The sequence below is a fragment of the Oncorhynchus kisutch genome, linkage group LG3 (assembly GCF_002021735.2).
Source record: "Oncorhynchus kisutch isolate 150728-3 linkage group LG3, Okis_V2, whole genome shotgun sequence".
Lineage (NCBI taxonomy): Eukaryota > Metazoa > Chordata > Actinopteri > Salmoniformes > Salmonidae > Oncorhynchus > Oncorhynchus kisutch.
This window is the reverse complement of record NC_034176.2, coordinates 47,713,472-47,822,086: the sequence shown is the minus strand read 5'-3', so window position 1 is coordinate 47,822,086 and position 108,615 is coordinate 47,713,472. Positions and strand designations below refer to the sequence as shown.

The window sequence follows — 108,615 nt, the reverse complement described above, 5'->3', positions numbered from 1 at the left end:
AAAGTACGATTCTTGTCTTTCATAATTTGGTCCGATATACTTGGATATGTAGTGTCAGCGTTTGTTGCTGGCATGTCATCCCTAAGTTTGCTTATCTTGCCAATGAAAAAGTAATGAATAAATCTTCTTAGGGCTAGGCCCCTTTTTTCTCAATTTCCACCTGAATGATGTGCCCAAAGTAAACTGCCTGTTGCTCAGGCCCTGAAGCCAGGATATGCATATAATTGGTACCATTGGAAAGAAAACACTTTGAAGTTTGTAGAAATGTTAAGATAATGTAGGAGAATATAACATAATAGATATGGTGGGATAAATTTGTTTTGAGAGACCATCCTCTTAAAATGGCAAGTAAAAAGTCATATTGAAAATTAGCTCCCTGGATGCAATTCCCATGGCTTCCACAGGCTGTCAGCAGTCTATGTTCAAGGTTTCAGGTTTGTAACTTCGAATAAAACGAACAATAAATATCAGTTTTAGTACAGGGACACAGTCTTGGAAATGTGTGTTTGCGCAAGCCATGACAAAACGACCATGACGCTATACACACACGAGTGTTGACATGCAACTACACATAGACAATAACCCACAAAACCAAAATGGAAAATGGCAACCTAAATAGGATCCCCATACCTAGACATACTAAAACCCCATAGATATACAAAAACTCTAGACAGGACAAAAACACCTAAACACTAAACCAACCACCCTTGTCACACCCTGACCTAACCAAAATAATAAAGAAAACAAAGATAACTAAGGTCAGGGCATGACATGGATGGTGATAGAGCATTGAAAACAGGTGTGCCAATCATTTTTACCTCTATCTATTTAGATCTGTTTTTATTACTTCTTAAACAAAATTTCTCTGAGCAATTGTTTAGTATAAAATAATATAATATCCCCCCCAAAAAATAGCATACTGTCACGCCCTGGCCTTAGTATTCTGTGTTTTCTTTATTATTATGGTTAGGCCTGGGTGTGACATGGGTGATTATGTGTTTGTCTTGTCTAGGGGTTTTGTAGATTGATGGGGTTGTGTTCAGTGTAGTATTCTAGGTAAGTCTATGGTTGCCTAGAGTGGTTCTCAATCAGAGGCAGGTGTTTATCGTTGTCTCTGATTGGGAACCATATTTAGGCAGCCATATTCTTGACGTATCTTGTGGGTGATTGTTCCTGTCTCTGTGTTTGTTTGCACCAGATAGGCTCAGTCACTTTGGTTTTTCTTTTTTCATTGTTTTGGAAGAGAAGAGAATGAGCGCCATTCTCCTTGCGGAGATGGTGCTAAATCCATCAACACGGTCGGTCCCTGGGATTGGGCTGGCCAACACGATTCGGTTTGCTTGGAAGGAAAAGGAGTTGGAGCCTTTAGGACGGGAAACTTTTGGAAGGATAATATTGATGGGGATTCTAAAGCTGACGGTGAAGGACGTGTTTTGTTTCCAAGGCAACTCGTTGGAGGGAGCATATGACGTGGCACTATATACAGAGGAGAAACACGATGATATCCTGAGAAGGGCAAGAGCAGTGGGAGGTGAGAGGCCGATGAGCCACTATGAAATAACAAGCCTGGCGAAGAACAACTTTAGGGTTGTAACGTCAACATTTACAACCCATACGTTAAGGACGAAGAGGTGAGGGCCTTTCTGGGGAGATACATGGATAACGTCTCCTCAGCAAGGCACCTCAAAGACTCCCTTGGGTTTTGGAATGGGAGGAGAGGCTTCCAGGCCCTCCTCAGGGAGGACCCAAAGGGACATGGTGGCTACCTCCATCCTCATGCTATGTTCTCCCTAGGGGCTGACAGGGGGACGTTGTTTTATGCACGTCAGCCCCCATTTTGCAGGCGCTGTATGGCCTATGGCCACATTTTCGCCTCGTGAAGCACAAGAAAATGCAGATTTTGTGGATCTGAGGAACACGAGGCGAGGGATTGTGACAAGCCTAAGGCGTGCCATGGGTGTGGATCGTCAGCACACCTGTGGCGGGGGTGCCCGGCTCGTCAGAGGTCATATGCGTCTGCGGCTGGGGGGGGGAGCAGGAGCGGGAGATGGCGGAAGAAGAGGGGAAGGAAGCACGCCTCATGACCAGAGTACAGGTCCAGAGGGGAAGGCCGCAAGGAAGGAGGAGGAGCAAGAAGAGGCGGATGGAAGAGAGAAGGAAACGGAAGGCACGGGAGTGGGAGAACCAGGAAAAGCGGCGGAAGAAGGCAACCGAGTGGAGGAGCATGAGAGAGAAGAAAGCGAGGGAGGAGTGTTGGAGAAGGAGACGGTGGAAGAGCAAGTGGACTGGGGGGAAAGTGCCCTGGTGGAAGAGATGAGGGGTATGGTGGAGGAGCTGGCGGGGGGGGAGGGTGGTATATCTCCACTGCCGCCATCACCAAAGAAGAGAATGAAGAGGAGGGTGCGATTGGCCGACAGTGAGAGGGAGGGGATGGCCAAGAGAGTGATGGGGGTGGGACTGGTTTCCCCAGGCCCTCAACTTCTGTTGGGTGGGGACACACCTAACAAGACTCAGGACTGGGTACAGGAGGAGGTGGGGAGTTTTTTGTTTGGGGACTCAGCCTCCCCGATTTTTTTCCAAACCAGCTGCACCACTGGGGAGGGGGAGGAGTGTGGGGGTAGACCCAGGGTGCTGGGCACCCCGGAGCCAAACACTATTCCTGCATCCTGGGTTGGTGAGATGGAGGAAGAGGGGGGGAATTCGGGAGTACGGATGGTGTTCTCACCGGTAGATATGGAGCAGGGGAGCATCGGGTGAGTCTCCTGTTTTTTTTTTTTCTGTCTGGGTTTAGATTTTGAGTGTATTACATGTTTTTATTTTATTATTTAATGGGGTCTAATTTTACTTTTGTTAGTTTAAATGTAAGGGGTTTAAGGGATTTTGTTAAGAGGAGGGCGGTTTTTAGTTATTTGGAGGGTGTGGGGTTTGATTTTTGTTTTTTACAGGAGGTTCACCTGAGGGATGGAGGGGATATTAGTAGGTTTAAGAGGGAGTGGGACAAGGGGGAGTCGGTTTGGGGTATTGGGGGGTGCACTCATCGGGGGTAGGGATTTTGTGTGGGCACAGGGAGGTAAAAGTGGAGGATTCTTTTGTGGTAATGCAGGGGAGGGTTATAGGGGTGGATGTCACAATAAGGGATTGTAAATTTAGATTAGTGGTGGTGTATGGGCCACAGGTGGTGGCAGACAGGAGGGAGATGGTGGACTGTCTGACGCCCCTGTGTGTCACAAATAGGAAATTAGTGATAGGGGGGGATTTTAATACAGATTTAGGAATAGGGGGGGATAGCAGTGCAGGCGCCATTACCAGGCTAATGGCTTGCCATGGTCTGGTTGATGGTGGTCTGCACACTACTCCGAAAATGGCCGGTCCTACAGGCCGGTCCTACAACTCCAGGGGGGTTGAGCGGAGGCTCGACTATATTTTTGTACCCAGGTCTTTGGGTAAGTTGTCTGGGCGGCTGTTGCCTGTTTTCTTTTCGGATCACAACGGGGTGCTCCTGCAGGTGGGGTCGCCAGTCTGCCTCTTTGGTAGGGGGTACAGGAAGTTAGATCGGGATGTGCTGGAGGAGCAGGCTTTTGTTGACGGGTTTTATGGTTTCTTTTGGAGGCTTGAAGGCCTCCGGTCCATGTGCGAGGGGGTGTTAGAGTGGTGGGAATTAGTTAAGGTGAGGATTAGGGCTTTTATAATAGGGTATTGCAAGAGGAAAAAAAGGGAGGAGAGGAGGGAGGTGGATCGTATCCAAAGGTTAATTGAACTCGAGTACGAGGCAGGCAACCTCGGCGGATCGTTTGACTGGGAGAGATCCGCTACCCTAAAGGCGCAGCTCAGGGAGTTGCAGGAGCGTAAGGCTCGAGCTTTCCTGGAGCGTGGCTTTCTAGAACACAATGAGACTTGTTCCGCTATGTTCTTTAAGTCGGTTAGGGCCAGACAGAGTAGGAAGGTAATGCATGGCGTTAGGGAAGAAAATGGTAGTATAGTTAGAGAACCAGAGGATATGGTCAGGGTGACAACTGATCATTTCCAAGGTTTATTTAAGGAAAGGGAAATAGATGTAGAGCAGGGAAATTTGTTTTTAGAACACTTGTCCAAGCGGTTGCCGGAGGACATTAGAGAAGTGATGGAGGCCCAGATTTCACTAGAAGAGGTTGAGAGTGCTCTTAGGAGGATGGGAAAAGGGAAGGTGCCTGGGATGGATGGGCTGCCGGCTGAGTTTTATCTCAAGTTTTGGGGTATACTTGGACCAGTGGTCCTCGAAGTCTTGAAGGCCATCCTTGAGACGGGGGTCCCGGGGGGATCAATGGCTGTTGGTGTGCTGTCACTTTTATATAAGAAGGGGGAAGTAACAGACCTTGGCAACTGGCAGCCGTTGACCATGCTGTGCGTAGATTACAAGCTACTTGCAAAGGTTTTAGCAGACCGGTTGCGCACAGCCCTTCCCTACGTCGTTCATGAGGATCAGACGTGCGGGGTAGAGGGCCGCTCTATTAGATGGAATCTACAGTTAATCAGGGACTCCATCGCTTGGGTTGAAGATAGAGGACTGCCTTTAATGGGAGCAGCGCTAGACCAGGCGAAAGCCTTTGATCGCGTGAATAGATCCTTTTTATTCAGAGTGTTAGGTCGATTAGGATTTGGGGAGAAGTTCATAGGATGGATTCGTACATTATATGTCGGAGCGGGGTGCCGAGTTAGTGTAAATAGTCACTTGGGTGACGTTTTTGACCTCTCGTCTGGGGTCAGGCAGGGGTGCCCACTCTCGGCTCTCCTCTTCGGTCTGTACATGGAGCCTCTGGGGGCTGCCATTAGTGCAGACACAGGGGTGGAAGGCTTGTTGATCCCTGGAAGTGGTGGGCTGCGTGTTAAGATGACGCAGTACGCCGACGACACTTCCTTGCTGCTGTGCAAGGACTCGTGCCTGACAAGGTCCCTTGCCATCTTTGGGGATTTCACCCGAGCGTCGGGAGCGGTTCTGAACCATGCAAAGTCTTCCGTCAAGTTTTTCGGTAGATGGCACGGTAGAACGGATGTGCCCGGGGGGTTATCTCTCTGTGAGGGGGCCCTGAGGATTCTCGGGGTCCATTTTGAGACCTCCGGCTCAGCGACGCTAAACTGGAACATGCGTATCGCAGTGGTACAGAGGAAGCTAGCAATGTGGAAGGCTAGGTATTTGTCTTTTATGGGCAAAGTCCTGGTCCTAAAGGTGGATGTGTTGCCGTCTCTTTTGTATTTGGCGTACATCTACCCATTGCCGGCTTGTCTGAGGAGACCTCAGTGAGGCTTGTGTTTCAGTTCATGTGGAGTGGCAGGTGCGAGTGGGTCGCCAGGGCACGCATGATCTGTCCCATCGGGGAGGGAGGTAGGGGGGTACCACATTTCCCCCTCAAGCTGGACACAATTTTTGTTTCTTTCTTGTTAACGGAGCTTGCTCATCCAGTGATACACCCGTCCGGTTACCTCCTGCGGGTGTTCTTCTCGTATCAGGCGAGAAGCGTAATGGTGTGGTCTAACACGGGTCCTCGGGCGGAACAGCTGCCGTGGCACTTTGGTCATGCGGCCAAGTGGCTGCGTGCGCACCCTGAGGTTGAAGTTGCCCGAGTAGGTTTAGATCACAGGCACCTGTACGAGGAGGTCAGAGAGGCAGGGAGTCCGGCGCCTGTAGTGGGCATCTCGGAAGTGGTCTGGGAGGGAGTTCCGGCGCGGTGTCTGGACAACAGGCTCAAGGACCTGAATTGGTTGAGCCTCCATAAGTGCTTGCCGGTACATTCCATCATGTACCGGTATAGTTTGGTGCAATCCCCCACCTGTCCAAGATCCTCTTGTGGCAGGGAGGAGACTGTGCGCCATGTCTTTTGGGACTGTGCCGGAGTAGTATGGGCTAGGGCACGGGTGTTGTTAGGTTTGGTAAGGGGGGATTTTGTATTGACGTGGGCCAGGTTAGAGAGAGGTGTAGGGATAGGGACAGGTTTCTGCTCTGGCTTCTCATGAGTCTCTTTAAACGGGGGCTGTGGGAAGCCAGGCAGAACATGGTGAAGACAGGGAGAGATTGGGGGGTGGAAGGGATAGTGAGGAGGGTGGGAGGAGATTTGAGGGGGAGGATGAAGAGGGAGGAGAGGAAGTGGGGGCAGCATGCTGCTCGGGAGAGGTGAAAGGGGGGTTTAGGGCTGGGTGTCATTTAGATTTGTAAGGGGATAGATTAGGGACGGGGAGATAGGGAAAGGTAGTTTGTAGGGTGACGGGGAGGGAAGATGCTCCCCTGAGGTTTTGTTTGGGGTTTTTGTTTAGTTTAATTAGTTAAATTAAAATACCATTATTTGAGTATGTATGAAAATTATGAGTTGTAAAGAATGAATGGTATTGAAGATAATAAATTATTTTTTATTTAAAAAAAAGGACTATTTCGGTTTTTCCACGTTTTCTTATTTTGTATAGTGTTCATGGTTTCAGCTTTCATTAAAGATGTTTATAAATAACCACGCTGCATTTTGGTCCTCTCCTTCCCAGGAAGAAAATTGTTACACACATAATATAGCTCAGTATTTGTATTTATTTTATAGTCTTTTTTAAACATCTATATCAATGGTGTGTTGGGGAATAATCAGAATTGGTTGGTAACATAGGTAAGATGTTTTATATTCATCATATGTTTGTGTCCCAAACGCTCACTGGACCCATATTTACTTTCTATCTCTTTTGACTTTTAATTTCTTTATACCTTCCGGAAACCTGCCTCACCCAATGTGATACGGAATCGCTATTATTTTTTATTTAATTTTAGAACACACTCAAGAACCTCCAGAAGCTAACCAGCTAACTAGCTACAAGCTATTTAGTCATTGTTCGTTTTTTTTAACCTGGATAACACTCGCCAGTCCAGCTTCCCTGCCCCATCCACCGCTGCCCCCTGGACACTGATCTCTTGGCTACATAGCTGATGCACGCTGGACTGTCCATTAATCACGGTACTCCATTCTGCTTGTTTGTTTTATCTGTTGGCCCCGTTGCCTAGTCTACGCCATAATGGGTGACCTCACCCATTACTACCAGCATGTCCAGAGATACAACCTCTCTCATCATCACCCAGTGCCTGGGCTTACCTCCGCTGTACCCGCACCCCACCATACCCCTGTCTGCGCATTATGCCCTGAATATATTCTACCATGCCCAGAAACCTGCTCCTCTTATTCTCTGTCCCCAACGCTCTAGGCGACCAGTTTTGATAGCCTTTAGCCGCACCCTCATACTACTCCTTCTCTGTTCCGCGGGTGATGTGGAGGTAAACCCAGGCCCTGCATGTCCCCAGGCACCCTCATTTGTTGACTTCTGTGATCGAAAAAGCCTTGGTTTCATGCATGTAAACATCAGAAGCCTCCTCCCTAAGTTTGTTTTACTCACTGCTTTAGCACACTCTGCTAACCCTGATGTCCTTTCTGTGTCTGAATCCTGGCTCAGGAAGGCCACCAAAAATTCAGAGATTTCCATACCCAACTATAACATCTTCCGTCAAGATAGAACTGCCAAAGGGGGAGGAGTTGCAGTTTACTGCAGAGATAGCCTGCAAAGTAATGTCATACTTTCCAGGTCCATACCCAAACAGTTCGAACTACTAATTTTGAAAATTACTCTCTCCAGAAATAAGTCTCTCACGGTTGCCGCCTGCTACCGACCCCCCTCAGCTCCCAGCTGTGCCCTGGACACCATTTGTGAATTGATCGCCCCCCATCTAGCTTCAGAGTTTGTTCTGTTAGGTGACCTAAACTGGGATATGCTTAACACCCCGCCAGTCCTACAATCTAAGCTAGATGCCCTCAATCTCACACAAATCATTAAGGAACCCACCAGGTACAACCCTAACTCTGTAAACAAGGGCACCCTCATAGACGTCATCCTGACCAACTGGCCCTCCAAATACACCTCCGCTGTCTTCAACCAGGATCTCAGCGATCACTGCCTCATTGCCTGTATCCGCTACGGAGCCGCAGTCAAACGACCACCCCTCATCACTGTCAAATGCTCCCTAAAACACTTCTGTGAGCAGGCCTTTGTAATCGACCTGGCCCGGGTATCCTGGAAGGACATTGACCTCATCCCGTCAGTTGAGGATGCCTGGTCATTCTTTAAAAGTAACTTCCTCACCATTTTAGATAAGACTGCTCCGTTCAAAAAATGCAGAACTAAGAACAGATACAGCCCTTGGTTCACCCCAGACCTGACTGCCCTCGACCAGCACAAAAACATCCTGTGGCGGACTGCAATAGCATCGAATAGTCCCCGTGATATGCAACTGTTCAGGGAAGTCCGGAACCAATACACGCAGTCAGTCAGGAAAGCTAAGGCCAGCTTCTTCAGGCAGAAGTTTGCATCCTGTAGCTCCAACTCCAAAAAGTTCTGGGACACCGTGAAGTCCATGGAGAACAAGAGCACCTCCTCCCAGCTGCCCACTGCACTGAGGCTAGGTAACACGGTCACCACTGATAAATCCATGATTATCGAAAACTTCAATAAGCATTTCTCAACGGCTGGCCATGCCTTCCGCCTGACTACTTCAACCTCGGCCAACAGCTCCGCCCCCCCCGCAGCTCCTCGCCCAAGCCTCTCCAGGTTCTCCTTTAACCAAATCCAGATAGCAGATGTTCTGAAAGAGCTGCAAAACCTGGACCCGTACAAATCAGCTGGGCTTGACAATCTGGACCCTCTATTTCTGAAACTATCTGCCACCATTGTCGCAACCCCTATTACCAGCCTGTTCAACCTCTCTTTCATATCGTCTGAGATCCCCAAGGATTGGAAAGCTGCCGCAGTCATCCCCCTCTTCAAAGGGGGAGACACCCTGGACCCAAACTGTTACAGACCTATATCCATCCTGCCCTGCCTATCTAAGGTCTTCGAAAGCCAAGTCAACAAACAGGTCACTGACCATCTCGAATCCCACCGCACCTTCTCCGCTGTGCAATCTGGTTTCCGAGCCGGTCATGGGTGCACCTCAGCCACACTCAAGGTACTCAACGATATCATAACCGCCATCGATAAAAGACAGTACTGTGCAGCCGTCTTCATCGACCTTGCCAAGGCTTTCGACTCTGTCAATCACCATATTCTTATCGGCAGACTCAGGAGCCTCGGTTTTTCGGATGACTGCCTTGCCTGGTTCACCAATTACTTTGCAGACAGAGTTCAGTGCGTCAAATCGGAGGGCATGCTGTCTGGTCCTCTGGCAGTCTCTATGGGGGTGCCACAGGGTTCAATTCTCGGGCCGACTCTTTTCTCTGTGTATATCAATGATGTTGCTCTTGCTGCGGGCGATTCCCTGATCCACCTCTACGCAGACGACACCATTCTATATACTTTCGGCCCGTCTTTGGACACTGTGCTATCTAACCTCCAAACAAGCTTCAATGCCATACAACACTCCTTCCGTGGCCTCCAACGGCTCTTAAACGCTAGTAAAACCAAATGCATGCTTTTCAACCGGTCGCTGCCTGCACCCGCATGCCCGACTAGCATCACCACCCTGGATGGTTCCGACCTAGAATATGTGGACGTCTATAAGTACCTAGGTGTCTGGCTAGACTGCAAACTCTCCTTCCAGACTCATATCAAACATCTCCAATCGAAAATCAAATCAAAAGTCGGCTTTCTATTCCGCAACAAAGCCTCCTTCACTCACGCCGCCAAGCTTACCCTAGTAAAACTGACTATCCTACCGATCCTCGACTTCGGCGATGTCATCTACAAAATGGCTTCCAACACTCTACTCAGCAAACTGGATGCAGTCTATCACAGTGCCATCCGTTTTGTCACTAAAGCACCTTATACCACCCACCACTGCGACTTGTATGCTCTAGTCGGCTGGCCCTCGCTACATATTCGTCGCCAGACCCACTGGCTCTAGGTCATCTACAAGTCCATGCTAGGTAAAGCTCCGCCTTATCTCAGCTCACTGGTCACGATGGCAACACCCATCCGTAGCACGCGCTCCAGCAGGTGTATCTCACTGATCATCCCTAAAGCCAACACCTCATTTGGCCGCCTTTCGTTCCAGTACTCTGCTGCCTGTGACTGGAACGAATTGCAAAAATCGCTGAAGTTGGAGACTTTTATCTCCCTCACCAACTTCAAACATCAGCTATCTGAGCAGCTAACCGATCGCTGCAGCTGTACATAGTCTATTGGTAAATAGCCCACCCTTTTTCATCCCCATACTGTTTTTATTTATTTACTTTTCTGCTCTTTTGCACACCAATATCTCTACCTGTACATGACCATCTGATCATTCATCACTCCAGTGTTAATCTGCAAAATTGTAATTATTTGCCTACCTCCTCATGCCTTTTGCACACATTGTATATAGACTCCCCCTTTGGTTTCTACTGTGTTATTGACTTGTTAATTGTTTACTCCATGTGTAACTCTTTGTTGTCTGCTCACACTGCTATGCTTTATCTTGGCCAGGTCGCAGTTGCAAATGAGAACTTGTTCTCAACTAGCCTACCTGGTTAAATAAAGGTGAAATAAAATAAATTTAAAAAAAGTAAGTTACTTCTCATCAGAATGTTATTTTTGTATAATACTGTGGCGGGGTTGCAGTATCTGTTCTATGTCAAGACTAAGTTGCTTGGGCCGGAGAGAGGGGAGAGATCAAGCGTATCTCTTGGCTCCACAATGTCTGTGTGCCAGTCAGTGTGTCTCTGTGATATTGTCAAGATAGGATGGATTTGATATATGCCTGTTGATATGGAGGATTGGTTCTTAGTTTGAGAAAATAACAGTTTAGGAGACAAAGCTGAACTATAAATTATGCCTATGCTGTCTGGCTATGTGTGTCTTTTGCTATTAAAGGATCTCAGCTGCAATGTGTAAGGGACTCTCAGATAATTAATTGATAGACACTGAATTGATCTGAGAGTCACAGGGTTGTGATAGAGCTCATATAATTAAAGATGGACTTTGATAACTGACTTGTGTGTGGTTTGCTCTCATGATTTGGTAAATGGAGGAAATTTCCACGACAGGTGCCAATAATTGATTCAGAAAGTGTTGAGACCCCTTCCCTTTTTCCACATTTAGTTATGTTACAGCCTTATTCTAATATGATAAAATGTTTTATTTAATTCAATCTACACACACTACCCCATGATGACAAAGCAAAAACAGGTTTTTAAAAACGTTTAAAAATGTATTAAAAATAAAAACTGATACCTTATCTAGAGGTGTCAAGTACCGAACAAAAAATACTTGAAAGTACTACTTAAGAAGTTTTTCTGTACTTTACTTTAATATTTATATTTTTGATTACTTTTACTTCACTACATTCCTAAAAAAAATAATGTACTTTTTACTCCATACATTATCCCTGACACCCAAAAGTACATTTTGAATGCTTAGCAGGACAGGAAAATGTTCTAATTCACACACACATCAAGAGAACATCCCTGGTCATCCCTAGGGCCTCTGATCTGGTGGACTCACAAAACACTTGCCTCATTTGTAAATTATGTCTGAGTGTTGGAGCGTCCCCTAGCTATCCATAATTTAAAAAACAAGAAAAATGGTGCCTTACAGTTTGATTAATATAAGGAATTTTACTTTTGATACTCAAGTATATTTTAGCATTTACATTTATTTTTGGTACTTAAGTAAATTTAAAACCAAATACTTTTGGACTTTAACCCAAGTAGGGTTGTACTGGGCGACTTTTACTTGAGTCATTTTCTATTAAGGTATCTTTACTTTTACTCAAGTATGACAAATGGGTACTTTTTCCACCACTGCTTAGTTATTTACAAAATTATTCAGACCCTTTATGAGACTCCAAATTGAGCTCAGGTGTATCATCCATTGACCATCCTTTAGATTTTTCTAAAACTTGATTGCAGTCCAGCTGTGGTAAATTCAATTGATTGGACATGATTTGGAAAGGAACATATATAAGGTCTCACAGTTGACAGTGCATGTCAGAGCAAAAACCAAGCCATGAGGTCGAAGGAGTTGTCTGGAGAGCTGTAAAGGCAGGATTGTGTCGAGGCACAGAGCTGTGGAAGGGTACAAAAACATTTCTCCAGCATTGAAGGTCCCCAAGAACCCAGTGGCCTCCATCATTCTTAACTGGAAGAAGTTTGAAACTATCAAGATACTTCCTAGAGCTGGCCGTCCTGCCAAACTAAGAAATCAGGGGAGAAGGGCATTGGTCAGGAAGGAAACTAAGAACCTGATGGTCAAACTGACAGAGTTCCAGAGTTCCTCGGTGGAGATGGGAGAACATTCCAGAAGGACAACCATCTCTGCAGCACTCCACCAATCAGGCCTTTATGGTAGTGTGGCTAAGCAGAAGTCACTCCTCAGTAAAACTCACATGAGAGCCCACTTGGCGTTTGCCAAAAGGCACCTAAAGGACTCTCAGACCATGAGAAACAAGATTCTCTGGTCTGATGAAGCCAAGATTAAACTATTTGGCCTGAATGCCAAGCATTACGTCTGGAGGAAACCTGGCACCATCCATATGGTGAAGCCTGGTGGTGGCATCATCATGCTGTGGAGATGTTTTTCACCGGCAGGGACTGGGAGACTGGTCGGGATCGAGGGAAAGATGAACGGAGCAAAGTACAGAGAGATACTTGATTGATAACCTGCTCCACAGCACTCATGACCTCAGACTGGGGTGAAGGTTCGCCTTCCAACAGGACAACAACCCTAAGCACACAGCCAAGACAACACTGGAGTGGATTCGGGTCTCTGAATGTCTCTGAATGTCCTTGAGTGGCCCAGCCAGAGCCATGACTTGTGCCCAATCGAACGTCTTGGGAGAGACCTGAAAATAGCTGTGCAGCGACACTCCCCTTCCAACCTGACAGAGCTTGAGAGGATCTGCAGAGAAGAATGGGAGAAACTCTCCAAATACAGGTGTAACTTGTAGCGTCATACCCAAGAAGACTCAAGACTGTAATCACTGGCAAAGGTGCTGAGTAAAGGGTCTGAATAAATGTAAATAATTTTTTTATTTGTAATACATTTGCAAAAATATCTAAACAGTTTTTGCTTGATTATTGTGTGTAGATTGATGATTTTTTTCAAATCCATTTTAGAATGAGGCTTTAACGTAACAAAATTTGGTGTAGCTCTTGAAAAACAAAACAGTTAAAATCATTTTTTGTAAAGGTCACACCCTGACCTTAGAGAGCCTGTTTATGTCTCTATTTGGTTTGGTCAGGGTGTGATTTGGGTGGGCATTCTGTTGTATTTCTTTGTGTTTGGCCGAGTGTGGTTCCCAATCAGAGGCAGCTGTCTATCGTTGTCTCTGATTGGGAATCATACTTAGGTAGCCTTTTTTCCCACCTAAGTTGTGGGATCTTGTCCTTGTATTGTTGCTGTTGAGCCCTACAAGGCTGTACGTTTCGTTGGTTCTCTTTTTCTTGTTTTGCGGGTTATCATTAAAGAATATGATTAACCTACCCCACGCTGCATCTTGGTCTAATTCCACCAACGACAATCGTTACAGTAAAGTCTAAGGTGGGTGGGATGTGGAGGGTTTAGTTATGTGTTATTCTAATAAAAGTTATAGCCATTAGAACAAAATACACTGTGTTCAAGTGAAAATGCTCAACAGTAAAATGCTCCTAGTAGAATGTTTGTTTAATGCTAATGCAATCTGAGAAAACAGCAAAAGACAGGTTAGAATTATTTTCATAATTACATTTTTTATGTTTATACTATTGCAATGAATTACGAATCAAAGATGGTTTAAATATAATCAAGCTTTTAGGAAGCAAATTCTATGAGATTTGCTTGTTATGCTTTTGTTGTCTTGTTCTTGAGAATAGTGCACAAATAAATATTCACAGGGCGGCCATATTCTTTAATGAGGGTTGAGTGGCAGGCTTCGATACTGACATTGTTGATCAATAGAATTAGACGAAGTAAAGTCATAGGCTGTGGTCCAAACACTTAAAAGACACACTTCCTCATCCACCTCACCTTATGCCCTTGGGGGAATCCCCGTCACCATCATGGAGGGCGGTCCAAATGATTAGCCAACCAAGGAAAGTTTGCAACGTAAGCCCCCTCAGCCCTCGTTTTTAGTCGGCTTTGCGAGTGTACAATTACAGTATGTTCACTACGGGGCCTGAAACTCCACATGATTCAATTTGGAACGATTGTATATCCACTAAGAAAAGTCTGCGAAAACTTAACATCAATGGAGAAGTCAACATACAGGTGCTAGTAAAAATGAATGCAAATCATTTAGAAATTGTGCTACTAATGCACATGACGGCACAAATACAGTTGAAGTCGGAAGTTTACACACACTTACATGCTGACCAGACCAGACACGTCGCATCGTCACGTCGTGTCGCCAAATAAATGTAGAAATCCATGCTATTCAATTATTGCACCAACAATGCTTGTGTGCGCCAACGAGCGTCTGCGATGCCAAGGGCTAAAAAAGAAGTCATTCCTATTTCTGACGCAGATCGCGTTGCAAGTCCTGCCTCTCCCATCTCCTCATTGGTTTATAGAAGCAGGTACCCACATGCCATCTCCTCATTGGTTCTACGCACGTGGGTGATTGAAAGACGAACTTTGTTTCCTGTTGTCGTGGTAATACTATGAACGTTTAGATGCGATCACCATATAAGTTCAAAGATGAAAAAGCCTGGAAGGAGGAGAGATGACTAGAAACAATTCGGTTGGCTGTTTCATGTGTGGATTAATTGTCGGAGTAGAGGTCCTTGTGCATTTCAGGTAAAATAACAACTCAATGTTTATATCCCAGGACAAATTAGCTAGCAACAGCAAGCTAGCTAAATAGGACAAATTAGCTAGCAAGTGCAAGCTAACTAGCTAAATTGCCATACATGTTTAATGCTTTTCGACCTATCCCCAAATTAATGTCATTGGTTCAGAGTTTGTTTTGATATTTTAACCTGCGTGTCGTGATCGCGTTTCGTGTACGGTGACAAAATGAATTTATGCACGATAGCGCACGATGGCGCACGCGCGCAGCCGGTTTGGGTTCCGTGTTAGGTTGGAGTCATTAAAACTCGTTTCACAACCGCTCCACACATTTCTTGTTAACAAACTAAAGTTTTGGCAAGTCAGTTAGGACATCTACTTTGTGCATGACACAAGTAAATTTTCCAACAATTGTTTACAGACAGATTATTTCACTTATAATTCACGGTATCACAATTCCAGTGGGTCAGAAGTTTACATACACTAAGTTGACTGTGCCTTTTAACAGCTTGGAAATTATGTCATGGCTTTAGAAGCTTCTGATAGGCTAATTCCCATCATTTGAGTCAATTGGAGGTGTACCTGTGGATGTATTTCAAGGCCTACCTCCAAACTCAGTGCCTCTTTGCGTGACATCATGGGAAAATCAAAAGAAATCAGCCAAGACCTCAGAAAAAAACATTGTAGGCCTCCATAAATCTGGTTCATCCTTGGGAGCCATTTCAAAACGCCTGAAGGTACCACATCCATCTGTGTAAACAATAGTATGCAAGAATAAACACCATGGGACCACGCAGCCGTCAAACCGCTCAGGAAGGAGACGCGTGCTGTCTCCTAGAGATGAACATACTCTGGTGCGAAAAGTGCAAATCAATCCCAGAAAAACAGCAAAGGACCTTGTGAAGATGCTGGAGGAAACAGGTATAAAGTATCTTTATCCACAGTAAAACGAGTCCTATATCGACATAACCTGAAAGGTCACTCAGCAAGGAAGAAGCCACTGCTCCAAAACCACCATAAAAAAAGCCAGACTATGGTTTGCAACTGCACATGGGGACAAAGAACATACTTTTTGGAGAAATGTCCTCTGGTTTGATGAAACAAAAATTGAACTGTTTGGCCATAATGACCATCATTGTGTTTGGAGGAAAAAGGGGGAGGCTTGCAAGCCGAAGAACTCCATCTCAACCGTGAAGAACGGGGGTGGCAGCATCAGGTTGTGAGTGTGATTTGTTGCAGGAGGGACTGGTGCACTTCACAAAATAGATAGCATCATGGGGATGGTAAATCTCAAGACATCAGTCAGGAAGTTAAAGCTTGGTCGCAAATGGGTCTTCCATATGGACAATGACCCCAAACATACTCCCAAAGTTGTGGCAAAATGGCTTAAGGACAACTAAGTCAAGATATTGAAGTGGCCTGCACGAAGCCCTGTCCCCAATCCTATAGAAAATGTGTGGGAAGAACTGAAAAACTGTGCGCGAGCAAGGAGGCCTACAAACCTGACTCAGTTACACCAGCTCTGTCAGGAGGAATGGGCCAAAATTCCCCCAACTTATTGTGGGAAGCTTGTGGAAGGCTACCCAAACATTTGACCCAAGTTAAACAATTTAACTTCTTATGGCTTGGGGGCAGTATTTGAACTTCTGGATGAGAAGAGTGCCCAAAGTAAACTGCCTGTTACTCGGGCCCAGAAGCTAGGATATGCATATAATTGGTAGATTTGGATAGAAAACACTCTAGAGTTACCAGAACTAATATGGCAGGCAAAAATCTGAGGAAAATCCATCCAGGAATTGGGATTTGTTTTAATGTGGGTAGTTTTCAATTGAATGCCTATAGAGAATCTAATGGGTTAGAACCCAGATTGCAGTTCCTATGGCTTCCACTAGATTTCAACAGTCTTTAGACATTGTTTCAGGCTTGTTTTTTCAGAAGAATGAGACCTTTCTGTCAGTGGACTGTAGAATCATGAATATGCTATTGTCCGGTTGAAATATTATCGATTATTTAGACAATTGACAACCTGAGGATTAATTATAAACATCGTTTGACATGTTTCAACGAACTTTACCGGTACTATTAGGATGTATTCGTCTGCATGTTTTTACCGCCTTTGAGCCAGTGGATTACTGAACAAAACGCGCCAACAAAACTGAGTTTTTGAGATATAAAGAGGGACTTTATCGAACAAAACAAACATTTATTCCGTAGCTGGGACTCTTGTGACTGCAACCATATGAAGATCTTCAAAGGTAAGTGATTCATTTTAGCACTATTTCTGACATTTGTAATTCCATTACTTGGTCGTAAAATGTTTGTATGCTTTTGTAAGCGGGGTGCTGTCCTCAGATAATCGCATGGAATGCTTTAACCGTAAAGCCTTTTTGAAATCTGACAAAGTGGCCTGATTAACAAGAAGTTAATCTTTAAGCCGATGTATAACACTTGTATTGTTTATGACTATTTCTGTATTTTGAATTTGGCGCTTTGCAATTTCACCGGATGTTGTCGAGGTGGGTCGCTAGTGGGATGCCTGCGCCAGGCAATGCTACCAAATAGTAATTGAGTGTATGTAAACTTCTGATCGACTGGGAATGTGATGAAAGAAATAAAAGCTGAAATAAATAATTCTCTCTACTATTATTCTGACATTTCACATTCTTAAAATAGTGACCCTAACTGACCTAAAACATGGAATTTTTACTAGGATTAAATGTCAGGACTTGTGAAAAACTGAGTTTAAATGTATTTGGCTAAGGTGTATGTAAACTTTCGACAACTGCACATCCCGTAAAAAGTTTTTGTTTGGTTATCTTTTAGAAATAAAACATTTTCCTTCTTCAGAAGTTCCAGCTAGGCAGGCTAATGTTAGTTAGCTAATGAATTTACTATCTATCATACAGTAGGCGTATATTAATAAATATATATTTAATGTAAGTAGACATGCACTCATAATTAACTGTAGAGCATATAAAGCACCCATAAGCTACAGGTGGCTGAAAACACAATCATCGATGGATGAACGAGTGATGAATTTCTGGCCAAGGGTGGTCAATTTAAAAATAATTCCTTCCTCCCTTGCCCCTTGCCCTGCAAGTGTAAACTCATCAGACATAATTTGACATCATCAGCAGTGTCCACCTAATTTGAGGGCTGAGGGGATTGGGTGTCTTTTAAGTGTTTGGACTGCAACCAGAGTGTTCGCCAATGCATTGATCATGTGACCTTTAAGCGGAAACCGCATCTGAGAATTTGTTTTCACCGGACGACGCCCTCATTCAGACTTTTGACCCCCCCCAAAATTGGGTAAAGTAGATCATACACAGATTATACATACTTTGTTATTAACCCTCATGGACATGTGAATCCATCATGTAATTTTGTTTTAACAGAAACACACATATATATATATATATATAGTTTATTTTCGATAAAAAAAACTGAAATAACGTCTGATAGGGGGCATCTATATGCTAAATTAATTTGGGGACAGGTTGAAACACATGAAACATTCATGGACATTTAGCTAGCTAACTTGCTGTTGCTAGCTCATTTGTCCTGGGACAAATGCACAAGGTCCTTTTTCTGGATCTTTGTAGAATTTTAACCAATTTTGAGTCACACAAAATAGTGTGTTCTCTACTCTGACAATTAATCCACAGATAAAAGGGGAAACCTAGATAGTTATCTCTCCTCCTTCAGTCTTCTTCTTTTGTGGACTTTATATGGCGATTGGCAACCAACTTTTAATAAGAACCAAGTTCTATTTTAGCGCCTGGCTATGCAGATGCTCGTGAGCAGTTTGGATGAAATGATTAAATAGCATGCATATATTTATTTTGCAATACTCACATATGCAACACGGGCGGTATGGTCAGCATGTATCATGCTGACTACACCGAGCACGCGCATGTGCACGTTGATTTTGTCCATCCACACCAGACACAATCAGGACACGCAGGATAAAATATCAAAACGAACTCTGAACTAACTATATTAATTTGGGGACAGGTCGAAACACGTGAAACATTTATGGACATTTAGTTAGCTTGCTTGCTGTTGTCCTGGGATATAAACACTGGGTTGTTATTTTACATTAAATGCACAAGGTGCATTTTTTCCTGGATTTTTGCTGAATTTTTACCCTTTCTGAGTCCCACAAAATTGTGTGTTCTCTACTCCGATAATTAATCCACGGATAAAAGGGTAAACTTAGTTAGTTTCCAGTAATCTCTTCTTCTTCTGTGGACTTCATATGGAGGTTAGCAACCAATATTAAGGTGCATTACTACAACCGACTGGATTGTGGACCTCAGTTCAGCTTTCAATCACCCACATGGGTATATGCTCTTAAAAACCAATGAGGAGATGAGAGAGGCTGGACTTGAAGCACATCATGCATCAAAAATAGAACCAAGTTCTACCCTAAATTACAACCAACTAATTGCAGCATTACCGCAAAAAATGGAAGAGGAAAGTGGAAGGGGGAAAAAGTAAGGAATTTGTCTATACTAGTTTCATTTAATTTAAGGACCCAAAAAATGTACAGCCGTGCCAAATAGATTGCAAAATAGTTGGGAAGAGATTTTTGATGTACCGATTCCATGGCACATGGTTTATGAACTGATACGGCAAAACGACACCCTATTCGAAATGTTGAATTTTTCAATTGAAATTATTATACAGAATTCTTGCAACCAACAGAATGTTATTTATATGGGGGATATAACCTTCCCAGCATTGCAGATTTTACTGCGAAGAGGCAGAATCATTAGATCATTTGTTTTGATACTGTCCATATGTAGCTTGTTTTTGGTCACAGGTCCAGGAACGGTTGAAGAATTGCAATATTTATCTGGAGCTAACCCTGCGGACAGCACTACTGGGCGATCTGAAAAGTCATAGTCAGTCGATTAGTAATATAATAATACTTTTAGCAAAAATATTTATTTTCAATTTACAATCTGTAGGAACAATGAGAATAGAAAGGTTCAGAACTTTTGTGAAACCTCACAGCACAGTTGAAAAATGCCGGATGGATATCATCCATATATGGGAGAGGTTGAGGGTAGAGGAAGGACAAGAGTTAAAAACAAACAAAATAAAACTATTGTAAAATAGTGTGTCCATAAAATGTATATAGTATGTATCAGATGGAAATACAGGTCTGTGTATGTATGTATATAAATATATATATTTGATAAATATAAAAATAAATATATAAAATATATTTTAAAAAGTTATATTTTAGCATGCACGTGAGCAGGTATGTGTAACAGGTGTGATTGAATAACAAGTATGTGTACATTTATTGTACAATGCTTGTACGCAAATCGCAGGCGACGTGGTCAGCATGTTATGCCTCGATTACACCGACAATGTTTTTGCACTTTTGCATTTTGGTACAACAGAAGTACATTAATTTCCAATGGAACATTCCACTTGCCTTGCAGCATTGCGTCGCAGAGGCAGTTAACGTGCATTCTATGTGTCTCTTATGTTGGATTTATCGAATATATTCTTCAAACTGTATGCGCAGGCCGCTTGACAGAAATGGTAGCAAGCAGAAGGTGATTTATGAACTTTTGTTGCACACATATCCAGACGATGCTGCGTAACCATCGTTGGTGTGATCTAAGCGTTAGTGGAAGGTAGCGAGATAGTGTATCCAACATCAGACCAGGGTGACCGCTGAAGCACATTTATTGCACCGAAAATGTACAACTACGGCATTGACTTTTTGTTTTAAAAAATCCCAAAACAACAACGAACAATTCACTCGGATAAAAACGGAATCACTCTGAACACTCCCAAGTCCCAACTTCGGCAGACACATTTCACAGTCTCGCTGAAGATTCCAGCCGCAATCACAATATTTTATCACAGATAACACAATCACAGATATTTTAACGGATGTATAAATCATCCGCTTTGAGAGAGGAAGCCCACTGGCCGGCAGTGGGGGAAGCAGGAACGAGATGGATTTTGGCTGACATTCTGCAAATTTTCTCATCGATGAAACATTTGATCTCAATACAGTTTCCTATTTCCTACAATATCTTATTTGTTTTAAATCGTGTTGTTTAGAATGAGTACAAAGGCGAATTGGGTTATTGCACACGCGCACTTCACAGAGGAGGCGTTCCCTAACGGAAATATGCAGATGTCTGCCAGAACGCGCCAATAGGATCTCGCTAGCTAGTGCCCACCTTGCTTGTTCTGCCCACTATGGCTCATTCGTTCCCATTGGAGATGACAGGCTGTGGTATATCTTGGTTTAGTTTAACAAATCTTTGACTGAACCGAATCCGTTTGTCTCCACTCGATATACGTCATCAATTTTGGCACCAGGCGTGTCCGTCCGTAGCCTCTCGCTTTCCATCTCCACATTGTCTTTACGATATGGCGACTCTGTGTGTTGACCGCTGCCCTTCGCTCCGAAAAACAGGTTTTTTATTGTTCAAAACGAGCATTATTTTTGTGTTTCTATTTAATCCGTCTCTAACCACTCGGTTGTATTCTGAGGAGGACCCCGTGGTTATACTGACAAGCGCGACTGTCAAGCAGACTTTGGTCAACTCTTCCACTGCTTGGCTGGTCCAGTTCTACTCATCATGGTGTGGTCACTGCATCCAGTACTCTCCTACCTGGAAGGCACTAGCTGGCGATGTAAAAGGTGAGTCTTATGGATATTTCGCTAGCTAGCACGATAAAAAAAAAATTTGCGAGCCTTTTCTAAATTCTCTCTCCCTGTTGTGTTTCTGCTATCTTCTTAGCGGATAGCTAACAACGTTAGCTGGCTAATATTATTAGCTGTTTGATAACTAGCTAGTTTGGTAGCTACCTTAATTGAGTTTGGATTAAAATGTGATACACTAGTTAGCTAACATTACAAATAACAATAACTGTAAGCATCATCATAATGTTAGCTATTGCGTGCATGTTTTCTTAGCTAACGGTAGCTATTTGGATCTCGATGTTTTTTTTCTCCCTCATCTGCTCTTCTAGTCCGTCAACATATGGTACGGTTTAACACCGTGGTTAAAGTTGGTTTGAGATTAGATATTTGCCGAATATTCGGACCTTAAATCTTCAATAGGTCGCGAACGATTTGATCTAACGTTACATACACCAGATTAGTCTCTTTCATGAAGTAAAAAAGCTATACAACATTGCAAGGGTCTTATTTTTAGATAGCCTTGCGCACTGACACTAGTTAAAGAACAGTCAACAAAGTGCATGATCACAATATTCAAATTCTCTTACACCACGTGACTTGGCAACCTCATTTGTTGTTTGAATAACAGTTTTAACATACTGTATACTGCACACTTAATGAGTGTATATAATACTATACACTATTAGTTAATTTTAGTATACTGTAAACGAACGGTATCCTTTCAGTTGAGTGTACTAGCTCTTCGCTTCTCTACTGGAAGTTGACGCTGTTGCTATGCAACCTCTTACTAGCTTGTTAGCATTACAAATGACTAGCTAGACATTTTATGACTACGGGTGTGTTTTCTAAATTCAATTTGTAGTTCCAGAGTGCTCTCTTGGCGTTTTGTAAATTCAGAGCATTCAAAGTTCACACTGGTCGAGGAGTAGGGTTGATCTGAGCGTTCTGACCTCACAACGGCAGTCAAGCACCCAAGCTAACTGGCTAATGTTGGCTAGCTTGTTAACTACTTCCTCACTCTAGAACTCCTCACTCTGACCATTTCACTCTCCCTAGCAGAGCTGATTAACCTGTTTTTTCATGTTGTCTATAGCGTTGGTGTCTGTAACTGCTGCTGGCACCAATTTAAGTACGCTTTTTGCAGATATTTACTGACACCGGCCATATTCAACGGGTGTTGAGCTTTCATAAATGCATCAGTTATTCTGCGTTCTGGCACACTTAGACGAGAGTGCTCTGAAATTTGTGTAGATATCCAGAGTGAATTTACGAAAACGTACCCTTCATTAACAATGTCCATTGAGAACGCACAACGACTGTACCACTTTAGCTAAGCAAAGCATGATGTGAATAATCAAGTCAATAAATGTTGGGTAGTTTAGTTGAATAGCATATAATTAATATACTGGCAAGTTTGATGTATTAGTAGGCAACTAACATTAGGTAGCTAGCTAACATACAGGCACATACCGCTGTAATGATATGCAGTTCGTAAGGATAGCGTAGCTAACAAATTGTCTGTGTAACTTATTTGAAAAGTCATTACTTTATTACATTGCTCATCATTTTTTTAACATGTCATAATTATTTAAAGCAATGCATTTGTTGGACTTCAGCTAAATATTTTCTGCCATTTACTTCAAATCTGATAACATTTTGAAGCCATTCCCATTTTCTGAAGAATTGCATTATGGGCTCTAAAAGCACAGAAATAGTGTCCACTGCTTATATACTTGATATTTTGGTGTATTTAGTACAAGATCTGGGAACTTTTTGCGTACCATACTATGACCAATAAGCATACTGCACCCTCAATTTATATCACAAATAATGTGGTTAGTATGAGTATGCAAACACAGCTTCAACTTTGTATTAAAGGCTTTATCATACTTCTGCGTTTTGGAATGCGGAAGCATCCTTTGTTGGGTATGAATAATTCCAGTCCCTTCCTTGGTTACTGAGTACAAACAACAATGGCGGAGGCTAAGTCAGTGTTTTTGTATCTTACTTCTCTGTACTAATAACGGGCAAAAGCATCCGTACATAAGTTTCCATGCTTTTCCAAGAAACTTGGAAGAGAGCAAAAAATTGGTTCATGCTTGTGAAAAGAGTTGAATGCCCTACGTTTAATACTCTGTGGTACCACCTTTGTATGTAGCCTACATTTCAACACAAACGGACTACACCATTGCGGCTGGTCGCAAACTGCTGAAGATCAGAGTTGTCCTGTCCCGGTTTCGTTGGAATAACTGGGGGGAAGATCTGCCACAACGGGAATCAGTGTATGAAAGGACGAGCTCATCTCGGAGATGATATTCATCCCTTCCCTTCTGTACATACACATTGCGTCCTATGTCTAACATTCAGCATTATAATATTAATGTAATTCTATGTCAATACACATCAGCTATGTAAAGAATGCTGCCATTTCTAGCAACATTCAAACATTATGAAAATAGGAGCTAGGTTAACGTTACACTAGTTCTATTAAAGGTAGACCAGTGATTAGCCTAACATGCTGACCACACAGGTCGCATCGCGTACCCGAGCGTTGCAAAATAAATGTACACGTACATGTTTTTCAATCATTGCACCCACACTGCTCGTGCGCGCCAACGAGCGTCTGCATTGCCAGGTGCTAAAATAGAAATTGATTATATTTGTGATGCAGAACACTCTGCAAGTCCTGCTTCTCCCATTTCCACATTGGTAATGCACATTATTAGTTAGTTGCCAATCGCCATGTAAAAGAAACCTGGAAGGAGGAGAGATGTCTTGAAACGATTCAGTTGACCGTTTTATGTGAGGATTACTTGTCGGAGTAGAGGACCTTGTGCATTTCAGGTGAAATAACAACTCATTGTTTATATCCGGACAAATTAGCTAGCAACAGCAAGCTAGCTAGCTATAAATAGCACAAATGAATGCTTTTCGACCTGTCCCCAAATTAATATAATTGGTTCAGAGTCTGTTTTGATATTTCAACCTGCTTGTCATGTTTGCGTTTGGTGTGGGGGGACAAAATCAAGTAGAGCACACGCGCGTCCGGTTTGGGCATTGTGTAACTCAAGTGAAGTCAGCTAACCCACATTTTCATTTTTTGGGGATAGAGTTTATCTACCTATTTTACAAGAATAGTGTCATTTTCATTAGTGTTTACCATCCTACTTATCCACAGTGCTTAGGCTTTAATGGGGTCACCTATTGACTTTACCACTGTCCCTGATGTAGACATTATGAACAATGTCCAACCATAAATAAAATATGATCTAAATCAGGGTAATCTAGTCAAGTCACTTTCAACAGGTGCACTGGATGCTGCAGCAGAAAGGATCAGAGAGCTCGAACATCAAGTCCAGAAACGGAGAATAAGCCACTCCCCTCAGTTACAAGTCAACAGATTCTGTGCTTCTGATGAAGATTTTCGATTCTATACCCATTTCCAGTTGGAGATTTTCACTGCATCGAAGCTAGTCCAATGGACAGAGAATGGGATTGCTAATTGGACAGGAAACAACCCCCAGTCCTAACCGCAAGTTGCAAATCAATGACAAGTTCATCCTGTATTGCTGCCATTTAGCTTTAGGATTGAAGGTGAAGGTCTTGTCTGAAATCTCTAGTAGAGGTCGACCGATTATGATTTTTCAACGCCGATACCGATTATTGGAGGACCTATAGTGGAGCACCTATAGGACCTAAAGCCTATAGTGATTAATCGGACAATTTAATTTTAAAAATATACATTAAAAAAAATGTGTAATATTGACGATAACAACAATACTGAATGAACACTTATTTTAACTTCATGTAATATATCAATAAAATCAATTTAGCCTCAAATAAATAATGAAACATGTTCAATTTGGTTTAAATAATGCAAAAACAAAGTGTTGGAGAAGAAAGTAAAAGTGCAATATGTGCCATGTAAGAAAGCTAACGTTTAAGTTCCTTGCTCAGAACATGAGAACATATGAAAGCAGGTGGTTCCTTTTTAACATAAGACTTCAATATTCCCAGGTAAGAAGTTTTAGGTTGTAGTTGTTATTATAGGACTATTTCCCTCTATACCATTTGTATTTCATTAACCTTTGACTATTGGATGTTCTTATTGGCACTTTAGTATTGCAAGTTTAACAGTATAGCTTCCGTCCCTCTCCTCGCTCCTCCCTGGGCTCGGACCAGAAACACAACGACAACAGCCACCCTCGAAGCAGCGTTACCCATGCAGAGCAAAGGAAACAACCACAGGCTCAGAGCGAGTGACATTTGAAACGCTATTAGTGTGCGCTAACTAGCCAGCCATTTCACTTCGGTTACACCAGCCTAATCCCGGGAGTTGATAGGCTTGAAGTCATGAACAGCGCAATGCTTGCGCACAACGAAGAGCTGCTGGCAAAACGCACAAAAGTGCTGTTTGAATGAATGTTTACGTGCCGGCTTCTGCCTACCACTGCTCAGTCAGATGCCTGTATGCTCAGTCAGATTATACGCAACGCAGGACACGCTAGATAATATCTAGTAATATCATCAACCATGTGTAGTTAACTAGTGATTATGATTGATTGTTTTCTATAAGATACGTTCTTAATGCTAGCTAGCAACTTACCTTGGCTTACTGCATTCGCGTAACAGGCAGTCTCCTTGTGGAGTGCAACAAGAGGCAGGTCGTTATTGTGTTGGACTAGTTAACCTTTAGGTTGCAAGATTATATCCCCTGAGCTGACAAGGTGAAAGTCTGTCGTTCTGCCCCTGAAGGAGGCAGTTAACCCACCGTTCGTAGGCCGTCATTGAAAATAAGAATGTGTTCTTAACTGACTTGCCTAGTTAAATAAAGATTAAATAAAGGTGTTTTAATTATTATGATTATGAAAACTTGAAATCGGCCCTAATTAAATCGGCCATTACGATTCATCCGGTCGACCTCTAATCTCTAGAATAAGTGTCCCTACTGTCATCCATGTAGTCATCACATGGGCCAACTACTAACTAAGCTAATCATTCCCCCGTTGAAGAGAACAGATATGAGGACACTGAAAGTATGCAGGCCATAGCTCATCTGAGGACTAGTATGAACCAATATTAGCCCTTCAAACCCACCTTCTACTGTCCTACATTCTTCCTGTTCAGCTCTGCCCAAATTCCTTAACTTGTTATGGCTGCAATCCCGATATCGGGATCAATATGACAACTACCAGTGAAAATTCAAACCACAGAAATCTCATAATTACAATTCCTAAAACAGACATGTCTAATATAATTTTAAAGCTATTCTCGTTGTTAATCCCACCCAAGTATCCAATTTCAAATAGGCTTTTCAGCGAAAGCACTACAAACGATTGTTAGGTCTCCACCAAACCACAATAAGCACAGCCATTTTCCAGCAAAATATAGCATTCACAAAAAGCATAAATAAAGATACAATTTATCACTAACCTTGAATTATCTTCATCAGATGACACTCATAGGACTTCATGTTACACAATACATGCATGTTTTGTTTGATAAAGTTCATATTTATATTTTAAAAAATCTGAGTTTACATTGGCTTACTAGATTCACTTGTTCCAAAAACATCAAGTGATTTTGCATAGCCACATCGTTTCAACAGAAATACTCATCATAAATATAGATGATAATACAAGTTATACACATGGAATTATAGACATACCTCTCCTTATTAATGCAAGCGCTGTGTCATATTTCAAAAAAAGTTTACGGAAAAAGCAACCCATGCAATAATCTGAGACGGCGCTCAGAACAGTAGCCAAATTATCCTCCATATTGGAGTCAACAGAAACCAGAAAATATATGATAAATGTTTCCTTACCTTTGATGAACTTCATCAGAATGCAGTCCTAGGAATCCCAGGTCCACAATAAATGCTTGATTTGTTTGAAAATGTCTGTTATTTATGTCCAATTAGCTACTTTGGTTAGCGAGTTTGGTAAACAATTCCAAAGTCACAAAGCGCGTCCACTATAACGTGACGAAATGTCCAAAAGTTCCGTAACAGTCAGTAGAAACATGTCTAACGATGTACTGAATCAACCTTTAGAATGTTGTTTACATATATCTTGAATAACGTTCCAACCAGAGAATTAGAAATACTTCAGATGAGCGGTGGAACGCAAGTCCTTCCCCTGTGAACGCGCCTGGTGAAAGCATGGTCCACTCATGGCTGTGGTGACTATTTCCTGTGTCAATCGACCCCCCCCCCCCCCCCCCCCCTTCACATTAGAGTCATCAGACAAAGTTCTATTGACTGCTGATATCTAGTGGAAGGTGTAGGAAGTGAAAACTCATCCATATCTCGCTGTAATTTCAGTGAGACCTTGGTTGAAAATATGCCACCTCCAGGGAAAAAAAACAGGAAGTGGAATTTCTCAGGTTTTTGCCTGCTATATGAGTTCTGTTATACTCCGACATAATTCAAACAGTTTTAGAATCTTCAGAGTGTTTTCTATCCAATACTAATAATAATATGCAAATATTAGCAACTGTGACTGAGGAGCAGGCCGTTTGATATGGGCACCTTTTCATCCAAGCTACTCAATACTGCACCTGAGCCATAAGAAGTTAAGATGAAATCAGTGACTGACTGTTGTGTAAATTCATTTTAGTAAATATGTTATTTCTTGTTGGCACACTTTTTTTTTTGACAGTCATTTTCAATCACCTTGTATGACCATTGTAAGTCAGTCATCTTATGGCATTCCCTGTGACAATCAGTTCTATTCTGGAATTTGTTTGGGGAGACTGCATTGTAGACCCCACCCGGTAAATAAAGCTGTTGACACTTCAAATCCCTTCAGTCCCTTCAAAATGTTTTGAACATTGCAATGTTTTTTTTACACCTGTAAATTTAGTTCAAAATATTTGGTAAAAATTGGACGCACACACAGTTCCAGCATTAAGTGTAAAGCTGTCTGTTCTTGTCTTTGTTGCTATGTGCTGGGTGGCTAAAGATAAGTCACACCATCTGGCCTTGAAGACAACAGCAGCATTATTTACATAATTTACAATTACATCCCCTCAGGCCATTTTCAGATACTCATCCATGTACAGTACCAGTCAAACGTTTGGACATATCTACTCATTCAAGGGGTTATCTTTATTTTTACTATTTTCTTACATTGTTGAATATTAGTGAAGACATCAACACTAAGAAATGACATATGGAATCATGCAGTACCCCAAAAAGTGTTTAAAAAAATCTAAACAGTCTTGAAAGAGTTCCTTCATATGCAGAGCACTTGCTGGCTGCTTTTCCTTCACTTTGTTGTCCAACTCATCCCAAACCATCTCAATTGGGTTGAGGTTGGATGATTGGAGGCCAGGTCATCTGATGCAGCATTGTCCATCAACTCTCCTTGGTCAAAAAACCCTTACACAGCCTGGAGGTGTGTTTTGGGTCATTGTCCTGTTGAAAAACAAATGATAGTCCCACTAAGCGCAAACCAGATGGCATGGCTTATCGCTGCAGAATGCTGTGGTAGCCATGCTGGTTAAGTGTGCCTTGAATTATAAATAAATCAAAGACCGTTTCACCAGCAAAGCATCCCAACACCATTACACCACCTCCTCCATGTTTCATGGCAGGAACCACACATGCGGAGATCATCCGTTCACCTATTCTGCATCTCGCAAAGACATGGTGGTTGGAACAAAACATCTCAAATTTGGACTCATCAGACCAAAGGACAGATTTCCACCAGTCTAAGGTCCATTGCTCGTGTTTCTTGGCCCAAGCAAGTCTCTTCTTATTATTGGTGTCCTTTAGTAGTGGTTTCTTTGCAGCAATTCGACCATGGAAGCCTGTTTCATGCAGTCTCCTCTGAATAGTTGATGTTGAGATGTGTCAGTTACTTGAACTCTGTGGCATTTATTTGTGATCAATTTTTGCGGCTGCTCACTCTCTAATGAACCTATCCGCTGCAGCAGAGGTAACTCTCATTCTTCCTTTCCTGTGGCGGTCCTCATAAGAGCCAGTTTCATCATAGCGCTTTATGGTTTTTGCGACCGCAGATAACTTTCAACGTTCTTGAAATGTTCCGTATTGACTGAACTTAATGTTTGAATAAAATATAATAAATAAAAAGTGAAAAGTGCCCTTCCCTTATCTACATTAAAATAATTTAATTTCAGTAGGTCTCCTTTTTCTATTTTTTTCTATTTCACATAGTACACCCTTGTGGTTGTATCTGTTGTAGGTAACTAGGCTCCAACAATGAATAATGTGGATCAAATAAATAGCATCAAAGGATACCATACAGCTTACAATAATTAACACCTTGTGAAACAGCTGCAAAAACCAACCCTGTTATATTTAAGATTTTAACACAAACGTTGAGAGTTTTGGGCCATTAATTTCTCACAGATTTGTTGTGCACTCACATGGCAATCATGGACTGAAATATTCTGCTGTGTGGAATATAGAGGAGGTGGTTGCTGTGTGGGTGTCACTTGTTCTCAACAGGCAGCCAGTCTCAGAAGGGGGACTTGAAGAGGGAAACTGCAAAGTCCAGGAATGCTGCTCTCTTTGTTCTGAGTGTGTGCAGTGCTAGTGTTTTTAGTTAATCTTTGTATCTCAAATATTATGTGCTCAGTATGATAGAGCAAGATAACTTTCTTAGCAGATCATGACAGTGGCTGTAGATGATGTAATGAAAAGTTGGAGGGTGGTTGGTAATGGAGGACATCAGGTGAATACGTGTCTGGGTGTTGGGCAGAACCCCTAGGTCCTGGAGAACAGGAGCAGAGTTAAAGGGAACAGGGTAGGAGACAGAGACTTAAACAAGCAAACACACAGGTTATACTTTACTGTGAAAAAAATTGATGGATTAGTGCAGCGTTAGAAATGGGAGATATGTACTTTTCAACACTTGGAAGGTATAGCCTAACTCAAGCTGGTCCCCCTCCAATTCAGAGCACAGAGAATCAGACTGATTTGGACTCACTGGTTCTGGTGGATGGGATACCTCCTGGGGGGCTCGGACAGTCGATGGTCCTAAAGTCATTTGAAGAGGTACATTTTTATAAGTTTAGAGAACTACCATTTCTTGCTATCTCAAATGTCAACCAAAGCTTAACATACTTTGTCTTTTGGGCTTTACTGAAGTGTAGGGCGTCAGTGCTTCCAGTGGTCGACCGTCCAACTTCTCCAACTGTAGAAGATTGTTCGCTTCCACCGAGGTAACCCTAGGAAGAGAAAAATATCAGTGTTAGGGAAACTTAATCTAGTGTCAGGTTATTTTGTGTGTAAATGCAAGTAGTTATTGAGATTTTTATATTCACTTTAACAGATGTTAACCCCAGCTAGTAGCAAAAGAGCAGCGAGGTGTCCCAGGTCTCGCCTTCCCTTTGTCCTTCTTCCAAACCAAGTAATTCTCCTGGATGTCGCAGCACTTGGTCCCCTTCTTGATTCTGCTCCGGTAGCTCTTCTTCTGTTTCTCCTGCACCTTGTCCATGTTCAGTCTCACCTTGATTGATGACAGGAATGTAATGCAATTATATTTCATATTACAAATACATTTCTTACATATCTCTTGGAGGGCAAGAAAATAAATTAACAGCTGACTATCATTTTTACCTGGTCAAAAATCTCCACATCCTTCTCAGTCCGTGCCTGAAGGTAGTCCTTGAAGGTGTTCTGATCTGGTTCGACAACTTCCACCACATCAGGTGGAGTTTCAGTGATCTAAAAGTACGTTATACAAAATAGCAATAGTCAAACAACACTAAGTCGATCACAAATTTATAAGACTACAGTATATGCAATAATTGTATATACAATTGTGTTTGCCTCATTCAACAGCTGCGGCTCCCGCCTGTACTCAGCCTAGATGCTGCTGTTGTGTGCAAAGAGAATTACCTTCAGGTTGTTCTCCCACCCTTCCTGGTACCAATCAAGGAACTTGCCCATGGCAAGAGGGTCTGGGTTGGTCCTTTCACCAAACCTGGAGGAGGGGGTAGGAAAGCGTTATCTATTGACAATGTAAGATATTAAAATGTCTGATTTATGTACAATGGAAAAACAAAAACAAATGGTAAAAAATAAATAAAATTAACCTTTGGTGACAGAATATAACCTGTAACATCTGTACCTTGTTAGGGAGATTTACTTTTTTCTTACATCTATTGTGTCATACAGAATGCAGATTTTCATATTTGTAAGGACACACATTCTTTGATATTGCGCTCTGCTGTGGTCAAATAAAGAAACCATTATAACATTTTAATAGGGACACTTACCGATCATGTGCCATGGTGAAACAACTGATGGGCTTCAACCACAGCCTTCAACCTCTCAAACTTCTGCATGGTAGACAGGGTACTGACCTTTTAAGCAAACAGTGACAAATTGAAACATTGTGCTCTCTGATAAGACATTCATTGAAATAATACTAATTTCAGATATAATAGAATGTACTTAACCCTTTCTTTATTAAGTACATTCTATTATTATTTCACTTGCCCAGCTGTCCACCTCCTTGACAATTCCCTGTCAGAATAAGTGTAGGTTGATTTTGGCAGTCATGTGTCTCACTCCGAAATGGCCAGCATGCATCTGTCAGCACGGCCTCTTCTTTAGTAAAAGTCACCCTCCTGTGTGGCTGGCCATCCTTCCCCCTGGTTAAGGGTATTTGGAATTACTGTAATTGCTTACACCTATCCATTTGATTGATCAGGTTTAACTTATAGCTAGACACCTCAATATGACAGAGATATAACTATCAGTGGAGGCTACTGAGGGGAGGACGGCTCATAATAATGGCTGGAATGGAGTCAATTGAATGTATCAACCACATGGGAACCACGTATTTGATACCATTCCATTTACTCAATTTCTGACATGAGCCATCCTCCCTTCAGCAGCCTCCACTGAACTACATGTATAGCTCGCAACTAGCTAACGTTAGATGGAAAATGTTTGTTGAAAAGGGTTGTACATAACTTCAATTAGAACTGGACTGTTTTAGCTAACTGCTTAACATTACCTTGAATTGTGAATTTCTCAATGCTGCGATCAGTCTTCATAATACTTCGCCTGGTTTGGAAAGACAAAAGAAAATCTCGAGGGATGCCTTTGAAGTGCAAGCTACATACAAACAGAAAGCTGCAATAACAGTTACAGTAGCTTACTTGCTAGCTAGCTAACGTTAGCTAAATAAAACCGTCTGGCTAGCTAGCCAGCTACTGTAGCTGGTTAGCTGACTAGGCAGGCTGAGGTATAAAATTATAAGTACATTAGCTAGCAACGTCAATCTTAAAACAGCTTAAATTATTTATTCCTATTTAACAATATGTACTTATATAACGACAAATACATGGTAAATAAAGTTTTCTCTTTCCAGTATTTTCGGTCCTCTGAAGCAGTAGGTAGTAGGCAGGTTGTCACAGTCAAAAACACCTACCTTGGAGAGCAATTCTGAGGTAATAATTTTGTGCGGACTGAGCGTGCGTTTATGTTGTGAAATAGAACTAGAACTGCCTGCGTCCTCCTTCCTTCACGACTGCTACGAGGTAAAATAGAGCCAAACAACCAGCATAGCAACGGACGCTTTGGTTAATTTAATCCGGTCAGAATGTTGCAAGTTGTAGCAACAGAAGCTTGAACTCATCGAATCCCATTGTGATGTAGATTGGGACACTATTTGGCATGACAGGTCCTCAGTTTCCCACGCCAGTGAGTTTGGGACAGACACCGTTGTAGGCCATTTGCGCAAGGCATAAGAAGCAGTGCTTGACTTGGGCAGGAGCTCACCGGAGCTGAGTACCGGCATCTCAAATGTTCTACTGCTTGAGCTCCTGGTCCTCCTATAGAATATTAGCTCAAAAGTATTATGGAGCTCCTACACCTAAATATAAACAGTACCAGCACCCAAAATTATTACCAGAACCTATTTCAGTCAAGCACTGATAAGAAGTAATCAGGTAGGCCTATTTCTTGACGTTTCCACTGGATCAGAGCATGACGTTTTTGCATTTCACGCTGATTCATTATCTTAAGGTAGAAAGATGGAAAGATTTTTCAAATACTTTGAACTCTATGGTCATTCTCAATGGTTGTAAAAACACACTTTTTTTGTTTGCCTGTTTTGAGGTGAAAACATTTCTTTGAGAAGCTCCACAGCTTGTTAGTGGTGGTGCGTTAAGCCAATCAGAAATACTATCAGATCCCCAAATGGGCACGTTTAATATGCCTACATTTGGGCCCAGGCCAGGTAGCCTAGAGGCCTACTTATGTGCTTGCTCATCCCTACTCAACATTCACATGAGCACTCTAAACAAAAGACAATGACTAAATTGACGAAACTCATAAGAAATAAACCAAAATTGGTTTCTCACAAGTGTAGCATAGTTGGTGCGCTCTGCAAACAATTTGTCCACTTTGACAATGAGAATGGTAAGACTGGAATAATAATATTTTATGCATTAACAGAAATGACTGAAACAATCATTGTAGATTAAGAGTTAATGGTAAATGTACAACTGGTGACGTCTACATTGCCCATGCAGCATTTATGGTGTACGGCCTCAGCAGAAGGCAGGGCATTCATACTACTTGCGCTTCGCTGAGCAGTGCAGAGCTGTCAAGGAAGTAAATTTGTTTATACAACATGTACCACCCCCACCTGCCGTCAACCAATTATGTCAATGCGGAGAAGCTATACAGAGCCCTCAGCATTGTTACAAAATTTGGGAGGCGCATGGAAATGCGGTACGGACCTTGTTTTGGTAAAACATGTAAGGTGTTTGGCAGTAAGTCCAACCGGCCTCAGAACTGCAGACAGGTGGGGTTATGGTATGGGCAGGCATGAGCTTCGGACAATGAAAGCAATTGCATTTTATCAATTGCAATTTGAATGCACGGAGATACTGTGACAAGATCTTGAGGTCCGTTATCGTACCATTCATCCTTTGCCATCACCTCATGTTTCAGCATGATAATCCATGGCCCCATGTTACAAGGAACTGTACACAATTCCTGGAAGCTCAATGTCCCAGTTTTGCATATTCACCGGACATGTCACACATTGAGCATGTTTGGGATGCTCTGGAGCAGTGTGTTCCAGTTCCCGCCAATGCCCTGCATCTTCGCACAGCCATTGAAGAGGAATGGGACAACATTCCACAGGCCACAATCAATAGCCTGATCAACTCTATGTGAAGGATATGTTGTACTGCATGAGGCATTCTTAAATGGAAGAAGTTTGGGACCACCAAGACTCTTCCTAGAGCTGGCTACTCGGTCATACAAGGTTCGTCACAAACATTATTTTACCACAGCCTCAAATGTCATAAACCCTGCCTGTTTGTACAATTTTGCCTTTTCAAATCTGATTTTAAACTTAACCCTAACCTTAACCACACGGTTAACATTATGCTTAACCCGCCTAAACATAAATTATGACCAAAAAGCACATTTTTCTTTTCATACAGTTTTACGATATAGACAATTTTGACGTTGTGGTAACTAGTGCAAATCCTTAATTTGGCTTCAATGCACTGATGAGTCTTTACATAGGACTGAATGGTATCACCTGATCGATGGCTTTTTCCATTCATTTATACAGTCATTGGTTTCAATGCTTACATTTTCTTGGAAATGCTTTATCCTAGTAGTAGATACAGGGCCAAGGTGGGCCTACCTTTTTTTTTTCTTTTTTTTTTCTTAATCTCGTTTGTCCTCTGTGACCACCTAGCCAATTCTTTCATTTTCCAGTAATTTATTTGTATTCTCTCTAACAAGCAGCAGTTTAGCTATAGTATTATGCTCATCACATCAGGAAGTATGAACCGGTGTAGCACATAGTACTTATTTTAATCAGACGCACGAAAAAGACTGTTTCGATCCAAGTTGGATCCTCGTCAGGTTTCGGCTCCCGAGTTGTATCTTCGCCAGGACGAAATGTTGTCGTCTTTGTGCGTCTGATTAAATCACCATACCAGAGTTGCAGATATTTACTTTTTTATTTAAAATGTTCATCTATCCTGCACCTGATAAGTTGGATGTGAATATTTTTCATTTTTCCCCCGTTATTCGCTCAGCACTAAGATGTATACAATAGACAAGATTGATCATGTTGGCCTAAATTCTCACTAAGAAGCATTCTGACGAATTGCATGTTTTTTAGGGAGGCAGACTGAGTTCTTGAGAAGATGAGGAAGGATCACATCAGAGAGAGCTGTTTAATTAATACATTATACCTCTTTGTTGGCACATGCTGTCGGCTGGCTGGCTCGTGAATGGGCGCCTACCAGCTGTTACTCTCTCAATGGGGGTCATTCAGGCTCATTGTTTCCTATTGACCCATGGGCTTGCATTTCTCCACATGAGCCCAGACACATTAAGGATCGTAGGAAGATGGAGAATAGGAACAGCCCATGGACACCACTGGCTCCACTCACAGCCTTTTCTTTTCATACAGTTGCGGGGGGTTAACCAACAGTTGTTTTGTATTGCCTTCAGGCACAATTTAAAAAATCTATCTGTTGCTTTCTCCACCAACAATCTATTTAGCCTGTCCTTTAACTTTTTTTACATTAGTGCCGGCCTGTCGGCTAATCAGCCGGTTACAGACTCAGTTTCAGCTGGCTACTTTTCAATTTGCTAGTCCGTCGAGCCCTCTCCCACTAGAATGAACAATGTGCATATTTTAGTGATCTATTGATAGTATAGGTGCCTGTCACTCACAAAGCAATTGATGACAGGGATTTTCAGTCTGCTGTCAGTCCCGCTTTCCGTTGTGCGCAGTGGTTGGTTGCTGTCAAATTTTGTTACACAGAGGAGGGAGAGAGCATGATGCTTGTGAATTTGCACGTCCCATGTAATATAAGTGGCAACAATGAGTCAAAATCCACTTAACAATAATTAGGCTTTCTGGAAGATTTATTTTCTTTCGCGTGTTTCACATAGCCAACCATAGCCAACCATAGGCTATTTACTGTGTTTTGATTGACAACTGAACAGCAAGTGTTGACTAGTTTATAAAAGGTGTTGAACTGATGGAATAAAGTTGATCTTCTACATCCTTTTGCCATTCTAAAATTATGCAACGTGGTTATATGTCCATGGTATTGCATTGGTACCAATGGTTTCCTTTCCTAGGATGTCGGGGCTTGGCAGACAGTGATGCTAAAGTGTGTGTCAGCCAGTGTAGCCTACCATTTCAGATGAAACGTGTTAGCAATCCTGATCAGCTAACCGGGTGTTTTTATTTGCTTAAATCACTGAACACAATAGGTTCTTATTAGAGACTGTCTTCTATCTCCCTGACCGCACATCACTGAGGTGAGAGCCTTTAATTTGCCTCACTAATTTGCATAGGCTACTGGTAGGCCTAGGCTTTTTGTCGATTTGCTGCAGATAAATTATGAAAACATTTTATGAAGATGGTGGAGAGCCTCATTCTGGTCTAAATATCAGAATCGGCGCCCTTACGGAATCCAGGCATTAAAATGGAATTCAACAATATAAAATGTTTTATTGATGTTAGTAGAGAATCAACTAACTGTATTGAAAATGTATTAATTTGCCCAAGTTTATCATAAGACATGAACAGAATATATTATTGATTCGTATTTCTTTAACTTTCTGAAGAGGCAACAACTATGCCCCTGTCTGTGTGGTGCGCGTCTAACACTTTGTATAGCCGTTAGTGATGCTAATGTAAACAGTTTCATTTCGTTTACAATAACGTCTTCATATCGCAATCAAGTGGTTAATCAAAATTCTATCAATGAAATAAAAAAGACACAAACCAAAAAAGTAACTTATGTTGCCATAGCCAACTACATTAAAAATAACCTACATAAAGCCAACAAATGAAAACATTGCAGTGTGAAGGTAGAAAATGTACCTGATTTTTAAATATCCTATAAATCACATTGGCTACCCATGGCCTGTCTGCAACGAACTTGAAACATTGTATCAACTATTAACTTGGATCCAGCCCAAAGCTTGTGCTGGCGAACTTGCAACATTGTATGAGATCTGCACCAGTGAAATCGGGACAGACACAACTATAGGCTATTTGCGGAAGGGATAAGAAGAGGCAGTGCTTGACTTGGGCAGGAGCTCGCCAGAGCTGAGTACCAGCACTTCAAATTTTCTTCTGTGCTCTAAACAAAAGACAATGATGAAGTTGACAACTCGTAAATGGAATGAAATTAACCAAAACTTGTTTCTCACAAGTGTAGCATAGGTTGTGCACTTTGCAAACAGTGTGTCCACTCCGACAATGAGAATGGGAATGCTGGAATAATATTGAATGCAATAAAATAAACTTTGGTTACAGTAATTTATTTCACATTTATTTAACCAGGTAGGCTAGTTGAGAACAAGTTCTTATTTACAACTGCGACCTGGCCAAGATAAAGCAAAGCGGTGTGACACAAACAACAACAGAGTTACACATGGAATAAACAAACATACTGTCTATAACACAATAGAAAAAGTATATATACAGTGTGTGCAAATAAGGCAATAATTTGGCCATAGTGGTGAGAGAATTACAATTTAGCAATTCAACACTGGAGTGATGGATGTGCAGAAGATGAATGTGCAAGTAGAGATACTGGGGTGCAAAGGAGCAAAAATAAATAACGGTATGTGAATGAGGTAGTTGGATGGGCTATTTACAGATGGGCTATGTACAGGTGCAATGATCTATGAGCTGCTCTGACAGCTGGTGCTTAGTTAGTGAGGGAGATATGAGTCTCCAGCTTCAGTGATTTTTGCAATTCGTTCCAGTCATTGGCAGCAGAGAACAGGAAGTAAAGGCGGCCAAAGGAGGAATTGGCTTTGGGGATGACCAGTGAAATATACCTGCTGAAGCGTGTGCTATGGGTGAGTGCTGCTATGGTGACAAGTGAGCTGAGATAAGGCGGGGCTTTACCTAGGAAAGACTTATAGATGACCTGGAGCCAGTGGGTTTGGGGACAGATATGTAAGTGAGGGCCAGCCAAAGAGAGCATACAGGTCACAGTGGTGGCGAGTATATTGGGGCTTTGGTGACAAAACGGATGGCACTGTGATAGACTACATCCAGTTTGCTGAGTAGAGTGTTGGTGGCTATTTTTTTAAATGACATCGCCGAAGTCTAGGATCAATAGGATAGTCAGTTTCATGAGGGTATGTTTGGCAGTAAGAGTGAAGTATGCTTTGTTGCAAAATAGGAAACCGATTCTAGATTACATTTTTGATTGGAGATGCTTAATGCGAGTCTGGAAGGAGAGTTTACAGTCTAATCAGACACCTAGGTATTTGTAGTTGTCCACACATTCTAAATCAGAACCATCCAGAGTAGTGATGCTGGACGGACGGTCAGGTGCGGGCAGCGATCAGTTGAAGAACATGCATTTAGTTTTACTTGCATTTAAGAGCAGTTGTAGGCTACGGAAGTCGAGTTGCATGGCATTGAAGCCCGTCTGGAGGTTAGTTAACACAGTGTCCAAAGAAGGGCCAGAAGTATACAGAATGGTGTCGTCTGCGTAGACGTGGTAACAAACATTGTAGATTAGGAATTAAGGGTTAATTTATGTAGTGGGGAATTGATATACACTAACAATCAAATGCAAACAAACACAATGACGTTATGAAACAATGAATGTGCACAAATTGGCGGGAGAGAAGTGCATTGTGCATCTGGATGCTTGGTCATTCTGACATCTGTATTGGCCATACAGCATTTACGGTGATATGGCCTCAGCAGAAGTCAGAGCATTCATTTGCCTAGTTAAATAAAGCGTTTGTGTTTCTCGGAGCAGTGCAGAGCTGTTGTCAAGAAGTGAGATTGTGTTCATACAGGATGTACCGCCCCCGCCTACCGTCAACCAATCATGTCAATGCGGAGCTATACAGAACCCTGCAGTACAGAGCTCAATTTTGCCTCTGCATGTCTCTGGAGGCTCTGCAATTGTGTCCCTCTAATATTAATAATATGCATGTCCATCTCTCCTGGCTCAAAGCTTTCTGTTTGAACTACTACCTCAAAGTGGAGGAGAGATTAACTTCATCAATACTTGTATTTCTGAGAGGCATTGACATGTTGAATACACCGAGCTGTCTGTTTGAACTATTGGCGCACAGCTCAGACACCCATGCATATCTCACAAGACATGCCACAAGAGGTCTCTTCAGTCCCCAAGTCCAGAACAGACTATGGGAGGAGGTGCACAGTACTACATAAATCCATGACTACATTGAACTCTATTCCACATCAATAACTCTTGAGGGCCCAGAATATTTCATAGAATGTTGCAAGTTTGCTAGTGAGTTTCAGGTTGACCCAGTTGACAGTTGATACAATGTTTCAAGTTTGACTATGCATGGCCTGTCTGCAACAATGTGTTTTATTTTTATCAGGATATTTTCTACCTGCAGACTGCAATGTTATTTGTTGGCTTTATGTAGGCAATTTTTACATAGTTGGCAATAAAAGTTACTTTCGATGTATATAATTTTCTTTGAGATAAAATCATTGTCTGTGTTTAGCGATACAAAAGACTATTATAAATAAATTAAATAAATCTGTTCCATGAAAATCTGCGAGTGACAAATCACAACTGGCACGCAGATCGGTAGAAATGGTAAGATAAATTGGCGCTCCAAATGGAAAAGTTTGCCGACAGCTGGTATAGCCTATTACCATTAACTTCGGGAGAATAATGGCAGATTCTGCGAAGGCCAGCAGCAGGAGGAGGAGGGTCAGGAACAGTTAAAAAAAAAAAATATATATATTCTGGTTAGGCTGTCACTCCTGCTTGAGTCATTTGTGTGTCTTATTTAATACTACAGTGTGCTTAAAACATCAGACAACTTCAGTACATACAGTGCATCCGGAAAGTATTCACATCCCTTCACTTTTTCCACATTTTGTTACGTTACAGCCTTATTCTAAAATTGATTCAATAGGTTTTTTTCCTCATCAATCTACACCCAATACCCCATAATGACAAAGCAAAATCAGGTTTTTAGAAGATTTTTTTTTTTGAATGTATCACATGTGCCCTTTACTCAGCACATTGTTGCTTACAGCATCAAGTCTTCTTGGTTATGACGCTACAAGCTTGGCCCACCTGTATTTGGGGAGTTTCTCCCCCATTCTTCTCTGCAGATCCTCTCAAGCTCTGTCAGGTTGGATGGGGAACGTCGCTGTACAGCTATTTTCAGGTCTCTCCCAAGATGTTCGATCGGGTTCAAGTCCGGGCTCTGGCTGGACTTGTCCTGAAGCCACTCCTGCGTCGTCTTGGCTGTGTGCTTAGGGTCATTGTCTTGTTGTAAGGTGACCCTTCGCCCCAGTCTGGGGTTCTCTGCGTTCTGGAGAAGGTTTTCATCAAGGATCTCTCTGTACTTTGCTCCGTTCATCTTTTCCTCGATCCTGACTAGTCCCTGCTGCTGAAAATCATCCCACAGCAAGATCTGCTGAAACCAGATGCTGCTACTTCATCTGGATTCCTCCAGATGTGACACTTGGCATTCAGGCCAAAGAGTTCAATCTTCGTTTCATCAGACCAGAGAATCTGGTTTCTCCTGATCTGGGAGTCTTTTGGCAAACTCCAAGCAGGCTGTCATGTGCCTTTTTAACTGAGCAGTGACATCCGTCTGGCCACTCTACCATAAAGGCCTCATTGGTGGATTGCTGCAGAGATGTTTGTCCTTCTGGAAGTTTATCCCATCTCCACAGAGGAATTCAGGAGCTCTGTCAGAGTGACCATATTGGGTTCTTGGTCACCTCCCTAACCAAGGCCCTTCTCCCCCTGATTGCTCACTTTGGCCGGGCGGCCTGTTCTAGGAAGTCTTGGTGGTGCCAAACTCATTCCATTTTTAAGAATGATGAAGGCGACTGTGTTCTTGGGGACCTTCAATGCTGCAGACATTTTTTGGTACCCTTCCCCAGATCGGTGCCTCAAAACAATCCTGTCTCAGAGCTCTGCAGACAGTTCCTTCGACCTCATGGCTTGGCTTTTGCTCTGACATGCACTGCCATTTGTGGGACCTTATATAGACAGGTGTGTGCGTTTCCAAATCATGTCCAATGAATTGAATTTACCACAGGTGGACTCCAAGTTGTAGAACAGGGGTGGGCAAACTGAAATTCAACGGAGGGCCGCATTATTTAAATCAATTTGCTGGGGCCTCCCGGGTCGCACAATGGTCTAAGGTACTGAGGCGTCACTACAGACCCGGGTTCAATCCCAGCCTGTGTCACAGCTGGCTGTAACTGGGAGACGCATGAGGTGGCGCACGTCCGGGTTAGGAAATGTTTTGGCAGGCTGAGATTTCCTTGTCCCATCGTGATCCAACGACTTCTGTGGTGGGCCGGGCGCATGCACGCTGACATGGTTGCCAGGTGTGCTGTGTTTTTTCCGGGGAGTCCAAATGGGAGTTGCAGCGATGGGACAAGACTGTAACTATCAATTTGGATTCCACGATATTGGGGAGAAAAAACATCTCAAGGATGGTCAATGGAAACAGGATGCACCTGAGCTCAATTTTGAGTCTCATAGCAAAGGGTCTGAATACTTATGTAAATAATGTTTTTGTAAATACATGTGCAAAAAAAATCTACAAACCTGTTTTCACTTTGTCATTATGGGGTATTGTTTGTAGATTGGAGTTAATCATTGGTTTTTGGAAATAGTGGGGTGCCTGGCTGGCTACTTTACTTTTTCTATGCAGCCCCGAAATCCTTATTTATTGGCGGTAAGACTGACCTGTGAACGTTGGTGTTTTCCGTATCAGAATGTACAGTCGTGGCCAAAAGTTTTGAGAATGACATTCATTTTCAAAGTCTGCTGCCTCAGTTTGTATGATGGTAATTTGCATATACTCCAGAATGTTTTGAAGAGGGATCAGATGAATTGCAATTAATTGCAAAGTCCCTCTTTGCCATGCAAATTAACTAAATCCCCCCCAAAAAATTCCACTGCATTTCAGCCCTGCCACAAAAGGACCAGCTGACATCATGTCAGTGATTCTCTTGTTAACACAGGTGTGAGTGTTGATGAGGACAAGGCTGGAGAGCACTCTGTCATGCTGATTGAGTTCGAATAACAGACTTGAAGCTTCGAAGGAGGGTGGTGCATGGAATCATTGTTCTTCCTCTGTCAACCATGGTTACCTGCAAGGGAACACGTGCCGTCATCATTACTTTGCACAAAAAGGGCTTCACAGGCAAGGATTTTGCTGCCAGTAAGATTGCACCTAAATCAACCATTTATTTGATCATCAAGAACTTCAAGCAGAGCGGTTTCCATTGTTGTGAAGAAGGCTTCAGGGCGCCCAAGAAAGTCCAGCAAGCGCCAGGACCATCTCCAAAAGTTGATTCAGCTGCGGGATCGGGGCACCACCAGTACAGAGCTTGCTCAGGAATGGCAGCAGGCAGGTGTGAGTGCATCTGCAGGCAGGTGTGAGTGCATCTGCAGGCAGGTGTGAGTGCATCTGCAGGCAGGTGTGAGTGCATCTGCAGGCAGGTGTGAGTGCATCTGCAGGCAGGTGTGAGTGCATCTGCAGGCAGGTGTGAGTGCATCTGCAGGCAGGTGTGAGTGCATCTGCAGGCAGGTGTGAGTGCATCTGCAGGCAGGTGTGAGTGCATCTGCAGGCAGGTGTGAGTGCATCTGCAGGCAGGTGTGAGTGCATCTGCAGGCAGGTGTGAGTGCATCTGCAGGCAGGTGTGAGTGCATCTGCAGGCAGGTGTGAGTGCATCTGCAGGCAGGTGTGAGTGCATCTGCAGGCAGGTGTGAGTGCATCTGCAGGCACAGTGAAGTGGTACAGGGATTGGACTGGGGTAAAATAATTTTATCTGAATCCCCTTTCCGATTGTTTGGGGCATCCGGAGAAAAGCTTGTCCGACGAAGACAAGGTGGGCACTACCCATCAGCCTGTGTCATGCCTGAGACCATTCATGTGTGGGGTGGCTTTTCAGCCAAGGGAGTGGGCTCACTCACAATTTTGCCTAAGAACACAGCCATGAATAAAGAATGGTACCAACACATCCTCCGAGAGCAACTTCTCCCAACCATCCAGGAACAGTTTGGTGATGAACAATGCCTTTTCCAGCATGATGGGGAGCACCTTGCCATAAGGCAAAAGTGATAACTAAGTGGCTCGGGGAACAAAACATCGATATTTTGGGTCCATGGCCAGGAAACTCCCCAGACCTTAATCCCATTGAGAACTTGTGGTCAATCCTCAAGAGCCGGGTGTACAAACAAAAACCCACATTCTGACAAACTCCAAGCATTGATTATGCAAGAATGGGCTGCCATCAGTCAGCATGTGGCCCAGAAGTTAATTGACAGCATGCCAGGGTGGATTGCAGAGGTCTTGAAAAAGAAGGGTGAACACTGCAAATATTGACACTGCATCAACTTCATGTAATTGTCAATAAAAGCCTTTGACACTTATGAAATGTTTGTTATTATACTTCAGTATTCCATAGTAATATCTGACAAAAATATCTAAAGACACTGAAGCAGCAGACTCTTTGGAAATTAATATTTGTATCATTCTCAAAACTTTTGGCCACGACTGTACTTTTTGCCTTTTTTAGTTTCACTAAATTCATTAACGGCTTAATTAGGATTTGTACCACTGCCTTATAAGGCATCCGCATGCTTCCCAAACAACAGTTCAGAAGAGTTTGTGCATATATTTGGATATTTTGTGAATTCTTTACTTTGGTGAGTTTTTCCGGCTGTTCGGGCAAACGTTTTTTTTCTAGAGCCAAACGAAGTCTATGCCCCTTCGTCAGTGATTGGTCAACTCTAGGGATTCTTCAATAAAGTCTTTGTTGTAAATCCAATGGATGACGACTCATTTTCATGCACATTTTTTCATTAACAAATACTGCACCAAACAGATTTTACATCTCAGATGTAAAATTGCACGACTGCAAAAATGTTTTTAAAAAATGACATTACTTGAGTTACTTTAGATTAATTCTGACTATTTTTGAGGAAGTGTATACTGGCCATGGCATCTCAAAATGGACATACAGTATTGCCGCTTTCTTCTCGTTTTTCAAGCGAAGGTCTTTTAAGGGAGTATGCGTGCACACTCGTTAGGCTAAGCCACAGCCGAACTGAAGCATGCTGATGACTTTACTTTGCCTTTGTCCCTGTAACAACAACTGACATCCATTTTCTCTCTCTCACAGATTGGGAGCATGCCATACGGATTGGAGTCCTGGACTGTGCTCAAGAGAATAACTTTGACATCTGCAAGGAGTTTGGCATTCACTTCTACCCCACCTTCAGAGTATGTGCCAGCCAAGATTTGAATCATGTAGGCTCCTAATATGCCACTATTGTTTTACAGTTCTGCCGCTTGTTCTTTTCTCCCTCAGTACTTTAAAGCACGTGGCCCCACATTTGATGTTGGAAAAACATACAGAGGTAAGATTTTGGTACTTGTAGGTGCATTTCGGGATTGTTTTTGGAACAAAATAAGTCGTTTTGATTTGGATGAACTTATGTTCACAATATTGTTTGTCTGACAAGGTTATGCAGTTTGTAAATGTTGTGCCATACTGCCAAATGTAGACAGACCCGTACCACCGCTGCATTAGAATAATATATCCATCTCAAGACAGTTGTTTTCATAATCGACATTCTCCTGAAGTTGTTTCCATAAAGACCTACTGTTAGGGCTGGGATTTATGCCCTAGGAGTTACCCTCTGCAGGTACCAGGCTGCTCAGGCTTACCCTCCGGGATTACAATAAAGCTGTGACCAGTCGGAATACAACGGGACTACTGAATAAGTTCAGGCTTTCTAGGTCCGTATGCTACAAATCTTCCCAAGATTTATGAATGAGTGGTAACAGGTGTAGGATCTGTGCCAACCCTGTTTTTGGTACCGGCTCTTGTTTCACTGATTCGGAATTTCTAGTTCGACTGTAAATTGCGGTGAACCCTGCTTGCAGCTCCAACTGTTAGGTTCTAAATAAACAAGAGTAAAAAAAACTCATTTACTCGCGTCCGTAAAGCTCAAACCAAGTTTATTCACCCACTGGGTCATACAGCTGCACAAGACAAAGAATATATTCACATAAGTTCTGGTATGTAAACCCTTTCTCCTATGCTGAGTCTCCTCCTACACATCTGAAAAGCCAATACATCTGTTCTTCCTCACGTCATCTGACCTGACCTCTGCCCAAATTCCTTACTCCTCCCTATAAGATCCCTGATGTCTAACAATAACATATTCTGACAGAATGTAAACGTTCTACATTACCCTCTCTCCCTCTGTCATGAATGAGAATATTTAATATTTTAAAGTTAATAAGTCAGAACCCAGCAGCGCAAACCAGATGGGATGGCGTATCGCTGCAGAATGCTGTGGTAGTCATGCTGGTTAAGTGTACCTTGAATTCTAAATAAATCACAGTGTCACCAGCAAAGCACCATCACACCTCCTCCATTCTTCATAGTGGGAACCACACATGCAGAGATCATCCATTCACCTACTCTGCATCTCATAAAGACATGGTGGTTGGAACCAAAAATCTAAAATTTGGACTCATTAGAACAAATTACAGATTTCCACCGGTCTAATGTCCATTGCTCGTGTTTCTTGGCCCAAGCAAGTCTCTTATTCTGATTGGTCCTTTAGTAGTGGTTTCTTTGCAGAAATTCGACCATGAAGGCCTGATTCACGTCGAACAATTGATGTTGATATGTGTCTGTTACTTGAACTCTGAAGCATTTATGTGGCCTGCAATTTCAGAGGCTGGTAACTCTAATGAACTTATCCTCTACAGCAGAGTTAACTCTGGGTCTTCCTGTGGCGGTCCTCATGTGAGCCAGTTTTGTCATAGCACTTGATGGTTTTTGCGACTGCACTTGAAGAAACTTTCAAAGTTCTTGAAATTTTCTGGATTGACTGACCTTCATGTCTTAAAGTAATGATGGATTGTCATTTCTTTTTGCTTATTTGAGATGTTTTTGCTTTAATATTCTTAGTGTAATTTAATTATGCCAATGTGCTTTCATTAATTGAAAACCCTTATTATATTTATGAGAATTTGTAAGATTCTTGTTTGCATAAAATAGATGGAGACCAGTCTTTTTAATAATAGGTAACAGAATTTATTCTCGGAGCGCGCTGCCACTTAACCACGAGCAACAGTTTATATACAGATCATGACGCCATTTCATTGCTTTAACAGAATCACCTCCTCTCGACCGGGACAAAGTGAGGTGAAAAGTTCATTCTAACACACTACCAGGTAACTTTTGACCCCTCAACATTATCGATCACCACTGAGCTGACAGTTCTAATTAACAGAAAAGACAGTGAGTGCATTCCTAGGTTATCTAAAAACCCCAGAGCTAAGTTTCTATAGGTTCAACCATAGGTTAACAACCGTATCTGTTTTTACAGTCCCCAACCCATTCGTTTCTTCCTAGTTGCAATGGTGTTCATTAACTTTAATTACTCCTTGTCCGTGTCACACAATCCCTTCTTATGAACTCATATGGTTAATCAGATATAATAAAAGAGAGTATAAGTTTTACTTAGTTACAGTTCCATTTAAAATGATTTGTTCAGTCATTTAACCATAATTTTACCAACAAATATAGACTGGTCTTTTACCAAATAGGGCTATCTTCTATATTGAGGATATACCTACCTTGTCACACCACAACTGATTGACTCAAAAGCATTAAGAAGGAAAGAAATTCCACAAATTAGCTTTTAAGAAGGCACACCTGTTAATTGAGTTGCATTCCAGGTGACTATCTCATGAATCCTGGCTGAGAGAATGCCAAGAGTGTGCAAAGCTGTCATCAAGGCAAAGGGTGGCTACTTTGAAGAATCTCAAATATAATTCTGGAGGGAATTGTTAAACCCTTTATGTTTTATTTCAAGGGGTTGATGTCTTCACTGTCACTCTACATTGTAGAAAATCATAAAAATAAAGAAAAACCCTTGAATGCGTAGGTGTGTCCAAACCTTTGACTGGTACTGTACATAAAGAAACATATGCACACATTTGTGAGTCTCATAAAGGCAGTGTGTCTTTCGCACAGTACTTATCATTCCCACTCTGGAATAATGTGATGGGCTTTCACGGTTAAAAGTAGCTCCCTGTAGCCTTGGAGGGTTCATCCATCTGTAGTAAGTTGCCAATTAATTGACAACTTCAGCTTTAGCTTGCTTATATAAACAGGGTGCTACCTGTTTGCTGAAATGGGTGCAAGAGGGCAATGTTTGTAACGTGGCTCGAGCACTTTTCTTCTCCACCGAGAATCGGCGCATATAAACATACTTATCGGTCTTCTAAATTATTTGGCCCGGTCAAAGTCTGCTGCAAAGGGCTGCTTGAATGCAGAGGGGAGACCAAGTTGTTTGGTAGGAATACTGGTGTGATCTTGGTATAAATGTGTCAACATGATTTAGATGTTGGCAGCTGCATAGGCTATTCTCTCTCTGTTTGTCACTGTTTGTAATCCACTGGGAAGCCAAAATGAAGGCCAGGCATTCGTGCGGTTGATTCCGTTTCGGCCGAAACATGGTCTCTTAACATGAAACTTTTGTACTCCTTGCTGATACAAGCAAATTAGTGTTTCTGTGGCCTAGGCAATGCCCACCACAATGCAGCAGCAGCACACATGGAAGTAGAATCAATAGAATAGGCTTGGAACCTCTAACCCTGGCAATTTGACTGGAAAACTCAGGTTCTGACTAGAGGGGACTACAGCTACAACCGGAAGTGACCTCGCAGATTTTACAGGAGAATTTACAAGTTATTAGACTTTGGTTAAGAAAAGAGTTAGGGTTCGCTAAAATGCTCTCCTAACCTGCTACGAAAAGTAACTTTCGGTCGTAGCTGTACTCTCTCTAGTCACAACCCGAAACTCATGGGTACACTTGGAATGGCTGCCCGGTATTGTGATGCGATCATTTTCGCGGTAATATAGCATATTCATTCAAATTTTGTTAACTGATGTGGCTCATGTTTTTGTTTTTTTTTTCACGTTTTTTTGTAATGTCGGTTTCCATTATGCCATCATTGTTTGAATGGCAGCATATGCGGGCAGAGGAAAGTAGAAAATGTGCAGCTTAATTTTTTGGTGTGTGTGTGTTTATTATTTATATACATACATACATACATACATACATACATACATACATACATACATACATACATACATACATACATACATACATACATACATACATACATACATACATACATACATACATAGTGGGGCAAAAAAGTATTTAGTCAGCCATCAATTGTGCAAGTTCTCCCACTTAAAAAGATGAGAGAGGTCTGTAATTTTCAATTCATTCAACTATGACAGACAAAATGGAAGAAAAAAAACTCCAGAAAATCACATTGTAGGATTTTTTATGAATTTATTTGCAAATTATTGTGGAAAATAAGTATTTGGTCAATAACAAAAGTTGATCTCAATACTTTGTTATATACCCTTTGTTGGCAATGACAGAGGTCAAACATTTTCTGTAAGTCTTCACAAGGTTTTCACACACACTTGCTGGTATTTTGGCCCATTCCTCCATGCAGATCTCCTCTAGAGCAGTGATGTTTTGGGGCTGTTGCTGGGCAATACGGAATTTCAACTCCCCACAAAATTTTCTATGGGGTTGAGATCTGGTGACTGGCTAGGCCACTCCAGGACCTTGGAAATGCTAATTACGAAGCCATTCCTTCGTTGCCCGGGCGGTGTTTTTTGGGATCATTGTCATGCTGAAAGACCCAGCCACGTTTCATCTTCAATGCCCTTGCTGATGGAAGGAGGTTTTCACTCAAAATCTCACGATACATGGCCCCATTCATTCTTTCCTTTACACGGATCAGTCGTTCTGGTCCCTTTGCAGAAAAACAGCCCCAAAGCATGATGTTTCCACCCCCATGCTTCACAGTAGCAAGGAGCATTCTTTGTCCTCCAAACATGACGAGTTGAGTTTTTACCAAAAAGTTATATTTTGGTTTCATCTGACCATATGACATTCTCCCAATCTTCTTCTGGATCATCCAAATGCTCTCTAGCAAACTTCAGACGGGCCTGGACATGTACTGGCTTAAGCAGGGGGACACATCTGGCACTGCAGGATTTGAGTCCCTGGCGACGTAGTGTGTTACTGATGGTAGGCTTTGTTACTTTGGTCCCAGCTCTCTGCAGGTCATTCACTAGGTCCCCCCGTGTGGTTCTGGGATTTTTGCTCACCGTTCTTGTGATCATTTTGACCCCACGGGGTGAGATCTTGCGTGGAGCCCCAGATCGAGGGAGATGATCAGTGGTCTTGTATGTCTTCCATTTCCTAATAATTGCTCCCACATTTGATTTCTTCAAACCAAGCTGCTTACCTATTGCAGATTCAGTCTACCCAGCCTGGTGCAGGTCTACAATTTTGTTTCTGGTGTCCTTTGACAGTTAAATCAAATCAAATGAAATGTATTTATATAGCCCTTCGTACATCAGCTGATATCTCAAAGTGCTGTACAGAAACCCAGCCTAAAACCCCAAACAGCAAGCAATGCAGGTGTAGAAGCACGGTGGCTAGGAAAAACTCCCTAGAAAGGCCAAAACCTAGGAAGAAACCTAGAGAGGAACCAGGCTATGTGGGGTGGCCAGTCCTCTTCTGGCTGTGCCGGGTGGAGATTATAACAGAACATGGCCAAGATGTTCAAATGTTCATAAATGATCAGCATGTTCGAATAATAAGAAGGCAGACCAGTTGAAACTGGAGCAGCAGCACGGCCAGGTGGACTGGGGACAGCAAGGAGTCATCATGTCAGGTAATCCTGGGGCATGGTCCTAGGGCTCAGGTCCTCCGAGAGAGAGGAAAAAAGGAGAGAATTAGAGAACGCACACTTAGATTCACACAGGACACTGAATAGGACAGGAGAAGTACTCCAGATATAACAAACTGACCCTAGCCCCCCGACACACAAACTACTGCAGCATAAATACTGGAGGCTGAGACAGGAGGGGTCAGGAGACACTGTGGACCCATCCGAGGACACCCCCGGACAGGGCCAAACAGGAAGGATATAACCCCACCCACTTTGCCAAAGCACAGCCCCCACACCACTAGAGGGATATCTTCAACCACCAACTTACCATCCTGAGACAGGGCCGAGTATAGCCCACAAAGATCTCCGCCATGGCACAACCCAAGGTGGGGGGGCGCCAACCCAGACAGGACCCACTATGGCCAAGGATGGTCTTGGCCATAGTGGAGTTTGGAGTGTGACTGTTTGAGGTTGTGGACAGGTGTCTTTTATACTGATAACAAGTTCCAACAGGTGCCATTAATACAGGTAACGAGTGGAGGACAGAGGAGCCTCTTAAAGAAGAAGTTACAGGTCTGTGAGAGCCAGAAATCTTGCTTGTTTGTAGGTGACCAAATACTTATTTTCCACCATAATTTGCAATTAAATTCATTAAAAATCCTACAATGTGATTTTCTTTTCTCATTTTGTCTGTCATAGTTGAAGTGTACCTATGATGAAAATGACAGGCCTCATCTTTTTAAGTGGGAGAACTTGCACAATTGGTGGCTGAGTAAATACTTTTTTGCCCCACTGTATACACTGCTCAAAAAAATAAAGGGAGCACTAAAATAACACATCCTAGATCTGAATGAATGAAATATTCTTATTAAATACTTTATTCTTTACATAGTTGAATGTGCTGACAACAAAATCCTACAAAAATTATCAATGGAAATCAAATTTATCAACCCATGGAGGTCTGGATTTGGAGTCACACTCAAAATTAAAGTGGAAAACCACACTACAGGCTGATCCAACTTTGATGTAATGTCCTTAAAACAAGTCAAAATGAGGCTCAGTAGTGTGTGTGGCCTCCACGTGCCCGTATGACCTCCCTACAACGCCTGGGCATGCTCCTGATGAGGTGGCGGATGGTCTCCTGAGGGTTCTCCTCCTCTAAAGCATCCGCCAACTCCTGGACAGTCTGTGGTGCAACGTGGCGTTGGTGGATGGAGCGAGACATGATGTCCCAGATGTGCTCAATTGGAGTCAGGTCTGGGGAACGGGTGGGACAGTCCATAGCATCAATGCCTTCCTCTTGCAGGAACTGCTGACTCACTCCAGCCACATGAGGTCTAGCATTGTCTTGCATTAGGAGGAATACAGGGCCAACCGCACCAGGATATGGTCTCACAAGGGGTCCGAGGATCTCATCTCGGCACCTAATGGCAGTCAGGCTACCTCTGGCGAGCACATGGAGGGCTGTGCAGCCCCCCAAAGAAATGCCCACTGACCCACCGCCAAACCGGGAATGCTGGAGGATGTTGCAGGCAGCAGAACGTTCTCCACGGCGTATACAGACTCTGTCACGTCTGTCACATGTGCTCAGTTTTAACCTGCTTTCATCTGTGAAGAGCACAGGGCGCCAGTGGCGAATTTGCCAATCTTGGTGTTCTCTGGCAAATGCCAAACATCCTGCACGGTGTTGGGCTGTAAGCACAACCCCCACCTGTGGACGTCGGGCCCTCATACCACCCTCATGGAGTCTGTTTCTGACCGTTTGAGCAGACACATGCACATTTGTGGCCTGCTGGAGGTCATTTTGCAGGGCTCTGGCAGTGCTCCTCCAAAGGCGGAGGTAGCGGTCCTGCTGCTGGGTTGTTGGCCTCCTTCATGTCTCCTGATGTACTGGCCTGTCTCCTGGTGGCGCCTCCATGCTCTGGACACTACGCTGACAGACACAGCAAACCTTCACACCACAGCTCGCATTGATGTCTCATCCTGGATGAGCTGCACTACCTGAGCCACTTGTGTGGATTGTAGACTCCGTCTCATGCTACCACTAGAGTGAAAGCACTGCCAGCATTCAAAAGTGACCAAAACATCAACCAGGAAGCATAGGAACTGAGAAGTGGTCTGTGGTTATCACCTGCATAACCACTCCTTTATTGGGGGTGTCTTGCTAATTGCCTATTTCCACCTGTTGTCTATTCCATTTGCACAACAGCATGTAACATTTATTTTCAATCAGTGTTGCTTCCTAAGTGGACAGTTTGATTTCACAGAAGTGTGATTGACTTGGAGTTACATTGTGTTGTTTATGTGTTCCCTTTATTTTTTTGAGCAATATGTGTGTATGTGTGTGCTGAACAATAAAGTTTTCCCCACAAAAAAGGCTTTATTACAGACAGAAATACTCCTCAGTGTAATTTTTTTGTGTGCATATGGAACATTTCTGGGATCTTTTATTTAATCTCATTAAACATAGGACCAACACTTTACATGTTGGATTCATCTGAACAGAACAGTCAATGTTCTGGAATGAGCAGGTAGGTGTTCGTAATGTTTTGTACAATATCGTGAAACTAGAATTAAACGCTGCGTCTCAAATAGCCGCCTAGCTCTCTTAATAGCCGGGCATTGGCACACATTTCAGCAAATAAACATCAGTTTCAAGTAAGTGTCACGTCGAAATTAAATATTTACGAGGTTACCATGAATTGTTACAAGGTTTAATGTTTGATTTGTTACATTAAATAATTCCATAATGTCATGAAGAAATGATGGCAATCATCTGTTTTTATGCCCAGTAAGAAGCTGCTAGCCATTAGCTGTTGACAGTTGATAACTGCTAGCTAACTGGCAAGCACAAAAACAGTCGTCAACTTCGGAAGTACAGACCTCCAGAAATCGTCTTGTCGCCCTCTAGTGGTGAAAACAAAAAACAATTGCACAGTCGGAGGAGAATAATTATTGTGAATAATGAAGGATTTTTACGTTTTTCAATAGAGGCATATTAACACAAAATAAATGTGACACAGTATGTAAAAAATAGTTTTTTTTTTAAAACTCAATGCTGGAAGTGAATGTGGAATTATTGGTTGAAATTGTAAGATAAATTGGCACTTCAAATGGGAAATGTTGCCGACCGTTGGCATAGCCTACCACCAGCAACTTCAGGAGCTTAATGGCAGATTCTGCAAAGGCAAGCAGCAGTGGGAGGTGGTGGTTCGGAATTTTTTTTTCTTCTTCTGGTTAGGCTATCTTGATCTATTGCTCCTGCTTGAGTCATTTGTATGTCTTTATTTAATCCAACAGTGTGCTTAAAACATCAGACAAGTTCAGTATATACAGTGCATCCGGAAAGTATTCAGACCCCTTTACTTTTTCCACATTTTGTTACATTACAGCCTTATTCTAAAATGGATTTAAGTGGGGTTTTTTTCCCCCTCACCAATCTACACACAAAAATAGGCTCATAGTGAGAAAGCGTAAAATGTATTTACATAGGTATTCAGAGACTTGAAATTGAGCTCAGGTGCATCCTGTTGATGATGACCATGAGGTCGAAGTAATTTTCCGTAGAGCTCTGTGACAAGATTGGGTCGAGGCACAGATCTGGGGAAGGGTACCAAAACATTTCTGCAGCATAGAAGGTCCACAAGAACACTGGCCTCCATCATTCTTAAATGTTTGGAACCAATCGGGTGAGAAGGGCACTGGTAAGGGAGGTGACCAAGAATCTGATGGTCACTCTGACAGAGCGCCAGAGTTCCTCTGTGGAAATGGGAGAACCTTCCAGAAGGACAACCATCTCTGCAGCGCTCCACCAATCAGGCCTTTATGGTAGAGTGGCCAGACAGAAGCCACTCCTCAGTAAAAGGCACGTGACAGCCGGCTTAGAGTTTGCCAAAAGACAGACTCTCAGACCATGAGAAACAAGATTCTCTGGTCTTATGAAACCAATTGAATTCCGTGGCCAAGTGGCAAATTCTCCTCACTTCATGAGCTCATGTTGCACAACATTTCTTTAGGCTAGTCAATTGCGCAAGAAAACAGTGATGGCCTCTTAAAAAGAAAAGCATTGTGACAGAAAATTACAAGTTTAGAAGGGTTGATGAGTACTCTCATCTGTGTCTGTGGTTCGAGTTGGGCCTGTGTGGTTTGAGCTGGCAATTGATTGACTTGATGATAAAAACCTACAGCTGGTAGAGAGGAGTAGAACAAAGGCCTCAATGGTTCTTAGACATCCTGGCATCTGGTAAATTAGGCCAGGGTCGGGGTTAAGATAATGCCAGGTACAGATAAAGACAGGATAAGTCCAGTGTGGCTTATGATGCCCCTTGATCTGCATGACAAAGCATTTTAGTCTTCCTATATAAGATGTCTGTTTTTTTCATTATTAGTTAGGCTCTCTGCCGAACAGTCAAGACTGTTGGGCTGATGGTTTCATTATTGCAATATTAAATAAGTATGATTGTTTGAAGAAATTAAGTCTTTCTCAGTACTACATTTCCACGACAGGATCCAATCAGCTTTCTATTGGCTAGGCCTACTATATTAATTTCATGACTCTCCTAATGTTAAGCACATTGCTTGTCTTTACAACAGGAGTATAGCCCACCTGGCTGGCATGACATTTAACGACAGAAAAAGTGTCCTCCATTTAAGTGCATAGATGACATATATTTTTTCCCATTGCCCCTGTTTCGAGACAGGTGCATGATAATGGTCCATTCTAAATCAAAACAAAGTTTATATTAAGACCAGATTAAATCAAGAGTAGTCTGATGGGTGACAATATTAGCTTATCACTTGAATTATGTTTTGTCACTTGTGAATGATGCCCAGCGTAAGGCAAGAAACAAGGACTTTTTTTTAATCATAGTTGCACACCTCATGTAGGCCTATATGTTTTGATGAGGTTTATATCACAACTAAAGTGGCCAAATAACTTATTCAAATTAAGCAAATTAATCTGCTTTACGATGGGTGTAGAGCCTAACTGGCATATAATAAAAGCATTACATGCATAATCGCATTTGAGGTCACTTTTGATAATGGTATTTCAAATCAAATTTTGTCACGTGCGCTGAATACAACCTTACAGTGAAATGCTTACTTACAGGCTCTAACCAATAGTGCAAAGAAGGTAGTTGGTGAGCAATAGGTATAAGAAATAAAACAACAGTAAAAAGACAGACTTTATACAGTAGGCTATAAAAGTAGTGAGGCTGATTGATGTAGTATGTACATGTAGATATGGTTAAAGTGACTATGCATATATGATGAACAGGGAGTAGCAGTAGCGTAAAAGAGGAGTTGGCGGGACACAATGCAGATAGCCCGGTTAGCCACTGTGCGGGAGCACTGGTTGGTCGGCCCAATTGATGTAGTATGTACATGAATGTATAGTTAAAGTGACGATGCATATATGATAAACGGAGAGTAGTAGCAGTGTAAAAAGAGGGGTGGGGGGGGGTTCGTTCTATCGCATCCCAAAACAGTCCCAGACTGTTTGGTGTATTTATTTCTAGCCAAGAATAGAATAGGTCAACTTTTGTACTATGGTGGATAATATATTGAGATAGGCTGGAGGCTTTTGCTGTTCGTTCGGCCTACTCATCTTGTTGGCTGACGAAAAGTGGACAGTCATCTATCTTCAAAATGCAATCGGAATTGGATAAGGAAGCGTGCAGTTGCGTCCCCGTTGTGTCTATCTTCACTTGTAGCCTTTGAGAAATACCCGATCACGTGAGGGAGAGCCATGTGGGTGAGAGGTGCTTCAGAGCGCGCAGCACTCGGGGAGAAGGGCACAAAGGCCACTGGTCGCGAAAGGCATGGATTTTTTAGGGTGCATTATGGCCGCACAAATGGGATGCCGCGGAGAAATTCAAGACATTATCAAGTGTTTGTCAAATTGTGAATGACTGAAGTGTGTACAGCTGCGCAAAAGACAAAGCAGAGCTCATACCTTTTCAATTAACTTGAAATCGGAAAGTGCCTTTCCCAAACTGTTGCCACAAAGTTGGAAGCACAGAATCATCTAGACTGTCATTGTATGCTGTAACGTTAAGATTTCCCTTCACTAGAACTAAGGATCCTGACCATGGAAAAACATCCCCAGACCATTATACCTCCTCCACCAAACTTTACAGTCGGCACTATGTATTCAAGCAGGTAGCGTTCTCCTGGCATCCGCCAAACCCAGATTCAGCCGTTCGACTGCAAGATGGTAAAACATGATTCATCACTCTTGAGAGCCCGTTTCCACTGCTCCAGAGTCCTTTACAGCACTCCAGCTGACGCTTGGCATTGCGCATGGTGATCTTAGGCTTGTGTGCGGCTGCTCGGCCATGGAAACGTTGTTTCCAGAGACTCTTTTTATGCTCTTTAGCACTCGGTGGTTACGTTATGTGAGCTTGTGTGGCCTACCACTTTGCGGCTTAGCCGTTGTTGCTCCTAGAGTTTTCCACTTCATAATAACAGCACTTACAGTTGTCCGGGGCAGCTCTAGCTGGACAGAAATTTGATGAACTGACTTATTGGAAAGGTGGCATCCTATGATGGTGCCATGTTGAAAGTCACTGAGCTCTTCAGGAAGAGCATTCTACTGCCAATGTTTTCCTATGGAGATTGCATGGCTGTGTGCTCGATTGTATACACCTGTCAGTAACGGGTGTGGCTGAAATAGCCAAATCTACAAATTTGATAGGTTGTCCACATACTTATGGCCATGTAGAGTGTATTTGAACGGTTATTACGGTGACCGCGGTCATATGGCTGGCCAATTACCGTCATCCCAAAAATTCCATGACCTTCACAGCCCTGCCTACTGTGTTCTCTCTTGTATAAAGGACCAGAGTGTGTGCAGATGTCAACCTCTCATCTAGAGCTGGGACATTAAACCTGAAAATGACTGATTTTGCTTGGGTTGGGAATTTTCGTGATTTTTCTGTATATTTTGGTAAAACAATGCGTCTCAACAGTAATGTCTGTTCGTTATGTTGATTCCTACTATGAAAGTAACTGGCTGTCCCCGTTTCGCTAGCAGCTGCTGTGTGAGTGTGCCACTCTCCCTCCCTCTCCCCACTGTGCCCACAAAGTAGGCAGAGATGCATTCTGAGAAGCACAAGCATATGGCCGTTGCTCAAAATGCAATTGCTGTAAAATTGTTTTCAAAGCAACTATGGTTGTTTTAGTTACAGAGGGGAGAGTCACACATTTCTGTGAGTATGTCATTTATTTCTCATATCTTAAGGCCAGGCACCACATCCTCAGGGTAATTGTTTTCCCTTAATCATATCACAATCAACCTTTTATCAGTTGAAGGTAGACTAAAATCGAATAGTTTTTTGTATAAAATTGTCAGAAATATTAGGCTATAGGCGCATAATTAATTATATATTTTATATAGTGCAAATGCATTTTTCTGGACACTGGATGAAGTCAGTCTAAATATTTTGGTTTCATTTTGTTAAGACAGTCCAGGAGGACTGGACTTATCCAGAGCAGATTGTGGATGAATATATTTATGGGTCAATTTATCGAGATATGGGTTTTTATCAATATCGGCAAGCTCAATTCTCATCTCTCTCCCCAGGTGCAGATAGGGAGCTACAGACAGTGCGACAGCTGATGGTCAACTTCCTCCAGAACCACACAAGACAGGACTGGCCTGTCAGCTGCCCTCCACTTGAGCCTTATAGGTTTGTCCAGTGGCACACCTTGGCCTTCAACACAGTCTTGGGACCAGAACAATTAGCCAATGCCATGGTTTGCTAAATAACCTCTGTCCTTTTACACTGCCTTATGTCTGCTAATATGGGCCAACTGTCAGGTTGATTTTTGAATCGCTCAATGAAAAGTGAGTGGCACACAATACAGGTGATTATCATATTAAATCGAGTGTCTCATTTTCTCTTTTCAGCTCTGCAGATATATTGCCTTTGATTGGTCAGAAATCCAACCAATACACAGCTGTCATTGTTGAGAACGAGGACTCCTATGTTGGCAGAGAGGTATGATGATTTCAAATTAAAGTGAACTGTACCTTTCATGGCATTCTTATACTATCAGACTTCAAAACAACAAAGTAATTTAACGTAAATGCTGCTTTATAGGGGGGTTTAAATATATATAATGTAACGTCAACTGTTCTATAGGTTATCTTGGACCTGATGATGTATCAGGGGCTAACAGTGAAGAGGGCATTGAGTTCAGAAAGGAGCCTCACAGAGAAGCTTGGCATCAACTCTTTCCCCTCAGCATACCTTCTCCACCCTAATGGAACACATGCCATTCTGCATGTGTAAGTTGGTAACCTCTACTATATTTACTTCCCCAGGAGTTCTGGTTCAAATGTTGGAGACTCAACAAATGTGTTGTTGTAGTTGGCATAGCATCCCCTTTTAGTGGGTTGTATGTGAACAGAATATAGCATTGTTGTTATTAGTATTTTATTATTTTATATATATATATATTTATTATTTTATTTTTATTTGTATTTTTTATTTAAAAAATAATATTTCATCCCAATTGTCAGTGAAATGTTTTACTTCTTTATGTAGTCTGTTTTATAAATCCAGGCATTTTAAATGTTGCTCTGATATTTCTGTATCACCAGGCAGAAAAGACTGCGCTTCTTCTTCTCCTCGTTCCTCAAGCTTCTCCTAGGGGTCCACAGAAAGCTAAGCACCTCTGGAGCACCCCAGGAGCCCCTACTGGAGGGGCCACGAGGTCCTGGGACGGCTGAGGCCTTGAAGGACTTCGAGAAGTGAGTCTGATGCTAACACAGTATCTTATATATGCATGAAGACGATACCAGTGGGTATGTGTGGGTGCGCACGTGTGTTCTTTGTGTGTCACCATGTCTGATTCGAGGCCCCATCACTGATTTAAATTTTTGTGTCATTTTAGCAGACGCTCTTATCCAGAGCAACTTACAGGTGCAAGTAGAGTTAAGTGCCTTGCTCAAGGGCAAATCAACAGATTTTTCACCTAGTCTGCTCGGGGATTCAAACCAGCGACCTTTCGGTTACTTGTCCATGCTTTTAACCGCTAGGCTACCTGTCTCCCTGATTTTCTCCAGGTCCAAGGTGTACATGGCGGACCTTGAGTCAGGGTTGCACTACCTGCTGAGAGTAGAGCTGGCTACCCACCAAACCCTGGAGGGAGAAGAGCTCAAGACCTTCAAAGACTTTGTGACAGTGGTTGCTAAGGTATAAGTGCCCTAAGGCTGTTGTAGGTCCGCACAAACAAGTAAACAATATTTACCCTCTTGTTTCTATTAGAGAAGTAACATTTATCTTTTCTTTGATTCTTGAATCGCAGCTCTTTCCGGGTCGCCAGTCTGTGGTAAAACTCTTAGAGACTCTTCTGGAATGGCTGGTCAGTCTTCCCCTGGAGAAAATCCCCTTTGATGCCATCCTCGACTTGGTCAACAACAAGATGCGGGTAAGGAAGGCATTTGTGTTATATTTCATTATCAAGTGCTCAAATAAAATAACTTTTTGGCATAGTTTAAAGGGCCATTCAGGAATAATTGGTAAAGTGGGGGAGGGTGTCCTTTTTTGCAGTACTTGAATGCATTTCTAGTGGAAACTATCCATTTCCACTAGCTTTGGGGGCGGCAGGGTAGCCTAGTGGTTAGAGCGTTGGACTAGTAACCGGAAGGTTGCAAGCTCAAACCCACGAGCTGACAAGGTATAAATCTGTCGTTCTGCCCCTGAACAGGCAGTTAACCCACTGAAAATAAGAATTTGTTCTTAACTGACTTGCCTAGTTAAATAAAGGTAATAAAAAATTGTACTTTTACCAAAAATGCTAGCCAGATTATTCTTAACAGTTTAGAGGAAACAACCACAGCCTAAGGAAGTCAAATTAGTTAAACTATCCTTTTAAACAACCGATGTAACAAACGGTTCACAACACTTTCAGTTTGTCCCTTGATTTTTGGTTCTTGTTCGGTTTTGTTTTATTTTATTTTTTTAACTAGGCAAGTCAGTTAAGAACAAATTCTTATTTACAATGACGGCCTACCCCGGCCAAACCCTAACGACGCTGGGCCGCCCTATGGGACTCACAATCGCGGCCGGTTGTGATACAGCCTGGAATTAAACCAGGGTCTGTAGTGATGCCTCTAGCACTGAGATGCAGTGCCTTAGACCGCTGCGCCACTCGGGAGCCCAAAACGACCACTCCATCATTTGTAAACAAAGTGTTTCTGTATAGCAGGGATAGACATGAAGAAAAATTTGCACTGGCCACTCGTGCCACCAAGCCATTGAAATTGGTGGCTGAGGTTAAATTCTTATTAGCCAAAAATAAAAGCATTTCGAAATAGTCATTTTCTGTCAATTCATACCCAAATCATGCTGTTGACTCGTCATTTACCACTGCTATACAGAAACACCACTACATATCTGCAATATAAAATGTAATACCACAATGCAACAATATCACAATGCATGCATGTGTCTGTACCTTTGTGTGTCTCTTCACAGTCCCTGTTGTTCCATAAGGTGTATTATTACCTTCTTTTTTTAATGTTATATCTGATTCTACTGCTTGCATCAGTTACCTGATGTGGAATAGTTCCATGTAGTCATGGCTCTATGTAGTACTGTGCGACTTCCATAGTCTTTTCTGCTCTGGTGGCATGTCTCGTGGGGTATGCATGGGTGTCCGTATGTGCATGTATTTTAAACAGACAGCTCGGTACATTCAGCTTACACCCCTTACAAAAACAATTAGTGAAGTTTATCTCTCTTCCACTTTGAGCCATGAGGGATTGAGATGCATGTCATTAATTTTAGCTCTCTGTACTTTTAAGGGCCAGCCGTGCTGCCCTATTCTGAGCCAACTGCAACAAAAAAAAAGTATTTCTTGGTGGCACCTGACCACACTACTGAACAGTAGGTGGGACAAAACTAGGGCCTGTAGGACCTGCCTTGTTGATAGTGTTAAGGCAGAGCAGCGCTTTATTATGGACAGACTTCTCTTATGTACAGACTTCTTAGCTACTGTTGTATCAATATGTTTTGACCATGACAGTTTACAATCCAGGGTTAATTTCCACATTATTCATTAGGAGATGTAGTTGAGGTTTAGGGTTTAGTGAATGATTTGAGAGGGTGTTCTTTAAATATTTCCAAAACTAAAAGCAATGTATTCATTGCTTTTGGTTTTGGAAATATTTAGGACTAACTTATTCCTTGCTACCCATTCCGAAACTAACTGCAGCTCTTTGTTAAGTGTTGCAGTCATTTCAGTTACTGTAGTAGCTGACGTGTATAGTGTTGACATCCACATACATACACACTGGCTTTACTCAAGGCCAGTGGCGTGTCATTAGTAAAGACTGAAAAAAGTAATGGGCCTAAACAGCTACCCTGGGGAATTCCTGATTATACCTGGATTATGTTTGAGGCTTCCATTAAAGAACACCCTCTGTGTTCTATTAGACAAGTAATTCTTTATCCACATTATAGCAGGGGGTGTAAAGCCATAACACATTTGTTGTACATCAAGGGTGGGCATATGACCTCCCTCCCTTGGTGGACCAGGCATGACTCTTTCAGTCATTATCTCATGAGGAGAGAGATGGGTGCCTGCTCCTGGTGAGGCTCTCATGGCCATCAGCACCAGAGGCAGGACTTCAACCCATGTCAACTTCGTACCTGCACATACTTTAGCTATCTTAGCTTTTGCTTTTGGTTTAACGTTCCACCAGATTTTGGGACCGGGAGTGGTACACAGAACCAAATCTGTGTGTTATGCCAAATCTTTCTTACACCTGTCTTAGGTGTTAGTTATTGAAATGTGAGCCATTTGTCAAATTAGATTTTTCTTTGGATGCCATACCTGGGTATTAGTTTGGTTTTTAGCCACTTTAATGACTGACCTAGCATCCTCCCCTGCTGTTGGTATTGCCTCTACCCATTTGGAGAACCTATCTATTATAACTAGGAGATAGCATTTGCCTTTAGATAAATTGTCGGGGCCCATGTCGGTGTAGTCTATACTAATGTCCTGAAAACATGCATTAGGTATTGGGTATGAGCCCATTGGTGTTTGATATGGTTTCTTTGGGTTGTGGCTGCGACATATGTTGCATTTGTCACAAAATAAGTCAGTCATACCTAATCATATGAGGGTGCCACCAGATGTGCGAGACCTTTTGAAGGGTCTTTAGTTTGCCTTTGTGTGTGGGGCCATGTGCTTCTCGTAAAAGTTCTGGGTCCATCAATGTGGACTGCTCCATGGGCATAGGCTGAGTCTGTATAGATATTCACAGTCTTTCCTTTTCCTCTGATGAGGGCCTGCGTCAATCCGATGATTTCAGGTACTGGTTGAGGGATGATGCCTGATTGAAGGGTGACATCACGAGGTGAGCTGTTTTTTCAATAGCTTTTGCTACTGCAGCAACGTATCTGGAGCATGTTGTCTGTCCTACCTCAATGTGGTCAAGTTTGGAAGAGTAGTACATCAAGACCCTTCTCTCCCCCTCTTGTTTCTGGAATAGGACGGATGAGGTGAATCCTTCCTTTTCAGAAACATCCAAATGGAACTTGTTCTTGTAGTCAGGTGCAGTCAGAGCTGCTGCCGCTGATAGATCTGTTTTCAGGAGTGCTATGGCTGTTGATGCTTCAGCCGTCCAGGCCAGGGGTGCATGGAGGTTCCTTGGTCGTAGGATGACCGGTGCTGCCACCCCCTCTGGGCCTCACACAATAGTACAACACCTGATAGGTGGGGTCAGGTGCATCATGTCTTCGTCCCAGTCTGCAGTGTAGGGGCAGCCATCAGTGTCTCAGCTTGGGGAGTCTTGTATGGGTGCAGAGTGTAGATTTGAGCTGTCAGTTGGTTGAACTTAAACTGGATGTGAGGGGTGGTAGGCCCTGTGTGTAGGCATTTTAGCCAGTATACTTCTTGGGTTTCAGACAGCGTGGGCGTCGGCTGGAATGGCATCATCATAATTCTTGCTGGGCGATCAGGTGTTGAAGAGGGAGGGAGGGTTGGTGGATACTTCCACTCCACTTTCAGTAAGATATCTGGTGCACCCCATTTTGCATAAGAGGTTCCGTCCTAGTAGGTTGATCGGGCATTTTGGACAGTACAGGAACTGGTGTTTCAACTGAGATTTCTCCCAGGAGAATGTTAAAGGGATAGTGCGGCTTTGAGCCTCAGGTGATCCCGTGACCCCTACCACCGATATGGAATCAGGTGATAGCATTTGAGGGAACTTGATAGTAGAATAGGTGCATCCTGTGTCTACCAGGAACTGATGGGGGACACCCTCAACTTCGCATATCATTGTTGGTTCAGTGTGCTGTTGAAAGTGTTGTCTCCCTTCTCCTGCCGTGGGTGGTGGGCATCTTCATGGCCAGGGCATGGTGTTCCCTGCCATTCCCTGGAACTGCGGTTGGTTGTATCCTCCCTGCTGCTGTTGCATGTGAGTAGGTCCGGGGTGGTTGTATGCAGGTGCTGACTGCTGCGGGGAACTGGGTCCTGGTTGATGGTGTTGCAGAGGTGGGTTTCCCCACTTCCTCTTCCACATCCCCTACCTCTCCATAGGCGTTGCTGAGTGGAGAGTGGCTGTTGACAATCCCGTGAATAATGGCCAGGAGTTCCACAGTTGTAGCACACCCCTCTGGGTGGACCGGTATAGGTGCCCCGTTGATGCCATATGCTGTTGCAGGATATACTGCTGCGGGGGAGGGCATTGGGGTGGTGGCTGCAGATATTTTATCTAATTCGTCTGATAATGTGTATAATGCGTTATCTAGGTTTTAGTCAGTCCTTTGTGTGGTGTTTATCCCTATCTTTGTATACCCAGCCCGTCCTTGATCGAGACCAGGGATGTACTGCGGTGCTGGCTTCTCTCGCCCCCACCCTCGCACAGAAAGATCTTATCAGTAATGTGGTTGCAGTTACGTGTGTGCCTCTCCGGCATGTAATTCGAATCTGTTCAGCGATTTGTTTAGGTATTTTCTAGAAATGATTCGGCGATTTCCTTTTGGAACAATATATCAGTGAATATATGCGGTTCTATAACAATTTTCAGAGTAATTCTAGCTCTGTAGGAAATATAGATAGAAATTTAGACAACTAATAGTTGTTCAGTGAATTATTGAAATACTTTCTGCAAATAATTCAGTAACTTCCTTTTGGAACTTATATCAATAAAATCAAGCGATTCTATAACAATTGTCAGAACAATTTTAAACTTTAGGCAATATCAACAGGAATGAAAAAAGCGAAAATCAGTGTTTGAGGCCGGCGGCTCTCAATCAAAGTTGCACGGCAATTCGACTACTAAGGTAGCTTTGTCTATCAGCACGTGTGCATAATAGCCCAGTTACGTATCTCAACCCAGCGGTTACTCCGCGACAAACGTTTCTCTCAATTTAATTTCCCCGGTCTCAAAGTCATGGAACGTCAACTCTGGTTCATATGTTTTCTCAATACTACATTCATTCATACGAAATTCACATTGAATTTCCAACATCCATAATTGTGTCCTTTACATGTTAAAACACAGCCTCTATTTAACGTCAGCTCTATACACAACCTAATATATTTATAATTAGGACAGTTTTCTATGCAGATTTCGGAACAAATAGGGTCCCGGAGGAATTTAACACATTGGTCAATCACAGTTCACACATTCCTATTAAAATAACTCAGTATAGGCCAATTATTCAAAAAAAAATATGTAAAAATATGTAAAAATCTTATGTAAAAAATAATTTGGCAAAGATTCATACTCACGCCCAGTACTTTCTGATCAAAATTTGGTTTAGGCTATAATACAATATGCAGATTTCGATTTAACAGGCTCTGCTTACCTTATTAGTAGAGCGCTCTGATCAGTTTCCTGGGGCAAGCTGAATGGCTGATTTTCTCCTGGTTGAGGTCACTCTTCCGTCTGATTCGAACCGGATGATTTGTCTCACCTCTCACACCAATTTATCATAGATCGAATTCAGGAAATAACCATCCTCATGCTACCAAGTTTGTTGATGTTCAAATACTGGAGAGTTGAGACCAAATCACGGACGCTGGACAGAGTGGATTTCAGTTGTAACAAAAGACAGTTTTAATATGTCAAAGATATCTTGTCCCGCAGTTTTACGTGCACGGATCTAGTTCATATAACTCGGCAAGGAGTCAGGTGAAAAAGAGACCTTATACAAAGGTTACATTCATTTTTATACATAGAATAAAGTAGGTGGAGTCTTGTCATTTTGGTCTTCTGACTGGTCTCAAAAGGTTGGAGGCGGACCTTGCTCTAGCCAGAGCGGGCCCCATTGGTGCACAGCAAAGTCCTTTGCTCTTGGCACCCGACCAGTAGGGGGGGTGAGATGTGTTTATACTAGGAGATGTTTGTGTCAGGGGTTCGTGAGGTGAGGTTCGTGAAGTGAGGGGCAGTTTTTATGGCTGGGTGTATGTGTTCATGCGATGGAATGTCTTTGTTTCCTGGGGTCGAGAGACAACAAAGCTGAGGGGATAGTGTTAGGGGGGTAGTTTTATTGCTGGCTGTGTGAGCTAGTTCCTGTTTTAGCAGGGGTACGTAAAATGACTTGAGTCAGGCGGTTTAGCTTAGCGCTGTATAGCTATGTGTATGAATATTTATATAACAGTTGTGAATTCCATACTGTACTTCGATCACCTGGTGCATGCTGCACAACAGTAAGTGACTCACAAGGCTCATGTCTCTTGTTGTGTGCTTGTAAACAGACCCAACGTAACTGGGGACTACTGTAAGTTTCATAATAATGTGACAGGTAAACAATGTTGTGAAGAAAACAATGTTCTTTATCTCCTAACGTATTGTGCAAGTTGACTGCAGGTATTTACAAATGTTTAAATTTATGAAAATATTTCAACGGTAATTGAAACAGTACATTTGGAAAGTATTCAGACCCCTTGACTTTTTTTCCATATTTTGTTACGTTACAGCCTTATTCTAACCAACACACAATACGTTTTTGCAAATTTATCAAAAGTAAACTGAAATATACATTTACATTAGTATTCAGACACTTTACTCAGTACTTTGTTGAAGCACCTTTGACAGCGATTACAGCTTCGAGTCTTCTTGGATACGACAATACAAGCTTGGCACTCCTGTATTTGGGGAGTTTCTCAAATTCTTATCTGCAGATCCTCTTAAGCTCTGTCTGGTTGGATGGGGAGCGTCACTGCACAGCTGTTTTCAGGTCTCTCCAGAGATGTTCTATTGGGTTCAGGTCCGGGCTCTGGCAGGGCCACTCAAGGACATTCAGAGACGTGTCCCGAAGCCACTCCTGCATTGTCTTGGATGTGTGCTTTGGGTCATTGTCCTGTTGGAAGGTGAACCATCGCCCCATCCAGAGGTCCTGAGCATTCTGGAGAAGGTTTTTATCAATGATCTTTCTGTACTTTGCGCCATTCATCTTTCCCTCTATCCTGACTAGTCTCCCAGTGCCTGCCTCTGAAAAACATCCCCACAGCATGATGCTGCCACCACCATACTTCACCGTAGGGATCGTGACCGGTTTCCTCCAGACGTGACTCTTTCATCAGACCAGAGAATCTTGTTTCTCATGGTCTGAGAGTCCTTCAGGTGCCTTTTGGCAAACTCTAAGCGGGCTGTCATGTGCCTTTTACTGAGGAGTGGCTTCCGTCTATAAACTACCATAAAGGATTGATTAGTGGAGTGCTGCAGAGATGGTTGTCCTTCTGAAAGGTTCTCCTATCTCCACAGAGGACCTCTGGAGCTCTGTCAGTGACCATCGGGTTCTTGGTCATTCCCTGACCAAGGCACTTCTCCCCCGATTGCTTTGTTTGGCCTGGAGGCCAGCTCTAGGAAGAGTCTCTTGGTGGTTCCACACTTCTTCCATTTAAGAATGATGGAGGCCACTGTGTTCTTGGGGACCTTCAATGTTTGGTACCCTTCCACAGATCTGTGCCTCAACGTAATCCTGTCTCGGAGCTTTACGGACAATTCCTTCCACCTCATGGCTTGATTTTTGCTCTGACATGCATTGTCAACTGTGGGACCTTATATGGACAGGTGTGTGCCTTTCCATATAATGTCCAATCAATTGAATTTACAACAGGTGGACTCCACATCTCAAGGATCTCAATCCTAGCACCATCCCTACTGTGAAGCATGGTGGTGGCAGGTTCATGCTGTGGGGATGTTTTTCATTGGCAGGGACTGGGATACTAGTCAGGATCGAGGGAAAGATGAACAGAGCAAAGTACAGAAAGATCCTTGATGAAAACCTGCTCCAGAGCACTCAGGAGCCCAGGCTGGGTCAAGGGTCACCTTCTAACAGGACAATTACCCTAAACACACAGCCAAGACAACGCAGGAGTGGCTTCAGGACAGGTCTCTGAATGTCCTTGAGTGGCCCAGCCAAAGCCGGACTTGAACCAGATCGAACATCTCTGGAGAGACCTGAAAATAGCTGTGCAGCGACACTCTCCATCCAACCTGATAGAGCTTGAGACGATCTGCAGAGAAGAATGGGAGAAACTCTCCATAAATTTACGGGCGGCCTCTTTTTTTTTTTTCAACTGTGTTTTTACCATGATTGCATTTTGAAATGTTTCGCAATTACTGGGCTTATCAGAATGCAAGTTTCTCTCCATGTGGGACTAGCAACTTGAAAGCGCCTCCGGAGGAATACCAGTGGAATAGTTTAGCCTACTACTCTGGGGATGTCTGATTTTGCTGTTCTGTAACATCACTCATCTTGCTGGCTGAGAAATTGAATGTGGACAGCTGTAGTACATGCGCCGTGGCAGATTATTATTTTTTTCTCCCATGTTCCTATTTGGCACATTGTGTTCAAAATTGTAATTTGGTTCACCTCATGCATAGCACATCCTGTGAACCGATGGCCCATACTAGACGGCCCTGTTCAAATACACATGTCATCACAGCCTTAATAATACAGTATGAAGTAGATGGAAAAACCTTGGTCCACTTTTCGCAAACTGCATTACTAAAACTGGCATCTTGTGACCAGTTTTGTTTAGTCCAGTGAACCATAACACCCCTGATCTACTCTGTGGCTTAGTAGTGAGTTTTTCTGACTCTCTCCCTGACCACCTTCAGATTTCAGGGATGTTCCTGAGTGACCAGCTGCAATGGGTGGGTTGCCAGGGAAGCAGAGTCGGACTGAGGGGCTACCCCTGTTCACTGTGGACCCTGTTCCATGTGCTGACCGTCCAGGCGGCCAGCCGGCCCGACGCATTGGCCAACACCGGTATGTATGCATGCACATACATGCAGCGAAATACTTGTGTAATTAAGAAACATCCATGTCATAGCGACACTGCACACCTTTGAAAATAGATGACAACATCATGATTGGTACCATCATGAATAACTCAACTGTGGGTTGATTATGAAATGTGTGCCTTGTCAAGAAATCGACTGTGCTTCTCTCTCGTTCCCCTGACCACCCCCCTTCTGTCCCATCAGGCCTGGAGGAGAATCCCAAGGCAGTGCTGCAGACAATGCGCAAGTACATTGTGAACTTCTTCGGCTGCCAGGAGTGTGGGAAGCACTTTGAGGAGATGGCCGTGGCGTCTCTGCCCCAGGTGAAGTCTGTGGACCAGGCGGTACTGTGGCTCTGGAGGAAACACAACCAGGTCAATGGACGCCTCGCAGGTGGGGAACCTACATCTATATTGGCATCGTTTGAGATCTCAAACCTAACCTGGAGAATATACTGTCATTAGAAGTATATAATCCGTATTGTAGATATATACTGTGGTATAGGTTAGTAAGCAACGTCTGTTAGAATTGAGTTGGCCGGTCAAAATGACTGGTGGGGCCAACAATAACTTGACCTGGTGTTATACCTGTGTTATTGACCCTGTGTCCTCTCTGTAGGAACAATGAGTGAAGACCCTCACTTCCCCAAGACCCAGTGGCCCAGCCCGGACCTCTGCCCCATCTGCCACGAGGAGCAGGATGGCATCCACGTGTGGAACGAAGACACGGTGCTCATGTTCCTCAAGCAGCACTACGGGGCCGCCAACATCTCCCCCAAACACATGTACAGCAGTCGGCATGAGCCAAACCAGGAGGCCGTCGGATCTCCTGACAGCATGCCCATTAAAGCCACACAGGTAAAGACAGTGACCCCTGAGAGCTCCCTACTCCATGCCAACCATGCCAAGCAGAGTGACGTGGAGGGAGCAGGGCAGGCGGGCACAGGGGCCCACAGGGAGACCAGGCCGGGGGTGAGCTTCCTGGGTCTGGGCTTCTCCAGTGTGGACATGAGTCTGTGCGTTGTTCTCTACGCTTTCTCCTGTGTCTTTCTCATGGTCATGTTCTTCTTTTTCCGAGTCCGCTCCAAAAGGTGGAAGATCCGCTACAATCGTCCATATGTATAGCAGTCTACTGGTCCAGGTCTGCACATTTGACTGAGCAAAGAGGTTCTTTTTGGAATTGAGTTTTATTTTTTAAATGTAGATTAGAAGGTCGCATTTTTTATTTATTTGTTTATGTTCTGTATAATATTTGCTGTGAAGCAACAGTCTTCAGATGAAGTATTTTACAATAGCGACTGGTTAAAACCGTTTTAGTCCCATAACAGAACCCCATAACATTGTCATGGAGGAAGGACTTGACTGTACACAATTCATTCCCAATACAATGTCTCTTAGCTATGATGGTAAGGAATTGTTTTTAGTATAAAACCATGGCAGAGTCCAATTAATCAAGTGTTTTTATATCTTTCTATCTAATTCAACGGTATTGGTCATGTTTTAATGGACTAAGGTGAACCTCTGGAATATTTGTATTGACTACTACTAAAATCTTACTGTGTGAATTTATGATTTCAACCTCAATGTATTATTTTCCAGACGTATCAAGGTGATCACTTATTACAACCTATTAATGTCGGTCCATAACCATGAGAAAGAGAGGAGCAAGTACAGCCTTATTTTACCCAAGTGCTTGTTGTCCAAATACTTGGTGCGCATTTGAAGTCCTCTGTATTCTCCCAGACCCTATGTGGCCTTAACGTGATTTCATCATTCATTCTAGTCCAGATAGTATGTGGTATAATACACTATACACTACCGTTAAAATGTTTGGGGTCACTTAGAAATGTCCTTGTTTTTGAAAGAAAATTTATATTTTTTGTCCATTTAAAATAACATCAAATTGATCGGAAATACAGAGTGTCGACATTGTTAATATTGTAAATGACTAATTGTAGCTGGAAACTGCTTTTTATTGATTTATTATGGAATATCTACTTAGGCGTACAGAAGGCCGTTATCAGCAACCATCACTCCTGTGTTCCAATGGCACGTTGTATTAGCTAATCCAAGTTTATAATTTTAAAGGGCTAATTGATCATTAGAAAACCCTTTTGTAATTATGTTAGCACAGCTGAAAACTGTTGTGCTGATTTAAAGAAGCAATAAAACTGGACTTTAGACTAGTTGAGTATCTGAAGCATCAGCATTTGTGGGTTCGATTACAGGCTCAAAATGGCCAGAAACAAAAAACTTTTGAAACTCGTCAGTCTATTCTTGTTCTGAGAAATGAAGGCTATTCCATGCGAGAAATTGCCAAGAAACTGAAGATCTCGTACAACGCTGTGTACTACTCCCTTCACAGAACAGTGCAAACTGTCTCTAACTAGAATAGAAAGAGGAGTGGGAGGCCACGGTGCACAACTAAAGCAAGAGGACAAGTACGTTAGTGTCTAGTTTGAGAAACAGACGCCTCACAAGTCCTCAACTGGCAACTTCATTAAATAGTACCCGCAAAACACCAGTCTCAACGTCAACAGTGAAGAGGCGACTCCAGGATGCTGACCTTCTAGGCAGCCGTTTCCAGCTACAATTCTCATTTACAATATTTCAGATCAATTTTATGTTATTTTAATGGACAAACGTTTTAACAGTAGTGTATATACAAAAGTATGTGGACATCCCTTAAAATGTGTGGATTCGGCTATTTCATCCACACTTGTTTCTGACAGGTGTATAAAATCGAGCACACAGCCATGTAATCTCCATAGACAAACATTGGCAGTGGAATGGCCTTACTGAAGAGCTCAGTGACATTCAATGTTGCACCATCATAGGATGCCACCTTTCCAACAAGTCAGTTCATCAAATGTCTGCCCTACTGGAGCTGCCCCGGTCAACTGTAAGTGCTGTTATTCTGAGGTGGAAATGTCTAAGAGGAACAACGGCTCAGCCGCAAAGTGGTAGCGTACACAAGCACACAGAACTGGACCGCCGAGTGATGTAGGTTTGTAAAAAATATTATGTCCTCGGTTGCAACACTCACTACCGAGTTCAAAATTGCCTCTGTAAGCAACGTCAGCACAATAACTGTTCGTCGGATGCTTCATGAAATGGGTTTCCATGGCCAAGCAGCCGCACATACGCCTAATATCACCATGCGCAAAGCCAAGCATCGGCTGGAGTGGTGTAAAGCTCGCCACCATTGGACTCTGGTGCAGTGGAAACGCGTTCTCTGGAGTGATGGATCACGCTTCACCGGCTGTCAGTCCGACGGATGAATCTGGGTTTGGTGGTTGCCAGGAGAATGCTACCTCCCCCAATGCATAGTGCCAATTCTAAAGTTCGGTGGGGGAGGAATAATGACTTGGCTGTTCTTCATGGTTTGGGCTAGGCCCCTTAGTTCCAATGAAGGCAAGTCTTCATGATACAGCGTTCAATGACATTCTAGATGATTCTGTGCTTCCAACTTTGTGGCAACAAAGTGGAAAGCCTTCCCAGAAGAGTGGAGACTGTTATAGCAGCAAAGGAGGGACCAACTCCATATTAATGCCCATGATTTTAGAATGAGATGTTCGACGAGCATACTTTTGGTCATGTAATGTTCTACAAATAGGGCAGTAGCCAGTTATCTTCAGAATGTATAGGTCATAGTGCATTACACGAACAAAACTGACACCCAATATTACTCAAATACCCTTGTGTTAATAAAAGGTGATCTCATGGTTCATCTGCCCGTACATTATTGTTCATTGTCTTTGAAAAGCTTATTTCTCTATTTAAAATTGATTTATTTGATGCATAAAATGACACAAACATTGGATAGAAACTTGTCCGATGGTGACATGATTGAGTAAATAGCATTGAGTCACAAAATTACTAATCTGCATTCTTGTTTTATGAAATGTTGTGTGTTTCTATATCTGAAATTGGGCACGTTTTTCAGCTAACTGCAATGTTCCTCTAATTTGAGACTTAATGTAATGCATGTGATATGCAGGTAGGAATGGAACCACTTACTGTAGCTCTGAACCAAGTTAGACTTAGTGCTTCTCAAAATAGAATGATCTATAATATTGTGAATAGAACATATATGTTTTGTTCCAGGTGCTGGTCCTTGATAATGTTTTTTGTTTGTTTTTTTGCCAAAAGTAACTGTATTGGAACTTTGAATTCACAATAGATTGGTGGTATACTTGAACATTTTAAGTGTAAATTGACTTCCCTGATCAATTCTGTGAAATAAATAATATTATGCCACATAGACAAAGCTTACTTGAAGACTTGCAACTCAATTAATTGTACAATTTGCTACTCAATGTAGCTCGGTCAGATTGTCGCCAGGATCTGATCGAACTGGAAAATATAACCAAATTATGTAAATAGGTGTTAATTTGTTTGTTACTTCTAGTGTGTGTTCTCGCTTATGTGGAGAAAATGCATTTAAATGTGTCAAGACTTGTCACTGCTACTTCATGTTGAAAAAGTGATGGACAAGTTGCACAAACCGTTTTGGCACATACTACTTTTGAGCTGCTGGAAATCATTGATTTAAATTTTTACTCTACTGCATTTAATTTATATTTCTTACTATTTCATTTATTTTTGGTCTCCGTGCATTCTTTATTTTTTCATTTATTTTCAAGAGTTGATAATAGATCATTTGAAATTGTACTTTGTTTGAATAATAAAAAAGTTATTATAATAACTCTGAAACTCTAGTGATACTGGCCTAACCACTGTTAAGTATAATTTAACAAAGGTTAAATATTCACGTATTCCGGACCAACCCAGATTGAGAATGGTTAGTGCTATCAGGGATCCGTGGGACGTCCCTACCATAACTACTACCCTCACCTAACCTTAACCCTTACATTCCCTTAAATTAACTGTTGACATTTTTTACGTCAATGGTGTGATGTCCCAGGATCCCTTTTAGACTTGAGAAGAGGTTGTTGTCCAGCAAGCATTTGGGCCTACCTGCAAACTACTACAACGCTGGTGGAGTGTTCCATAAAGCCAGCCTAACTTTGATATGCAGTCAAATTAACTCTTGATTTTCTGATATAAGCTAAACTTGAATATGCATTGTTGTTTGGACGAGTCAATTATACCATGCCAATTTCAAGTATATTTCTCGAAAATAAGTTATTTAAGATGATTTGGAACAGTTCACTGACTGTCTCATTAATCCTACTTCCTGGAACAGCCCCAAGTAGATAGTTGTTGTGTTCATCTTTACCTTATGCCCTATTCGAGTTAAAAATATTTCTAGTTATGATTTACTTTGAGTGTGTACATTTTTGTGTAAAAACAAATTTCCTTTTGAGTAAATTGCTTTTTATTTAATTGTGTACATTACAGTAATATTAGAAGATTGGAGAAGGACTGTTGCCTGACTGTAATATTGCCTTGTGCTACCCTACAGAATATCGGATGCGATTGTCTGTCTTTTTTTTTTTTTTTTTACCTTGAAGTCAAGGCAGCGTGAGTGCAGTTCAATCTATCGTCAACGTGAGATAGGCCGTGATTAGTTACTGTACAAGGAAATGCTGAAAAATAGAACAAGGTGGTGGCAAAAAAAACGTGAAATCTTTTAATGCTCAGGATCTTTTAATATTATAGCAACCTTGATAGGCACCTTACAATCTGTCACAGGTTACAATTGCCTCACCATCTCCTGGTTATTTTTTGTTTACCTTTGATTTACAATAAGTTTCAATTTGTGAAGGGTGTTATAATTCCATTATTAACAGTTAATAATTTGTAAATGCATTATAAACTATTAATAAATGGTTATATCGCATTGGTCAAAATAGTGCAATAACTGGTAAGTGTTTGCCCGCATTGTCATCTGTCCCTATCCAAATGACCTGTGCTACCTCGAACTTGCCTGCCATGGAAGTCGTTTCTATCTACTTCTCCTCAATCCTGTAATGAAGTAGACGGAGAACAGCGGCATGCTGCTAAACAGACAGGATTGACTGCGAGAGATTCGGAGCAGATTGATTTAAGGAATAGTTTCGCTGCACTGGTGCCTGATCTACCTGTGCCTTCATCGCTGGGATTGCCTGTGTCTGATGGCAGTGCTGACTCCAACTACACTGCTCAAAAAAATTAAGGGAACACATAAACAACACAATGTAACTCCAAGTCAATCACACTTCTGTGAAGTCAAACTGTCCACTTAAGGAAGCAACACTGATTGACAATACATTTCACATGCTGTTGTGCAAATGGAATAGACAACAGGTGGAAAATATAGGCAATTAGCAAGACATCCCCAATAAAGGAGTGGTTCTGCAGGTGATAACCACAGACCACTTCTCAGTTCCTATGCTTCCTGGCTGATGTTTTGGTCACTTTTGAATGCTGGCGGTGCTTTCACTCTAGTGGTAGCATGAGACAGAGTCTACAACCCACACAAGTGGCTCAGGTAGTGCAGCTCATCCAGGATGTCACATCAATGCGAGCTGTGGCAAGAAGGTTTGCTGTGTCTGTCAGTGTAGTGTCCAGAGCATGGAGGCGCTACCAGGAGACAGGCCAGTACATCAGGAGACGTGGAGGAGGTTAACAACCCAGCAGCAGGACCACTACCTCCGCCTTTGTGCAAGGAGGAGCACTGCCAGAGCCCTGCAAAATGACCTCCAGCAGGCCACAAATGTGCATGTGTCTGCTCAAACGGTCAGAAAGACTCCATGAGGGTGGTATGAGGGCCCGACGTCCACAGGTGGAGGTTGTGCTTTACAGCCCAACACTGTGCAGGACGTTTGGCATTTGCCAGAGAACACCAAGATTGGCAAATTCGCCACTGTGCTCTTCACAGATGAAAGCAGGTTCACACTGAGCACATGTGACAGACGTGACAGAGTCTGGAGACGCCGTGGAGAACGTTCTGCTGCCTGCAACATCCTCCAGCATGACCGGTTTGGCGGTGGTTCAGTCATGGTGTGGGGTGGCATTTCTTTGGGGGGGCGCACAGCCCTCCATGTGCTCGCCAGAGGTAGCCTGACTACCATTAGGTACCGAGATGAGATCCTCAGACCCCTTGTGAGACCATATGCTGGTGCGGTTGGCCCTGGGTTCCTCCTAATGCAAGACAATGCTAGACCTCATGTGGCTGGAGTGTGTCAGCAGTTCCTGCAAGAGGAAGGCATTGATGCTATGGACTGGCCCGCCCGTTCCCCAGACCTGAATCCAATTGAGCACATCTGGGACATCATGTCTCGCTCCATCCACCAACGCCACGTTGCACCACAGACTGTCCAGGAGTTGGCGGATGCTTTAGTCCAGGTCTGGGAGGAGATCCCTCAGGAGACCATCCGCCACCTCATCAGGAGCATGCCCAGGCGTTGTAGGGAATCATACAGGCACGTGGAGGCCACATACACTACTGAGCCTCATTTTGACTTGTTTTAAGGACATTACATCAAAGTTGGATCAGCCTGTAGTTTGGTTTTCCACTTTAATTTTGAGTGTGACTCCAAATCCATACCTCCATGGGTTGATAAATTTGATTTCCATTGATCATTTTTGTGTGATTTTGTTGTCAGCACATTCAACTATGTAAAGAAAAAAGTATTTAATAAGAATATTTCATTCAGATCTAGGATGTGTTATTTTAGTGTTCCTTTTATTTTTTTGAGCAGTGTATATTTACTCCGGCAGCGGCTTCGTTGTCGAGTTTCGCTCCTCTCTCTGGAGCTAACAGCGCACTGCCTGCTATGGGAGGTCTGGACCTATCGTCGGGAGCAGCGAGCGTACGCTATCCTGCTTCTCGTGGGCTGGTGAAAGGTTCAACAAATTGTCGAAGGGGTGGGAATAGGAGGATTTCTCCATTATTTTCTCTGGCCGTTGTATTGGGCAGCTCAATGGTGGTCTCAGATCCTGGAGCAAAAATGTTGTGCTATCCAGGAGCATGAGTACAGGACAATTAGCCAATGAGAAGCTTCTAAAGCCATGACACAATTTTCTGAGATTTTCCAAATTGTTTAAAGGCACAGTCAACTTAGTGTATGTAAACTTCTGACCCACTGGAATTGTGATACAGTGAATGAATTATAAGTGAAATAATCTGTCTGTAAACAATTGTTGGAAAAAATTACTTTTCATGCACAAAGTAGATGTCCTAACGGACTTGCCAAAACTATAGTTTGTTGACAAGAATTTTGTGGGGTGGTTGGAAAATGAGTTTTAATGACTCCAAACTAAGTGTATGTAATCTTCCCACTTCAACTGTAAATAACAGAAGGAATGGCAAATAAGTCTGTTCTGCAGTACCGATTGGCAAATGTACTGCAAATTGAGAAATCATGTCACTAAACTGAATTAAAAGAAGAAAATACGCTATGAAACAAAGATAAATTACATCAAGAATGATAAAAAGATTTGGAGCACCTTAAAATTTTGGCAAAATGCCAATTCATCTCCTTTCATTAAATCAGATGGCTCATTCTTCACAAAACCCACTGATATTGCCAACTACTTTAATGATTTTTTTCCATTGGCAAGATTAGCAAATTTAGGCATGACATGCATAAGTATAACTGATCAAATTATGAAATTTGAATTTTGTAAATTGTGAGTGTGAAAGAAGTGGAAAAAATTGTCTATAACAATGATAAGCCACTGGGGTCTAACAACTTGGATGGAAAGTTACTGAGGATAATAGCAGATGGTATTGCCACTCCAATTTGCCCTATCTTCAATTTAAGCCTACTTGAAAGTGTGTGCCCTCAGGCCTGGAGGGAAGCAAAAGTTTTTCCGCTAAGCAAAGCCCCCTTTACTAGCTCAAATAGCCGACCGATCAGCCTATTACGAACCCTTAGTAATCTTCTGGAAAAAAAATGTGTGTGACCAAATACAATGCTTTTTTACTGTAAACAAATTGCCAGACTTTCAGCACGCTTATAGATTATAGAAGCACATTCATGCACAGCACTTAGACAAATGACTGAAGATTGGCTGAAGATTGACTGAAGAGTGAAATTGATGATAAAAAGATTATGGGAGCTGTTTTGTTAGACTGCGGTGCGGCTTTTTATATTATTGATCATAGTCTGTTAATAGAAAAACGTAGATGTTACACCCTGTCCTATATTGTGGATAGAGTTACCTGTCTAACAGAACACAGAGGGTGGTCTTTTAATGGGAGCCTCTTTAACATCCAGGTATAATCACGAATTCCCCAGGGCAGCTGTCTAGGCCACATACTTTTTAAAATGACATGCCCCTGGCCTTGAGTAAAGCCAGTGTGGCTATGCATGCAGATGACTCAACACGTCATTACAGCGAGTGAAATGACTGCAACACTCAACAAACTGCTGCAGATAGTTTCAGAATGGGTGGAAAGGAATAATTTTAATATTCATTTTAATATTTCCAAAAGCATTGTAGTTGGGACAAATCATTCACTAAATTATAAACCTCAACTAAATATTGTACTAAATAATGTGGAAATTGAGCACGTTGAGGTGAATAAACTGCTTGGATTAAACCTGGCTTGTTAACTGTCATGGTCAAAACATGATACAACAGTAGCTAAAATGGGATAAATCTGTCCATAATAAAGTGCACTCTGCCTTTTTAACAACACTATCAAGGCAGGTCCTACAGGCTCTAGTTTTGTCGCACCAGGACTACTGTTCAGTCGTGTGGTCAGGTGCCACAAAGGGACCTCGGAAAATTACAATTTGCCCAGAACAGGGCAGCATGGCTGGCCATTAAATGTACACGGAGAGCTAACATTAATGATATGCATGTAAATCTCTCATTGCTCAAAGTGGAGGAGATACTAAATCATTACTTGTTTTTGTAAGACGTGTTAACATGCTGAATTGCACTGAGGTGTCTGTTTAAAATACTAGCATATGGACACCGATGCATACCCCACAAGACATGCCACCAAAGGTCTCTTCACAATCCCCAGGCACAGACATACACAAGATAAGACACAAACTCTACACACATGTGCACATGGATGTTGTATTGTAACTTTGTGGTGGTGACCTGAGGGAACACACAATGTGTTGGGTAAGGTGTTATGAAATGTCATGTCATGTAGTATTTAAACTGTATGTAACTGTCTTATGTTGCTGCACCCCAGGAAGAGTACCTGATGCCTTGGCAGCTAATGGGGATCCATAATACAGAAACAATATTTACCTCCATTTATAAATGCACTTACAAATGCTTATAAGTTGAACCCTTCTGTATTGTCAGGCAACCTTATTTTCTCCCTTTTTAGGTGTGATGATGCATTGTTGCTCTGACCCAGGAACTGACGAGGTTGGTTTTCATTTGTCTTGACCGACCTTTGAAACCCTGATGCTCTGGCCAAATTTACATCATCGACATTACTCAATCAACATCACATCTCTGTGATAGTCCAAGTATGGTGAATGTTCTGGTGTGAAATGGTAACTGTAATACCTTCGGTTGGGGAAACAATGGAGGAGGTATCCTCTCACAACGTTGAACGTTTAGGTCTTCATTCCCACCATTCATTGACTGAACATGTTTAATAAAGTGTTGAATCTTCTCACATGTATGTAGTGATGAGTACTGTATGTCTAAGATTTAAGTGTACCTTATTTTAAAGTGACAGACCTACAAACATAACGGAGTTACCAAAATGTATATACACTACCGGTCAAAAATGTTAGAACACATACTCATTCAAGGGTTATTCTTTATTTGAACTATTTTCTACATTGTAGAATAAATAGTGAAGACATCAAAACTGAAATAACACATGGAATCATGTCGTAAACAAAAAAATGTTAATCAAAATAGATTTTATATTTCAGATTCTTTAAAGTAGCTACCCTTTGCCTTGACAGCTTTGCACACTCTTGGCATTTTCTCAACCAGCTTCACCCGGAATGCTTATCCAGTCTTGAATGCGTTCCCACATATGCTGAGCACTTGTTGGCTGCTTTTCCTTCACTCTGCTGTCCGACTCATCCCAAACCATCTCAATTTGGTTGAGGTCGGGGGATTGTGGAGGCCATGTATCTGATGCAACACTCCATCACTCTCCTTGGTAAAATAGCCCTTACACAGCCTAGAGGTGTGTTGGGTCATTATCCTGTTGAAAAACAAATGATAGTCCCCCTAAGCCCAAACCAGATGGGATGGTGTATCACTGAAGAATGCTGTGGTAGCCATGCTGGTTAACTGTGCCTTGAATTCTAAATAAATCACAGACAGTGTCACCAGCAAAGCACCCCCACACCATAACACCTCATCCATGCTTTATAGTCAGAAATACACATGCGGCAATCATCCGTTTACCCACACCGTGTCACAAAAAGACATGGCGGTTGGAATCAAATATCTCCAATTTGGACTCCAGAGGACACATTTCCACCGGACTAATGTCCATTGCACGTGTTTCTTGGCCCAAGCAAGTCTCTTCTTATTGGTGTCCTTTAGTATCACTAGCCACTTTAAACAATGCTACCTAATATAATGTTTACATACCCTACATTATTCATCTCATATGTATACGTATATACTGTACTCTATATCATCTACTGCATCTTTATGTAATACATGTATCACTAGCCACTTTAACTATGCCACTTTGTTTACATACTCATCTCATATGTATATACTGTACTCGATACCATCTACTGTATCTTGCCTATGCCGCTCTGTACAATCACTCATTCATATATCTTTATGTACATATTCTTTATCCCCTTACACTTGTGTGTATAAGACAGTAGTTTTGGAATTGTTAGTTAGATTACTTGTTGGTTATTACTGCATTGTTGGAACTAGAAGCACAAGCATTTCGCTACACTCGCATTAACATCTGCTAACCATGTGTATGTGACAAATAAAATTTGATTTGATTTAGTAGTGGTTTCTTTGCAGCAATTCGACCATGGAGGCCTGATCCACAGTCTCCTCTGAACAGTTGATGTTGAGATGTGTCTGTTACTTGAACTCTTCAGCAGAGTTAACTCTGGGTCTTCCATTCCTGTGGCGGTCCTAGTGTGAGCCAGTTTCATCATAGTGCTTGTGATGGTTTTTGCTACTGCACTTGAAGAAACTTTCAAAGTTCTTGAAATTTTCCAGATTGCCATAATATGGATTTATATGGGCTATCTTCTGTATACCACCCCATACCTTGTCACAACACAACTGATTGGCTCAAATGCATAAAGAAGGAAAGAAATAACACAAATTAACTTTTAAGAAGGCACACCTGTTAATTGAAATGCATTCCAGTGAAATGTCTATCTGTGGTTAATATTTCCTAGCTAGCTAGGTACGACAGAGGTGCTAGCAAACGTTAGCTAGCTGAGCAGCATGCTAAATTATACAGCAGAACTTCTGTATTCAAAAGTGAAACAAATTACATAGAGAATTTCTCCTGTGTGAAAATGTGTATCTTGTCAATGTTTCTTTCGCACAATCTCTTCTCTCTGGCCTTTGCACACTTCTCATAACCTCGTCCATCATGACTCTTCACGACGCACTGTCACATGATGTCAGTGTCAACAACATTCTGGGCACGTTCCAGGTCGTCTTTATTTCAAGCCTGTTTCACAGGGAATTTTTCAGAAACCCGCAAACCACACCAATAATATGACTTGAGATATAGAGTTAAAGTGTACCAATGTATGTATCATCAGGGTTTCAGATGTAAGACCCATCGTGGGAGTTGACCATTGGTCTGAAACCAAACATTTCTGTTCCTGGAACAGAGCAAGAATGCATCACATCCAAAAGTGAGAAAATAAATATTGTTTAACTGTGCAACCATTGGGAAAGAGTTTGCATGATACCGTACATAAGAGTTCAATATTATACGCATTTGTAAGTGTATTTATAAATGGTTAATAGTTGGAGGTAAATAGTAGCTCACTATTTGGCAAGCACTGACTGGCTATCACACTGTTTTGACCAATTTGTTATAACCCATTTACTAATGGCTGATAATGCATTTACAAATGATTAATTAACAGTTAATAACAATTACAAACCCTTTACAAATGGAACCTTATTGTAAAGTGTTACCCTTTCTTGTTTATGTGCAATCAAGATTGTTATTAGCTCATTGTGAAGCTCCGGTTGTGACCACTGTTAGAAATCTGGCGCTGACACGCAATAGCACTTTACAATTGCCCCACCATGTTTAAAACTATGATGTTAGTGTTGTATCCATAGCTCCAAATGAATCCAAAAGTGGTTACATTTCCTCAGCTCTATTCATTTACAGTGGCAGGGTCAGGCTGTTGAAATTACAGATTGTGCCTTTTAATATATCAAAATCCTTTTACCTCTAGTCTATGTTTGGAGGGGTGTCAATTCATTAGAAAAATACATATTATTATTAATCAGTCCACTACTAACATCACATCTGCAGATAACCATTAGATTATCACTGCAGTACAAATCCTACATTAATGCTGGCTAGATAATCAGCAGCTGACTTTCAAAATCAAGTTGTCATGCCCTTCCTCAATCTTTAATTGCAAGAATATCCTTTTCAATACAGTCTTCAGACAATAATCCCAGCAGTATCGGATAATACCCACTTATCCTCCATAACCTATGAGTTATCCTTGCCATATTATAAGAAATAAAAGGCACATCCAGCTCTTTCTTTAATCACAGACGAGTAGTCATTTGTGTGCAGTGTCCTGTGTGTCTGGCTCCTAGTTGGCACATAGACGCAGTATGCACACTATGTACTCAGCATGCCAAGTTGGGACAGGCACTGCATTGCAGCGCTGTGCATTTGCCCAAGTCTTGGCACACAGGCTGTCTGATCACACAGTGTAGATCATCTACTGTAAAGAACATAAGTCGACAGTATTATACCATAGTGTGCGTGACAACCCGTATGCCGGAGCTCTTCATCTGTCTTCTGTATTTTAGACGGTCTCAGTAACAATCAATCTTCTTCCTTATTAATCTCTGAAACAGATGAGGTATGTAATACATGTCTCCATTTCCCAGCTCTATAGTACACAGTCACCCTCTGCAGGGCAGTTATCCGCATTAGCTCTCTCTATGTCCTTAAATGACTCCTCCTCTCCGTCTCACACCCTCCCTTCCTCTGTCTGTGTCTATAGCCTACCCCCCTTTCCCTGTGACACATACGCTAGACGTTGCATTGATTGTGCATAGAGAACCTCACCCTCTTCTACCACCTCAGTCTCGAATGGAGAAGGAGAGAATTGGAGTGCTTCTGTTCTTTCTGGTGGGCAACCTTATCTTTATTCTGAATTTATGTTTGACTTGTTTAGATAGGACTGTGCAGTACAGGTTAGAGACTGTTTGTAATAGGAGGATGAGTGTTGGCTGACTTTCTGTGCAGGTAACAGTTAGTACAGTCTATTGAATACCTGAAAGCATATGCAGAGCAGTTCAAAACTTGCATCTCATTCCTCTTTATTAACTGTATAAGTTCTGGAAAATAAATGTTAGCTTACTGACATTTTTTGTTGGAAATAGTTGCAAAGATAGTGAACTTTTACTCTTTTTTAAATAGCATATTAATATGCATGTTGTATTGTCTGAATGTGGATAACTTTTTTTCTCCATCTCCTCTATCTGACTTTCTCGGCAGATGCCCTTTCAGCCGGTCCTGTCTCCAGTGAAGACCTGCTCTCATCATAATGTCCCAGCTCCTGCATGTGGAGATCCCCAACTTTGGCAGCTCTGTGCTGGAGAGTCTGAACGAGCAGCGCCTGCAGGGCCAGTACTGTGATGTGGCCGTCATGGTCAACGGCCAGTCCTTTAAGGCCCACCGTGCCGTGCTGGCCGCCAGCAGCCTCTACTTCAGAGACCTGTTCAGCGGCAGCTCTCAGGGCATGTTTGAACTACCCTCCTCGGTCACCCCGTCCTGCTTCCAGCAGATCCTCTCCTTCTGCTACACAGGCAGGTTGACCATGGCTGCCAGCGAACAGCTCGTGCTCATGTACACGGCCGGCTACCTCCAGATCCAGAACATTGTGGAGCGCAGGATGAATCTCATGCTAAAGGCCAACTCTCCACACTGCGATTCCCAGACGGCCACCACCGAGGATCTGGGCTTCGAACCGTCAAGCCCCAACTACAACCATCCGGCCCTGTTGCCAGGCGACACACTAATGGCCACTTGTAGGATTAAGCAGGAAAGATGTGAGTCCCCAATGAGTGAGGAGCACACAGCTAAGGGCCTCAAGGGCTACGCCACGAGGAGCAGTGCGCAATGTTACATGAGGGCAGGAGGGAGTGGTATTGTACCCGGAGTACAGTCGTACCCTATGGCCTCTGGGGAGCGCTCTAGCCCAGGGGCCTCCAGCCTCCCAGCCACTGACAGCCCCACTTCCCACCCCAACGAGGAGGAGTTTGAAGAGGAGTTCTACGGCAGCAGCAATACAAACGGGGTTTATGGGCAGAATTATGGGCACCCAACCAACTCCTACAGCAGTAAATTATCCATCCTCTGTGTTACTTTTTTGAAGCACCAGTAGTTCTCATTTGAAACACAACTTCAGCTTTAGAATACACTGTCTAGTATTGAAATTCTGCCTCCACTTGTTCCCCCCAGTGCAGGATAAGTTGGACGTGTTGTCCCTACCTCTGGCCACTGAGAGGCGCTGTGTGCTGATCGGCAGGGACACGATGGCGCTGCCACCCAGTCTCATCAGCCAGATTGGCTACCGCTGCCACCCCACCCTGTACACAGAAGGGGATCCCGGGGAGAAGGTGGAGCTGGTGGGAGGTAAGACATAAGCAGTGACCCCTGATATAGGCCACTCTATAATATGTATGTCTATGGTGCATCTCAGCTCGCCTCAAGCACTGACTCAGTTAACACTAGAACCGCTGGGCCTTTCCGCCTTTAAGGACCCGCTAGAGACCATTGCTGGGAGTCCCCTTTAGCGTCCGCATCAGATGAATATCAACCTGCAAGGTGTGCAAACATAAGCACCAACTCTTGAAAATATATTGTAAAGGTTAAATTCTATAAAGAAATACTAATAGAAATATATCCATGTAAAAATATAACAATAGTTATTTGTTTAGATGGTGTCAAGTTTTTTTAAAACAATTCTACTAAGTCCTACTGAAAAACGTAAAGCCTATTTTAATTTCCTTTATAATAAAACATTATTGTAATACATTTGATACATTTTATTTCTAGATTTGATTAGTAATAGAATTATAATAAGTATTACAGTCCAGTTACAGATTCTTTTGACAAAGTAGAAACAGAAAATCCAGGTGTGCAGGTGAAATGATTTGCCATATTCCTCAACAGAAGCGCCAGTGCATGAATAATTGTAAAGGATTAATTGCATGAATAAATATTTGTGGAAGTATATACAGTGGGGCAAAAAAGTATTTAGTCAGCCACCAATTATGCAAGTTCTCCCACTTAAAAAGATGAGAGAGGCCTGTAATTTTCATCATAGGTACACTTAAACTACTTAAACTATGACAGACAAAATGAGAAAAAAAAATCCAGAAAATCACATTGTAGGATTTTTTATGAATTTATTTGCAAATTATGGTGGAAAATAAGTATTTGGTCAATAACAAAAGTTGATCTCAATACTTTGTTATGTACCCTTTGTTGGCAATGACAGAGGTCAAAAGTCTTCACAAGGTTTTCACACACTGTTGCTGGTATTTTGGCCCATTCCTCCATGCAGATCTCCTCTAGAGCAGTGATGTTTTGGGGCTGTTGCTGGGCAACACGGACTTTCAACTCCCTCCAAAGATTTTCTATGGGGTTGAGATCTGGAGACTGGCTAGGCCACTCCAGGACCTTGAAATGCTTCTTACGAAGCCACTCCTTCGTTGCCCGGGCGGTGTGTTTGGGATCATTGTCATACTGAAAGACCCAGCCACGTTTCATCTTCAATGCCCTTGCTGATGGAAGGAGGTTTTCACTCAAAATCTCACGATACATGGCCCCATTCATTCTTTACTTAACATGGATCAGTCGTCCTGGTCCCTTTGCAGAAAAACAGCCCCAAAGCATGATGTTTCCACCCCCATGCTTCACAGTAGGTATGGTGTTCTTTGTCCTCCAAACACAACGAGTTGAGTTTTTACCAAAAAGTTATATTTTGGTTTCATCTGACCATATGACACCATATGCCTTCTAGCAAACTTCAGACGGGCCTGGACATGTACTGGCTTAAGCAGGGGGACACGTCTGGCACTGCAGGATTTGAGTCCCTGGCGGCGTAGTGTGTTTCTAATGGTAGGCTTTGTTACTTTGGTCCCAGCTCTCTGCAGGTCATTCACTAGGTCCCCCGGTGTGGTTCTGGGATTTTTGCTCACCGTTCTTGTGATCATTTTGACCCCACGGTGTGAGATCTTGCGTGGAGCCCCAGATCGAGGGAGATTATCAGTGGTCTTGTATGTCTTCCATTTCCTAATAATTGCTCCCACAGTTGATTTCTTCAAACCAAGCTGCTTACCTATTCCAGATTCAGTCTTCCCAGTCTGGTGCAGGTCTACAATTTTGTTTCTGGTCTTGGCCATAGTGGAGTTTGGAGTGTGACTGTTTGACGTTGTGGACAGGTGTCTTTTTATACTGATAACAAGTTCAAACAGGTGCCATTAATGCAGGTAACGAGTGGAGGACAGAGGAGCCTCTTAAAGAAGTTTTTACAGGTCTGTGAGAGCCAGAAATCTTACTTGTTTGTAGGTGACCAAATACTTATTTTCCACCATAATTTGCAAATAAATTCATAAAAAATCCTACAATGTGATTTTCTGGATTTTTTTCTTCTCATTTTGTCTGTCATAGTTGATGTGTACCTATGATGAAAATTACAGGCCTCTCTCATATTTTTAAGTGGGAGAACTTGCACAATTGGTGGCTGACTAAATACTTTTTTGCCTCACTGTATATGACTAGATATAAAAACAATAGTTTTTTGGGGGATAGAGTCAAAGATATGCTTTGTATAATACAGCCTATTTTCGTTTCCATTACAATAAAAACATTAGTGCAATACATTTGAGCAACTTTATTTGTAGATTAGATTAGTTATAGTAAGAATTACAGTCCAGTTACAGCTTCTCTGACAAAGTAGAAAACAAAAATATATAATAATAAAACCAGTGCTCAGGTGAAGTGATTTGATGTATTCCTAAATAAAACCACCAGTGCATGAACAATTGTAAAGGATGAATTACATAAAAAAATAGTTGTGGAAATATATCAATGACCAGATTTTTTTTTTTTTTTAACAATGTCATTTGACATTGTCCTCTTTTTCCCGAGTGGGAGCTATGGTGCGTAGAGAAGAGGGAGAGGAGGACGCGCTGCTACCTTGGCGGCTGTAGCTGCTTTCTTGGCATTCATGTGGTTCTCACGAAGCTCACATGCCAGATCCATGATGAAGTCTCTTGCTGACTATCTTGTCAAGGCATTGCTTGTACAACACGTGCGCATTGATAGCAGCCACGTCGATCACGTTGTAGGACACTGCAACAGGCCAGCGGCAAGTACCTCCTTTTACAGAGTACAGTCTTGCCATCTGGTCGAGTGCATCCACACCAAGCTATTGCATAAAACAAAATAGAATAGAAAAGGTTTGAATTATATACAATAAAACTAATAGTAATATCAATAATATTAACGTAAGACAATATAATGAAAGGAGAAAATATTTGTTGCATGGCAAATGGAAAGGCTATCTGTATGTAGCAGAGCTACATACCTTTGTGCGATTGTAGTCTGTCACTGTCTCCGATGTCTTCTTCTGGTAACTGCTGATGGCAACAGTGGGATGCATGGTGCTGAGGATTGCAAACACTCTAGTTTATTTTCCATCTGTACACTGTGAGTGTTGCTTTTACCACTTTCCATCACTGATGTGGAGTAAAGCTCCGCTGGTATGTTGCTTTGTGCAGAGGGCGGATGCTCCAGTCTGTTTGTTCACTGGTCCGCGCAGGCTAGTTTTCTTTGCCAGACTCCTGTCTCACTGTGGCAGGTAGGATCGCCGTCTCAGTTGGCCCTGTTCTGGTTTTGCTGCGGCGAGGCTCAAGCATCAGAGGCAGAGTCTCGAATCAGAAACGTTGATCTCAAGCTCAATATCCGATCCTCCATCTGATTCCAGCTCATCTAAATTCTACAGCATGTGCAATGCTGTCCGTGTGTCCATTGTGAACGACACACATTGTGTGTTGTTCTCAGTTTCTGATTTGACTCTCTGAGCTGAGATTATACAATTTCCAGGCTTTCAGAATCAAATAATTAGACCTCCCCACAATTCTTTATCATCATTACACTATTGTTCTAAATTCAAACCCCTTCTCCCTCGACATTCAGATCATTAAAATGCAATCCCCCTCTTCACCTTCCTCCTCATCATTCAGTTCATTCAAATTCAGTTGTGAAGTCACGTGCACAATTATCGGTTTCTATCTGGTTTCTATCACCCATTCATCCATTGACAACACTCATTCAGTGAGGAGAGAGATGCATTAGAGCCTCTATACCAACACTCTTCGGCACATTTGTCTTGGCCCCTTAAGTTAGAAGAAAATATGAAAAAACAACAGGTAAACAGCCTCTAAATACCTTTCTGTTTGTGATTGAAAAATTCTGACAACTGAGCAATGTAAAACAAATATTTAGGAAAAGTCAGGGAAGGTAGCAGGGCGTTGCGATTTTTTGGGGGGCAGATTTTTTTAAATTTACAAAATCAAACGTCAGTGGCCATTGGCTGTTGTAGTGTTGAAGACCTAAGCCCTCACATGCAGACAGTATATTTTCTTCTTTACAACTGTATCATACAACACAGAGATGTTACCATGGACATAGAGATCATTAGGGAGGCCCGCCATTTTATTGTTTTCATCATGGATGTGAACGTGAGCAGCATTGCTCTGTCCTTTTCCCCAGGTTCTGGTGTATATATGACTCGTGGCCAATTGATGAACTGTCATTTGTGTGCCGGCATTAAGCACAAAGTGCTGCTGCGTCGGCTGCTCGCCACCTTCTTTGACAGGTTAGACTGTTAAATTCTACAGTGCATTTGTAACTATATTGTCGTAGCCAGATTCTGGACCTAGACAGTAGGCTACTAGCTCTTTATAAAGCATATTTAGTCATTTTAGACAGAGAAAATGAGAGAGGGGGACAGAGAAAATGATAGAAAGGAGAAAGGGAAAGCCCTATATGGATACTGATTATGCTATTGTATACATAGAAACACACTGGCCAATAGCTGTGGAACTGGAATTCGCTCCTCCACCAATGATCCCAGCCGAAAACCGTTGGACAACCGAGTCCTAAACACTGTCAAACGTAGGTGCCCTTCTGTTTCCTCGGGTGTTAAACACCATACTGGATTCATTTGGCTCAACACTGTATGTAAAGTTGACAATATGCATCTCTTTCAATGTTGTCTTGTCTCTTTCCTCTCGTTTGCAGTCTACTGCCAGAACTTTGCACCTAATTTCAAAGAGAGTGAGATGAACGTGATTGCAGCCGACATGTGCACAAACGCCCGGCGTGTGCGAAAGCGCTGGCTGCCCAAGATCCAGTCCATGCTCCCGGAGACCAAGGAGAGCAGCAGAAGCTCCTGCAAGGGGCAGTCCAGGGCCTGTGCGTCATCCCAGACAAGTGTGCTGTCGTCGGCCTTGCCCTTTGAAATGGACTTCAGACACCTGACGTCGTCCTACCTGACCCTAGAACAACAGCTCTACGCCGAGAGCCGCAAAGAGACTCTCCTACCTCACCTGCAGTTTGTGGGAACCACCAGGTCAGAGGAGGGGGCTTCAGCAGCAGAGCTGGCTGAGTCCGAGACAGAGCATGGGCCTGAGCAAGGAGGACGAGGAGCCCAGGCGGGCCAAGGAACTGAACGCCTCTCTGAGTGCTTGGAGAGAGCAGCTGAGGTCCCCTCCCTCAGCACACAGGGTAAGGCTGGGGCCGGGGGCTCCCCCTCCTCCAAACACACAGGACAGCAGGAGGAGAAGTTGCTAGAAGATGACCAGTGAGGTCCTAACATCCCCTCTTCTCCACCAATCTATATATGTCTATGTATGTGTATTTAAGCTTTGGCTACTCAGCTGCATGTAACATCGCAGAAATTGCAGTTCAGACATGCACTTAAAAGAAAACTGATGAAAAAATGAAATGCAGTATAATAATTCCCTGAAGGAGAAGAGAAGAATTGCTACTACTGTGGCACCTTGATGGACTCGCTGATAGATAAGGTGGGTGAACAGACATGGGGCGAATGAGGAAAAACGTTGAGTTTTTAGTTGTCGTCTGTCGTTTGTACTCTTGTAAAGCCTACAAGGCCAGAGGTCTAGGGTTGGCTTTTATGTGCATTTACCCTCTACTACACCACTGGTCATAATGTACGACTCACTACTTCTACCAAAAGTTTGGTACCACTTTATTTTACAGTACAGAAATTACCTGGTATTTTACATAGAAATATAAATACATAGAAATTGCATTGTAAAATGCAAGTAAACAATTATAATAACCTATAACCGACATTTGTTTATTTGAGGCTCAATGCAAGTAGCACCACTCAGCAGCATTTGGTACCAGGTAGTTACCAATAGTTTAAAGGTCTTTGAAGTAAGTAGCAGAAAGTACCCATTAATACCTCACAATTTCCTAGAAAATACCAAGCAATTTCTGTTCCTTAAAATAAAGTACAACAAACACTTCTTTATTGAATTCTGTTTTCTAATTGTTCTGCTTCCACCTAATTACCTCTAATGTGACATTATGTTCATCTATATAATCAACTGTTGGCACTGAATAAGACAAACATTACCAATAACAAAATGGGGAGGCCACACAATATTGCTTCTATATTCCTTTATTTTAATCAGCTTCAAACTGTCGGTCCACTGCGATGCATTGAAGGTATAGCCCCAGTGAGATTGATCTGTTCTTTACCTTATATCCAGTACTGTTTTGATATTACTGATTAGAATATGTTGAAAGATTCATCCACCCAGGACTCATCAATTAACATTGAGGAATATACACCATCAATCAGAGGCTTCATTAGGAAATGTGTTGATATTGTTCCCACAATAGCAATCCGGACATGCCCCAACTAAAAACCCTGGATCAACAGAGATATCCGTACCATGCTCAGAGCCCATACTGCAGCATTCAATGTCAGCAGAACGGACCCTAATGACTCGGTGGGGCGTGATGCGTACAAGGCAAGCAGTTACAAGCTCCTCATCCATTAGTGATGCAAAAAGACAGTGCAGACTCAAACTTTAATTGATGTTTGACAACCTAGACTCGCGACACGTGGCAAGGACTACAGACTACAAAGGCAAATCTAGCTGTGTGGTGCACACCGAAGCCTCCCTCCCAGATGAGCTTAACACATTCTATGGTCGCTTCGAGGCAGACAATACCGAGCCATCCAGGAAGACACTCGCTGCTCCGGACAACCAAGTGCTTTCACTCTGACGTGAAGAAAACTCTCAAAAGAGTGAATACTCACAAAACCACCAGACCAGTTGGCATCCCTGGCCACATTCTCAGAGTGTGTGCTGACCAGCTGGTGAGCGTCTTCTCAGACATCTTCAACCTGTCCCTGGCTGTAAGTCCTCACCTGCTTCAAGGAGACTACCATTGTCTCAGTGCCCACGAAAAACAAGATGACATTCCCAAATGACTACCGACCAGTCTCACTTACCCAAGTCATCATGAAGTGCCTCGAGAGGCTGGTCATGGCCCACATCAAGGCCAGCATGCCAGGCACACTGGACCCACGCCAATTATCCTACCGCTCCAACAGATCCATGGAAGATCCCATTTCCATCGCTATTCACACGGCCCTAACACATTAGGACAAGAGTGAGAATCCTGTTCATTGACTACAGTTCCGCATTCAACACTATTGTTCCCTCAAAGCTCGACACCAAGCTCAGAGCACTTGGTCTGGGCAGCACCATCTGCAACTGGGTCCTGGACTTCCTGACAGGCAGACCACAGGAACAACACCTCTTCTATACTAACTCTTAACACAGGGGACCCTCAGGGTTATCTCCTCAGCCCTCTGCTGTACTCCCTATTCACCCATGACTGCGTGGCTTTGCATGACACCAACTCCATCAAGTTTGCTCACGACACCACAATTGTAGGCCTGGTAACCAACAATGACGAGTCAGTCTATTGGGAGGTTGTAAGTAAACCGGCATTGTGGTGCTCCCAATTCAACTGTGGGAGCATGGCAGCTCTCATCACCAGGCAACAAAAAGAGCTGGCCACTTCTATACGAGAGATTGTTTGTGAGGAGATTACCTCTGCCCTCGTCTTACAATTAAAACCGATAATTGAATCATTGGCTGTGCTCACTGCTAACACGGATACCTATTCTAAAGTGGAAAGCCTGGAGAAGGCAACCAATGCGACAGAGGTGTGACTCCATGACCTGGAAGCAGCGCAAGCTAAGTTGGAAGGGATAATCAAACTCCTGTAAATTCAATGTGCAGGTCACAGGACTTGAAACTGGTGTGGAGGCGGGCAACCCAACTTCCTTCATGAGCAAAATCTTTTCTATGAGCTGTTCGGGCGGGAGGTCCCATGTCGCTGATTAACAGTGAGCACTGCAGCGGTCAACTCCAACGGCTCTCACTGTATGATTGTACGGATCCACAGCTTTGAAGTCAAGCGGAGAATTGTTCACCTTGTAGTGTAATCTGGGGGTTTGACTATGCAGGGAAGAGGATCAATATCTACCCAGACCTGAGTGCCAAAATGCTAAAACACAGGGAAACCTACGAGAAGGTGCGATACCAGCTACGCAAGCTAAACCTGAGATTCGGCTTCATCCACTCAACAAAACTCCTCTTGACCTTCCAGAACACCACACACATGTTTTCCACTGCCAAAGAAGCTCAAGACTTCTTCAAGAAGCACATCAAACCCAACACACAACGGGACAAGCCAACAGAAGGAACCTCATGACTGGCACATTTTTTAAGGTATGCTATCCATGCACAATCACGTGATGCTGCCCTCAGCATAAGACAATGATGACACCACCTAATGTTTGGGTACAAGGAACAATAATAATATTATTGCTGAGCATTAAACTTGTTATAAGTATATTGCCTATGGTCCTGGACATTTACACAGTAATGGCACCACACCAATTAATGAGCAATGGACAATATAGTTATATATAGTCAAGTAGTTTAAGTTAGTAGCTATTCCCCTACTATTTGATGTTTCATTTTGTATAGATGTTTTGCTACTGCCAAGGAGAGATGGCCAGTCCAATACGGGCTACTACTACACAATAGCTGTTTTGTTTTTGCTTGTTTTCCTTGTTGATTCCTTTCCCCCTCTATTTAGGCACTAAATGTATCTCCCAGGGAGGACTTGCCCTACAGGCAATGATAAATTATTATATACAGTAGCATCTAGAGTATAGACTTCACTTTTTGCACATACCCTCTTATTTGTTTTGTACATAGAACAGAACACTTAAAGGAGGGCAAATATATGTTTAAAGTCATTCAAAGCATATTGCTAATAATTTATGCATATAATGGATTAAGATCTATTGCTCCTCCTATTTTTGACTGTTTAGGCATTAGACTTGCATATCTGTCATCTTTTTGTTTTCATTTTCTTTATTTTTTCCTTCATTCCCCACCCTTACTCATCAAGTCTGCTAACTTAACTGTAAGGGTCTAAATTGGTTGCTTATTTTATGTTTTATTTAACAATAATAATGGTTTTTTTTATGTTATAGCTTAAGACCCCCCCTGCTGCTTAAGAGAAACAGGAGGACAGGAGAAGGAGGGCTGGGGGAACAGGAGAAGGAGGGCTGGGGGAACAGGAGAAGGAGGGCGGGGGGAACAGGAGAAGGAGGGCTGGGAGCTACATAGGAAGGAGGGGGCTGAGGAAGGGGGGGGGGGGGCAGGGAAGGGGGAACGGTTTATAGAGACCCAGTGGGTCGTGCTATTTTATTTTACATTCATGATTTTATCAACACTAAGGATAACAATTACATTTTAGAAAAACAATGGCAACACTAGCTATTGTCTCATGGAATCTGAAAGGCTTTAATAATCCTATCAAACATTCCAGCTGTCTTGATATTCAAGCAAGAAACCATATTGATATAGCAATGCTCCAAGAAACACACTTTCTCCATAAGGACGCACATAGAATAGAGAACCATTTGTACAAACTGGCGGCTTTTTTTATTTTTTATTCTCTGACCAGCATATTGTTAGAATTTACTGAATTCCAACTGGTTATTCGAACAGACATGAATGCCATTTTGGACATGCGGGACAAATCTAATGAGACCAACATACTCTCCAACATACGCTGTATTCGGAAATTATTCAGACCCCTTGACTTCTTCCAGATTTTGTTACTTTACAGCCTTGTTCTGAAATTAATTAAATTGTTTTTATCTCTCGTCAATCTGAACACAATACCTCATAATGACAGAGCAAAAACAGGTTTTCAGACATTTTTGCAAATGGATAAAAAAACTGAAATATCACATTTACGTAAGTATTCAGACCCTTTACTCAGTACTTTGTTGAAGCATCCTTGGCAGCGATTACAACCTCGAGTCTTCTTGGGTATGATGCTACAAGCTTGGCACACCTGTATTTGGGGAATTGCTCCCATTCTTCTCTGCAAATCCTGTCAGGTTGGATGTTCTGTCAGGTTCTGTCAGGTTGGATGGGGAGCGTCGCTGCACAGCTATTTTCAGGTCTCTCCAGAGATGTTCGATCGGGTTCAAGTCTGGGCTCTGGCTGGGACACTCAATGACATTCAGAGACTTGTCCCAATGCCACTCCTGTGTTGTCTTGGCTGTGTGATTAGGGTCGTTGTCCTGTTGGAAGGTGAATCTTCTCCCCATTTTGAGGTCCTGAGAGCTCTGGAGCAGGTTATCATTAAAGACCTCTTTGTACTTTGCTCTGTTCATCTTTCCTTCAATCCTGACTAGTCTCCCTGTCCCTGCCGCTGAAAACCATCCCCACAGCATGATGCTGCCACCACCATGCTTCACCATAGGGATGGTGCCAGGTTTCCTCCAGACGTTGACGCTTGGCATTCAGGCTAAAGAGTTCAATCTTGGTTTCATCAGAACAGAGAATCTTGTTTCTCATGGTCTGAGAGTCCTTTAGGGGCCTTTTGGTAAACTCCAAGCGGGATGTTATGTGCCTTTTACAGAGGAGTTGATCTCTGTCAAAGTGACCATTGGGTTCTTGGTCATTCCCTGACAAAGGCCCTTGTCCATCGATTGCTCAGTTTGGCCGGGCAGCCAGCTCTAGGAAGATTCTTGGTGGTTCCAAACTTCTTCCATTTAAGAGGCCACTGTGTTTTTGGGGACCTTCAATGCTGCAGGCATTTTTTGGTACTCTTCCCCAGATCTGCGCCTTGACACAATCCTTTCTCGGCGCTCTACGGACAATTCCTTCGGCCTCATGGCTTGTTTTTTGCTTTGACATGCACTGTGGGACCTTATATAGACAGGTGTGTGCCTTTCCAAATTATTCCCAATCAATTAATTTCACCATAGGTAGACTCCAATCAAGTTGTTGAAACATTTCAAGGATGATCAATGGAAACAGAATGCACCTGAGCTCAGTTTTGAGTCTCATAGCAAAGGGTCTGTATACTTACGTAAACAAGGTATTTTTGTTTTTATTTGTAATAAATTAGCAAGCATGTTATTATTGGGTATTGTGTGTAGATTGATGAAGATTTTTACTTATTTAATCTATTTTAGAAAAAGGCTGTAACGTAACAAAATGCAGTAAATGTCAAGGGGTCTGAATACTTCCCGAATGCGCTGTACGTGGAGACTGTTTTGTGACAAAAATAAGGTGTTAAATATGTACAATTTAAAAATAAATGTTTCCTGACCTTTCTTATATCTCTCAGATATAGGACAGACACTTCAGAACAAACTTCGTTCAGAATCTGTTATTCAATGCATTTGTATGGGCTAATAATAGTAAGGCCAAATAAAATTGTTAATCAAAACTGGGTCGTATTTTGGAGGACACATGACTCTCGACCTTCGCCTCTCCCGAGTTTGTAGGGGAGTTGTAGCGATGAGACAAGACTAACTATCAATGGGATATCATGAAATTTGGGAGAAAAGGGGTAAAGAAAATATATATTTAACATTGGTCATCAAATATGTATTTTTTATACATCAAGGGTTCTTAAAATTAATATGAAATAACAAAACGAACCCTGGTGTGACCTTCTTAAAACAATTCCATATACAGTAGCTTAGTAGAATCACCCCCATTGAGCCCCTAGCCCAGGCAATTCGACATTCAAAAGAAGTTACACCAATATGCCTCAATTCTACGGCTCAAATCATCTCATTATATGCTGAAGATGTATCTCAATCCCTCCCAAATGCTTTGAAGATCATAGACAAATTCCACTCCAGCTCAAGTTAGAAAATAAATCTAACTAAATCTCCCCTACTCCCCCTCAAGAACCTGAAAAGAGTACCCCAACTCTAGTCTGGAATCCCAATCGTTTCCCATTTTAAATATTTAGGAATAGATATATTTCCTTCGTTAGGCAAAACCATTGTCAAAACCTTCAACAGAATGCTCAGTGAAGATGCGGGAGGAGATGTGCTTGGTAGGGTGGGAAGGGGTGGGAAAAATGGTTTCTGTGTGGGGAGGGAGGATGCAGGTGTGTGGATATGGACTGAGGGGGTGGGGGAATGGTCTGGTGAGGCGGAGCCTTTTTTGTTTATTATCCTTGCGTAAAAAGTATTACAAAAATGTTGATACACAAAACTGTTGATACACAAAACTGTTGATACTGTTCTTTATGTATGTATGCATTTCTCTGATGTTTTTTTTTCTTCTTCTTTCGAGTGGCATCCCACAGGTACACAAAAATATGAAAGGCAAATATGATAACTGAATACATCTGAATTGATTTGACTTTGAATGTTATACCGGTACCTGTAACCCCCTTCTGAAAAAATGACCAACAAAATAAGAAATGTGTTAAAAAAAGGGAAGCAGAGGACGGACACATGCCCTGATCCACATATGTGGGATTGCAGTAAAAAGAGTCAGCAGTTTTTTAAGTTCCCGGTGTCCACATCACCAGGGACTTGACATGGACCAACAGCACCACCACTCTTGTCAACAGGGCGCAACAGCGTCTCTACCTCCTAAGGCGGCTGACGATATTCCGCATGCCAACCCGGCTCCTCTCCAAATACTTCCGCTGCACCATTGAGAGTGTCCTGAATGGTTGCAATCACTGCCTGGTAAGGGTAATTCCTCCATCCACGACAGCAAGACCCTCCAGTGTGGTGAAGACGGCCCAGTACATCACTGGGACCATGCTCCTGCCCATCCAGGACATCTACTTGAAACAGTGCCTGAAGAAGCCCCGCAGCATCATCAAGGACACCACACACCACAGCGAAGAGCTGTTCACTCCCTTATAGTCTGGAGCATGAGGTCTAATACCAACAGACTCAGAGACAGTTTCTAGGCATCAGACTGCTGAACACTTGAACTGGACTGACCACCTGCACTGACTCTCTGCACCTTAGCAAACATGCACTCACTCACATACACAGCCACACAGATACTGTATACGCGTGCACACACACAAACACACACACACACACATATTCATGCTACGCACACACACATCCTAACTGCTGCTACTAGGCTCTTATTATTGCTAAATACTGCACAATTTAAATTCTTGCCCACCAAACCCCCCCTTCCCCAAAACACGTGTGAAAATTGTGCCTTCATGTATTATATTTAAGCTAAAATATTTGTTCTATTCTACTGAGCCATTTACTTTACGTTCGTATTCTTATCTTCTATAATTTCTTATTGCTGTAGCATTGTCGAGAAGGAACCTGCAAGGAAGCATTTCGTTGGACGGTGTATGTCATGTTTATCCTGTACATACAACTAATAAAACTCAGTCCGTCCCTCCATCAATAACAGTTTCTCACACTCATGTTCTGAAACGAGGTTGAGCGCAGCAGAGTCGTGGTTTACAACAAAACAGATGCAATAAACAGAAACATTGGTCAAAATCCTCTTTGTTTTGATGTCATGTGAAAGGCAACAGAGTTACCAATAGAGGATGGTTAGAGCTGGGAGAAATGGGTGCATATATTGTATGTTAGGTTTGTTATATTGGTTGACTTTGCTCACAATTACTATTACTTACTTGACAATTAATGTTAGTCTTTAAACCGACTCTTCCACAATCAATCCATCTAGACGGGTTTGTATTGCACAAAGATTGGTCTGGCTATTAGAATATTTTCAAAACCTAATGGCTGGCTGTTTATGTCACACATGTTATTTTAATTACACTTTTGCTATACGGTATTAATTGAGTATTGATTGTAGAAATACATGTCAATACTTATACTACCCAAAACATACTACTACACATACACATACAGGTGTGCCTTCTTAAAAGTTAATTTGTGGAATTTCTTTCCTTCTTAATGAATTTGAGCCAATCAGTTATGTTGTGACAAGGTAGGGGTGGTATACAGAAGATAGCCCTATTTGGTAAAAGACCAAGTCCATTTTATAGCAAGAACAGCTCAAATAAGCAAATAGAAACGACAGTCCATCATTAAGACATGTAGATCAGTCAATATGGAACATTTCAAGAACTTTTAAAGTTTCTTCAAGTGCAGTCACAAAAACCATCAAGCACTATGATGAAACTGGCTCACATGAGGACCGCCACAGGAATGGAAGTCCCAGAGTTACCTCTGCTGCAGAGGATAAGTTCATTAGAGTTACCAGTCTCAGAAATTGCAGCCCAAATAAATGCTTCACAGAGTTCAAGTAACAGACACATCTCAACATCAACTGTTCAGAGGAGACTGTGTGAATTGCTGCAAAGAAACAACTACTAAAGGACACCAATAAGAAGAAGAGACTTGTTTGGGCGAGCAATGGACAGTAGACCGGTGGAAATTTGTCCTTTGGTCTGGAGTCCAAATTTGAGATTTTTGGTTTAGAATTCAAGGCACACTTAACCATCATGGCTACCACAGCATTCCACAGCAATACTCCATCCCATCTGGTTTGGGCTTAGTGGGACTATCAATTGTTTTTCATCAGGACAATTACCCAACACACCTCCAGGCTGTGTAAGGGCTATTTTACCAAGAAGGAGAGTGAAGGAGTGCTGCATCAGATGACCTGGCCTCCACAATCCCCCGACCGTCAACGAAATTGAGATGGTTTGGGACGAGTCAGGCTGCAGAGTGAAGGAAAAGCAGCCAACAAGTGCTCAGTATATATGGGAACTCCTTCAAGACTGTTGGAAAAGCATTCCAGTTGAAGCTGGTTGAGAGAATGCCAAGAGTGTGCAAATCTGTCATCAAGGCAAAGGGTAGCATTTTGAAGAATCTCAAATATAAAATACCTTTTGATTTGTTTAACACTTTTTTGGTTTCTATATGATTCCATATGTGTTACTTCATAGTTTTGATGTCTTCACTATTATTCTACAATGTAGAAAATAGTAAAAAAATAAAGAAAAATCCTTGAATGAGTAGGTGTTCTAAAACTTTTGACCGGTTGTGTACTTCACATAGAGAAGAAAATGAAACATACTAAATGTAGTAACTAAACAACATATATTCAATGTCTTTAACAGATAAAAAAAATTACAATACAACTTGAAATCATCAGCATGGTAAACGAAGAAAATAGCTAAGACTGGATATTTCCCAAATAAATAGTTTATTTAATCTTGTTATGTAAATAGAACATTTACATGAGAGGAATGTGAACACTATCGGGATGTTGACCTTAGGATGTGTGACAACTACAGAATTATTTACGAGCCAAGTATTAACTGAGCAATAGATTAACCAATGGAAGTTTAAAGGACAATCAGCCAAATTACGCTGTGAGCTTTGGGGGTCATAAACCTCTCCAACAGGGCAACGTTATGACACGGCCCTGTAGAAAGTCCTTTGTCCAATGTTTGTTGAATGCATGCACTGAAACCAATCAGTAAACAAAATTAGGATACTGAAAAGAATTACTGAAAAATATCTATTTTGGCATCTTAAAAAGGTAGAAATTGAGTTATGCCTAATAATGGAAATTCATATTATTTTTCCAACATGAGTTATTGTTACTCAAAAAAAAAAAAATCTGGGTTAAAAATAACTCAATTTGGGTCATTTCGACAACCCACTGCTGGATCAATATCGGTCAGACACAGCATTGGGTTAATTCAACCCAACGGGTTTGGGTTGTGCTTCTAACCCAACGCCTTGGGTTGAGCACTTGACCCAACTGCTGGGTAAATATTAGACTATATTTCTGGATTGTGACATAAACCGAGCACGTTGGGTTGGGGGATTGACCCAGCAGCTGGGTCATTTATGTCATCCTAATTTATATTTTGATTCGATATTACATTTGAAGGTCACTCTACTAAGGACAGACTAATGACTAACTATTTCATTCATAAAGCACTTTTCACAATTCCCAAAATGTAAAATAAATTGTTGTGATCGAATGAAAGCGCAATAGAACGTACTTCAGTAGTAAAGGCAAACAAGCCACATACCGTGCTGTAGGCAAAAATCAGGCACAAATACATAAAAAAACAAACTAAAAGTAAATGTAACAGAGCTATAAATAGTGCTTTAAGAGCATATTAAGAACATATTAGCATTGAAATGAGACACTCATGGCTCATCCACCCATTGATCTATTATCATCCTCCTGTTACTACTCCCACAACATACAGTTGAAGTCGGAAGTTTACATATATCTTAGCCAAATACATTTAAACTCAGTTTTTCACAATTCCTGACATTTAATCCTAGTAAAAAAATCTTTGTCAGAGAGAATACAGTAGACGGCACACGTCAAAAAAGTGATTGATGAGTTATTTTATGGGTCACGTGGTTACGCCCATATATGTACATCCTGTCCTTCCGTTCTCACGCTATGGAGTGAGTGTTTATGCCCATATATGTACATCCTGTCCTTCCATTCTCACGCTATCGAGTGAGTGTTTATGACCATATATGTGCATCCTGTCCTTCCATTCTCACGCTATCGAGTGAGTGTTTATGTTAAAGCTTGAAGCTGTCATGATGATTGATGTGTAGTGACCTCGTTGAACTGTGGAATGTGTTTGAACCTTTGAAAGAGTATGGCCCCTGTTCTAGTGAACTTAGGGCCTGGCTGTTGTATATGAAACAGTAATGTCCGGGGTATTGGTCAACCGGAGTATAAGTAAGAGCTGTGAACACTACGAATAAACCCCAGAACACTAAAGAAGAAATTAAACATGGATTTTTTGATCACTGACACACCCATGATGACCTTAACAACAGAAGCAGGACCCTGGTTAAAACATAGAGAAAGGGAAGTGTATAAAGCATCAATATACAATGCACCAAAAAAGCGTTTTCCAAATATGTATAGAACCCAAATGCCGCCCGCAACTGTGTTGAAAGATCAAGTGCTGATGTCTAATGGACAACTATGGGGTTATCTGTTTGATTACCCAGCCTGTAGAGTGAAACTCTATACTGTAGCCGAAGGAGAAGAATTTACAGACCAGACTTTAGGAGTGGACTACAGGCTTGAAGACTGGCATGAATTTCGCAAGGTGGTATGTCCCGAACTGAGAGTTATCACAAAGGGTTATAGCTTGTTCACGGGCTACGAGACCCGTTGGGAAGGTGCCCCTGACTCCTCAGGAAGAATATTTCATAGGGTGAAAATACAAAGAAAGAATGGACGACCATGTGGGTGTGTGGAGTTCTATATCAGCAACGAGAAAATCTGCAACGGTAACATCCATGATGGTGGACTAACTGGGATTTTAGGTTGCGTATGCTCATTCCTTTTAAACGTTGGGATATAATGGAATTGAAAATGTTAGTTAGTGGATGCTCTTTTTGTACAGAGCCAACAAAGGCAGAGTATTGTTAAAACTTCTTATTTCGAAGTTTGACATCTGGATGAGAAGAGTGCCCAAAGTAAACTGACTGTTACTCAGGCCCAGAAGCTAGGGTATGCATATAATTGTTAGATTTGGATAGAAAACACTCTAAAGTTCCCAAAACTGTTAAAATACTGTCTGTGAGTATAACAGAACTGATTTGGCAGGCGAAAACCTGAGGAAATGTGGGTAGTTTTCAATTGAATGCCTAATAGAGTGTCCAAGGGGTTAGGACCCAGATTGCAGTTCCTATGGTTTCCACTAGATGTCAGTCTTTAGACATTGTTTCAGGCTTGTTTTCTGAAAAATTAAGAAGAATGAGACCTTTCTGTTAGTGGACTTTAGAATCATGCAGTGCTGGTTTGCACGCGTGACCGAGTGCACGCCCTTCATTGTTTTTCCTTTCTATTGAATACGCTATTGTCCGGTTTAAATATTATCGATTATTTAGACAATTGACAACCTGAGGATTAATTATAAACATCGTTTGACATGTTTCGACGAACTTTACCGGTATTATTAGGATGTATTCGTCTGCATGTTTTGACTGCCTTTAATTAAGCCAGTGGATTACTGAACAAAACGCGCCAACAAAACTGAGTTTTTGGGATATAAAGAGGGACTTTATTGAACAAAACAAACATTTATTGTGTAGCTGGGACTCTTGTGACTGCAACCATATGAAGATATTCAAAGGTAAGTGATTAATTTTATCGCTATTTCTGACTTTTGTCATTCCTTTACTTGGTTGTAAAATGTTTGTCAGCGGGGCGCTGTCCTCATATAATCGCATGGTATGCTTTCGCCAATAAAGCCTTTTTGAAATCTGACAAAGCGGCTGGATTAACAAGAAATTCATCTTTAAGTCAGTGTATAACACTTGTATTTTTTATGAATGTTTATTGTGACTATTTCTGTATTTTACATTTGGCGCTCTGCAATTTCACCGGATGTTGTCAAGGTGGGTCACTAGCGGAACGCCTGTGCCAGAAAGGTTAAACTAAGGAAGTGCATGATATATATTAATCCTAAGGATTATGATTCAAAGGAACCCCCTGAAGGGTCATCCCCTGAAAAAAACGAAGTACGTGGCTGTTACGTTATCCACGCCCCGATACCAAAGGAATGGTTCAACAATAAAAAGGGTGACCATAAAGCCCTCTGGTTCTTCATTTCAGCATATACCATGGATATTCATATACCATATCAGGACTCCAATACGTCATGGGTACCAGACCCTAAGTACTCTATGCCTCACAGCCCTCCTTTCTACTCCCCCCAGGGAAGCCCCCTGACACCCCCTACATGTACACAGCCTGAGGATGTGTTTGATGGGGTGGGCAGTAGTATTTTTATGGACACCATCAAGGTCTCTGTAGCCACACTTTTAGATGTGGTGATTGGAAAGGATATAAGAGAGAAATGCCACGGTCGTGAGATCAGTCACCCCAGCCAATGACGACCTCCGTATTTATATGACCAACCCAGGTTCTTCTTCTTCAACCACTTTGAGGAGCTGGTGAAAAGAGTGTGGTCCTGCTGCTTTATACCATTGATGGTCAGAGCCCTGGAGTCTATGGGTCTTGTGCCATCTATTCCCAGGGTTTATGGTGTAACCGAGGCTTTTTTTTTTTTTTTTACCTTTATTTTACTAGGCAAGTCAGTTAAGAACAAATTCTTATTTTCAATGACGGCCTAGGAACAGTGGGTTAACTGCCTGTTCAAGGGCAGAACGACAGATTTTGTACCTTGTCAGCTCGGGGATTTGAACTTGCAACCTTTCGGTTACTAGTCCAATGCTCTAACCACTAGGCTACACTGTGAACTGAAGGAGGTGATCCTACATCCATGAGAAACAATTACAAGGAAGCTTTGGTGGCTGATGTAGTGACTTTCTGGGTCTGTAAACCCCAAGAGAACGAGTAACAATATATATGTTTTATTTAGATATAAAGCAATGGGTAACTACTGTATATGAATACGATGTTAGAAAATTAATACATTTTTTCTTTTGAGAGGATTTACAAGTGTTATGCAGCAAATTATTGAAAAGAAAGTGAGCAATGTATCGCTCTACACAACCCACAAAACAGGGGTTAATGCAGAGCGTGTGCTAAAAATTTAACAAATCATGAGTCATGTATGACATACATACATACGGGGGAGACTCTACAATGGTCTTGTGGATGATTCTGAAGAAATAGAAACATCCTTGTCTGAGATTTTAGTTTATTTGTTTGAAACATAATTTAATTGTAACATGTATCATATTTGTTGTTTATCTACTTATAGAACGGATGTATGTGTTTTAAAAATTCAGCGATATAAGCCTGTAAATGTAAACCAAGTATACAAGGTGTTGCATGCATGGGTCATTGAGAAAACGGGACATAATATTCTGCTACGTATCCTGAATTGTATGGATGTGTCACGGTCTTCATAAAGAGGAGACCAAGGCGCAGCGTGGTTAGTGAACATAACTCTTTAATAAAAGAGAGAACACTGAACGGAACTAAACAAAACTAACCGTGAAGCAATATGGCTAATGCAGAACAGGCAACTAAACATAGAATAACAACCCACAAAATAACCAAGGAATATGGCTACCTAAATATATGGTTCCCAATCAGAGACAACGATAAACAGCTGCCTCTGATTGAGAACCAATCAAGGCAACCATAGACATATAAACACCTAGACTAGAAAATGGACATGGACATACAAAACCCCCTAGACAATACAAAAACTAAACAAACCACCCTTGTCGCACCCTGACCTAACCAAATAATAAAGAAAACAAAGATAACTAAGGTCAGGGCGTGACAGGATGCGTAATACTTTTTTTTTAATTGCAGAAATAAAATGCAAAATGAAAATGAAATGTTCTCGTTATTTGAAAGGGGCTCATTAATGTTATTGTACATCAGATAGGCAAGAATGATAGCGGAGCAGATTATGAAAAACATTTATTATACCCCCTCTAACCCAGGATCTTATGGGGGGAAGGAGAGGATCCAGAGAGCTATAGCTGAAGAAACAGGTAGCAGGTTAGGCGCTGCTCAAGTGAATGATTGGCTTGCAGAGCAGGATGCTTATACTCTACATTAACCTGTGCGAAAACAATTTCATGCAGGCCCTTGCAGATAGCATGTATCGATTTCCATAATTTTCTAACGGTTATAGATATTTTCCTCTAAAATAGCATTTGTAAGGGTCTTCAAAAATAAGAGTGGGGCAGAGGTGACCCGGGCCTTTGAATCTATCTTGAAGGAAGGAGGAGCACCTAAGAAAGTGCAGACTGACGGTGGTAAAGAATCTTTTAATAATACTTTTCAGAAACTCATGAAGAAGTACAATATTGTACATTTTGCTACAGGTTCGGATACAAGTTGAAAGCTTCAGTTGTTGAACGCTTTAACAGAACTTTGAAGGAGAGGATGTGGAAATACTTTACGGCTCACAACACAACATATGTGGATATAGTTCAAGATTTAGTAAAGGGTTATAACTACAGCTACCACAAGAGTATACGGATGAAACCCACCGAGGTCTCTTCTGAAAACTCTTTTCAAGTCTTTAAAAATCTGTATGGTTTGTTCCCCCTTCGCCGTAAGAAAAAAATAGATTTGAAATTCATAGTGGGGGACTTGGTACGTATATCCAAGTTGAGGGGTGTTTTCAACATAAAATATGAGCAAGGTTACAGCGATGACTTGTTCACAGTTACCGAATGTCTACCACGTATCTGTCTCCAAGTTAAAATATTATGATGGGGAGCTTAAGACACACATGGCCTGGGGCAAAAAGCAAGATTTACAACCATGGAAGAAAACCGTTGTACTCAAACACTGTCTCAACACCATCAATCTCTATGTATCCATCTACGTGATACGCGCCAATATTCTTCTCCCCTCTATTCAAAGCATGTTGAATAAAAATGTTTTTATCCTGGGACAAGTACTCCAACCATTAAATGGACCCGCTAGAGTATGACTTGAATTGTCGGCGGTATTTGTCAGGCGATGTAATAGCTATAGATGCTGGGGATAGAAAGTGTGTACGATAGGTTTTCATGCATGCCGATGCAATAGTTGCACAACTCCAGGGGTCAATGCCGGCATCTTTGATTACCTCTTCTCTGAATCTGAGGCATTCATCACGCAGTATAACCACATCATTGTCACAGTATGACTCCGTCTCTTTACGGAAATCAAAGGATTTATGACGTACTGTCTCATACCATGTCATGAATCTCTCTCGCTCTTTGGGAGACATTTGATCACACCCGTACATTTCGGGGCTGGGATAAGATCCAATATAATGTAGATTCTCCTCAGATGTGAAGAAATTAGGAAACCAACCTTTCACAGAGTTTTCAAAACCCAAGGCCTCAGGCATTTGAGCCAATCTCATGGGTAAGAAGCTTAAACTGTCAATGTATCTCTGGTTGAAGGCGGGGTCTACAAAACACAAGATCTTACTACCTTGCGCTATGGGTCCCTTGGGACCCTGGGTGCAACAGCTTGTATGAAGAGGTTCAAAAGAAGATAGGAATCATAGGCTCTAGAATTGTGAGCTACAAACGTGAAGCTTTTGTACTGGGGGTTTCTGAAGTGTTTTAGAAAGAGTAGTGCACAATTGGAGCCCTCTGCCGACCACTTTTCACCCTTGAAAGTCATGGTAGATACAAAAATAGGCAAATGAACCCCGGATAGCTGATTAGTTTCAAAGTCATAAAACACATATTTCTCTGAATGTTCATCTTCAGCCAAGGGCTGACTATAGCACTCGTGTGGCACTTCTTGAACCACTTCAGTGTCTCTGCTTTTCAAAGGCCCTTTACAGATTGGGCAACATATGATACCACACACGTGAGGTTCAGGGTTGTCTATTTTAAGGTTGTAAGTGCAATGGCATTTTGGACTTCTTTTTAATGTCACAACTGCTTACAGATTTACATGCCTTGGGGTGCAATGTTTCAATTTTGTGTTTTTCATAGCAGTAGGCAGAATGACATATGCGTTGACAATCTGCACATGGTATTAGGTTTAAGGGTTGCATCGGGCATTTTTCATCCTGACATACTGAACAGTTATAACGACAAGAGTGTAGCCAGTATGACATGATGGACATACATATGGTGCTCCTTAAAAAGCTCTGATGTTGGTAGTAATAATAATAATGGGTGTTTTGCACATAAAAGTACAGAATCTGAGGATGAGGTTGTTCTGGAGCTTCAAGAGAGCTGAATTAGCTCTACTATGGTACAAAACCACAAGCTTGATGTTCAGAAATGTTTCACATCTGACTATGACAGAGAAAGCCACAGCCACAGCATACCTAGACTGACGGCATTTTGGAGCTCCCTAGCCTTTTGTAAAGCCTCTAGCTCAGTACATCCAGGGTTGAGTAAATGTGATAGGCCTATTGCAAAGCATAACTGATTACCAGGATTGTTAACGTTTATGAGATATGCCTTCTTATTGTTTATGATTTCTGATTGCATGAGACTATCAAGTTTCCTTCTCTGACCACCTTCGCCTAGGGGTTGGCGAACTATTTGTACAACAAGTTCTGGGGTCCTATCAGCTATGATGGCTAAGTTAGATTGAACAAGATGTTCAAGCAGGGCTATAAACTGTTCAAGATCTGCTTCGCCATTGGGTAATACAAGAGATACTGTGTTTTGCATAGTATCTCCACATATTTCAAGTTGTAAGATGTCACGAGGTTCGGCAAAATCTATAGCCCTTTCTAAAAGTTATCCTAGAGTATCCAAAACCATCACATAAAAAACTGCATAATCAAGGCTCTGATTCATACATGTAAAATTTAAAAACTGACGAATCTCTGTATTGCAGAATTTATTGCGGTACACAACACGGACACTTCTATCAATACCATCCCCACTCTGATTTATTACACAATTTTCCAATTCCTCAATGCCATTGTGTTGTTGTTCATAGTCATCGGACATAGGAGTTAAAGGAGGTGTGCGTGTGTGGGGGGTGTTGAAGATGTTGTGCTCTCATTCATTTGGTTAATTAAGGATATGAGTTCAGGGGTAACCTGTGATAATGGGTGTTCATGTGTCTGAGTTATTGATGGTGAGGGCTGTTGTGGGGAGGTTGGCCCTGTCTGGGTCCTGGACGTCCTGACGGGCCATCCCCAGGTGGTTAGGGTAGGTAACAACATCTCCACCCCGCTGATCCTCAACACTGGGGCCCCACAAGGGTGTGTTCTCAGCCCTCTCCTGTACTCCCTGTTCACCCACGACTGCATGGCCATGCACGCCTCCAACTCAATCATCAAGTTTGCAGACGACACAGTGGTAGGCTTGATTACCAACAACGACGAGACGGCCTACAGGGAGGAGGTGAGGGCCCTCGGAGTGTGGTGTCAGGAAAATAACCGAACAGAACACAAGACTGGTAGGAGACCTGAGGAAGGTTGTTATATTTGTGACAGCAGCAATCAATTGCACAGAAATATTTCAATCAAGGACTAAGAAGATCAAGATCATAGTGCAGCAGGCAGTGAGGTATCTTGGGATCACAGGACTGACATGGGGAAATGTACAGGATGACCTCAATAAGATTGAAAATCAGTCCAGCCAGGAATCATATATTGGTTCATTTGCATTATGGTGTTAATCCTTCAATGGAATGCCAGAAGTTTGATGGCTAATGGGCAAGAGTTCAAACAGTTTCTTGAGTTACCAGCCAAACCTGATATAATATGTAACCTAATTCAGAAAACTAGGCATATGTCGTAAGTAACAACTTCACAGGAGAGGCATTTGAACATAAAACATATATTTTTTAATCTAAATGAGTTTTTAGGCAGAAATGCCTTCTCGAGCACGTGAACTTTCATGTGCCTTAACAAACTTGCATGCCATCTGTAAATATGAATACAATTGTTACATTTATGAGCCTTGTTTGTTAAGCCACAGAAAAAGTCAGCAACCTTCCCCACTAGCCATGATCGGCTGAGATAATGAGTGGGCTGGACATGCCGAGAGAGGAGTTCAGATTGGTCTGCCATAGAAGCTCGTCAGTCTGTGTTGGTAATCCTGTCGAATGCGTCATTTTTTAAAATGCATTGTGTAGTGGAGTTGCATAAGTGTTGCTCTCCACTTTCTGGAGGATCAAGTATTACAGTATGATAGCTAAAGAGATGGAGAAAACACCTGTCTCCGGA

General features: G+C 42.3%; 2 protein-coding genes across 2 annotated transcripts; both read left to right on the top strand.

Annotated features, from left to right (window-relative positions):
- The first annotated feature begins 21,049 nt into the window (after nucleotides 1-21,049).
- Nucleotides 21,050-74,253, top strand: qsox2 (quiescin Q6 sulfhydryl oxidase 2). The gene is made up of 12 exons (XM_020472331.2): nucleotides 21,050-21,409; nucleotides 44,578-44,678; nucleotides 44,767-44,815; nucleotides 57,775-57,880; nucleotides 58,102-58,192; nucleotides 58,337-58,482; nucleotides 58,798-58,947; nucleotides 59,263-59,392; nucleotides 59,505-59,627; nucleotides 68,284-68,434; nucleotides 68,653-68,841; nucleotides 69,067-74,253. Exons 1-12 carry the CDS (start codon nucleotides 21,136-21,138, stop codon nucleotides 69,570-69,572), a joined length of 2,016 nt encoding a protein of 671 aa, XP_020327920.1. The 5' UTR covers nucleotides 21,050-21,135; the 3' UTR covers nucleotides 69,573-74,253.
- An 8,313-nt stretch (nucleotides 74,254-82,566) lies between these two features.
- On the top strand, nucleotides 82,567-93,239 carry nacc2l (NACC family member 2-like). Its single transcript, XM_020472332.2, has 6 exons — nucleotides 82,567-82,668; nucleotides 83,038-83,882; nucleotides 84,004-84,177; nucleotides 88,327-88,432; nucleotides 88,634-88,731; nucleotides 88,858-93,239. The coding sequence occupies exons 2-6, from the start codon at nucleotides 83,087-83,089 to the stop codon at nucleotides 89,421-89,423; spliced, it is 1,740 nt and encodes a 579-aa protein (XP_020327921.1). The 5' UTR covers nucleotides 82,567-82,668; nucleotides 83,038-83,086; the 3' UTR covers nucleotides 89,424-93,239.
- Nucleotides 93,240-108,615: the final 15,376 nt, after the last annotated feature.

Coding starts and splice junctions, on each gene's coding strand:
- qsox2 (XM_020472331.2), top strand. CDS start 21,136: ATGGCGACTCTGTGTGTTGACCGCTGCCCTTCGCTCCGAAAAACAGGT. Junction 44,679..44,766: donor ACTTCTACCCCACCTTCAGA/GTATGTGCCAGC, acceptor TTTCTCCCTCAG/TACTTTAAAGCACGTGGCCC. Junction 58,948..59,262: donor GCCTTGAAGGACTTCGAGAA/GTGAGTCTGATG, acceptor GATTTTCTCCAG/GTCCAAGGTGTACATGGCGG.
- nacc2l (XM_020472332.2), top strand. CDS start 83,087: ATGTCCCAGCTCCTGCATGTGGAGATCCCCAACTTTGGCAGCTCTGTG. Junction 84,178..88,326: donor GAAGGTGGAGCTGGTGGGAG/GTAAGACATAAG, acceptor CCTTTTCCCCAG/GTTCTGGTGTATATATGACT. Junction 88,433..88,633: donor CTCGCCACCTTCTTTGACAG/GTTAGACTGTTA, acceptor TTGTATACATAG/AAACACACTGGCCAATAGCT.